The following is a 144,179-nucleotide window of genomic DNA, read 5'->3' on the forward strand; positions in this document are numbered from 1 at the left end:
ACCTTCCTTTGAGCTAGTTGAGAATCTGGAGCATTACATTTGTGGGTTCGATTAAACTCTCAAAATGGCTATAAAAAGAGAGCTTTCATGTGAAACTCGACAGTCTATTCTTGTTCTTAGAAATGAAGGCTATTCCATGTGAGAAATTGCCAAGAAACTGAAGATTTCCTACAACGTTATGTACTACTCCCTTCAGAGGACGGCACACACAGGCTCTAACCAGAGTAGAAAGAGAAGTGGGAGGCCCCGCTGCACAACTGAGCAACAAGACAAGTACATTAGAGTCTCTAGTTTGAGAAATAGACGCCTCACAGGTCCTCAACTGGAAGCTTCATTAAATAGTACCCGCAAAACGCCAGTGTCAACGTCTACAGTGAAGAGGCGACTCCGGGATGCCGGCCTTCAGGGCAGAGTGGCAAAGAAAAAGCCATATCTGAGACTGTCTAATAAAAGGAAAAGATTAATATGGGCAAAAGCTCAGACATTGGACAGAGGAAGATTGGAAAAAAGTGTTATGGACGGACGAATGGAAGTTTGAGGTGTTTGGATCACACAGAAGAACATTTGTGAGACGCAGAACAACTGAAAAGATGCTGGAAGAGCGCCGGACGCCATCTGTCAAGCATGGTGGAGGTCATGTGATGGTCTGGGGTAAAGTGGGAGATTTGTACAAGGTAAAAGGGATTGTGAATAAGGAAGGCGATCACTCCGCAACGCCATGCCATACCCTGTGGACAGCGCTTGATTGGAGCCAATTTCATCCTACAACAGGACAATGACCCAAAGCACCTCCAAATGATGCAGGAACTATTTAGGGAGGAAGCCGGCAGCTGGTATTCTATCTGTAATGGAGTGGCCAGCGCAGTCACCAGATCTCACCCCCATAGAGCTGTTGTGGGAGGAGCTTGACCGTATGGTACGCAAGAAGTGCCAATCCAACTTGTGGGAGGGGCTTCTGGAAGCATGGGGGGGGGGAAATGTCTCCCGATGACCTCAGCAAATTAACAGCTCGAATGCCAAAGGTCTGCAATGCTGGAATTGCTGCAAATGGAGCGACCAAAGCAAAGTCTGAAGGAGAAAATCATTATTTCTAATCTTGTCAATGTCTGGACTGTATTTTCTAGTCATTTTGCAACTCATTTGATAAATAGAAGTGTGAGTTTTCATGGAAAACACAACATTGTCTGGGTGACCCCAAACTTTTGAACGGTAGTGTATTTTAACTTTAGTAACTAAGGAGGACCACCTGAGAAACCCGCAATGGAGGGAGAGGGAATGGCAGGTCCCACCACAAACCTACCCACCATTCCATGAAATCCAGCCTAAAAAATAAATCAAAGGCCTCAGCAAAAAAAGATTTTCTGAGACAACCAATCTCATCTTGATTTATTCCTCTCACACAGATTTGCACCCTGGATGGGACAGATGCTCCCTCGGGTCCTTGGTATAGTGAGAATTTTTAGTTTGGTTTTACGTGTTTTTTTTTACAAATTTTAAATGGGGCTGGTCAGTAAAAAAAATAAATAATTGGTCATGGCAATATGGGAGACAGAAAAGGTGAATGAAGAATAAATAAATGAAAAATCCAAGGAGCTGTGGTATATTTTGTAACATTGTTTCATGCACAGGCCGGGATTTGTGGGACACGTCTCACATTGGTATGTGGTGTCCTTACGAATGCCTCGCTTGGCGCACACACAGCATTTTTTTGGGTGCTACTGGTTTTTTTCAGTGGGGGGATTTCTGTGGGGAAATGTTGACCAAGAATTATCCTGCTGACGGAAGAACCGGATGAACTGCCCTCCCCTTCCTGGTCACCAAATATCAGGGACTTGATGACCTTTTCCTGAAATTGCAGGAACGTATCCCCACTGCCAGCGTATCTGTAGAGGACAGAGGCGTTGTAGGCTGCCACCTGTGTAAGATGCACAGACAGCTTTTTATACCACACCCTTTTTCTACTTCCCCTAACTACATTAACCCAGCTACTTGCCTGATCCTGCTCACCCATGCCTTCACCCTCCAGTTCTACCCCACTAACTGCTTGTTCAGTGAGCAGCAAGCTCCGCTCAAGATTGTCTATCTTCCTCAGTGTTGTATTCTGCTCCTCCAGATCTCTAATACGAGCTTCCAGGTGACCAACATGCTCACATCTGCCACAGAGATATTCACCCTGGAACTCGGGCACCAGTCGTGCATACATATGGCCAACTGTGCACTGAAGAAAACCTCCAATGTCGCTATCCATTATCCAAGTTACAACAAAACAGCGAACAATTGTCAAAGTAAAAGAAAAGAAGAAGAGTGCTTACTGGGGCTTCAACTCCTCTTTAAAACTCCAGTTTTATAACCACTTATATCACAAGCCACTTAAACCACCAAGCTCAGAAAGAGTGTGTATAGTGTCAGTATATAGTGCGCTGTGTTATATAAAGTGTGTATAGTGTCAGTATATAGTTGCTGTGTTATATACAGTGTGTATAATATCAGTATATAGTGTGGTGTGCTGTATACAGTGTATAGTATCCGTATATAGTGCGCTGTGTTATATAAAGTGTGTATAGCGTGCTGTGTTATACAGAGTGTATAGTGTCAGTATATAGTGTGGTGTGTAATATACAGTGTGTATAGTGTCAGTATATAGTGCGGTGTGTAGTATACAGTGTGTATAGTGTCCGTATATAGTGCGGTGTGTAATATAAAGTGTGTATAGCGTGCTGTGTTATACAGAGTGTATAGTGTCAGTATATAGTGCGGTGTGTAATATACAGTGTGTATAGTGTCAGTATATAGTGCGGTGTGTAGTATACAGTGTGTATAGTGTCCGTATATAGTGCGGTGTGTAATATACAGTGTGTATAAAGTCAGTATATAGTGCGGTGTGTAATATACAGTGTGTATAGTGTCAGTATATACTTCAGTGTTATATACAGTGTGTATAGTGTCAGTATATATTGCGCTGTGTAATATACAGTGTGTATAGTGTCAGTAAATAGTGCGGTGTGTATAGTATCAGTATATAGTATGCTGTGTTCTATACAGTATGTATAGAGTCAGTATATAGTGCGGTGTGTTATATATAGTGTGTATAGTGTCAGTATATCGTGTGTTATATACAGTGTGTGTATAGTATCAGTATATAGTGTGGTGTGTAATATACAGTGTGTATAGTGTCAGTATATAGTGCGCTATGTTATATACAGTGTGTATATTGTCAGAATATAGTGTGGTATGTTGTATACAGTGTGTATAGTATCAATATATAGTGCGTGTGTAATATACAGAGTGTATAGTATCAGTATATAGTGCGCTGTTACATACAGTGTGTATAGTGTCAGTATATAGTGCGGTGTGTTATATACAGAGTGTATAGTGTCAGTATATAGTGTGGTGTGTAATATACAGTGTGTATAGTATCAGTATATAGTGTGGTGTGTTATATACAGTGTGTATAGTATCAGTATATAGTGTGGTGTGTTATATACAGTGTGTATAGTATCAGTATATAGTGCGGTGTGTTATATACAGTGTGTATAGTGTCAGTATATAGTGTGGTGTGTAATATACAGTGTGTATAGTGTCAGTATATAGTGCGGTGTGTAATATACTGTGTGTATAGTGTCAGTATATAGTGCGGTGTGTAATATACAGTGTGTATAGTGTCAGTATATAGTGCGGTGTGTAATATACAGTGTGTATAGTGTCAGTATATAGTGCGGTGTGTTATATACAGTGTGTATAGTGTCAGTATATAGTATGCTGTGTTATATACAGTATGTATAGAGTCAGTATATAGTGCGGTGTGTTATATATAGTGTGTATAGTGTCAGTATATCGTGTGTTATATACAGTGTGTGTATAGTATCAGTATATAGTGTGGTGTGTAATATACAGTGTGTATAGTGTCAGTATATAGTGCGCTATGTTATATACAGTGTGTATATTGTCAGAATATAGTGTGGTATGTTGTATACAGTGTGTATAGTATCAATATATAGTGCGTGTGTAATATACAGAGTGTATAGTATCAGTATATAGTGCGCTGTGTTACATACAGTGTGTATAGTGTCAGTATATAGTGCGGTGTGTAATATACAGAGTGTATATTGTCAGTATATAGTGTGGTGTGTAATATACAGTGTGTATAGTATCAGTATATAGTGTGGTGTGTTATATACAGTGTGTATAGTATCAGTATATAGTGTGGTGTGTTATATACAGTGTGTATAGTATCAGTATATAGTGTGGTGTGTAATATACAGTGTGTATAGTGTCAGTATATAGTGCGCTATGTTATATACAGTGTGTATATTGTCAGAATATAGTGTGGTATGTTGTATACAGTGTGTATAGTATCAATATATAGTGCGTGTGTAATATACAGAGTGTATAGTATCAGTATATAGTGCGCTGTGTTACATACAGTGTGTATAGTATCAGTATATAGTGTGGTGTGTTATATACAGTGTGTATAGTATCAGTATATAGTGCAGTGTGTTATATACAGTGTGTATAGTGTCCGTATATAGTGTGGTGTGTTATATACAGAGTGTATAGTGTCAGTATATAGTGCGGTGTGTAATATACAGTGTGTATAGTGTCAGTATATAGTGTGGTGTGTAATATACAGTGTGTATAGTGTCAGTACATAGTACGCTGTGTTATATACAATGTGTATAATGTCAGTATATAGTGCGGTGTGTTATATACAGTGTGTATAGTGTCAGTATATAGTGTGCTGTGTTATATACAATGTGTATAGTGTCAGTACATAGTGCGGTGTGTTATATACAGTGTGTATAGTGGCAGTATATAGTGTGGTGTGTAGTATACAGTGTGTATAGTGTCAGTATATAGTGCGCGGTGTTATATACAGTGTGTATAATGTCAGTATATAGTGTGCTGTGTTATATACAGTGTGTATAGTGGCAGTATATAGTGTGGTGTGTAATATACAGTGTGTATAGTGGCAGTATATAGTGCGCTGTGTTATATACAGTGTGTATAGTGTCAGTATATAGTGCGCTGTGTTATATACAGTGTGTATAGTGTAAGTATATAGTGCAGTGTGTAATATACAGTGTGTATAGTGTCAGTATATAGTGCGCTTTGTTATATACAGTGTGTAGTGTCAGTATATAGCACGCTATGTAATATACAGTGTGTATAGTGGCAGTATATAGTGTGGTGTGTAATATACAGTGTGTATAGTGGCAGTATATAGTGTGGTGTGTAATATACAGTGTGTATAGTATCAGTATATAGTGTGGTGTGTTATATACAGTGTGTATAGTATCAGTATATAGTGCGGTGTGTTATATACAGTGTGTATAGTGTCAGTATATAGTGCGCTTTGTTATATACAGTGTGTAGTGTCAGTATATAGCACGCTATGTAATATACAGTGTGTATAGTGGCAGTATATAGTGTGGTGTGTAATATACAGTGTGTATAGTGGCAGTATATAGTGTGGTGTGTAATATACAGTGTGTATAGTGTCAGTATATAGCACGCTATGTTATATACAGTGTTCACTATCAGTTTGGGGTCAGACCGGAATTTTTATTCTCAGAAGTGAAAATGAAAGTAAAGAGAGAAGAATACGAGACTGAGCAGCCGCCATTACAGATCAGGGTGAGGTGTCTGGTGTCGGGATTACAGAAGTGTAAAGAATATGAAGACCCCCTCAAATCCCCTCTACTTCCTGCTGATATCACTGGTGACTGCAGGTTAGTGTGGGGGGGGGGGGTTATTACAGCTGATATCACTGGTGACTGCAGGTTAGTGTCGGGGGGGGGGGGGGGGGGGGTTATTACAGCTGATATCACTGGTGACTGCAGGTTAGTGTCGGGGGGGGGGGGGGGGGGTTATTACAGCTGATATCACTGGTGACTGCAGGTTAGTGTGGGGGGGGGGGGGGGTTATTACAGCTGATATCACTGGTGACTGCAGGTTAGTGTGGGGGGGGGGGGGGGTTATTACAGCTGATATCACTGGTGACTGCAGGTTAGTGGGGGGGGGGGGGTTATTACAGCTGATATCACTGGTGACTGCAGGTTAGTGTGGGGGGGGGGGGTTATTACTGCTGATATCACTGGTGACTGCAGGTTAGTGTGGGGGGGGGGGTTATTACAGCTGATATCACTGGTGACTGCAGGTTAGTGGGGGGGGGGTTATTACAGCTGATATCACTGGTGACTGCAGGTTAGTGGGGGGGGGGGGGTTATTACTGCTGATATCACTGGTGACTGCAGGTTAGTGGGGGGGGGGGGGGTTATTACAGCTGATATCTCTGGTGACTGCAGGTTAGTGGGGGGGGGGGGGTTATTACAGCTGATATCACTGGTGACTGCAGGTTAGTGTCGGGGGGGGGGGGGGGGGGGGGGTTATTACAGCTGATATCACTGGTGACTGCAGGTTAGTGTGGGGGGGGGGGGGGTTATTACAGCTGATATCACTGGTGACTGCAGGTTAGTGTGGGGGGGGGGGGGTTATTACAGCTGATATCTCTGGTGACTGCAGGTTAGTGGGGGGGGGGGGTTATTACAGCTGATATCACTGGTGACTGCAGGTTAGTGTGGGGGGGGGGGGGTTATTACAGCTGATATCACTGGTGACTGCAGGTTAGTGTGGGGGGGGGGGGGGTTATTACAGCTGATATCACTGGTGACTGCAGGTTAGTGTGGGGGGGGGGGGGGGGGGTTTATTACAGCTGATATCACTGGTGACTGCAGGTTAGTGTCGGGGGGGGGGGGGGGGTTATTACAGCTGATATCACTGGTGACTGCAGGTTAGTGTGGGGGGGGGGGGGGTTATTACAGCTGATATCACTGGTGACTGCAGGTTAGTGGGGGGGGGGTTATTACTGCTGATATCACTGGTGACTGCAGGTTAGTGTGGGGGGGGGGGGGTTATTACAGCTGATATCACTGGTGACTGCAGGTTAGTGTGGGGGGGGGGGTTATTACAGCTGATATCACTGGTGACTGCAGGTTAGTGTCGGGGGGGGGGGGGGGTTATTACAGCTGATATCACTGGTGACTGCAGGTTAGTGGGGGGGGGGGGGGTTATTACTGCTGATATCACTGGTGACTGCAGGTCAGTGTCGGGGGATGACGACGCTGCTCCCTGTATATATTACCACACACACTGCTCCCTGTATATATTACCACACACACTGCTCCCTGTATATATTACCACACACACACTGCCCCCTGTATATATTACCACACACGCGCTGCTCCCTGTATATATTACCACACACGCTGCTCCCTGTATATATTACCACACACACTGCTCCCTGTATATATTACCACACAGACTGCCCCCTGTATATATTACCACACACACTGCCCCCTGTATATATTACCCCACACACTGCTCCCTGTATATATTACCACACACACTGCCCCCTGTATATATTACCACACACACTGCCCCCTGTATATATTACCACACACACTGCTCCCTGTATATATTACCACACACACTGCTCCCTGTATATATTACCACACACACTGCTCCCTGTATATATTACCACACACACTGCCCCCTGTATATATTACCACACACGCTGCTCCCTGTATATATTACCACACACACTGCTCCCTGTATATATTACCACACACACTGCCCCCTGTATATATTACCACACACACTGCCCCCTGTATATATTACCACACACACTGCTCCCTGTATATATCACCACACACACTGCCCCTGTATATATTACCACACACACTGCCCCCTGTATATATTACCACACACACTGCTCCCTGTATATATCACCACACACGCTGCCCCCTGTATATATTACCACACACGCTGCCCCCTGTATATATTACCACACACACTGCTCCCTGTATATATTACCACACACACTGCCCCCTGTATATATTACCACACACACTGCCCCCTGTATATATTACCACACACACTGCTCCCTGTATATATTACCACACACACTGCCCCCTGTATATATTACCACACACGCTGCTCCCTGTATATATTACCACACACACTGCTCCCTGTATATATTACCACACACACTGCTCCCTGTATATATTACCACACACGCTGCTCCCTGTATATATTACCACACACACTGCTCCCTGTATATATTACCACACACTGCCCCCTGTATATATAACCACACACGCTGCTCCCTGTATATATTACCACACACACTGCTCCCTGTATATATTACCACACACACGCTGCTCCCTGTATATATTACCACACACACGCTGCTCCTGTATATATTACCACACACACGCTGCTCCCTGTATATATTACCACACACGCTGCTCCCTGTATATATTACCACACACGCTGCTCCCTGTATATATTACCCACACACTGCTCCCTGTATATATTACCACACACACTGCTCCCTGTATATATAACCACACACGCTGCTCCCTGTATATATTACCACACACGCTGCTCCCTGTATATATTACCACACACGCTGCTCCCTGTATATATTACCCCACACACTGCCCCTGTATATATTACCACACACACTGCTCCCTGTATATATTACCACACACGCTGCTCCCTGTATATATTACCACACACACTGCTCCCTGTATATATTACCACACACACTGCTCCCTGTATATATTACCACACACACTGCTCCCTGTATATATTACCACACACACTGCCCCCTGTATATATTACCACACACACTGCCCCCTGTATATATTACCACACACACTGCCCCCTGTATATATTACCACACACACTGCCCCCTGTATATATTACCACACACGCTGCTCCCTGTATATATTACCACACACGCTGCTCCCTGTATATATTACCACACACGCTGCTCCCTGTATATATTACCACACACGCTGCCCCCTGTATATATTACCACACACACTGCTCCCTGTATATATTACCACACACACTGCCCCCTGTATATATTACCACACACACTGCTCCCTGTATATATTACCACACACACTGCTCCCTGTATATATACCACACACTGCTCCCTGTATATATTACCACACACGCTGCTCCCTGTATATATTACCACACACGCTGCTCCCTGTATATATTACCCCACACACTGCCCCCTGTATATATTACCACACACACTGCTCCTGTATATATTACACACACGCTGCTCCCTGTATATATTACCACACACACCCCCTGTATATATTACCACACAACTGCCCCCTGTATATATTACCACACACACTGCCCCCTGTATATATTACCACACACACTGCCCCTGTATATATTACCACACACGCTGCTCCCTGTATATATACCACACACTGCTCCTGTATATATTACCACACACACTGCTCCCTGTATATATTACCACACACATGCCCTGTATATATTACCACACACACTGCCCCTGTATATATACCACACACTGCCCCTGTATATGTGATCACTCCATGCCCCTGTAATATTACACACACTGCCCCCTGTTTTACCACACACTGCACCCTGTATATATATACACACACACTGCACGTATATATTACCACACACACATGCTCCCTGTATATATTACCACACACACTGCTCCCTGTATATATTACCACCACACACACTGCTCCCTGTATATATTACCACACACACTGCCCCCTGTATATATTACCACACACACTGCCCCCTGTATAGATCACCACACACACTGCTCCCTGTATATATTACCACACACACTGCTCCCTGTATATATTACCACACACACTGCTCCCTGTATATATTACCACACACACTGCTCCCTGTATATATTACCACACACACTGCTCCCTGTATATATTACCACACACACTGCTCCCTGTATATATTACCACACACACTGCTCCCTGTATATATTACCACACACTGCTCCCTGTATATATTACCACACACACTGCTCCCTGTATATATTACCACACACACTGCTCCCTGTATATATTACCACACACTGCTCCCTGTATATATTACCACACACACTGCTCCCTGTATATATTACCACACACGCTGCTCCCTGTATATATTACCACACACACTGCCCCCTGTATATATTACCACACACACTGCTCCCTGTATATATTACCACACACACTGCTCCCTGTATATATTACCACACACACTGCCCCCTGTATATATTACCACACACTGCTCCCTGTATATATTACCACACACACTGCTCCCTGTATATATTACCACACACACTGCCCCCTGTATATATTACCACACACACTGCCCCCTGTATATATTACCACACACACTGCCCCCTGTATATATTACCACACACACTGCTCCCTGTATATATTACCACACACACTGCTCCCTGTATATATTACCACACACACTGCCCCCTGTATATATTACCACACACACTGCTCCCTGTATATATTACCACACACACTGCTCTGTATATATTACACACACGCTGCTCCCTGTATATATTACCACACACGCTGCCCCCTGTATATATTACCACACACACTGCCCCTGTATATATTACCACACACACTGCCCCCTGTATATATTACCACACACACTGCCCCCTGTATATATTACCACACACACTGCTCCCTGTATATATTACCACACACACTGCCCCCTGTATATATTACCACACACACTGCCCCCTGTATATATTACCACACACACTGCCCCCTGTATATATTACCACACACACTGCCCCCTGTATATATTACCACACACACTGCTCCCTGTATATATTACCACACACACTGCTCCCTGTATATATTACCACACACACTGCTCCCTGTATATATTACCACACACACTGCTCCCTGTATATATCACCACACACACTGCTCCCTGTATATATTACCACACACACTGCTCCCTGTATATATTACCACACACACGTATATATTACCACCACACTGCCCCCTGTATATATTACCACACATGCTGCTCCCTGTATATATTACCACACACGCTGCTCCCTGTATATATTACCACACACACTGCTCCCTGTATATATTACCACACACACTGCTCCCTGTATATATTACCACACACACTGCTCCCTGTATATATTACCACACACACTGCTCCCTGTATATATTACCACACACGCTGCTCCCTGTATATATTACCACACACACTGCTCCCTGTATATATTACCACACACACTGCTCCCTGTATATATTACCACACACACTGCTCCCTGTATATATTACCACACACGCTGCTCCCTGTATATATTACCACACACACTGCCCCCTGTATATATTACCACACACACTGCTCCCTGTATATATTACCACACACACTGCCCCCTGTATATATTACCACACACACTGCCCCCTGTATATATTACCACACACGCTGCCCCCTGTATATATTACCACACACACTGCCCCCTGTATATATTACCACACACACTGCCCCCTGTATATATTACCACACACACTGCCCCCTGTATATATTACCACACACACTGCTCCCTGTATATATTACCACACACACTGCCCCCTGTATATATTACCACACACGCTGCTCCCTGTATATATTACCACACGCTGCTCCCTGTATATATTACCACACACACTGCACCCTGTATATATTACCACACACACTGCCCCCTGTATATATTACCACACACACTGCTCCCTGTATATATTACCACACACACTGCCCCCTGTATATATTACCTCACACGCTGCTCCCTGTATATATTACCACACACGCTGCCCCCTGTATATATTACCACACACTGCTCCCTGTATATATTACCACACACGCTGCTCCCTGTATATATTACCACACACGCTGCCCCCTGTATATATTACCACACACACTGCCCCCTGTATATATTACCACACACACTGCCCCCTGTATATATTACCTCACACACTGCTCCCTGTATATATTACCACACACACTGCTCCCTGTATATATTACCACACACACTGCTCCCTGTATATATTACCACACACACTGCTCCCTGTATATATTACCACACACACTGCTCCCTGTATATATTACCACACACACTGCCCCCTGTATATATTACCACACACACTGCCCCCTGTGTATATTACCACACACACTGCCCCCTGTATATATTACCACACACACTGCCCCCTGTATATATTACCACACACACTGCCCCCTGTATATATTACCACACACGCTGCTCCCTGTATATATTACCACACACACTGCTCCCTGTATATATTACCACACACTGCCCCCTGTATATATTACCACACACACTGCTCCCTGTATATATTACCACACACACTGCCCCCTGTATATATTACCTCACACGCTGCTCCCTGTATATATTACCACACACGCTGCCCCCTGTATATATTACCACACACGCTGCCCCCTGTATATATTACCACACACGCTGCCCCCTGTATATATTACCACACACGCTGCCCCCTGTATATATTACCACACACGCTGCTCCCTGTATATATTACCACACACGCTGCTCCCTGTATATATTACCACACACTGCCCCCTGTATATATTACCACACACACTGCTCCCTGTATATATTACCACACACACTGCTCCCTGTATATATTACCACACACACTGCTCCCTGTATATATTACCACACACTGCCCCCTGTATATATTACCACACACACTGCTCCCTGTATATATTACCACACACACTGCTCCCTGTATATATTACCACACACGCTGCTCCCTGTATATATTACCACACACACTGCTCCCTGTATATATAACCACACACGCTGCTCCCTGTATATATTACCACACACACTGCCCCTGTATATATTACCACACACACTGCTCCCTGTATATATTACCACACACACTGCTCCCTGTATATATTACCACACACACTGCCCCCTGTATATATTACACCACACACACTGCCCCCTGTATATATTACCACACACACTGCCCCCTGTATATATTACACCACACACACTGCCCCCTGTATATATTACCACACACACACTGCTCCCTGTATATATTACCACACACACTGCCCCCTGTATATATTACCACACACACTGCTCCCTGTATATATTACCACACACACTGCCCCCTGTATATATTACCACACACGCTGCTCCCTGTAGATATTACCTCTGGGCGGGAATCTCTGCTTCAGGAGTTACCCATATTGTCACTGTCCATATATGGATAGTGACGCCAGTGACTTCTGGAGCGGAATCCCCGTCCACATCATCGGCAAAACACTGTGGCCGGTGATTAGAGGGATTTCGCTCCTACAGGGAGCTACAGTGGCGCTATCTGCGGACGGGGGGGTATGCCATCTACAACGGGGCTGTGGCAGCAAAGAATAAAAGATCTCCATGCACTTCGCACTGTGAGGAGTAGGAGAGAGTGACTCAGATCACATCCAAGTAACAGCTAGCGGAGACATGCAGCCGGGAGAGAGGCCCAAATTAGGGCACGTTGCATTCTTTGGGCCGTGACACAATCGTCTTTGTGAACAGCCCCATGTGGGGTCTATTGTTCTTACTGTGTGACGGGGCCTTGGCGTCACCTGCTACTTCCTCGATTTACAGAACCTTGCGGCTTGACCTTCTTGATGTTGTAATTTCAATTTTGAGGATGTATATTTAACATGATTTTATAGTAGTGATGCTGGTCAGTGAAGCTCCGGGGCACCAGGGGGGCTGTGTACACTTTTAGTAAATTATCTGGGGCTTCTATTCCCTCCTGTATTGTCTTCCTGATTATTGTGTGTTGTAGACTAATCAGGGAGTGACCGGCATCTTTCTTGACGGCTCTGGTGAGGCCCCTAATATGTTCCCTGTTATTTTATCTTTAGATGCCCTGAGAGTCACGATGAAGGCGCCGCTTATCTCGGTGATGAGAGACGTGAATGTGACCATCCCCTGTGAATTTTCTGAATTTATTTCTGGGAGAATTATTAATGTGCATTGGAGCAAATCACAGAATGGAAATACTTCTGACGTTTACAGCTTTATACCCGGACAAACACAGAACTTCAGACCAGGATCTTACATGGAGGAGGAGAGCGAAATCAAGAGAGGAAATGCTGCGCTTCACATCCCGCAGGTGCAGTTCAGTGATGATGGAGAATACACCTGCACTGTTATAGTCACCCCAGACTCCCAGGAAGGGAGGAGCGCTCTGCAGGTGTCAGGTGAGGTCTGAGGCTCCACCCTCCACGTTCACATCCATGTCCCTGCAGCTTTAAGAGGCTGTCACCAGATTATAAGTGCCCTGTCTCCTACATAATTTGATCAGCACGAAAAAATGAGGACAAGGAGTCCCAGCGCCACAGATAATAGAAATAAGGTCTACATGTAATTTAATACAATATCATACACGAAACAAACAGTTAAAAACAATAGCGAGGACCTAAAATACAATATAAGTGTGGACCACTCAAAAATAATGATGATGCCACGAGTATGCTGTAGAGAGAACACAATGGAAACGTGTCTGCACCGGGCAGTAGCAAAAAACCATAGGTCAGTGATTTGTCATCGCAGTGTCTCACCGGCACTATAGAAGTATATAGTTCACATAAGTGCTAAGTAAAGCCCTAATATCATCAGTAAGGAGCAGAAGAGACACCAGGAGAAAACATCTCTCAGAACATAAGCTACTACATTAGGTATGCACAGGGCCACCATCAGGAATTTCAGGGCCCCATATAGCTACATTTTCTGAGCCCCCCCCCCCGCCTGTTAACGGTACTCCGTCCAGCACTATATCATGCTAGCCAGGGCTGCCATCAGGGGGGTATTAGGGGTACTGATGTGAGGGGCCCGGCCAAACCTAATTGAAAGGGGGGCCTGGCAACTGCCGCGACTTGCCTTTGGTAGAAAAAAAACAGGCCCCTGCAATGGGGCCCGTTTTTTTCACCAAAAGAATGTTGTGAGCTGCGGGCCCCCCCTCTCGTCATGGAGGCCATCAAACACCGCCCGACCGATCGCACGCACCCACAAATTTTCTCGCGCACCTGTGACCGCCTGGAACCGTGCACCGAATTCTGAGGCAGATTCTGCCCACACTATCTTGCCGCGTTTTTTGCTGCGTTTTTTTGCCTGCGGCGATTGAGGACAGCAGACAAAAAACGCAGCGAAAAATGCATTTTCTGCCTTCCATTGATTTCGATGGGAGGTCAGAGGCAGAACCGCGGCAAGAAAGGACGTGCTGCTTTTTCTTTTTTCCGCGACTGGTTCCCGTTGATTTCAGATTAAATAATGGGAGGCGGTTTTGGAAGTTGTTTGGTGCTGATTCTGACGCAGCGTCCGAGTCAATATCAAGGCCCAAAAACTCTGTGAACTGGGCCTTATTGTTAGGGCTTATTCAGACGAACGTGTAATACGTCCGTGCAACGCGCCTCGCGCGGTCCTATGTTACTCTATGGGGCCGTGCAGACGGTCAGTGATTTTCACGCAGCGTGTGTCCGTGTGTCCGCTGCGTAAAACTCACGACATGTCCTATATTTGTGCATTGTTCGCGCATCACGCATTGAAGTCAATGGGTGCGTGAAAATCCCGCCCAGCACTTCCGCAGCCGTATAAACTATGAATGAAAACAGAAAAGCACCACGTGCTACAAACATACAAACAGAGTGTCATAATGATGGCGGCTGCGCGAAAATCACACATCATACGCTGCTGACACACGGAGCGGTTATGGAGCTTTTGCATGCGCAAAACACCTGCCCGGTGCAGACACGTTTCCATTGTGTTCTCTCTACAGAACTCGTGGCAACATCATTATTTTTGAGTGGTCCACACTTATATTGTATTTTAGATCCTCGCTATTGTTTTTAACTGTTTGTTTCGTGTATGATATTGTATTAAATTAAATTTTGACCTTATTTTTATTATCTGTGGCGCTGGGACTCCTTGTCCTCATTTTTTCGCTTAAGATTTATTGGAGTTCTGCTACGTTGTACATATACCTTGGAGGTGCTTCGACATTGTGTTGGTTGCACCTCTCCAGTGATTCTGACCTGTGAGTACGTATTTTGATAATGTGATCGGCGCAATGTAGATAACAGTGGTCCTAGTAATGAAGAGGCTGTCACCAGATTATAAGTGTCCTATATTATACATGATGTGATCGGCGCTGTAATGTAGATAACATTGGTCCTAGTAATAAAGAGGCTGTCACCAGATTATAAGTGTCCTGTCTCCTACATAATGTGATCAGCGCTGTAATGTAGATAACAGTGGTCCTAGTAATAAAGAGGCTCTGTCACCACATTATAAGTGCCCCGTCTCCTACATAATATGATCGGCGCTATAATATAGTTAACTGGGCAGCACGGTGGCTCAGTGGTTAGCACGACTGCAGCGCTGGGGTCCTGGGTTCAAATCTCACCAAGAACAACATCTGCATGGAGTTTGTATGTTCTCCCCGTGTATGCGTGGATTTCCTCCGGGTTCTCCGGTTTCCTCCCACACCACAAAAACATACCAATAGGGAATTTAGATTGTGAGCACCAATGGGGACAGTAAAAAAGAGGACCTCTGTACAGCGCTGCGTAATGTGTTGGCGCTATATAAGGAACTGAAATAAATAAACTGCAGTATTTTTATTTCGAAAAACGATCTATTTTCACCACGTTATTAGCGATTTTCGCTTCATGCTAATGAGTTTCTTAATGCCCAACTGGGCTTGTTTTTAACTTTAGATCAAGTGGGCGTTGTACAGAGGAGTGTCTGACGCTGACCAATCAGTGACCAATCAGTAATACAGGATATAACTCCGGATCAGTACAGGATAAGTAATGTAATGTATGTACATGGTGACTCCACCATCAGAATAGTGAGTGCAGCTCTGGAGTATAATACAGGATGTAGCTCAGGATCAGTACAGGATAAGTAATATAATGTATGTACACAGTGACTCCACCAGCAGAATAGTGAGTGCAGCTCTGGAGTATAATACATGATGTAACTCAGGATCAGTACAGGATAAGTAATGTAATGTATGTACACAGTGACTCCACCAGCAGAATAGTGAGTGCAGCTCTGGAGTATAATACAGGATATAACTCAGGATCAGTACAGGATAAGTAATGTAATGTATGTACACAGTGACTCCACCAGCAGAATAGTGAGTGCAGCTCTGCAGTATACTACAAGATGTAACTCCGGATCAGTACAGGATAAGTAATGTAATGTATGTACATGGTGACTCCACCAGCAGAATAGTGAGTGCAGCTCTGGAGTGGGTGGAGTAGGACGTGTGGAGAGAGCTGCTGAGACTTCCGTGCAGGCCTTGGATCCAGGGACTTTCCTTATCCTATCTGCCCAGGCCTCATACCATCTGCCTGGGCTTGGAAAGTACCCTGAGGGGGGTTCCATCCTAGGATGGAGCCTCAGACCTCTACCTCCCGGAGCATGCCAGCGGGGGGTAGAGGGTCATCCCAGCTGGCTGGGAATATGCAAACGGTCGCGGGGGTGAGGAGATCATCTCGGGGCAAGGCTGCCCTGGCTCCCCCCGTGGCTGGAACCCTGGATAAGGGTATGGAGACGCGGTCCGGCATGGTGATAGAGGTGTTGTCGTCTGGAGAAGGACCAGCACTGTCCGGACATTTGGATGACGGTCGTGTGGAGGAATGGGGACAGCTGAGGACCGGAGAGACGGTGGAGAACTTCAGCTCCCGTATGGCTATGCGGTTGGAGGAGTATCGGGACCTCAGGAAGTCGCTGCAACGGCTCCGTGTTGACTTGGCGGTCGCCAGAGGAAGGGCTGCAAAAGCCACAGGAGGTAAGAGGTCCCGATACCGTTTAAATGTGAAATCCTTGTTGGAGGAAATAAAAGAAGTGGAAGAGAGACGTGAGGAGATTTTAGCAGGCGGAGGGGTGTTTGGAGAAAAGTTAAAAAACGAAGAGAGGTTTGCCGAGATGGCAGCACCTATAAAGATAGAAAGCATGGAGGAAGACACAGCAAAGGAAAATGTGGTGGAGGCAATGGAGAGTGAAAATGTAAAGTCCAGAGAAGGCACAGATTCTGAGGCACCCAGGAGCAGTGAGGAGGAGGAGGGTGGACTCACAGCTGGGAATAATCAGGAGAGCTGTGAAACTGACAGTGAGCGGCCTCCAGGATTACTCACTCAGATCCGTAATGTGGAGTCGCCGGTATCCTTCCAGGGATTTTGTTTTGGTGCGGAGTTACCCGCAGAGGAGGAAAAGGAAAAGAAAAAAAAATTTAAGAAGAAAAAAAAGGAAAAGGAAAAAAAATCTGATAAAGGTTCATTTAAACTTGTGTATACAGCAAGATCCTTCCTGTGCTCTGAGCCAGATGAAAGTCAGGATCAGGGCGCAGGTCCCGCAAGACCCCCAACTCCAACCTCTGCAGTGGGGCTGGAGCGGGAATGCGGGGAGAGTGTTACGGGTCCGGCATTAGAACACGTGGTGGTCAAAATGGCGCCGGACGCCAACCCCTGCAAAGGGGGTGGTACTGGTGGCCTGGTGACGCCAGGGGGTGTGTCCCCATGTCCGGTGAATGGCGAGCCCGGGAAACTGGTCTTTGATGCGAGTCAGGGGTCGGGAGAACGGGTAAACCAGAAACCGGATGTGGTGTCTGAAAGCCGGAAGTCTGTCGGTGTCGCAGTAAAGCCGTCAGACGTTCCGGACAAGGGCGGTCACAGAGGGGGCTCCGGCTCTGTTGGCCACTCCTCTGTGGGAGGGGGGAGTGGTCCGGCGCCGGAGGCGGCTCCAGTGACGTCAGTGGCTCCTTCGTCCGCATCGCTGAAAAGTGGTGTAGGCGAGAAGGGGGCTGCTGGCGTCGGGGGCGACGGTGGCCCCTTTCCCAAAAATGTTCCGCGCATAGAACAGATGGAGGTTAATGAGGCGGAGGGCACAGTGGGGACATCGCTTATAACATCTGGTGGCGTCCCTGCAAAGGTGCCTGATGATGCGGAGACTGAAGCAGTGTCTACCCACACAAAATGTACAGAAAAAATACATAACATAGAACCAGGCCTGGCCAGAAGGATGACTGCAGGGGGACCTGGTGGGTTAAATGAAAAAGTTGCAGCTGTGGATGTGGAAACTGCTGGGGGTATGCAGGTGTCTGTAAATAAAGTTGCTGGAGTGTCTGCTGGTAATGGGGTGTTGAGTGCTGTGTCTGTGGGTGGTGGGGATGGGGTATCAACCAGGGGCAATGGGCCTGGCGCTCCTCTTGCTGTGACATCCGGCAGGTCTTATGCTGGTGTGGCAGCGGGGGGACAGCGGGCCCACCCATCTTCATCCTCAAGGTCCGGGGACGGTAACTTGCAACAACGTCTCTTGGACGCTTTAAGAGAGGGAAAGCAAACCCTAACCATAGGGGGAGTGCAGAAGGACCTGTCTTTCTGGATAGACAGATATGGTCTAAATGCCTTCCGAGAGCAACGAGGAGATCAGTGGTCGCTCCCAACAGCCGGGCAGGCTGTAGCCAGGAGGAATGTGGTCCGTCTCCGGTGGCGTGGCAATGATGCGTGCCCTCCCAGAAAGAGGGTGGTGGAGCTGCTGCTGGGGATGGGCTTCAAGGCGAGTGACATCTTTGCCTTGATACATCCTCATGGCTCGGTCGAGTTTGACATCAGCTTTGTTCACCTAGGGGGCCTTGAGGTCTTCTGGGGGAACTACGAGCTGATGAAGGACGAGCCTGGCTGGCGAGACTTTGCTGCACAAGCAATTTCTCGCCAAAGTGGTCCCAAGAGAGTGACCGTTCTTACCCGTAACGAGTCACTCTCTTGTATTGATATCATGACCTGGTTGGGAAGGTACGGAGAGGTAGTAGAGATGCCACGGAAGAACATGGATGAGTTTGGCATCTGGTCAGGGGCCTGGACGTTCATGGTTAAACTAAAGCGTCTGGGACCGACGGTGTCCCACATACCATCGTCTGCTTTCCTGGGAAGAGATCGGATCCTTGTCTTCTACCAGGGGCAGCCGAAGTTGTGTCACCGGTGTGGCGACCCCTCACATTTGAGTGCAGGCTGCAAGGTGCAGAAGTGTGCTCATTGTGGGGGGATTGGTCATCTAGCCGCATCGTGTGACCGTATTCGCTGCAACCTGTGTGGTGACTTAGGTCACCCGTTCAGTCGGTGTCCTCGCTCTGTTAATGCCTGTTCCAAACCTGCGGAGGATGAAAGGAGGGAGGCCTCCGTGGGTGAGGGTGCGGGCAGGGACGATGGGGCACAGGGGCAAGGGAAGAATGCAAAGAAGGGTCCCCCTTCTCGCCAGAGAAGGGCGGAGAAGCGAAGGAAGGAGAGGATTTGGAGGGCGCTCCAGGAAACTGGGACGACCTCTGATTCGGATCTGGATGCCCCCCCTGAAGCTGATGCCCCTGGGGAGGCCGAATTGAACGGGGAGATGAGGAGGATCCAAAGGGAGCAGAGGGCTGAGGACTCTCAGTCCTCCCACTATGAAAGTGTGGGAGAGGAAGAGAGGACTCAGCCTACAGCAAAAGGGACACCGGGCAAAACCCAAGGGCCAAATACATCTGGCCCCGCCCTGGCCCAGGAAGGTAAATCCTGTACCCCCCTGGTGCGCTCTACTGATCGATACCATGCTCTCGTGGACATTCCAGCCTCTCATACTAAGAGGGAGGGCATGGTAGGGCACCCTAGAGTCGTTGAGCCTCCCCTGCTGCAGGGGCCGTTGCCCCCAGAGGGGGAGGTTGACCCGGAACTTGGGGTTGAAGATGGGAATAGGGTGGTGAGTATGGACTCCTCAGTTTGCAAGAAGCGAGGCAAAGAAGGGGGGTCCTCATCAGATAGAGGAGGGGGTGGGAAGAAGAAAGCCGTCTAACTCAAACATCCATGATGGCGGCACCCACTCCGTTGACGCTGGCATCAATTAACGTTGCCAGCATTAAGTCAGATAGGGCGAGATTTGCAGCCTTTGATTTTCTTGGCCGAGTTGAAGCCGACATTTTGTTTTTGCAGGAGACCAGGCTGTCACTTTTGGCAGACGTCGTTAAATCTAGGAGGGAGTGGCGACGCGGGCCCTCCTACTGGTCTCTTGCGGCTGAGCCCTATAGCGGAGTGGCGGTCCTTTTCACCGCACCGGTAACATGCCGACGGATGATTGAGTTAGAAATGGGGAGGTGCTTGATCTTAGATGTCCTCATGAGGGGACAGGAATTAAGACTAATCAATATATACGGACCCCAGAGCAAATGGGACCGTAAAAGTCTCTTCATGAGGATTAAGCCTTTCCTTTTTTCAGGTCGACAAGTTATCTTTGGAGGGGACTTCAATACTGTCGTGAGGCCCCGAGATAGAGGAGGTTCCGGAGATAAAAAATTGACCTATGATAGTGTAGCATTAAAAAATATAGTTAGCGATGCTCGCCTGGTGGATATCCACATCAGGCATACCCCAGGCCACTCGGGTTTCACCTATCGTAGAGGTAGTTGTAGGTCTAGGATAGACAGGTTTTTTTTGAAGGAGGAAGCCATCTCTTCACCAGTGTCCGTTGTTGAGGTGGAGTTCTCCGATCACTGTATGATTATTTTCTCTTTGAACATTGCAGAGTCCCTCCAGATGGGAAGAGGTATATGGAGGCTGAATTCTACTCTCTTGGAAGAAGCGGAGATAAGACAGGCCTTTGAGGATTTTCTTCAGAGCCAGGTACCATTGTTGGATCTCAGTGGTACTAAGTCTGAGTGGTGGGAGTTGTTTAAAGTCCGGGTGGCAGGATTTTTCCGCAGGCTCTCAAGCCTCAGGTCCATGAGTAGGTACTGCCTATATCAGGAACTGAGGGGGAAACTCGAACATCTGGTCTCAACCGGGGGTAGTGGGGAGGAGATCTCCGTGGTGAAAGCTTTGCTCAGGAGGTGTCAGTATGATAGGCACACATCTTTAGTTCTTGAGAGGGATTTCGGGAAGTACCGCTCGCCCGACCCCTACAGGAACTGTAAGATGTCAGTGAGTCGTAAGGTTGTGACAGGACTGATTGATAGTACAGGATCTCTGAAGAGATCCAAATCAGGGATCTTGGAGGTCGTCAGATCCTTCTACTCGCACCTCTTGGGGAAGCAAGATCCAAACCGAGACGAGATGTCGCCTTTCCTGGCTGAAACCATCCCTGAGCCAGGGGTAGACCCCTCTCTCGGTGTTTTGATAGACTCGATCAAGGAAGAGGAAGTTGGATTGGCGATTGATGGGCTTGCCCTCAAAAAATCGCCAGGGCCGGATGGCTTAACATCCGAGTTTTATAAGACTTTTAAAGGAACCCTAGTTCCCCTCTTGACTGAGGTGTTTAATGAGTGCCTTTCCTCGGGTACTTTGCCAATGTCAATGAGGAGGTCGGCCTTGATCGTTTTATCGAAGGGTAAAGACTCGACCCGTATTGAGAATTGGCGTCCCATAGCGCTGCTCAATACGGACAGAAAGGTTCTCGCAAAGGTGCTGTTTAATCGGCTGGTGAAGTTTGCATCCCGGCTCCTTTCGCCGGTCCAGCATTGCTCTGTTCCAGGCCGCAGCACATTTAGTGCTGTCCTCAGTGTCAGAGAGGCAGTGGAGCAGGGAAATTCTGGTCGGTGGGAGGGGTACATCCTGTCCTTGGACCAGGCCAAGGCTTTTGACCGGGTGGACCACGAGTACCTCTGGTCGGTCCTTCTGAGGTACGGCCTACCGGGGGGGTTTGTCAATTGGCTACAGACCTTATACACTGGGGCTGAGACTTTTGCGCTGGTGAACGGTTGGGTTGGAACCCCCTTTGAGGTTGGGTCTGGTGTCCGCCAGGGTTGTCCCTTGAGCCCTTTGCTATATGCGTTCGCAATTGATCCTTTTCTTAAAAGGATCGATCGTGGGCCATTGGCGGGAGTCGGGGCCGGCCTGGAGGGGCCGGAGGCCACTCAGAGGGTGGTTGCGTACGCAGATGACGTCTCCATTTTTGTCTCCTCGAGAGGGGAGGCAGAGTGGGTGATGTCGGAAGTGGAGCGTTACTCATTGGCATCTGGGTCCAAGATCAACCGGGATAAGTGCAAAAGTCTCTGGCTGGGAGGAGGAGATCCTGGTTTTGATCTCCCGGACACCCTTCCAGAGCCTCAGGGGTCTGCTAAGATCTTAGGAGTCGAATTTGGCCCGGGTGATTACCCCAAGAAGAACTGGGAGGATAGGCTGAATCTAGTTGCCCAGAAGGTCGACCAATGGAAGGGTTGGTCCTTAACCCTGAGGGAAAGGGTTCACAGGGCAAAGGCCTACCTGGTGCCCATGTTGCTTTACCTGGGCAGTGTGTGCATCTTGCCAGAACCTCTCTGGACTCGGGTCTATAGCCTATTCTTCCAGCTGTTATGGGGGAACAGGCTCAACCTAATCAAGAGGGAGGTTACTTACCTACCAAGGACACTAGGCGGGTTAGGTATGGTTAACCCGGTGGTGTTCCTAGTGAACACCTTTGTTAAGATCAACCTGGCAAACCTCTGGCAAGAGAGGGCTCCTTGGTGGATATCCTCCTGCAGGGGGTGGTTTCGGCCTTTCTTCCAGGAATGGGAGAGAGGAGGGCAAGTGAAAGACCTGCGTACACCTCACGGACATCTCCCGGCTTATGCCACCCTGGCGCTGAAGATTGTTAGCAATATCATGGGTGACCTGGTGAAGGTGCATTCTTTGGAGGTTGGCAGATTGGGAGCATCCAAAGCCTCTCGTCTTTGGAGGGGCTTTTCCTTTTGGGTGCCTTAATGTGTCTGCCTTCATGAGGGAGGGGGGGGGGTCGTCACCGGTGCTCAACTGGAGGTGGGGGTCTGCGTTCCGCTGAGGCACCAAAAAAAATATAGCGATAGGGCTCGGAATAAGGGAAAGGTGAGGGTCAGCATAGGGTCAGCTTTCAATAGGGTCAAGAAAGGGCTAGTAATAGGGTAAGGAGATAGGGCAAGCGATAGGGAGGGTGCAGCGGTGGACGTGGTACCTTGGCCTCTGGGGGGGAGCTGGGGGGGGCTTTCCCTTCTCTCTATCTGGTGATGGGCTAGGTAAGCACAGGAAGATTTTTGTTTTGTTTAGGATTGAAATGGCAGGAAAAAGGTTTACAAGCGACCGAACTTGGTGCTTTCGGGTACGGTGTATTTTGTATATGGTTTGGTATTTGGACAAGTTGGTGACGTGTATTGTATTATATTGTAAAAATGTTGTTAGAATAGGGATAGACTTAAGGGGGTTAATAGATAGGTTGGGAGGGGTCGGGGGGGGGGGGGGTTTGCCTGACCCAGCCCCGGACTATGCGGACATGGGAGGACATGGGGCGGGGGGCTGGGCTGGGGTGTTGGGTGTGGTGGTGGGGGCCAGCATCTGGACTATGCGGACGTGAGAGGACATGAGGCGAGATGCTGGCTGGGGTGGTGGAGTTTAGGTAAGAAGGGTAAGGTTAAGGAAAGTCAGGATGTGTATAGTGTGATTAAAAAAAAAAAATAAATTTAAAAAAAAAAAAGATAAAAAAAAAAAAAAAAAAAAATTGGGATTAGTATTATTATATTTTCGATTGTTTTTGTTATTATTATTATTATTATTATTATTATTTTATTTGTTATTATGTTGTTTGATTATTATCATCATTATTATGTTGTTTCTTTAGGCCCTTGGTTGACGCGGGTCGGGGGATTTTCTGTTAGTACTTTGGATTACGTTTATATGATGTTTGTATATATTCTAGTTATTGTTTAGCTTCGGATGAAGTGTAGATGTAAGTATATAAGAGTGGGGTGTATGTGGCCGGGTCTGGTATAGTTTTCTCTTCTCATATACAGAGATGTATATAAGAAAATTTGTTTATAAGAATTTGGTTGTGACTTTTTGGTTATATGGAATTAGTTATGTATTAGTTTTTCAGTTTATGTTTTGTAAATTTATATAAAATAAAGAGATACAGGATATAACTCAGGATCAGTACAGGATAAGTAATGTAATGTATGTACACAGTGACTCCACTAGCAGAATAGTGAGTGCAGCTCTGGAGTATAATACAGGATGTAACTCAGGATAAGTACAGGATAAGTAATATATGTACACAGTGACTCCACCAGCAGAATAGTGAGTGCAGCTCTGGAGTATAATACAGGATATAACTCAGGATCAGTACAGGATAAGTAATGTAATGTATGTACACAGTGACTCCACCAGCAGAATAGTGAGTGCAGCTCTGGAGTATAATACAGGATGTAACTAAGGATCAGTACAGGATAAGTAATGTAATGTATGTACACAGTGACTCCACCAGCAGAATAGTGAGTGCAGCTCTGGAGTATAATACAGGATGTAACTAAGGATCAGTACAGGATAAGTAATGTAATGTATGTACACAGTGTCTCCACCAGCAGAATAGTGAGTGCAGCTCTGGAGTATAAGGGTATGTTCACACGAGGTCATTACGTCCGTAATGGACGGACGTATTTCGGCCGGAAGTACCGGACGAACACACTGCAGGGAGCCGGGTTCCTAGTATCATAGTTATGTACGATGCTAGCAGTCCCTGCCGGACAACTGTCCCGTACTGTAATCATGTTCTCAGTATGGGACAGTAGTTCCACGGAGAGGCCGGGACTCCTACTGTCGTACATAACTATGATGCTAGGAGCCCGGCTCCCTGCACTGTGTTCGGTCCGGGACTTATGGCCGAAATACGTCCTTCCATTACGGACGTAATGACCTCGTCTGAACATACCCTAATACAGTAACTCAGCATCAGTACAGGATAAGTAATGTATGTACACAGTGACTCCACCAGCAGATTAGTGAGTGCAGCTCTGGAGTATAATACAGGATGTAACTCAGGATCAGTACAGGATATGTAAGTAATCTACACAGTGACTCCACCAGCAGAATAGTGAGTGCAGCTCTGGAGTATAATACAGGATGTAACTCTGGATCAGTACAGGATAAGTAATGTAATGTATGTACGCAGTGACTCCACCAGCAGAATAGTGAGTGCAGCTCTGGAGTATAATACAGGATGTAACTCAGGATCAGTACAGGATAAGTAATGTAATGTATGTACGCAGTGACTCCACCAGCAGAATAGTGAGTGCAGCTCTGGAGTATAATACAGGATGTAACTCTGGATCAGTACAGGATAAGTAATGTAATGTATGTACACAGTGACTCCACCAGCAGAATAGTGAGTGCAGCTCTGGAGTATAATACAGGATGTAACTCAGGATCAGTACAGGATAAGTAATGTAATGAATGTACACAGTGACTCCACCAGCAGAATAGTGAGTGCAGCTCTGGAGTATAATACAGGATGTAACTCAGGATCAGTACAGGATAAGTAATGTAATGTATGTACACAGTGACTCCACCAGCAGAATAGTGAGTGCAGCTCTGGAGTATAATACAGGATGTAGGTCAGGATCAGTACAGGATAAGTAATGTAATGTATGTACACAGTGACTCTACCAGCAGAATAGTGAGTGCAGCTCTGGAGTATAATACAGGATATAACTCAGGATCAGTACAGGATAAGTAATGTAATGTATGTACACAGTGACTCCACCAGCAGAATAGTGACTACAGCTCTGGAGTATAATACAGGATGTAACTCAGGATCAGTACAGGATAAGTAATGTGATGTATGTACACAGTGACTCCACCAGCAGAATAGTGAGTACAGCTCTGGAGTATAATACAGGATGTAACTCAGGATCAGTACAGGATAAGTAATGTAATGTATGTACACAGTGACTCCTCCAGCAGAATAGTGAGTGCAGCTCTGGAGTATAATACAGGATGTAACTCAGGATCAGTACAGGATAAGTAATGTAATGTATGTACACAGTGACTCCACCAGCAGAATAGTGACTACAGCTCTGGAGTATAATACAGGATGTAACTCAGGATCAGTACAGGATAAGTAATGTAATGTATGTACACAGTGACTCCACCAGCAGAATAGTGAGTGCAGCTCTGGAGTATAATACAGGATATAACTCAGGATCAGTACAGGATAAGTAATGTAATGTATGTACACAGTGACTCCAGCAGAATAGTGAGTGCAGCTCTGGAGTATAATACAGGATGTAACTCAGGATCAGTACAGGATAAGTAATGTAATGTATGTACACAGTGACTCCAGCAGCAGAATAGTGAGTGCAGCTCTGGAGTATAATACAGGATGTAACTCAGGATCAGTACAGGATAAGTAATGTAATGTATGTACACAGTGACTCCACCAGCAGAATAGTGACTACAGCTCTGGAGTAGAATACAGGATGTAACTCCGGATCAGTACATGATAAGTGATATATGTACACAGTGACTCCACCAGCAGAATAGTGAGTGCAGCTCTGGAGTATAATACAGGATATAACTCAGGATCAGTACAGGATAAGTAATGTAATGTATGTACACAGTGACTCCACCAGCAGAATAGTGAGTACAGCTGTGGAGTATAATACAGGATATAACTCAGGATCAGTACAGGATAAGTAATGTATGTACACAGTGACTCCAGCAGCAGAATAGTGAGTGCAGCTCTGGAGTATAATACAGGATGTAACTCAGGATCAGTACAGGATAAGTAATGTAATGTATGTACACAGTGATTCCACTCAGTTCTATATATATAACAAGTAACATGGGCAGAAAATGCCAGTGTGACCTCATCTGAACGGCCATCAGATGGTGATATGAATTATTTGCTCGGGTTTCATTGTGGTTTCCTTTCTTGTGTAGCTTTACCCTCCGCTGCCCTGACGCCTGGAGATGACATCACCGTGGAGCTGGGAAGCGAGAGATCAGTGTCGTGTGATGTCGGCAACTTTTACCCGAAAGATATTAACATTCGTTGGGTGCGACGCGAGAAATATTCTCCAAAATGTGTGATCCTGGAGCGAGGAACCTGCACCGGTGACACCATCATTAATACAGACGGGACGTTCAATACTAGCAGTCAGCTGACCCTCTATCCCACCATGGAGGATGACGGCTGTGAATATTCATGTGTGATCACCCACAGATCTCTGAAGATGGACCCGATGAAGAACTTCACCCTGACAGTAACAGGTGATTTAAACTTCTCCTCCTCCAAATGTCAAAGCATAATCTGATGACATGTTCTGTAGGCAAATGTCAGATATGGGCAGAGCGGATGAGGTCCAGTTGTTCGGTCTTTCTGCTGCCGCTATTCTATGTCTTCTACATCAAATTCAGGAGGCGACACGGCGGGGAACGAATCATCGCCTGACGTCATCGGAATACAATGTACAGTAAGGCCTGGACCACACGTCAGTGAAATGCTTCGTATAGCACACGGACGGACCCAATCATTTCTATAGGGCCATGCACACTGCCGTTAATTTAACGGTTCCATTGGAGGCCGTACAAAAAGCAACGGATGTGTGCCTGAGGCCTAATAAATCCCGCAAGAAACGTTGCAGTATTGTGTCCGCCCCAGTGCCCCCGATATCGCCACAAACTAAGAATGAAATCTCACCTGTGACCATAGTAATTATTAGAACCAGATGATGATGATGATGATCGGCCGTCATCTCTTCTGTCAGGACACAAAAAGCAAAGTCCGATTCCTCCCTGTATTTATATCGGCCGTCACCTGTATACACCGGGGCCAGTGACTGCCCTCCCGTCTATGTAGAGTTATTTGTGGAGTTATGGGTCAGATATATCGGCCGTCACCTGTATACACCGGGGCCGGTGACCACCCTCCTGTCTATGTAGAGTTATTCGTGGAGTTATGGGTCAGATATATCGGCCGTCATCTGTATACACCGGGGCCAGTGACCGCCCTCCTGTCTATGTAGAGTTATTCGTGGATTTATGGGTCAGATATATCGGCCGTCACCTGTATACACCGGGGCCAGTGACCGCCCTCCTGTCTATGTAGAGTTATTCGTGGATTTATGGGTCAGATATATCGGCCGTCATCTGTATACACCGGGGCCAGTGACCGCCCTCCTGTCTATGTAGAGTTATTCGTGGATTTATGGGTCAGATATATCGGCCGTCATCTGTATACACCGGGGCCAGTGACCGCCCTCCTGTCTATGTAGAGTTATTTGTGGATTTATGGGTCGGATATATCGGCCGTCATCTGTATACACCGAGGCCAGTGACTGCCCTCCTGTCTATGTAGAGCTATTCGTGGATTTATGTGTCAGATATATCGGCCGTCATCTGTATACACTGCGGCCAGTGACCGCCCTCCTGTCTATGTAGAGTCACAGATTCGTGGATTTATGGGTCAGATATATCGGCTGTCATCTGTATACACCGGGGCCAGTGACCGCCCTCCTGTCTATGTAGAGTCACAGATTCGTGGATTTATGGGTCAGATATATCGGCCGTCATCTGTATACACCGGGGCCAGTGACCGCCCTCCTGTCTATGTAGAGTCACAGATTCGTGGATTTATGGGTCGGATATATCGGCCGTCACCTGTATACACCGGGGCCAGTGACCGCCCTCCTGTCTATGTAGAGTTATTCGTGGAGTTATGGGTCGGATATATCGGCCGTCACCTGTATACACCGGGGCCAGTGACCGCCCTCCTGTCTATGTAGAGTCACAGATTCGTGGATTTATGGGTCAGATATATCGGCTGTCATCTGTATACACCGGGGCCAGTGACCGCCCTCCTGTCTATGTAGAGTCACAGATTCGTGGATTTATGGGTCAGATATATCGGCTGTCATCTGTATACACCGGGGCCAGTGACCGCCCTCCTGTCTATGTAGAGTCACAGATTCGTGGATTTATGGGTCAGATATATCGGCCGTCATCTGTATACACCGGGGCCAGTGACCGCCCTCCTGTCTATGTAGAGTTATTCGTGGAGTTATGGGTCGGATATATCGGCCGTCACCTGTATACACCGGGGCCAGTGACCGCCCTCCTGTCTATGTAGAGTCACAGATTCGTGGATTTATGGCCTCCGATCTATCATGTCGGGATCTTGACTTGTTCTTTGTGATTACAGAGCCAGAAGATAACACCGGAATAGTTGCTGCTGCCGTGGTGTCGACGGTACTCGCTATGGCGTTTCTGTTTGTCGCTGGTTTGTTTTACCATCAAGCTCTGATGAAAGGTGAGGCCTGTGTGAGGAGCCACGAGATCAGGAAGACGTCTGTATTAAATATAAATGTGAATGAATGGAAGCCGTCATGTGACGTAACGTATATCTACACGTACAGGATCAGACCGACCACCGGCGCAGCCTCCCAGGTTCTGACATCATATAAGCCCCAGGGGTCCAGCAGAAGACAATGGGATTTGGAGCCGTCATTTGTTGCTGGGGACAGATCTTATGGGGTTTATGATATGGCCGGTGTGCACAATGATGGCCGTGTAGGTTGCGCTTATCAGTGGCCGTGCACAGGTTCTGAACAGATGGAGTGTGGGCCCTTAATATTATTTCCTCTGGTGGGGCCGAGGAACCCCAGTCTTAGATGTGGAGGGGGTTGGGAGCGCAGGTGAAGGCCACTCTATTGTCTCCACTCAGGTCCTGCAGCATTCACCTCCCCTGTTCAGTCCCATCCACAGACCCCGCGCTCAGTCAGTGTTTCCTCATTGCTTGTGGTCAGATTTTTTTTCTTTTCCCCTTCACCAGGATTGTTCCTATGTGCATTTATTGTAGTATATGGGGATGTACGCTATAACACCGGGATGTAAAATGTAGATACAACGTTACATGACTATAAACATCTATAGAGGTCATTTTAATAAAGATCCAGCTATTGCCCTTCTACAATACACACCCAACCAGGTCCTTCCATAAAATCTCTGCTCCACTTGACCTCCAATGATAAACGTTGTATAAGAATAGGTAAACAGTGCCATCCTTGTCCATTGGCTGTGTCTGGTATTGCAGCTCATGCCATTTAACGCCAGCCCATGAACAAGAGTGGTGCTTTTCCTGGAAGAAAGCTGCCATGTTTTTCTCATTTCAGACAAGCTGATTAATCGTCCTTGGTGGCCTAGAAAGTTGAAGGGCTTAATTATTTCTTACCTGGTATTTAAAGGGTCAAAGCTAGGGAAACGGTTGTCGCTTTTAGTTTTCCCTCCCTGGCCTGAACACGGAGATCATAGAGACCAATGCAGAACGGGAGTACGCTAAGGAAGGCGTCTGTGGTGGGGGGAACTCCTGTCGAGTCTCCACAATCCTCCCTTGGGCCTCTCTTGGGGGATTGGTTAGTGGGATTTGTCTAGTCCAGATCTAACCTCTCTCTACTTCCTTCAGTTTCCCCATCAGTACGTATGTGATCATTGGTGGTGATGGATTCTGGTCTAATGTGCGGTTGTGTCTCTTCCATCAGTTTCCCCGTCAGTCTGTATTTTCTCATTGGTCTAATGTGCGGATGTGTCTCTTCCGTTAGTCTATATGTTCTCATTGGTCTAATGTGCGGTTGTGTTTCTTCCTTCAGTTGCCCCGTCAGTCTGTATGTTCTCATTGCTCTAATGTGCAGTTGTGTCTTTTCCTTCAGTTGCCCCGTCAGTCTGTATGTTCTCATTAGTCTAATGTGCGGTTGTGTTTCTTCCTTCAGTTGCCCCGTCAGTCTGTATGTTCTCATTGGTCTAATGTGAGGTTGTGTTTCTTCCTTCAGTTGCCCCGTCAGTCTGTATGTTCTCATTGCTCTAATGTGAGGTTGTGTTTCTTCCTTCAGTTGCCCCGTCAGTCTGTATGTTCTCATTGCTCTAATGTGCAGTTGTGTCTCTTCCTTCAGTTACCCCGTGAGTCTGTATGTTCTCATTAGTCTAATGTGCGGTTGTGTTTCTTCCTTCAGTTGCCCCGTCAGTCTGTATGTTCTCATTGGACTAATGTGAGGTTGTGTTTCTTCCTTCAGTTGCCCCATCAGTCTGTATGTTGTCATTGCTCTAATGTGCAGTTGTGTCTCTTCCTTCAGTTACCCCGTGAGTCTGTATGTTCTCATTAGTCTAATGTGTGGTTGTGTTTCTTCCTTCAGTTGCCCTGTCAGTCTGTATGTTCTCATTAGTCTAATGTGCGGTTGTGTCTCTTCCATCAGTTTCCCCGTCAGTCTGTATGTTCTCATTAGTCTAATGTGCGGTTGTGTCTTTTCCGTCAGTCTGTATGTTCTCATTGGTCTAATGTGCGGTTGTGTTTCTTCCTTCAGTTGCACAGTCAGTCCGTATGTTCTCATTGCTCTAATGTGCAGTTGTGTCTCTTCCTTCAGTTGCCCCGTCAGTCTGTATGTTCTCATTGGTCTAATGTGCGGTTGTGTTTCTTCCTTCAGTTGCCCCATCAGTCCGTATGTTCTCATTGCTCTAATGTGCGGTTGTGTCTGTTCCGTCATTTGCCCCGTCAGTCTGTATGTTCTCATTGGTCTAATGTGCGGTTGTGTTTCTTCCGTCAGTTCCCCCGTCAGTCCGTATGTTCTCATTGGTCTAATGTGTGGTTGTGTTTCTTCCTTCAGTTGCTCCGTCAGTCTGTATGTTCTCATTGGTCTAATGTGCGGTTGTGTTTCTTCCTTCAGTTGCCCCGTCAGTCTGTATGTTCTCATTAGTCTAATGTGCGGTTGTGTCTCTTCCATCAGTTTCCCCGTCAGTCTGTATGTTCTCATTGGTCTAATGTGAGGTTGTGTTTCTTCCTTCAGTGGCCCCGTCAGTCTGTATGTTCTCATTGGTCTAATGTGCGGTTGTGTCTCTTCCGTCAGTCTGTATGTTCTCATTGGTCTAATGTGCGGTTGTGTCTCTTCCGTCAGTTCCCCCGTCAGTCTGTATGTTCTCATTGGTCTAATGTGCGGTTGTGTTTCTTCCTTCAGTTGCCCCCAGCCTTTCTGCGATCAGTGGGAACGATCGGCTGATTGACATGAATGAGACGACTCTGACTTGTCAGATTATGAACTTCAAGCCTCATGACCTGGAGATCTCTGTTTATCTGAGGAGACGTGGAGAGGAAATGAGGAGAATCCACACCTGGAGATCCAGAGACCCTGCTTCCTCAGACGGAGAGGTGATGGCTGACAATGCTGGGGGTAGTAGTGTGGCTATACACATGGAACGGCAGAGTCTGATGAATGTGGCTGTCAGTGACACTCAGAGACCCCTACAACTGTCCATGACCACTAATATAACAAGCAATAGATCCCGTCTTCTCTGCTGGATTCCATGGCAGAGACTCTCCACTTCCAGCTGTCAATGTTCTGTTCACATCACTCCCAGCGTGTCTACAGATAACGGAGCAGAACTCTCTGTACACGTATTACACCCGGCCCTGGCAGCAGAAGTCTGTCAGCAGAAAACACTGCAGGTCATCGGAGGTAAGTCACCGCTCACACCACAATTCTAGAAGGTTGTGTAATCTGAGGTGATGCGTTATATAGAAGGTCGGGCGAGTACAATGCTGTGAAATGAATGTGTATTCCAGATTTATATATAAAATTAAGTCCCGTCCCCCCCCGCTACAAATAAGGTTTATTAGAAAAATGTACAAACTTGCAGCTGTCTGTAATTTTTTCATTTTTTTGCACCTTAATGGTTAAATGGCCAAAATCTGTTATCGCTGATTCTGGTGTCAAATGGCACCTGCAGCGTATGGAGTGGGCGCTGCCTGTGAGTTCGCTCCGTACTCCTCCCCCGCACCATGCTGTGCAGTGGGGTTAATGACTACGGCAGTCTCAGAATTATTCCACCCCAGAATAGCGTCCAGTCAGGTGTCGTGTCTAAAGGCTTCATCACTGGCATCAGGTGCTTGAGCTCAAACCTTAAACACCCGGACTGGCTGGAGATTTGCTGACTGACGTTTGGTTGCACGTTAGAACGAGGCCGGGTTCACACGTAGCGTAAATACAGCGGATTTCATAATACAGTAGCAGAAGAGCGGATAAGATTTGAGCAAATGCGTAAAAAACCCACTAAAAACTCGTTCATAAATTTACTTGCGGTGCGGTTTTTTAAAACGCTGGTCTTCTGCTGCAGGTTTTTTCTTGCTGAATTCAATGGGGAGATAAAACCCACAACTAATAGCAGATGTTGCAATTTTTGCGGCAGAAAAGTTGCGATTCCGACGCAAAAACAGCAACTCGGAGAAAAATAAATTTCATACTTACCCAGAACTCTCTGCTCCTGCGACCAGCCCGTCCTCAAGAGATGACATTTCATCCCACGTAAATGCTGCAGCCAATCACAGGTCATCCCAGGAGTCCGGGCTGCAGGACCTCAGAGGGACGCGTCACCATGGTTATGGCCAGGGTAAGTAGGAAGTTTTTTTCCCCCTAGCGCTGCTTTCCACAGGAGAAATTTCGCCCAAAAACTGCAACACAATAATGGTGCAGTTTTTCGGACAGAATGTGCTGCGGGTTCTAGGTTGGATATGCTGCGGAGTTTTATGCAGCGCATCCGACCCTTGTGAACCCGCCCATATGGCGAAGTCAAGAATGTGTTCCAAAAAGAGAAGAGATCATTGCCTTGCACAAACAAGGAAAAGGATCCAAAAAGATAGAAAAGATGCTGAATGTTCCTAGAGACAAAGTTGGACGCATATTCTACAAGTTCAAAGTTAAAGGAACCCTGGCGGCACTACCTGGACGTGACAGAAAGAGAAAGCAATCGCCAGTGGAAGGGACAGGTGGTCAAAACCCTCGAGTGACTGCAAAAGACCCGCAGCAAGATGTGGTAGCAGCGGGCACTGAGGTTTCAGCTCTCACAGTAAGGCTGGATTCACACCAGCGTTTCCATTTTGCATCCGAAAAAAGCGGACACGTTTTTCATGTGTTGCAGTTTTGTGTGTCATCAGTGGTTGATGTCCGTGTTGGCGCACATTTTTTTATTTCTTAATTTTTATTCTTTGCATTTTAAGGAACTTGTGGGTGAATCACGGACAGCACATGGATGTGCGTCCGTGTGCTGTGCGTGATTTTCACACACCCATTGACCTCAATGGGTGCGTGATCCGCAAAAAACGCACAAGAATAGGACACGCACTGCGTGCAAAACACTACATGTCTGAGTGGCCCTATTGAATTGCATAGGTCCGTGTGACGGCCTTCAAACAGGCGTATTCAACATTCCAGTAAGGCCTTAGGTGCATACTAAACGCTGAAGGTCTCCGTGCCCGAACTCCAAGACCTACACCACTGCTGACCCAAAAGCTCCAATATCCTCAAAACCATATAAACAAGCCACACCAGTTTTGGGATTCTGCTCTGGAGTGATGAAACAAAACTGGAACATTTTGGGCCTATGGATCAGCAGTGTGTCTGGAGGAGGAAGAATGAAGCTTAGGCTGGAAAGACCACCCCACCTACAGTGAAGCATGGCAGGGGCTAGGGGATGCTCTGGGGCTACTTTGCTTCCTCCGGCCCTGGAAAACTGCAGCATGTGGAGGGCACGGTGGATTCAATCAAGTATCCGGCAAACCTAGGAGAAAACATCATGCCTTCTGTGAGGAAGCTGAAGCTTGGGCGTCACTGGACCTTCCAACAGGACAATCATCCCAAGCATACCTTAAGGTCCGCCAAGGCTTGGTTTCAGAAGAAGTCGTGGAAGATTCTAGAGTGGCTGTCATCCTGAATTTAATGGGATTTGAAGAAGATGGTTGCAGCATGCAAACCCACAAAGATGAACTGAACTGGAGGCCATTGCCCATGAGGAATGCACTGAAATACCTTAGTAACACTACTAGAAGCTGTGTCCGGCGATGCATCACGTGTGCAGCAGGTCCTAACAGCAAAGGGGCGCTCTACCAAGTACTAAAGCCTCTAGAAGGGGCTAAATAATTTGGAGACTACAGTAATTTGGGTTGAGTTTGGAGAAACCACTCGTTATATTCGTTGTGTGGAACTATTTAAATGTTTTTTATTGTTTGATTTTTGCAAACAACTGAAAGTTAGTAAATCTTTCTAATAAGCCTAATTTGCAATGGGGGTTGAATAATTTTGATCGCAGCTGTAATCCTGCTCCGATAGTTGGGCTCTTATTTAGGTTAGAGACCTGCAAAAGATCAGAAGTAAAAAACGTCTCTCTTGCTCTGTGACCTGGGCTGGTCTCCTGTCTTGCTCTGTGACCTGGGCTGGTCTTCTGTCTTGCTCTATGACCTGGGCTGGTCTCCTGTCTTGCTCTGTGACCTGGGCTGGTCTTCTCTCTTGCTCTGTGACCTGGGCTGGTCTCCAGTCTTGCTCTATGACCTGGGCTGGTCTCCTGTCTTGCTCTGTGACCTGGGCTGGTCTTCTCTCTTGCTCTGTGACCTGGGCTGGTCTTCTCTCTTGCTCTGTGACCTGGGCTGGTCTCCTGTCTTGCTCTGTAACCTGGGCTGGTCTCCTGTCTTGCTCTGTGACCTGGGCTGGTCTCCTGTCTTGTTCTGTGACCTGAGCTGGTCTTCTGTCTTGCCCTGTGACCTGAGCTGGTCTTCTGTCTTGCCCTGTGACCTGAGCTGGTCTTCTGTCTTGCCCTGTGACCTGAGCTGGTCTTCTGTCTTGCCCTGTGACCTGGGCTGGTCTTCTGTCTTGCCCTGTGACCTGGGCTGGTCTTCTGTCTTGCCCTGTGACCTGGGCTGGTCTTCTGTCCTGCCCTGTGGCCTGGGCTGGTCTCCTCTCTTGCTCTGTGACCTGGGCTGGTCTGCTCTCTTGTTCTGTGACCTGGGCTGATCTTTTGTCTTTCCCTGTGACCTGGGCTGGTCTCCTGTATTTCTCTGTGTCCTGGGCTGGTCTCCTGTCTTGCTCTGTGACCTGGGCTGGTCTTCTGTCTTGCCCTGTGACCTGGGCTGGTCTCCTGTCTTGTTCTGTGACCTGGGCTGGTCTCCTGTCTTGTTCTGTGACCTGGGCTGGTCTCCTGTCTTGCTCTGTGACATGGGCTGGTCTTCTCTCTTGCTCTGTGACCTGGGCTGGTCTCCCGTCTTGCTATGTGACTATGGCTGGTCTCCCGTCTTGCTCTGTGACCTGGGCAGGTCCTCCCGTCTTGCTCTGTGACCTGGGCAGGTCTCCCGTCTTGCTCTGTGACCTGGGCTGGTCTCCCGTCTTGCTCTGTGACCTGGGCTGGTCTCCCGTCTTGCTCTGTGACCTGGGCTGGTCTCCCGTCTTGCTCTGTGACCTGGGCTGGTCTCCCGTCTTGCTCTGTGACCTGGGCTGGTCTCCCGTCTTGCTCTGTGACCTGGGCTGGTCTCCCGTCTTGCTCTGTGACCTGGGCTGGTCTCCCGTCTTGCTCTGTGACCTGGGCTGGTCTCCCCTCTTGCTCTGTGACCTGGGCTGGTCTCTCCTCTTGCTCTGTGACCTGGGCTGGTCTCCCCTGTTGCTCTGTGAGCTGGGCTGGTCTCCCCTCTTGCTCTGTGAGCTGGGCTGGTCTCCCCTCTTGCTCTGTGAGCTGGGCTGGTCTCCCCTCTTGCTCTGTGAGCTGGGCTGGTCTCCCGTCTTGCTCTGTGAGCTGGGCTGGTCTCCCGTCTTGCTCTGTGAGCTGGGCTGGTCTCCCGTCTTGCTCTGTGAGCTGGGCTGGTCTCCCGTCTTGCTCTGTGAGCTGGGCTGGTCTCCCGTCTTGCTCTGTGAGCTGGGCTGGTCTCCTGTCTTGCTCTGTGAGCTGGGCTGGTCTCCCGTCTTGCTCTGTGAGCTGGGCTGGTCTCCCTTCTTGCTCTGTGAGCTGGGCTGGTCTCCCGTCTTTGCTCTGTGAGCTGGGCTGGTCTCCCGTCTTGCTCTGTGTCCTGGGCTGGTCTTCTCTCTTGCTCTGTGACCTGGGCTGGTCTCCTGTCTTGCTCTGTTGCCTCGGCTGGTCTCCTGTCTTGCTCTGTTGCCTCGGCTGGTCTCCTGTCTTGCTCTGTGGCCTGGGCTGGTCTTCTCTCTTGCTCTGTGACCTGGGCTGGTCTTCTCTCTTGCTCTGTGACCTGGGCTGGTCTTCTCTCTTGCTCTGTGATCTGGGCTGGTCTCCTGTCTTGCTCTGTTGCCTCGGCTGGTCTCCCCTCTTGCTCTGTGAGCTGGGCTGGTCTCCCTTCTTGCTCTGTGAGCTGGGCTGGTCTCCCTTCTTGCTCTGTGAGCTGGGCTGGTCTCCCGTCTTGCTCTGTGAGCTTGGCTGGTCTCCCGTCTTGCTCTGTGAGCTGGGCTGGTCTCCCGTCTTGCTCTGTGAGCTGGGCTGGTCTCCCGTCTTGCTCTGTGAGCTGGGCTGGTCTCCCGTCTTGCTCTGTGACCTGGGCTGGTCTTCTCTCTTGCTCTGTGACCTGGGCTGGTCTCCTGTCTTGCTCTGTTGCCTCGGCTGGTCTCCTGTCTTGCTCTGTTGCCTTTGCTGGTCTCCTGTCTTGCTCTGTGGCCTGGGCTGGTCTTCTCTCTTGCTCTGTGACCTGGGCTGGTCTTCTCTCTTGCTCTGTGATCTGGGCTGGTCTCCTGTCTTGCTCTGTTGCCTCGGCTGGTCTCCCCTCTTGCTCTGTGAGCTGGGCTGGTCTCCCTTCTTGCTCTGTGAGCTGGGCTGGTCTCCCTTCTTGCTCTGTGAGCTGGGCTGGTCTCCCGTCTTGCTCTGTGAGCTGGGCTGGTCTCCCGTCTTGCTCTGTGAGCTGGGCTGGTCTCCCGTCTTGCTCTGTGAGCTGGGCTGGTCTCCCGTCTTGCTCTGTGACCTGGGCTGGTCTTCTCTCTTGCTCTGTGACCTGGGCTGGTCTCCTGTCTTGCTCTGTGGCCTGGGCTGGTCTCCTGTCTTGCTCTGTGGCCTGGGCTGGTCTCCTGTCTTGCTCTGTGACCAATAAGGTGCACATCTGTTTGGCATGATGGCAGGGGATGTAATGTTAGGCAGAGCCAGTAATGGCAGCCCGCCATTGCAGTTTAGAAAGAGGAGCAAGTGCTTAAGTGGTGCCTTTAGTATGAGGGAATTTTAAAACCCTTTCGGTCAGGAAAATGTCAGTGAGAGGTATAGGGTGTTTGGGAGATTAGAGGGGAATTAGGTACCTTTTTATAAGGAGTGAACTCCATCAGTTCACCTTTTTGGCGCCTCAGCAGATCAAGAACAAAACCCGCCCGCCCTTTATTTCTCGGTGATATGGGTGGGGTAAGTCATTTCTGTCATGCAACCTGGCAGGGACAAGGTCTTTGAGGGCAGATTTAAAATGGTAATAAGTGGGATTGGTAGTGGTTTCCTTGGCACATTTGTCAACCCCTGAGCCGGTGAGGTGCAGTGGGGGATATAGTATCCGTATACTGTATAATTGTTACGCCCCTCTAAGACCTTGCTTCCTTTCAGATCTCAATTGGTTTGTACTATTTTGTATGTATTTACAAGATATATAAGGTGTTTAATATCTTGTATTATTTCAATAAAGAGGCTGCTGTGGCGTACGTATCCACATCAAGCAATGTCTTGTGTAGTTATGGGGTACTAGGAAGAGATCAGAGTTGATGGGGCTGAGGTACATTTTAGGACATTTGGTTTGCGGCTCCTTCTTTAATACTCGGGTCGTGACTTTTCAGTATAATAACTGTACCTAACGATGGAAGGTGCACTGGCTGCAAGAAATGGTTGAAATCCATCATTATGCATGTAAATAAATGGTCGACGTTCGACAAGGAATTGAGGTGTAAAACTTGAAATATAAATGTTGTTTTGTTCTTGTAGTTTCTCCAACATTATTTAAGATCGTCAGACCTGCTCATGTGACCCACGCGGAGCCCACAACGCTGACTTGTCCAATTATTGGGTTTAAACCCAAGACTTTGTATATAACATGGCTGAAGAAGGACCAGAGGAACCAGCAGACGCAGCTCGTAACCTGGAAATCTAATGATGGGACCGACATAAGAGATGATATCCACAACGTGACAGAGAATGAGCAGGACGACAAGTCCTACGGTTTTTTAAGCGCCATCACGATAAGACCAAGTGTGAGGGAAGATGATGGAGTCCTATACATCTGTAGAACCTATCACCCCGCGACAGAGCACCAGGCAGAGCAAGAACTGGTCCTGAAGGTTACAGGTGAGAAGTTCAGGTGATGTAAGAACATTACAGGTGAGAGGTACAGGTGATGTAAGAACATTACAGGTGAGAAGTTCAGGTGATGTAAGAACATTACAGGTGAGGGGTTCAGGTGATGTAAGAACATTACAGGTGGGAGGTACAGGTGATGTAAGAACATTACAGGTGAGGGGTTCAGGTGATGTAAGAACATTACAGGTGAGGAGTTCAGGTGATGTAAGAACATTACAGGTGAGAGGTTCAGGTGATGTAAGAACATTACAGGTGAGGTGTTCAGGTGATGTAAGAACATTACAGGTGAGAGCTACAGGTCATGTTTGGCCATTACAGGTGAGAGGTACAGGTGATATTAGGGCATTACAGATGACAGATACAGGTCGTATTGGGGCATTACAGGTGAGAGGTTCAGGTGGTGTTAGGACAGTACAAGTGAGAGGTACAGGTGGTATTGTGACATTACAGGTGGTATTGTGACATTACAGGTGGTATTGTGACATTACAGGTGGCATTGTGACATTACAGGTGAGGGGTTCAGGTGGTATTAGGACATTACAGGTGAGAGGTTCGGGCGGTATTAGGACATTACAGGTAAGAGGTTCAGGTAGTATTGTGACATTACAGGTAAGAGGTTCAGGTGGTATTAGGACATTACAGGTGAGAGGTTCAGGTGGTATTCAGACATTACAGGTAAGAGGTTCAGGTGGTATTGTGACATTACAGGTAAGAGGTACACGTGGTATTGGGACATCACAGGTAAGAGGTTCAGGTGGTATTGTGACATTACAGGTAAGAGGTACAGGTGGTATTGTGACATTACAGGTGAGGGGTTCAGGTGATGTAAGAACATTACAGGTGGGAGGTACAGGTGATGTAAGAACATTACAGGTGAGGGGTTCAGGTGATGTAAGAACATTACAGGTGAGGGGTTCAGGTGATGTAAGAACATTACAGGTGAGAGGTTCAGGTGATGTAAGAACATTACAGGTGAGGTGTTCAGGTGATGTAAGAACATTACAGGTGAGAGCTACAGGTCATGTTTGGCCATTACAGGTGAGAGGTACAGGTGATATTAGGGCATTACAGGTGAGAGGTTCAGGTGGTGTTAGGACAGTACAAGTGAGAGGTACAGGTGGTATTGTGACATTACAGGTGGTATTGTGACATTACAGGTGAGGGGTTCAGGTGGTATTGTGACATTACAGGTAAGAGGTTCAGGTGGTATTAGGACATTACAGGTGAGAGGTTCAGGTGGTATTCAGACATTACAGGTAAGAGGTTCAGGTGGTATTGTGACATTACAGGTAAGAGGTACACGTGGTATTGGGACATCACAGGTAAGAGGTTCAGGTGGTATTAGGACATTACAGGTGAGAGGTTCAGGTGGTATTCAGACATTACAGGTAAGAGGTTCAGGTGGTATTGTGACATTACAGGTAAGAGGTACAGGTGGTATTGTGACATTACAGGTGAGAGGTTCAGGTGGTATTGTGACGTTACAGGTGAGAGGTTCAGGTGGTATTGTGACGTTACAGGTGAGAGGTTCAGGTGGTATTGTGACGTTACAGGTGAGAGGTACACGTGGTATTGAGACATTACAGGTGACACACAGATGTTATTGTGACATTACAGGTGAGGGACATGTATATAAGGCCAGCTCAGAATATTGGCTACTAGCTGACTCCTGACTGCTGGATCCATCTCCCAGTTTGTGATTTTCTTCCACCACAAATCAGACTGGTCCAAGTTTTGCTGCATTTTAAGTCCATTATAGCCAAGTCCATACAACTGACTGACATGTGCCACAGTATTCTCTCACCGGGTGCCATGCCGGCAGGGGTCAGCACTGAAGATGTCCAGCCCGTCCAACCCAAGTCATCCATCGGAGGTGTGAATAGACCTTTATTTTGTGTAATTTGCACCAGATGGACCAATAGCTTCTCTCCTGCCGTCATGTTCCATATTCTATAATGTTCGGTTTATTGCAGTTGTAGATTTGTGCTGCAGGGTAAAAGCATCCGGCATAAATGTGACCTGACAAGTGCATATTATAGTGATGAAAAAGAACTGATATAGTGGCAACATATGCCGCAGCGCTTCACAACTGAGAAGTAACATTATAATAGAGCTTACACTACAAGAGACAGGACACTGACCATAAGAGCTTACACTCTACAGGAGAGGACACTGCTGATCATAAGAGCTTACACTCTACAGGAGAGACACTGCTGACCATAAGAGCTTACACTCTACAGGAGAGAGGATCCCGCTGACCATAAGAGCTTACACTCTACAGGAGAGACACTGCTGACCATAAGAGCTTACACTCTACAGGAGAGACACTGCTGACCATAAGAGCTTACACTCTACAGGAGAGGACACTGCTGATCATAAGAGCTTACACTCTACAGGAGAGACACTGCTGACCATAAGAGCTTACACTCTACAGGAGAGAGGATCCCGCTGACCATAAGAGCTTACACTCTACAGGAGAGACACTGCTGACCATAAGAGCTTACACTCTACAGGAGAGACACTGCTGACCATAAGAGCTTACACTCTACAGGAGAGACACTGCTGACCATAAGAGCTTACACTCTACAGGAGAGAGGACCCTGCTGACCATAAGAGCTTACACTCTACAGGAGAGACACCGCTGACCATAAGAGCTTACACTCTACAGGAGAGACACTGCTGACCATAAGAGCTTACACTCTACAGGAGAGACACTGCTGACCATAAGAGCTTACACTACAAGAGAGAGGACCCCGCTGACCACAAGAGCTTACACTCTACAGGAGAGACACTGCTGACCATAAGAGCTTACACTCTACAGGAGAGGACACTGCTGATCATAAGAGCTTACACTCTACAGGAGAGACACTGCTGACCATAAGAGCTTACACTCTACAGGAGAGAGGATCCCGCTGACCATAAGAGCTTACACTCTACAGGAGAGACACTGCTGACCATAAGAGCTTACACTCTACAGGAGAGACACTGCTGACCATAAGAGCTTACACTCTACAGGAGAGACACTGCTGACCATAAGAGCTTACACTCTACAGGAGAGAGGACCCTGCTGACCATAAGAGCTTACACTCTACAGGAGAGACACCGCTGACCATAAGAGCTTACACTCTACAGGAGAGACACTGCTGACCATAAGAGCTTACACTCTACAGGAGAGACACTGCTGACCATAAGAGCTTACACTACAAGAGAGAGGACCCCGCTGACCACAAGAGCTTACACTCTACAGGAGAGACACTGCTGACCATAAGAGCTTACACTGTACAGGAGAGAGGACCGGGCTGACCATAAGAGCTTACACTCTACAGGAGAGAGGACACTGCTGATCATAAGAGCTTACACTCTACAGGAGAGACACTGCTGATCATAAGAGCTTACACTCTACAGGAGAGAGGACACTGCTGACCATAAGAGCTTACACTCTACAGGAGAGAGGACCCCGCTGACCACAAGAGCTTACACTACAAGAGAGAGGACACTGCTGACCACAAGAGCTTACACTCTACAGGAGAGAGGACCGGGCTGACCATAAGAGCTTACACTCTACAGGAGAGAGGACCCTGCTGACCATAAGAGCTTACACTCTACAGGAGAGACACTGCTGACCATAAGAGCTTACACTCTACAGGAGAGAGGACCCCGCTGACCATAAGAGCTTACACTCTACAGGAGAGACACTGCTGACCATAAGAGCTTACACTCTACAGGAGAGAGGACCGGGCTGACCATAAGAGCTTACACTCTACAGGAGAGAGGACCCTGCTGACCACAAGAGCTTACACTCTTCAGGAGAGAGGACACTGCTGACCATAAGAGCTTACACTCTACAGGAGAGACACTGCTGACCATAAGAGCTTACACTCTACAGGAGAGAGGACAGTGCTGACCATAAGAGCTTACACTCTACAGGACAGAGGACCCTGCTGATCATAAGAGCTTACACTCTACAGGAGAGACACTGCTGATCATAAGAGCTTACACTCTACAGGAGAGACACTGCTGATCATAAGAGCTTACACTCTACAGGAGAGAGGACACTGCTGACCATAAGAGCTTACACTACAAGAGAGAGCATCCAGCTGACCACAAGAGCTTACACTCTACAGGAGAGAGGACCGGGCTGACCATAAGAGCTTACACTCTACAGGAGAGAGGACCCTGCTGACCATAAGAGCTTACACTCTACAGGAGAGAGGACACTGCTGACCATAAGAGCTTACACTCTACAGGAGAGAGGACACTGCTGACCATAAGAGCTTACACTCTACAGGAGAGACACTGCTGACCATAAGAGCTTACACTACAAGAGAGAGCATCCAGCTGACCACAGGAGCTTACACTCTACAGGAGAGAGGACACTGCTGACCATAAGAGCTTACACTCTACAGGAGAGAGGACCCTGCTGACCATAAGAGCTTACACTCTACAGGAGAGACACTGCTGACCACAAGAGCTTACACTACAAGAGAGAGCATCCAGCTGACCACAGGAGCTTACACTCTACAGGAGAGAGGACACTGCTGACCATAAGAGCTTACACTCTACAGGAGAGAGGACCCTGCTGACCATAAGAGCTTACACTCTACAGGAGAGACACTGCTGACCATAAGAGCTTACACTCTACAGGAGAGAGGACCGGGCTGACCATAAGAGCTTACACTCTACAGGAGAGAGGACCCTGCTCATCATAAAAGCTTACACTCTACAGGAGAGACACTGCTGACCATAAGAGCTTACACTCTACAGGAGAGACACTGCTGACCATAAGAGCTTACACTCTACAGGAGAGACACTGCTGGCCACAAGAGCTTACACTACAAGAGAGAGGACACTGCTGACCACAAGAGCTTACACTCTACAGGAGAGAGGACCGGGCTGACCATAAGAGCTTACACTCTACAGGAGAGAGGACCCTGCTGATCATAAGAGCTTACACTCTACAGGAGAGACACTGCTGACCATAAGAGCTTACACTCTACAGGAGAGAGGACCCCGCTGACCATAAGAGCTTACACTCTACAGGAGAGACACTGCTGACCATAAGAGCTTACACTCTACAGGACAGAGGACCCTGCTGATCATAAGAGCTTACACTCTACAGGAGAGACACTGCTGACCATAAGAGCTTACACTCTACAGGAGAGAGGACCCTGTTGACCATAAGAGCTTACACTCTACAGGAGAGAGGACCCTGCTGATCATAAGAGCTTACACTCTACAGGAGAGAGGACACTGCTGAACATAAGAGCTTACACTCTACGAGAGAGGACCGGGCTGACCATAAGATCTTACACTCTACAGGAGAGACACTGCTGACCATAACAGCTTACACTCTACAGGAGAGACACTGCTGACCATAAGAGCTTACACTCTACAGGAGAGACACTGCTGACCACAAGAGCTTACACTACAAGAGAGAGCATCCAGCTGACCACAAGAGCTTACACTCTACAGGAGAGAGGACACTGCTGACCATAAGAGCTTACACTCTACAGGAGAGACACTGCTGACCATAAGAGCTTACACTCTACAGGAGAGAGGACACTGCTGACCATAAGAGCTTACACTCTACAGGAGAGAGGACACTGCTGACCATAAGAGCTTACACTCTACAGGAGAGAGGACACTGCTGATCATAAGAGCTTACACTCTACAGGAGAGACACTGCTGACCATAAGAGCTTACACTCTACAGGAGAGACACTGCTGACCATAAGAGCTTACACTCTACAGGAGAGACACTGCTGGCCACAAGAGCTTACACTACAAGAGAGAGGACACTGCTGACCACAAGAGCTTACACTCTACAGGAGAGAGGACCGGGCTGACCATAAGAGCTTACACTCTACAGGAGAGAGGACCCTGCTGATCATAAGAGCTTACACTCTACAGGAGAGACACTGCTGACCATAAGAGCTTACACTCTACAGGAGAGACACTGCTGACCATAAGAGCTTACACTCTACAGGAGAGAGGACCGGGCTGACCATAAGAGCTTACACTCTACAGGAGAGAGGACCCTGCTCATCATAAAAGCTTACACTCTACAGGAGAGACACTGCTGGCCACAAGAGCTTACACTACAAGAGAGAGGACACTGCTGACCACAAGAGCTTACACTCTACAGGAGAGAGGACCGGGCTGACCATAAGAGCTTACACTCTACAGGAGAGAGGACCCTGCTGATCATAAGAGCTTACACTCTACAGGAGAGACACTGCTGACCATAAGAGCTTACACTCTACAGGAGAGAGGACCCCGCTGACCATAAGAGCTTACACTCTACAGGAGAGACACTGCTGACCATAAGAGCTTACACTCTACAGGACAGAGGACCCTGCTGATCATAAGAGCTTACACTCTACAGGAGAGACACTGCTGACCATAAGAGCTTACACTCTACAGGAGAGAGGACACTGCTGATCATAAGAGCTTACACTACAAGAGAGAGCATCCAGCTGACCACAAGAGCTTACACTCTACAGGAGAGAGGACCGGGCTGACCATAAGAGCTTACACTCTACAGGAGAGAGGATCCCGCTGACCATAAGAGCTTACACTCTACAGGAGAGACACTGCTGACCACAAGAGCTTACACTCTACAGGAGAGAGGACACTGCTGATCATAAGAGCTTACACTCTACAGGAGAGAGGACACTGCTGACCATAAGAGCTTACACTCTACAGGAGAGACACTGCTGACCATAAGAGCTTACACTCTACAGGAGAGAGGACCCTGCTGACCACAAGAGCTTACACTCTACAGGAGAGACACTGCTGACCATAAGAGCTTACACTCTACAGGAGAGAGGACACTGCTGACCATAAGAGCTTACACTCTACAGGAGAGAGGACACTGCTGACCATAAGAGCTTACACTCTACAGGAGAGACACTGCTGACCATAAGAGCTTACACTCTACAGGAGAGACACTGCTGACCATAAGAGCTTACACTCTACAGGAGAGACACTGCTGATCATAAGAGCTTACACTCTACAGGAGAGAGAACCCTGCTGACCATAAGAGCTTACACTCTACAGGAGAGACACTGCTAACCATAAGAGCTTACACTCTACAGGAGAGACACTGCTGACCATAAGAGCTTACACTCTACAGGAGAGAGGACCCCGCTGACCATAAGAGCTTACACTCTACAGGAGAGACACTGCTGACCATAAGGGCTTACACTCTACAGGAGAGAGGACACTGCTGACCATAAGAGCTTACACTCTACAGGAGAGAGGACCCTGCTGACCATAAGAGCTTACACTCTACAGGAGAGAGGACCCTGCTGATCATAAGAGCTTACACTCTACAGGAGAGACACTGCTGACCATAAGAGCTTACACTCTACAGGAGAGACACTGCTGATCATAAGAGCTTACACTCTTCAGGAGAGAGGATTCCGCTGACCATAAGAGCTTACACTCTACAGGAGAGAGGACACTGCTGACCATAAGAGCTTACACTCTACAGGAGAGACACTGCTGACCATAAGAGCTTACACTCTACAGGAGAGGGGACCCTGCTGACCATAAGAGCTTACACTCTACAGGAGAGAGGACCCTGCTGATCATAAGAGCTTACACTCTACAGGAGAGAGGACCCTGCTGATCATAAGAGCTTACACTCTACAGAAGAAGACACTGCTGACCATAAGAGCTTACACTCTACAGGAGAGAGGACCCTGCTGATCATAAGAGCTTACACTCTACAGGAGAGACACTGCTGACCATAAGAGCTTACACTCTACAGGAGAGAGGACACTGCTGACCATAAGAGCTTACACTCTACAGGAGAGAGGATCCCGCTGACCATAAGAGCTTACACTCTACAGGAGAGACACTGCTGACCATAAGAGCTTACACTCTACAGGACAGAGGACCCTGCTGATCATAAGAGCTTACACTCTACAGGAGAGAGGACCCTGCTGATCATAAGAGCTTACACTCTACAGAAGAAGACACTGCTGATCATAAGAGCTTACACTCTACAGGAGAGAGGATCCCGCTGACCATAAGAGCTTACACTCTACAGGAGAGACACTGCTGACCATAAGAGCTTACACTCTACAGGAGAGACACTGCTGACCATAAGAGCTTACACTCTACAGGAGAGACACTGCTGACCATAAGAGCTTACAATCTACAGGAGAGAGGACACTGCTGACCATAAGAGCTTACACTCTACAGGAGAGAGGACACTGCTGACCATAAGAGCTTACACTCTACAGGAGAAACACTGCTGACCATAAGAGCTTACACTCTACAGGAGAGACACTGCTGACCATAAGAGCTTACACTCTACAGGAGAGAGGACACGGCTGACCATAAGAGCTTACACTCTACAGGAGAGAGGACCCTGCTGACTATAAGAGCTTACACTCTACAGGAGAGAGGACACTGCTGACCATAAGAGCTTACACTCTACAGGAGAGAGGACACTGCTGACCATAAGAGCTTACACTCTACAGGAAAGAGGACCCTGCTGACCACAAGAGCTTACACTCTACAGGAGAGACACTGCTGACCACAAGAGCTTACACTCTACAGGAGAGAGGACCCTGCTGACCACAAGAGCTTACACTCTACAGGAGAGACACTGCTGACCATAAGAGCTTACACTCTACAGGAGAGAGGACACTGCTGATCATAAGAGCTTACACTCTACAGGAGAGACACTGCTGACCATAAGAGCTTACACTCTACAGGAGAGACACTGCTGACCATAAGAGCTTACACTCTACAGGAGAGACACTGCTGACCATAAGAGCTTACACTCTACAGGAGAGACACTGCTGACCATAAGAGCTTACACTCTTCAGGAGAGAGGACACTGCTGACCATAAGAGCTTACACTCTACAGGAGAGACACTGCTGACCATAAGAGCTTACACTCTACAGGAGAGAGGACACTGCTGACCATAAGAGCTTACACTCTACAGGAGAGACACTGCTGACCATAAGAGCTTACACTCTACAGGAGAGAGGACACTGCTGACCACAAGAGCTTACACGCTACAGGAGAGAGGACAATGCTGACCACAAGAGCTTACACTCTACAGGAGAGAGGACACTGCTGACCATAAGAGCTTACACTCTACAGGAGAGACACTGCTGACCATAAGAGCTTACACTCTACAGGAGAGACACTGCTGACCATAAGAGCTTACACTCTACAGGAGAGAGGATCCCGCTGACCATAAGAGCTTACAGTCTACAGGAGAGACACTGCTGATCATAAGAGCTTACGCTCTACAGGAGAGACACTGCTGACCATAAGAGCTTACACTCTACAGGAGAGACACTGCTGACCATAAGAGCTTACACTCTACAGGAGAGACACTGCTGACCATAAAAGCTTACACTCTACAGGAGAGAGGACACTGCTGACCATAAGAGCTTACACTCTACAGGAGAGAGGACCCTGCTGACCACAAGAGCTTACACTCTACAGGAGAGAGGACACTGCTGACCATAAGAGCTTACACTCTACAGGAGACACCGCTGATCATAAGAGCTTACACTCTACAGGAGAGACACCGCTGATCATAAGAGCTTACACTCTACAGGAGAGACACTGCTGACCATAAGAGCTAACACTCTACAGGAGAGACACTGCTGACCATAAGAGCTTACACTTTACAGGAGAGACACTGCTGACCATAAGAGCTTACACTCTACAGGAGAGACACTGCTGATCATAAGAGCTTACATTCTACAGGAGAGAGGACACTGCTGACCATAAGAGCTTACACTCTACAGGAGAGAGGACACTGCTGACCATAAGAGCTTACACTCTACAGGAGAGAGGACACTGCTGACCATAAGAGCTTACACTCTACAGGAGAGACACTGCTGATCATAAGAGCTTACATTCTACAGGAGAGAGGACACTGCTGACCATAAGAGCTTACACTCTACAGGAGGGAGGACACTGCTGACCATAAGAGCTTACACTCTACAGGAGAGAGGACACTGCTGACCATAAGAGCTTACACTCTGCAGGAGAGAGGACACTGCTGACCATAAGAGCTTACACTCTACAGGAGAGAGGATCCCGCTGACCATAAGAGCTTACACTCTAAGAGTAACATGACAAGGTGCAGGGAGCCGGCCCCTTGTGTTGGGGGAATGTATATAAAGCTGCATGAATCATGAAATGATGAGAGCTGTAGTTCATTGTCTGAGTGGGTTGGTAGATGAAGGTGCATGATGGTTCAGCATTGTGAAGCTTTGTATATTAGGAGGAAACTCATGAAAATTATTCCACAAAAAAAAAGTGACCAGTGTAACGAGCGACAGAGAGCAGCGGCATCCGTATAACCGCCAGATAGAGAGCAGCGGCATCAGTATAATGGCTTATCGGAGAGATCCCTCTGGCGGCTGCATTCATGTTGGAGTGAAGTGGAGCTGGTATATTAGTATATTATATAATGTTCTGATCCTCTCTGATGACACGTGTGATGTTCTGATCCTCTCTGATGACACGTGTCATGTTCTGATCCTCTCTGATGACACGTGTCATGTTCTGATCCTCTCTGATGACACGTGTGATGTTCTGATCCTCTCTGATGACACGTGTGATTGCTTGATCCTCTCTGATGACACGTGTCATGTTCTGATCCTCTCTGATGACACGTGTGATGTTCTGATCCTCTCTGATGACACGTGTAATGTTCTGATCCTCTCTGATGACACGTGTGATGTTCTGATCCTCTCTGATGACACGTGTGATGTTCTGATCCTCTCTGATGACATGTGTGATGTTCTGATCCTCTCTGATGACACGTGTAATGTTCTGATCCTCTCTGATGACATGTGTGATGTTCTGATCCTCTTTGATGACACGTGTGATGTTCTGATCCTCTCTGATGACACGTGTCATGTTTCCTCAGCTGTTCCCGTCATGGATCCCATAAAGAAGGCACAGAACAAGATCTACATGGGGGACATCATGAATCTGTCTTGTAAAATCCATTCATTTTACCCGTCACCTATAGAGGTTACATGGCTCGCAGAAGATGGACGGTCACTGCCCTCTGTCATCACTGACCTCCTCCTTGACCAGACTGGTCTGTACCATGTCACCAGCTCCATGAACTACTCCCCGACACTGAAAGACCTGCAAAAGAAGTTTACATGTGAAGTGAAACATCAAAGTACTGGAGTCCCGAGAACCGCTACATGGAGACTGGAAGATATAGGTGAGAGATGATGATCCCCCTATATACTGTGCCCACCCGTGTTATTCAATACCCCTGACTCAATACTGTACTGTATATGACACCGCTGTTATTCTATATTATACATCACTGACTCCATACTGTACTGTATATAACACCGCTGTTATTCTATATCACACATCACTGACTCCATACTGTACTGTATATGACACCGCTGTTATTCTATATCACACATCACTGACTCCATACTGTACTGTATATGACACCGCTGTTATTCTATATCACACATCCCTGACTCCATACTGTACTGTATATGACACTGCTGTTATTCTATATCACAGATCACTGACTCCATACTGTACTGTATATGACACCGCTGTTATTCTATATCACACGTCACTGACTCCATACTGTACTGTATATGACACTGCTGTTATTCTATATCACACATCCCTGACTCCATACTGTACTGTACATGACACCGCTGTTATTCTATATCACACATCACTGACTCCATACTGTACTGTATATGACACCGCTGTTATTCTATATCACACATCACTGAATCCATACTGTACTGTATATGACACCGCTGTTATTCTATATCACACATCACTGACTCCATACTGTACTGTATATGACACCGCTGTTATTCTATATCACACATCACTGACTCCATACTGTACTGTATATGACACCGCTGTTATTCTATATCACACATCCCTCCTGTCTCCATACTGTACTGTATATGACACCGCTGTTATTCTATATCACACATCACTGACTCCATACTGTACTGTATATGACACCGCTGTTATTCTATATCACACATCGCTGACTCCATACTGTACTGTATATGACACCGCTGTTATTCTATATCACACATCACTGACTCCATACTGTACTGTATATGACACCGCTGTTATTCTATATCACACATCACTGACTCCATACTGTACTGTATATGACACCGCTGTTATTCAATCTCACACATCCCTGACTCCATACTGTACTGTATACGACACTGCTGTTATTCTATATCACACATCCCTGACTCCATACTGTACTGTATATGATACCGCTGTTATTCTATATCACACATCGCTGACTCCATACTGTACTGTATATGACACCGCTGTTATTCTATATCACAGATCACTGACTCCATACTGTACTGTATACGACACTGCTGTTATTCTATATCACACATCACTGACTCCATACTGTACTGTATGACACCGCTGTTATTCTATATCACACAGCACTGACTCCATACTGTACTGTATATGACACCACTGTTATTCTATATCACACATCCCTGACTCCATACTGTACTGTGTATGACACTGCTGTTATTCTATATCACACATCGCTGACTCCATAATGTACTGTATATGACACTGCTGTTATTCTATATCACACATCACTGACTCCATACTGTACTGTATATGACACCGCTGTTATTCTATATCACACATCACTGACTCCATACTGTACTGTATATGACACCGCTGTTATTCTATATCACACATCACTGACTCCATACTGTACTGTATATGACACCACTGTTATTCTATATCACAGATCACTGACTCCATACTGTACTGTATATGACACCACTGTTATTCTATATCACAGATCACTGACTCCGTACTGTACTGTATATGACACTGCTGTTATTCTATATCACACATCACTGACTCCATACTGTACTGTATACGACACTGCTGTTATTCTATATCACACATCACTGACTCCATACTGTACTGTATGACACCACTGTTATTCTATATCACACAGCACTGACTCCATACTGTACTGTATATGATACCACTGTTATTCTATATCACAGATCACTGACTCCATACTGTGCTGTATATGACACTGCTGTTATTCTATATCACACATCACTGACTCCATACTGTACTGTATATGACACCGCTGTTATTCTGTATCACACATCACTGACTCCATACTGTAATGTATATGACATTGCTGTTATTCTATATCACACATCCCTGACTCCATACTGTACTGTATATGACACCGCTGTTATTCTATATCACACATCACTGACTCCATACTGTACTGTATATGACACCGCTGTTATTCTATATCACACATCACTGACTCCATACTGTACTGTATATGACACCGCTGTTCTTCTATATCACACATCACTGACTCCATACTGTACTGTATATGACACCGCTGTTATTCTATATCACACATCCCTGACTCCGTACTGTACTGTATATGACACTGCTGTTATTCTATATCACACAGCACTGACTCCATACTGTACTGTATATGACACCGCTGTTATTCTATATCACACATCACTGACTCCATACTGTACTGTATATGACACCGCTTTTATTCTATATCACACATCACTGACTCCATACTGTACTGTATATGACACCGCTGTTATTCTATATCACACATCACTGACTCCATACTGTACTGTATATGACACCGCTGTTATTCTATATCACACATCCCTGTCTCCATACTGTGCTGTATATGACACCGCTGTTATTCTATATCACAGATCACTGACTCCATACTGTACTGTATATGACACCGCTGTTATTCTATATTACACATCACTGACTCCATACTGTACTGTATATGACACCGCTGTTATTCTATATCACACAGCACTGACTCCATACTGTACTGTATATGACACCACTGTTATTCTATATCACAGATCACTGACTCCATACTGTACTGTATATGACACCGCTGTTATTCTATATCACACATCAATGACTCCATACTGTACTGTATATGACACCGCTGTTATTCTATATCACACATCACTGACTCCATACTGTACTGTATATGACACCGCTGTTATTCTATATCACAGATCACTGACTCCATACTGTACTGTATATGACACCACTGTTATTCTATATCACACATCCCTGACTCCATACTATACTGTATATGACACCACTGTTATTCTATATCACACATCACTGACTCCATACTGTACTATATATGACACCGCTGTTATTCTATATCACACATTCCTGACTCCATACTGTACTGTATATGACACCGCAGTTATTCTATATCACACATCCCTGACTCCATACTGTACTGTATGACACCTCTGTTATTCTATATCACACATCACTGACTCCATACTGTACTGTATATGATACCGCTGTTATTCTATATCTCAGATCACTGACTCCATACTGTACTGTATATGACACTGCTGTTATTCTATATCACACATCCCTGACTCCATACTGTACTGTATATGACACCGCTGTTATTCTATATCACACATCACTGACTCCATACTGTACTGTATATGACACCGCTGTTATTCTATATCACACATCACTGACTCCATACTGTACTGTATATGACACCGCTGTTATTCTATATCACACATCACTGACTCCATACTGTACTGTATATGACACCACAGTTATTCTATATCACACATCACTGATTCCATACTGTACTGTATATGACACCGCTGTTATTCTATATCACAGATCACTAACTCCATACTGTACTGTATATGACACTGCTGTTATTCTATATCACACATCACTGACTCCATACTGTACTGTATATGACACCGCTGTTATTCTATATTACACAACACTGACTCCATACTGTACTGTATATGACACCGCTGTTATTCTATATCACACATCACTGACTCCATACTGTACTGTATATGACACCGCTGTTATTCTATATCACACATCACTGACTCCATACTGTACTGTATATGACACCGCTGTTATTCTATATCACAGATCACTGACTCCATACTGTACTGTATATGACACCGCTGTTATTCTATATCACACATCACTGACTCCATACTGTACTGTATATGACACTGCTGTTATTCTATATCACACATCACTGACTCCATACTGTACTGTATATGACACCGCTGTTATTCTATATTACACAACACTGACTCCATACTGTACTGTATATGACACCGCTGTTATTCTATATCACACATCACTGACTCCATACTGTACTGTATATGACACCGCTGTTATTCTATATCACACATCACTGACTCCATACTGTACTGTATATGACACCGCTGTTATTCTATATCACAGATCACTGACTCCATACTGTACTGTATATGACACCGCTGTTATTCTATATCACACATCACTGACTCCATACTGTACTGTATATGACACTGCTGTTATTCTATATCACACATCACTGACTCCATACTGTACTGTATATGACACTGCTGTTATTCTATATCACACATCACTGACTCCATACTGTACTGTATATGACACCGCTGTTATTCTATATCACACATCAATGACTCCATACTGTACTGTATATGATACCGCTGTTATTCTATATCACACATCACTGACTCCATACTGTACTGTATATGACACTGCTGTTATTCTATATCACACGTCCCTGACTCCATACTGTACTGTATATGACACCGCTGTTATTCTATATCACACATCACTGACTCCATACTGTACTGTATATGACACCGCTGTTATTCTATATCACACATCCCTCCTGTCTCCATACTGTACTGTATATGACACCGCTGTTATTCTATATCACACATTACTGACTCCATACTGTACTGTATGACACTGCTGTTATTCTATATCACACATCACTGACTCCATACTGTACTGTATATGACACTGCTGTTATTCTATATCACACATCACTGACTCCATACTGTACTGTATATGACACCGTTGTTATTCTATATCACACATCACTGACTCCATACTGTACTGTATATGACACCGCTTTTATTCTATATCACAGATCACTGACTCCATACTGTACTGTATATGACACCGCTGTTATTCTATATCACAGATCACTGACTCCATACTGTACTGTATATGACACCGCTGTTATTCTATATCACACATCACTGACTCCATACTGTACTGTATATGACACCGCTGTTATTCTATATCACACATCCCTGACTCCATACTGTACTGTATATGACACCGCTGTTATTCTATATCACACATCACTGACTCCATACTGTACTGTATATGACACCGCTGTTATTCTATATCACACATCCCTGACTCCATACTGTACTGTATATGACACCGCTGTTATTCTATATCACACATCCCTGACTCCATACTGTACTGTATGACACCGCTGTTATTCTATATCACACATCACTGACTCCATACTGTACTGTATATGATACCGCTGTTATTCTATATCACAGATCACTGACTCCATACTGTACTGTATATGACACTGCTGTTATTCTATATCACACATCCCTGACTCCATACTGTACTGCATATGACACCGCTGATATTCTATATCACACAGCACTGATTCCATACTGTATTGTATATGATACCGCTGTTATTCTATATCACACATCACTGACTCCATACTGTACTGTATATGACACTGCTGTTATTCTATATCACACATCACTGACTCCATACTGTACTGTATATGACACCGTTGTTATTCTATATCACACATCCCTGACTCCATACTGTACTGTATATGACACCGCTGTTATTCTATATCACACATCCCTGACTCCATACTGTACTGTATATGACACCGCTGTTATTCTATATCACAGATCACTGACTCCATACTGTACTGTATATGACACCGCTGTTATTCTATATTACACATCACTGACTCCATACTGTACTGTATATGACACCACTGTTATTCTATATCACACAGCACTGATTCCATACTGTACTGTATATGACACCACTGTTATTCTATATCACAGATCACTGACTCCATACTGTACTGTATATGACACCGCTGTTATTCTATATCACACATCCCTGACTCCATACTGTACTGTATATGACACCGCTGATATTCTATATCACACATTACTGACTCCATACTGTACTGTATATGACACCGCTGTTATTCTATATCACACATCACTGACTCCATACTGTACTGTATATGACACCGCTGTTATTCTATATCACACATCACTGACTCCATACTGTACTGTATATGACACCGCTGTTATTCTATATCACACATCACTGACTCCATACTGTACTGTATATGACACCGCTGTTATTCTATATCACACATCACTGACTCCATACTGTACTGTATATGACACCGCTGTTATTCTATATCACACATCACTGACTCCATACTGTACTGTATATGACACCGCTATTATTCTATATCACACATCACTGACTCCATACTGTACTGTATATGACACCGCTGTTATTCTATATCACACATCACTGACTCCATACTGTACTGTATATGACACCGCTGTTATTCTATATCACACATCCCTCCTGTCTCCATACTGTACTGTATATGACACCGCTGTTATTCTATATCACACATTACTGACTCCATACTGTACTGTATGACACTGCTGTTATTCTATATCACACATCACTGACTCCATACCGTACTGTATATGACACTGCTGTTATTCTATATCACACATCACTGACTCCATACTGTATTGTATATGATACCGCTGTTATTCTATATCACACATCACTGACTCCATACTGTACTGTATATGACACTGCTGTTATTCTATAACACACATCACTGACTCCATACTGTACTGTATATGACACCGTTGTTATTCTATATCACACATCCCTGACTCCATACTGTACTGTATATGACACCGCTGTTATTCTATATCACACATCCCTGACTCCATACTGTACTGTATATGACACCGCTGTTATTCTATATCACAGATCACTGACTCCATACTGTACTGTATATGACACCGCTGTTATTCTATATCACACATCACTGACTCCATACTGTACTGTATATGACACCGCTGTTATTCTATATCACACATCACTGACTCCATACTGTACTGTATATGACACCGCTGTTATTCTATATCACACATCACTGACTCCATACTGTACTGTATATGACACCGCTGTTATTCTATATTACACATCACTGACTCCATACTGTACTGTATATGACACTGCTGTTATTCTATATTACACATCACTGACTCCATACTGTACTGTATATGACACCGCTGTTATTCTATATCACACATCACTGACTCCATACTGTACTGTATATGACACTGCTGTTATTCTATATCACACATCACTGACTCCATACTGTACTGTATATGACACCGCTGTTATTCTATATCACACATCACTGACTCCATACTGTACTGTATATGACACCGCTGTTATTCTATATCACACATCACTGACTCCATACTTTACTGTATATGACACCGCTGTTATTCTATATCACACATCACTGGCTCCATACTGTACTGTATATGACACCGCTGTTATTCTATATCACAGATCACTGACTCCATACTGTACTGTATATGACACTGCTGTTATTCTATATCACACATCACTGACTCCATACTGTACTGTATATGACACTGCTGTTATTCTATATCACACATCACTGACTCCATACTGTACTGTATATGACACCGCTGTTATTCTATATCACACATTACTGACTCCATACTGTACTGTATGACACTGCTGTTATTCTATATCACACATCACTGACTCCATACCGTACTGTATATGACACTGCTGTTATTCTATATCACACATCACTGACTCCATACTGTATTGTATATGATACCGCTGTTATTCTATATCACACATCACTGACTCCATACTGTACTGTATATGACACTGCTGTTATTCTATATCACACATCACTGACTCCATACTGTACTGTATATGACACCGCTGTTATTCTATATCACACATCCCTGACTCCATACTGTACTGTATATGACACCGCTGTTATTCTATATCACACATCCCTGACTCCATACTGTACTGTATATGACACCGCTGTTATTCTATATCACACATCCCTGACTCCATACTGTACTGTATATGACACCGCTGTTATTCTATATCACACATCACTGACTCCATACTGTACTGTATATGACACTGCTGTTATTCTATATCACACATCCCTGACTCCATACTGTACTGTATATGACACCGCTGTTATTCTATATCACACATCCCTGACTCCATACTGTACTGTATATGACACCGCTGTTTTTCTATATCACAGATCACTGACTCCATACTGTACTGTATATGACACCGCTGTTATTCTATATCACACATCACTGACTCCATACTGTACTGTATATGACACCACTGTTATTCTATATCACACAGCACTGATTCCATACTGTACTGCATATGACACCGCTGTTCTTCTATATCACACATCCCTGACTCCATACTGTACTGTATATGACACCGCTGTTATTCTATATCACAGATCACTGACTCCATACTGTACTGTATATGACACCGCTGTTATTCTATATCACACATCACTGACTCCATACTGTACTGTATATGACACCACTGTTATTCTATATCACACATCCCTGACTCCATACTGTACTGTATATGACACCGCTGTTATTCTATATCACACATCACTGACTCCATACTGTACTCTATATCACATATCACTGACTCCATACTGTACTGTATATGACACCGCTGTTATTCTATATCACACATCACTGACTACATATTGTACTGTATATGACACCGCTGTTATTCTATATCACACATCACTGACTCCATACTGTACTGTATATGACACCGCTGTTATTCTATATCACACATCCCTGACTCCATACTGTACTGTATATGACACTGCTGTTATTCTATATCACACATCACTGACTCCATACTGTACTGTATATGACACCGCTGTTATTCTATATCACACATCCCTGACTCCATACTGTACTGTATATGACACTGCTGTTATTCTATATTACACATCACTGACTCCATACTGTACTGTATATGACACCGCTGTTATTCTATATCACACATCACTGACTCCATACTGTACTGTATATGACACTGCTGTTATTCTATATCACACATCACTGACTCCATACTGTACTGTATATGACACCGCTGTTATTCTATATCACACATCACTGACTCCATACTGTACTGTATATGACACCGCTGTTATTCTATATCACACATCACTGACTCCATACTGTACTGTATATGACACGGCTGTTATTCTATATCACACATCACTGACTCCATACTGTATTGTATATGATACCGCTGTTATTCTATATCACACATCACTGACTCCATACTGTACTGTATATGACACTGCTGTTATTCTATATCACACATCACTGACTCCATACTGTACTGTATATGACACCGTTGTTATTCTATATCACACATCACTGACTCCATACTGTACTGTATATGACACTGCTGTTATTCTATATCACACATCACTGACTCCATACTGTACTGTATATGACACTGCTGTTATTCTATATCACACATCACTGACTCCATACTGTATTGTATATGATACCGCTGTTATTCTATATCACACATCACTGACTCCATACTGTACTGTATATGACACTGCTGTTATTCTATATCACACATCACTGACTCCATACTGTACTGTATATGACACCGTTGTTATTCTATATCACACATCACTGACTCCATACTGTACTGTATATGACACCGCTTTTATTCTATATCACAGATCACTGACTCCATACTGTACTGTATATGACACCGCTGTTATTCTATATCACAGATCACTGACTCCATACTGTACTGTATATGACACCGCTGTTATTCTATATCACACATCACTGACTCCATACTGTACTGTATATGACACCGCTGTTATTCTATATCACACATCCCTGACTCCATACTGTACTGTATATGACACCGCTGTTATTCTATATCACACATCACTGACTCCATACTGTACTGTATATGACACCGCTGTTATTCTATATCACACATCCCTGACTCCATACTGTACTGTATATGACACCGCTGTTATTCTATATCACACATCCCTGACTCCATACTGTACTGTATGACACCGCTGTTATTCTATATCACACATCACTGACTCCATACTGTACTGTATATGATACCGCTGTTATTCTATATCACAGATCACTGACTCCATACTGTACTGTATATGACACTGCTGTTATTCTATATCACACATCCCTGACTCCATACTGTACTGCATATGACACCGCTGTTATTCTATATCACAGATCACTGACTCCATACTGTACTGTATATGACACCGCTGTTATTCTATATCACACAGCACTGACTCCATACTGTACTGTATATGATACCGCTGTTATTCTATATCACACATCACTGACTCCATACTGTACTGTATGACACCGCTGTTATTCTATATCACACATCACTGACTCCATACTGTACTGTATATGACACCGCTGTTATTCTATATCACACATCACTGACTCCATACTGTACTGTATATGACACCGCTGTTATTCTATATCACACATCCCTGACTCCATACTGTACTGTATATGACACCGCTGTTATTCTATATCACACATCACTGACTCCATACTGTACTGTATATGACACCGCTGTTATTCTATATCACACATCACTGACTCCATACTGTACTGTATATGACACCGCTGTTATTCTATATCACACATCCCTGACTCCATACTGTACTGTATATGACACCGCTGTTATTCTATATCACACATCACTGACTCCATACTGTACTGTATATGACACCGCTGTTATTCTATATCACACATCACTGACTCCATACTGTACTGTATATGACACCGCTGTTATTCTATATCACACATCACTGACTCCATACTGTACTGTATAAGACACCGCTGTTATTCTATATCACACATCACTGACTCCATACTGTACTGTATATGACACCGCTGTTATTCTATATCACACATCACTGACTCCATACTGTACTGTATATGACACCGCTGTTATTCTATATCACAGATCACTGACTCCATACTGTACTGTATATGACACCGCTGTTATTCTATATCACACAGCACTGACTCCATACTGTACTGTATATGACACCGCTGTTATTCTATATCACACATCACTGACTCCATACTGTACTGTATATGACACCACTGTTATTCTATATCACACATCCCTGACTCCATGCTGTACTGTATATGACACCGCTGTTATTCTATATCACACATCACTGACTCCATACTGTACTGTATATGACACCGCTGTTATTCTATATCACACATCACTGACTCCATACTGTACTGTATATGACACCGCTGTTATTCTATATCACACATCGCTGACTCCATACTGTACTGTATATGACACCGCTGTTATTCTATATCACACATCACTGACTCCATACTGTACTGTATATGACACCGCTGTTATTCTATATCACACATCACTGACTCCATACTGTACTGTATATGACACCGCTGTTATTCTATATCACACATCGCTGACTCCATACTGTACTGTATATGACACCGCTGTTATTCTATATCACACATCGCTGACTCCATACTGTACTGTATATGACACCGCTGTTATTCTATATCACACATCACTGACTCCATACTGTACTGTATATGACACCGCTGTTATTCTATATCACACATCACTGACTCCATACTGTACTGTATATGACACCGCTGTTATTCTATATCACACATCACTGACTCCATACTGTACTGTATATGACACCGCTGTTATTCTATATCACACATCACTGACTCCATACTGTATATGACACCGCTGTTATTCTATATCACACATCACTGACTCCATACTGTACTGTATATGACACCACTGTTATTCTATATCACACATCACTGACTCCATACTGTACTGTATATGACACCGCTGTTATTCTATATCACACATCACTGACTCCATACTGTACTGTATAGGACGCCGCTGTTATTCTATATCACACATCCCTGACTCCATGCTGTACTGTATAGGACACCGCTGTTATTCTATATCACACATCACTGACTCTATGCTTTACTGTATGACACCGCTGTTATTCTATATCACACATCACTGACTCCATACTGTACTGTATATGACACCGCTTTTATTCTATATCACACATCACTGACTCCATGCTGTATTGTATATGACACCGCTGTTATTCTATATCACACATCACTGACTCCATGCTGTACTGCATATGACACCGCTGTTATTCTATATCACACATCACTGACTCCATGCTGTACTGTATATGACACCGCTGTTATTCTATATCACACATCACTGACTCCATGCTGTACTGTATATGACACCGCTGTTATTCTATATCACACATCACTGACTCCATGCTGTACTGTATATGACACCGCTTTTATTCTATATCACACATCACTGACTCCATACTGTACTGTATATGACACCGCTGTTATTCTATATCACACATCACTGACTCCATACTGTACTGCATATGACACCGCTGCTATTCTATATCACACATCACTGACTCCATACTGTACTGTATATGACACCGCTGTTATTCTATATCACACATCCCTGACTCCATACTGTACTGTATATGATACCGCTGTTATTCTATATCACACATCACTGACTCCATACTGTACTGTATATGACCGCTGTTATTCTATATCACACATCACTGACTCCATACTGTACTGTATATGACACCGCTGTTATTCTATATCACACATCAATGACTCCATACTGTACTGTATATGACACCGCTTTTATTCTATATCACACATCACTGACTCCATACTGTACTGTATATGACACCGCTGTTATTCTATATCACACATCACTGACTCCATACTGTACTGCATATGACACCGCTGCTATTCTATATCACACATCCCTGACTCCATACTGTACTGTATATGACACCGCTGTTATTCTATATCACAGATCACTGACTCCATACTGTACTGTATATGACACTGCTGTTATTCTATATCACACATCCCTGACTCCATACTGTACTGTATATGACACCGCTGTTATTCTATATCACACATCACTGACTCCATGCTGTACTGTATATGACACCGCTGTTATTCTATATCACACATCACTGACTCCATGCTGTACTGTATATGACACCGCTGTTATTCTATATCACAGATCACTGACTCCATACTGTACTGTATATGACACCGCTGTTATTCTATATCACACATCACTGACTCCATACTGTACTGCATATGACACCGCTGTTATTCTATATCACAAATCTCTGACTCCATACTGTACTGTATGACACCGCTGTTATTCTATATCACACATCACTGACTCCATACTGTACTGTATATGACACCGCTGTTATTCTATTTCACACAGCACTGACTCCATACTGTACTGTATATGACACCGCTGTTATTCTATATCACAGATCACTGACTCCATACTGTACTGTATATGACACCGCTGTTATTCTATATCACACATCACTGACTCCATACTGTACTGTATATGACACCGCTGTTATTCTATATCACACATTACTGACTCCATACTGTACTGTATATGACACCGCTGTTATTCTATATCACATCACTGACTCCATACTGTACTGTATATGACACCGCTGTTATTCTATATCACACATCACTGACTCCATACTGTACTGTATATGACACCGCTGTTATTCTATATCACACATCACTGACTCCATACTGTACTGTATATGACACCGCTGTTATTCTATATCACACATCACTGACTCCATACTGTACTGTATATGACACCACTGTTATTCTATATCACACACCACTGACTCCATACTGTACTGTATATGACACCGCTGTTATTCTATATCACACATCCCTGACTCCATACTGTACTGTATATGACACCGCTGTTATTCTATATCACACAGCACTGACTCCATACTGTACTGTATATGACACCGCTGTTATTCTATATCACACAGCACTGACTCCATACTGTACTGTATATGACACCGCTGTTATTCTATATCACACATCCCTGACTCCATACTGTACTGTATATGACACCGCTGTTATTCTATATCACACATCACTGACTCCATACTGTACTGTATATGACACCGCTGTTATTCTATATCACAGAACACTGACTCCATACTGTACTGTATATGACACCGCTGTTATTCTATATCACACATCCCTGACTCCATACTGTACTGTATATGACACCGCTGTTATTCTATATCACACATCACTGACTCCATACTGTACTGTATATGACACCGCTGTTATTCTATATCACACATCACTGACTCCATACTGTACTGTATATGACACCGCTGTTATTCTATATCACACATCACTGACTCCATACTGTACTGTATATGACACCGCTGTTATTCTATATCACAGAACACTGACTCCATACTGTACTGTATATGACACCGCTGTTATTCTATATCACACATCCCTGACTCCATACTGTACTGTATATGACACCGCTGTTATTCTATATCACACATCACTGACTCCATACTGTACTGTATATGACACCGCTGTTATTCTATATCACACATCACTGACTCCATACTGTACTGTATATGACACCGCTGTTATTCTATATCACACATCACTGACTCCATACTGTACTGTATATGACACTGCTGTTATTCTATATCACACATCACTGACTCCATACTGTACTGTATATGACACCGCTGTTATTCTATATCACACATCCCTGACTCCATACTGTACTGTATATGACACCGCTGTTATTCTATATCACACATCCCTGACTCCATACTGTACTGTATATGACACCGCTGTTATTCTATATCACACATCCCTGACTCCATACTGTACTGTATATGACACCGCTGTTATTCTATATCACACATCACTGACTCCATACTGTACTGTATATGACACTGCTGTTATTCTATATCACACATCCCTGACTCCATACTGTACTGTATATGACACCGCTGTTATTCTATATCACACATCCCTGACTCCATACTGTACTGTATATGACACCGCTGTTTTTCTATATCACAGATCACTGACTCCATACTGTACTGTATATGACACCGCTGTTATTCTATATCACACATCACTGACTCCATACTGTACTGTATATGACACCACTGTTATTCTATATCACACAGCACTGATTCCATACTGTACTGCATATGACACCGCTGTTCTTCTATATCACACATCCTGACTCCATACTGTACTGTATATGACACCGCTGTTATTCTATATCACACATCCCTGACTCCATACTGTACTGTATATGACACCGCTGTTATTCTATATCACACATCCCTGACTCCATACTGTACTGTATATGACACCGCTGTTATTCTATATCACACATCACTGACTCCATACTGTACTGTATATGACACCGCTGTTATTCTATATCACACATCACTGACTCCATACTGTACTGTATATGACACCGCTGTTATTCTATATCACACAGCACTGACTCCATACTGTACTGTATATGACACCGCTGTTCTTCTATATCACACATCACTGACTCCATACTGTACTGTATATGACACCGCTGTTATTCTATATCACACATCACTGACTCCATACTGTACTGTGTATGACACCGCTGTTCTTCTATATCACAGATCACTGACTCCATACTGTACTGTATATGACACCACTGTTATTCTATATCACACATCCCTGACTCCATACTGTACTGTGTATGACACCGCTGTTCTTCTATATCACACATCACTGACTCCATACTGTACTGTGTATGACACCGCTGTTCTACTATATCACAGATCACTGACTCCATACTGTACTGTATATGACACCGCTGTTATTCTATATCACACATCCCTGACTCCATACTGTACTGTATATGACACCGCTGTTATTCTATATCACACATTCCTGACTCCATTCTGTACTGTATATGACACCGCTGTTATTCTATATCACACATCACTGACTCCATACTGTACTGTATATGACACCGCTGTTATTCTATATCACACATTCCTGACTCCATTCTGTACTGTATATGACACCGCTGTTATTCTATATCACACATCACTGACTCCATACTGTACTGTGTATGACACCGCTGTTCTTCTATATCACACATCACTGACTCCATACTGTACTGTGTATGACACCGCTGTTCTACTATATCACAGATCACTGACTCCATACTGTACTGTATATGACACCGCTGTTATTCTATATCACACAGCACTGACTCCGTACTGTACTGTATATGACACCGCTGTTATTCTATATCACACATTCCTGACTCCATTCTGTACTGTATATGACACCGCTGTTATTCTATATCACACATCACTGACTCCATACTGTACTGTATATGACACCGCTGTTATTCTATATCACACATTCCTGACTCCATTCTGTACTGTATATGACACCGCTGTTATTCTATATCACACAGCACTGACTCCATACTGTACTTTATATGACACCGCTGTTATTCTATATCACACATCCCTCCTGTCTCCATACTGTACTGTATATGACACCGCTGTTATTCTATATCACAGATCACTGACTCTATACTGTACTGTATATGACACCGCTGTTATTCTATATCACACATCACTGACTCCATACTGTACTGTATATGACACCGCTGTTATTCTATATCACACATCACTGACTCCATACTGTACTGTATATGACATCGCGCTGTTATTCTATATCACACATCCCTGACTCCATACTGTACTGTATATGACACCGCTGTTATTCTATATCACACATCCCTGACTCCATACTGTACTGTATATGACACCGCTGTTATTCTATATCACACATCACTGACTCCATACTGTACTGTATATGACACCGCTGTTATTCTATATCACACATCACTGACTCCATACTGTACTGTATATGACACCGCTGTTATTCTATATCACACATCACTGACTCCATACTGTACTGTATATGACACCGCTGTTATTCTATATCACACATCACTGACTCCATACTGTACTTTATATGACACCGCTTTTATTCTATGTCACAGATCACTGACTCCATACTGTACTGTATATGACACCGCTGTTATTCTATATCACACATCCCTGACTCCATACTGTACTGTATATGACACCGCTGTTATTCTATATCACACATCCCTGACTCCATACTGTACTGTATATGACACCGCTGTTATTCTATATCACACATCACTGACTCCATACTTTACTGTATATGACACCGCTGTTATTCTATATCACACATCACTGACTCCATACTGTACTGTATATGACACCGCTTTTATTCTATATCACACATCACTGACTCCATACTGTACTGTATATGACACCACTGTTATTCTATATCACACATTACTGACTCCATACTGTACTGTATGACACTGCTGTTATTCTATATCACAGATCACTGACTCCATATTGTACTGTATATGACACCGCTGTTATTCTATATCACACATCACTGACTCCATACTGTACTGTATATGACACCGCTGTTATTCTATATCACACATCACTGACTCCATACTGTACTGTATATGACACCGCTGTTATTCTATATCACAGATCACTGACTCCATACTGTACTGTATATGACACCGCTGTTATTCTATATCACACATCACTGACTCCATACTGTACTGTGTATGACACCGCTGTTCTTCTATATCACAGATCACTGACTCCATACTGTACTGTATATGACACCGCTGTTCTTCTATATCACAGATCACTGACTCCATACTGTACTGTATATGACACCGCTGTTCTTCTATATCACACATCACTGACTCCATACTGTACTGTATATGACACCGCTGTTATTCTATATCACACATCACTGACTCCATACTGTACTGTATATGACACCGCTGTTATTCTATATCACACATCACTGACTCCATACTGTAATGTATATGACACCGCTGTTATTCTATATCACACATCACTGACTCCATATTGTACTGTATATGACACCGCTGTTATTCTATATCACACATCACTGACTCCATACTGTACTGTATATGACACCGCTGTTATTCTATATCACAGATCACTGACTCCATACTGTACTGTATATGACACCTCTGTTATTCTATATCACACATCACTGACTCCATACTGTACTGTATATGACACTGCTGTTATTCTATATCACACATCGCTGACTCCATACTGTACTGTATATGACACTGCTGTTATTCTATATCACACATCGCTGACTCCATACTGTACTGTATATGACACCGCTGTTATTCTATATCACACATCACTGACTCCATACTGTACTTTATATGACACCGCTTTTATTCTATGTCACAGATCACTGACTCCATACTGTACTGTATATGACACCGCTGTTATTCTATATCACACATCCCTGACTCCATACTGTACTGTATATGACACCGCTGTTATTCTATATCACACATCACTGACTCCATACTGTACTGCATATGACACCGCTGTTATTCTATATCACACATCACTGACTCCATACTGTACTGTATATGACACCGCTGTTATTCTATATCACACATCACTGACTCCATACTGTACTGTATATGACACCGCTGTTATTCTATATCACACATCCCTGACTCCATACTGTACTGTATATGACACCGCTGTTATTCTATATCACACATCACTGACTCCATACTTTACTGTATATGACACCGCTGTTATTCTATATCACAGATCACTGACTCCATATTGTACTGTATATGACACCGCTGTTATTCTATATCACACATCACTGACTCCATACTGTACTGTATATGACACCGCTGTTATTCTATATCACACATCACTGACTCCATACTGTACTGTATATGACACCGCTGTTATTCTATATCACAGATCATTGACTCCATACTGTACTGTATATGACACCGCTGTTATTCTATATCACACATCACTGACTCCATACTGTACTGTATATGACACCGCTGTTATTCTATATCACACATCACTGACTCCATACTGTAATGTATATGACACCGCTGTTATTCTATATCACACATCACTGACTCCATATTGTACTGTATATGACACCGCTGTTATTCTATATCACACATCACTGACTCCATACTGTACTGTATATGACACCGCTGTTATTCTATATCACAGATCACTGACTCCATACTGTACTGTATATGACACCGCTGTTATTCTATATCACAGATCACTGACTCCATACTGTACTGTATATGACACCTCTGTTATTCTATATCACACATCACTGACTCCATACTGTACTGTATGACACTGCTGTTATTCTATATCACACATCGCTGACTCCATACTGTACTGTATATGACACTGCTGTTATTCTATATCACACATCGCTGACTCCATACTGTACTGTATATGACACCGCTGTTATTCTATATCACACATTACTGACTCCATACTGTACTGTATATGACACCGCTGTTATTCTATATCACACATCCCTGACTCCATTCTGTACTGTATATGACACCGCTGATATTCTATATCACACAGCACTGATTCCATACTGTACTGTATATGACACTGCTGTTATTCTATATCACACATCACTGACTCCATTCTGTACTGTATATGACACCGCTGTTATTCTATATCACACATCACTGATTCCATACTGTACTGTATATGACACCGCTGTTATTCTATATCACACATCACTGACTCCATACTGTACTGTATATGACACTGCTGTTATTCTATATCACACATCACTGAATCCATACTGTACTGTATATGTGATTGTATTTTTTCTCTTGCAGTTTCTATGCCCGAGGTATCTGAGATTTGTTGTTCTCCTGTGTGTGATGAGAAGGTGACCTTATCCTGTGACGTCCGTGATTTGTACCCTAAAGAGTTTACATTTCAGTGGTATAAGGGGATAATTCAGATACCAGGTCACATAGAAACTTTTCAGGAAGATTCAGAGTCGGGGACGTTCCAGGGATCTGTAGCTTTGACCGTTGCAGCAGATCGTGGATGTCACGATGAGGAATTCCGTATGGAGATGATTCACTGTGGAAAACCGATTGAAAGAAAATTTAGAATGTGCCTGGAAGGTAATTATCAGACCGGTCATCATGTACTGGAGTCCAACCGGTCATTATATCTTCTATGCTACCAGCAGCACACTCTAATTATTAGACCAATGACTGCATAGTGGTGATGATGGGGATTGTAGTCCTGGGTCTTATTATGCAGAACAGGGGTTGGCACTTGGATGAATATCTGTAAAGTGTTTTGTGTGTTCTCCTGGTGTTTTCTTGGGGTTCTCAGGGTTTTTCCCTCTGCTGCTCCTGTCATGCCTCGTGGGGACAACGTCCAGCTGTATCGCTCTGGAGCCCAATCATCTTGTGAATAGGAGGTGACCCCTGTAATATGACTGGAGCCCGCCCGGCACCCCATATAACATACTCTGTTAAATACAAGTTACATTTCTTTGTCAATCATTTGATGTAGAATTAATATGCCGTTTCAGCCTTCGCAGGGTTGCCGGTCCTTGGTGACATCAGCAGTGACCCCAGTAACCCCCGCTATGGACAGGCTGTGATTCTGCGCTGCAAGGTGACCAACGCCAGCCCTGAAGATATAGAGGTTAAGTGGTTAAAGAGTGAGAAACCTGTGCCGAATGGAGGAGAGAAGCGAATCCCTGAGAGCGATGGCTCCATCACCTGCTCACTCCAGATAACTGCTACAGCTCTGGACTATACTAAACCCTACTCCTGCTGCGTGACACACAAGAACATGAAGGAGCCGCTCAAGAAAAGCCATTATTTATCACTCCCGGGTAAGAAACAGATCTAAGATCAATTCTATAAAAATGTTCCTGGTTAGGGAGGAAGCACGGCCAGCACAGAAAGGGAAAATAAAGGCCACTGCACCTGCACATAACCTACAGCATTATGGCATTAGACTCCTGGAGGTATAAAGACGGTCAAAGATGTTGTAAAGTTGACATGTAAGTCACTGCCTGTCTAATAGAGCTGGTAGATAAGCAGCTGTAGACTCCACTGGTGCTGCTTATCTCTAGGAGAAATAATCCGATGAGATGAACGGTGCACATGTACAATAGGAAGAGCACAAGTGACAAATCCAGCAAGGACGACGACATCCAATATAAAACAATGAGAATCCGTGCAATCCAGCAGGAAACGAGGGGACAGAACATCTGCTGGATATAGACTCTGCCCCGATGAAATCTCTGACTGCCCCTCCATTACTGGTGTGATTGTCGGGGCTGTAGGCAGGAATAGCAGCTTTACTCTACTAATGTGGAACACGTCTCCCCTCTAAAGAAAGTAGCATGGTGTGAATGGCGACTGTCGGGCTGCTGAGATTGTTGTGAGCCGGGCCCTGTGTGTGGTTTATGGGCAGCCTGAGATTTCCAGGGGGCGGCCGGCGTGTCTCCTCGCTGCGGGCCGCACACATGCCTGGAGTAATCTTGCTCTTTCTTGGTCTCTTGTTGCAGATAAAGCGCCGGTAGTTGCGGATATAACGGTGCGGCCGGAGAGACCTGTGGCAGGGGAGGAAGCCTCCTTTACAGTGACTATATCTGGATTCTCTCCGGACATTCGAGTGAAATGGTATAAAGACTTCAGCGCATTTCCCAGCGACGTCGTCACCACATCGGATCCGCACATAGGACAGGACTTTCTATGTACTTGTTCCAGCAGCTTGAGGTTCACTCCCCAGCAGAATGACCATAATGCGTCCATCGGCTGTGAGGTGACCCATTCTGTCACTAAGAAAATGTATGCGCAGACGTACACCCTGCACCTATCAGGTAGGGTCACCCAGAATATAACTTCACGTGCAGGGAGTGATCACATTCTGCTCTCCATACGGCTCCTCTATATGTCTCCTGTAGATCCATAGATTAGGACCGCACTTCTCACACATTGTTCTTACTGTAATAGGAAGGACTTCAGAGGAACCTGAAAAACGTCAGCCAATCCCCAGTCCGGACTCAGGTAAGTGAGACAATGATTCAGGTGTCAGCGGTCACCAAGTATCATCAGATCCACAGAAATCAGTCCCTGGGTGGGAATGTGAAGATGAGGGGATCATGAGCTTAGATCCTCGTTCAGTCGGAAGAATCTGAGCGGCCAGGGGCACACGTCTCACATGGCCGTCAGAGAGCCGTGTCTACTCCAGTTTAGGATTTGGCCTAGATGTGAGATCACCCACCCACCAGTACCACGTCATGTCATCCCACTTGATGGAGTTATGGGGGATTTCTTTGATGAGGTTTAGCTGCCTCTCCGTGGTTTCTGCCATTACTAGACGGTGAGGACACTAGGGATCGCTGGTCGCGGTGTAGATCACATCATCACTATAGGCTGGGCACACTATATGGCCGTGGAGCTTACACCGATGAACACAAGACGCATTACAGTTATGTTCTGGAATAGTCTGACCGCATCTCTCTGTGATGGAAACATCAGTCTTCAGTAAATGTCCTCCAGTCGTCCATAGCGTCAGTTTCCTTCTATTATGGCCCCCACAGGGTCGTCACAAGTGTCCCACCAGAGGAGATGAACCTGAGGGCCCCTCCATCTATAAAGAACAAGCACACGTCCACTCTTAGTGCATTGTAATGTTTGTTGCTGTCATTGTAGTCAGACGACACGTCATCCATAAGATTTAATAGGTTATTGGTGAATCATCCCATTAGAAAGTGACAAGTAATTGGCCGCATATGGGTGGTCTTCTGCTAGATCATTCTTGTGTCAGAGCCGGGTCCACCGAGGATGAAGTGGTTCCCTGGTGGCCAGTCTGACCCGATTGTCATTTGCTACAGACACATAATGAAGAACTTATGAGGATTTCTGATCTTAGGGAGACGGCTCTGAAATAATTACATGTAATAGTAACTGCCTAGCCGAGGAAATGAAGCCGCAGAATTTATTGTCCATTGTCTTCTCTTCCCCACAGGACGTCTAAAGCTTCCACTGAAGACAAGAGGCATCCAGTGCATGACGGAGGATCCACGGGTGGGGGATAAAGTCACACTTACATGTCATGTGGATGGAAGTGACGCCGAGTTCTTCTGGAGAAAAGGAATGTTTCCTATTGACAGTGATATACAGAACGAGAATCTTGAGGACGGATCTGGAAGCTTCTCCACAGTCACCTTCACAGCACAGGAGACGGACAGAGACCGCACAATCACATGTGAAGCCACTTATAACTTCCACACACTAGAGGAACATTTCACTCTGAAGCTTCACTGAGGGTCTACTGGAATCAATGGGAGTGAGACTCCTCATGGTCTATAGTCCTGGGGTAAACGGAACCGATCAGACTCCTCATGGTCTATAGTCCTGGGGTAAACGGGAGCGATCAGACTCCTCATGGTCTATAGTCCTGGGGTAATCGGGAGCGAGCACTTCTAGAATAATGTCAAAGAGGAAGAATTATATAATGGCACTTTATTTTGCAACAATTACCTCACATTCCATGTATGCACTCACAACATGGCCGCCTGTCTCTAGGTGATGTATATAACATGGCCGCCTGTCTCTAGGTGATGAATATAACATGGCCGCCTGTCTCTAGGTGATAAATATAACATGGCCGCTTGTCTCTAGGCGATGTATAACAAGGCCGCCTGTCTCTAGGCGATGTATAACATGGCCGCCTGTCTCTAGGCGATGTATAACATGGCCGCCTGTCTCTAGGCGATGTATAACATGGCCGCCTGTCTCTAGGCGATGTATAACATGGCCGCCTGTCTCTAGGCGATGTATAACATGGCCGCCTATCTCTAGGCGATGTATAACATGGCCGCCTGTCTCTAGGTAATGTATAACATGGCCGCCTGTCTCTAGGTAATGTATAACATGGCCGCCTGTCTCTAGGCGATGTATAACATGGCCGCCTGTCTCTAGGTAATGTATAACATGGCCGCCTGTCTCTAGGCAATGTATAACATGGCCGCCTGTCTCTAGGTGATAAATATAACATGGCCGCTTGTCTCTAGGCGATGTATAACATGGCCGCCTGTCTCTAGGCGATGTATAACATGGCCGCCTGTCTCTAGGCGATGTATAACATGGCCGCCTGTCTCTAGGCGATGTATAACATGGCCGTCTGTCTCTAGGTGATGTATAACATGGCTGCCTGTCTCTAGGCGATGTATAACATGGCCGTCTGTCTCTAGGTGATGTATAACATGGCTGCCTGTCTCTAGGCGATGTATAACATGGCCGTCTGTCTCTAGGTGATGTATAACATGGCCGCCTGTCTCTAGGTAATGTATAACATGGCCGCCTGTCTCTAGGTAATGTATAACATGGCCGCCTGTCTCTAGGCGATGTATAACATGGCCGCCTGTCTCTAGGTAATGTATAACATGGCCGCCTGTCTCTAGGCAATGTATAACATGGCCGCCTGTCTCTAGGTGATAAATATAACATGGCCGCTTGTCTCTAGGCGATGTATAACATGGCCGCCTGTCTCTAGGCGATGTATAACATGGCCGCCTGTCTCTAGGCGATGTATAACATGGCCGCCTGTCTCTAGGCGATGTATAACATGGCCGTCTGTCTCTAGGTGATGTATAACATGGCTGCCTGTCTCTAGGCGATGTATAACATGGCCGTCTGTCTCTAGGTGATGTATAACATGGCTGCCTGTCTCTAGGCGATGTATAACATGGCCGTCTGTCTCTAGGTGATGTATAACATGGCTGCCTGTCTCTAGGCAATGTATAACATGGCCGTCTGTCTCTAGGTGATGTATAACATGGCTGCCTGTCTCTAGGCGATGTATAACATGGCCGTCGGTCTCTAGGTGATGTATAACATGGCTGCCTGTCTCTAGGTGATGTATAACATGGCAGCTTGTCTCTAGGTGATGTATAACATGGCCGCCTGTCTCTAGGCGATGTATAACATGGCCGCCTGTCTCTAGGCGATGTATAACATGGCCGCCTGTCTCTAGGTGATGTATAACATGGCCGTCTGTCTCTAGGCGATGTATAACATGGCCGCCTGTCTTTAGGTGATGTATAACATGGCCGCCTGTCTTTAGGTGATGTATAACATGGCCGCCTGTCTCTAGGTGATGTATAACATGGCCGCCTGTCTCTAGGCGATGTATAACATGGCTGCCTGTCTCTAGGCGATGTATAACATGGCCGTCTGTCTCTAGGTGATGTATAACTTGCACATAGCCACTGAGGTGGGGACTATAGAAAAATAACATGAGCTGAAGGTGTTCAAATTTAGAGTAAACCTATAAAATGCTGCAGGACTAATAAATAACCACACAATATGAATGATCGTTTTATTGAGTTAACACTGGGGTTCGGCCACCGTTTCTGTTACACATTCTAAATTCACGCCACATCTTTTCCCAGTAAAGTAGAAAATAAATTAGAAGACTTAATTCAACCAAGAATAATAAAGCAAAGTCTCGAATGCCGGCCTCAGAGAATGTTGGAGCATCTGAATTTCCCAAATTAAATTTTGCCAAGGATGTCAGTGGGCAGTTGTGTCATCTCTGATGTAAATCCATGGAGAAAAAATGCCAGGCTGCGTGTACACTAGAAGGGAGGGAGCTGCAAGGCTTGAAAAAAGAAAATGGCGCCACGATGTGGTGGTAATAGTACCATGACTGCAGTCCACAAGCTGCCCAGCAAGGTTAAGTCCAGGCCCACAGACAGCAGTAATGTATAACATAGCCGCCTGTCTCTAGGTAATATATATAACATGTCCACCTGTCTCTAGGTGATGTATAACATGGCCGCCTGTCTCTAGGTGATGTATATAACCTGGTTGCCTTTCTCTAGGTGATGTATATAACATGGCTGCCTGTCTCTAGGTGATGTATATAACATGGTCGCCTGTCTCTAGGTAATATATATAACATGGCTGCCTGTCTCTAGGTGATGTATAACATGGCTGCCTGTCCCTAGGTAATATATATAACCTGGCCGCCTGTCTCTAGGTGATGTATATAACCTGGCCGCCTTTCTCAGCTTCTCTCCTCTCCTCCTGTCTCCACTACATGACTGTATGATCAGCTTCTCCTCTCACCTCCTGTCTCCACTACATGACTGTATGATCAGCTTCTCACCTCACCTCCTGTCTCCACTACATGACTGTATGATCAGCTTCTCAACTCACCTCCTGTCTCCACTACATGACTGTATGATCAGCTTCTCTCCTCACCTCCTGTCTCCACTACATGACTGTATGATCAGATTCTCTCCTCACCTCCTGTCTCCACTATATGACTGTATGATCAGCTTCTCTCCTCACCTCCTGTCTCCACTACATGACTGTATGATCAGCTTCTCTCCTCACCTCCTGTCTCCACTACATGACTGTATGATCAGCTTCTCTCCTCACCTCCTGTCTCCACTACATGACTGTATGATAAGCTTCTCCTCTCACCTCCTGTCTCCACTACATGACTGTATGTTCAGCTTCTCTCCTCACCTCCTGTCTCCACTACATGACTGTATCATCAGCTTCTCTCCTCACCTCCTGTCTCCACTACATGACTGTATGATCAGCTTCTCTCCTCACCTCCTGTCTCCACTACATGACTGTATGATCAGCTTCTCTCCTCACCTCCTGTCTACACTACATGACTGTATGGTCAACTTCTCTCCTCACCTCCTGTCTCCACTACATGACTGTATGATCAGCTTCTCTCCTCACCTCCTGTCTCCACTACATGACTGTATGATCAGCTTCTCTCCTCACCTCCAGTCTCCACTACATGACTGTATGATCAGCTTCTCTCCTCACCTCCTGTCTCCACTACATGACTGTATGATCAGCTTCTCTCCTCACCTCCTGTCTCCACTATATGACTGTATGATCAGCTTCTCTCCTCACCTCCTGTCTCCACTATATGACTGTATGATCAGCTTCTCTCCTCACCTCCTGTCTCCTCTACATGACTGTATGATCAGCTTCTCCCCTCACCTCTTGTCTCCACTACATGACTGTATGATCAGCTTCTCCCCTCACCTCCTGTCTCCTCTACATGACTGTATGATCAGCTTCTCTCCTCACCTCCTGTCTCCACTACATGACTGTATGATCAGCTTCTCCCCTCACCTCCTGTCTCCACTACATGACTGTATGATCAGCTTCTCTCCTCACCTCCTGTCTCCTCTACATGACTGTATGATCAGCTTCTCCTCTCACTTCCTGTCTCCACTACATGACTGTATGATCAGCTTCTCTCCTCACCTCCTGTCTCCTCTACATGACTGTATGATCAGCTTCTCTCCTCACCTGTATCCACTACATGACTGTATGATCAGCTTCTCTCCTCACCTCCTGTCTCCACTATATGACTGTATGATCAGCTTCTCTCCTCACCTCCTGTCTCCTCTACATGACTGTATGATCAGCTTCTCCCCTCACCTCTTGTCTCCACTACATGACTGTATGATCAGCTTCTCCCCTCACCTCCTGTCTCCTCTACATGACTGTATGATCAGCTTCTCTCCTCACCTCCTGTCTCCACTACATGACTGTATGATCAGCTTCTCCCCTCACCTCCTGTCTCCACTACATGACTGTATGATCAGCTTCTCTCCTCACCTCCTGTCTCCTCTACATGACTGTATGATCAGCTTCTCCTCTCACTTCCTGTCTCCACTACATGACTGTATGATCAGCTTCTCTCCTCACCTCCTGTCTCCTCTACATGACTGTATGATCAGCTTCTCTCCTCACCTTCTGTATCCACTACATGACTGTATGATCAGCTTCTCTCCTCACCTCCTGTCTCCACTACATGACTGTATGATCAGCTTCTCCCCTCACCTCCTGTCTCCACTACATGACTGTATGATCAGCTTCTCCTCTCACCTCCTGTCTCCTCTATATGACTGTATGATCAGCTTCTCCCCTCACCTCCTGTCTCCACTACATGACTGTATGATCAGCTTCTCTCCTCTCACCTCCTGTCTCCACTACATGACTGTATGATCAGCTTCTCTCCTCACCTCCTGTCTCCACTACATGAATGTATGATCATCTTCTCCTCTCACCTCCTGTCTCCACTACATGACTGTATGATCAGCTTCTCCTCACCTCCTGTCTCCACTACATGACTGTATGATCAGCTTCTCTACTCACCTCCTGTCTCCACTACATGAATGTATGATCAGCTTCTCTCCTCACCTCCTGTCTCCACTACATGACTATGATCAGCTTCTCCCCTCACCTCCTGTCTCCTCTACATGACTGTATGATCAGCTTCTCTCCTCACCTCCTGTCTCCACTACATGACTATGATCAGCTTCTCCTCACCTCCTGTCTCCACTACATGACTGTATGATCAGCTTCTCTCCTCACCTCCTGTCTCCTCTACATGACTGTATGAAAAGCTTCTCTCCTCACCTCCTGTCTCCTCTACATGACTGTATGATCAGCTTCTCCCCTCACCTCCTGTCTCCACTACATGACTGTATGATCAGCTTCTCTCCTCACCTCCTGTCTTCACTACATGACTGTATGATCAGCTTCTCTCCTCACCTCCTGTCTCCTCTACATGACTGTATGATCAGCTTCTCTCCTCACCTCCTGTCTCCACTAAATAACTATATGATCAGCTTCTCTCCTCACCTCCTGTCTCCACTACATGACTGTATGATCAGCTTCTCTCCTCACCTCCTGTCTCCACTACATGACTGTATGATCAGCTTCCCTCCTCACCTCCTGTCTCCACTACATGACTGTATGATCAGCTTCTCTCCTCTCCTCCTGTCTCCACTACATGACTATGATCAGCTTCTCCCCTCACCTCCTGTCTCCTCTACATGACTGTATGATCAGCTTCTCTCCTCACCTCCTGTCTCCTCTACATGACTGTATGATCAGCTTCTCTCCTCACCTCCTGTCTCCACTACATGACTGTATGATCAGCTTCTCCCCTCACCTCCTGTCTCCACTACATGACTGTATGATCAGCTTCTCTCCTCACCTCCTGTCTCCACTACATGACTGTATGATCAGCTTCTCTCCTCACCTCCTGTCTCCACTACATGACTGTATGATCAGCTTCTCTCCTCACCTCCTGTCTCCACTACATGACTGTATGATCAGCTTCTCTCCTCACCTCCTGTCTCCACTACATGACTGTATGATCAGCTTCTCTCCTCACCTCCTGTCTCCACTACATGACTGTATGATCAGCTTCTCTCCTCACCTCCTGTCTCCACTACATGACTGTATGATCAGCTTCTCTCCTCACCTCCTGTCTCCACTACATGACTGTATGATCAGCTTCTCTCCACACCTCCTGTCTCCACTACATGACTGTATGATCAGCTTCTCTCCTCACCTCCTGTCTCCACTACATGACTGTATGATCAGCTTCTCTCCTCACCTCCTGTCTCCACTATATGACTGTATGATCAGCTTCTCTCCTCACCTCCTGTCTCCACTACATGACTGTATGATCAGCTTCTCTCCTCACCTCCTGTCTCCACTACATGACTGTATGATCAGCTTCTCTCCTCACCTCCTGTCTCCACTACATGACTGTATGATCAGCTTCTCTCCTCACCTCCTGTCTCCACTACATGACTGTATGATCAGCTTCTCCCCTCACCTCCTGTCTCCACTACATGACTGTATGATCAGCTTCTCTCCTCACCTCCTGTCTCCTCTACATGACTGTATCATCAGCTTCTCTCCTCACCTCCTGTCTCCTCTACATGACTGTATGATCAGCTTCTCTCCTCACCTCCTGTCTCCTCTACATGACTGTATGATCAGCTTCTCTCCTCACCTCCTGTCTCCTCTACATGACTGTATGATCAGCTTCTCCCCTCACCTCCTGTCTCCACTACATGACTATATGATCAGCTTCTCTCCTCACCTCCTGTCACCACTACATGACTGTATGATTAGCTTCTCTCCTCACCTCCTGTCTCCACTACATGACTGTATGATCAGCTTCTCCTCACCTCCTGTCTCCACTACATGACTGTATGATCAGCTTCTCTACTCACCTCCTGTCTCCACTACATGAATGTATGATCACCTTCTCTCCTCACCTCCTGTCTCCACTACATGACTATGATCAGCTTCTCCCCTCACCTCCTGTCTCCTCTACATGACTGTATGATCAGCTTCTCTCCTCACCTCCTGTCTCCACTACATGACTATGATCAGCTTCTCCTCACCTCCTGTCTCCACTACATGACTGTATGATCAGCTTCTCTCCTCACCTCCTGTCTCCTCTACATGACTGTATGATCAGCTTCTCCCCTCACCTCCTGTCTCCACTACATGACTGTATGATCAGCTTCTCTCCTCACCTCCTGTCTCCTCTACATGACTGTATGATCAGCTTCTCCCCTCACCTCCTGTCTCCACTACATGACTGTATGATCAGCTTCTCTCCTCACCTCCTGTCTCCTCTACATGACTGTATGATCAGCTTCTCTCCTCACCTCCTGTCTCCACTACATGACTGTATGATCAGCTTCTTTCCTCACCTCCTGTCACCACTACATGACTGTATGATCAGCTTCTCTCCTCACCTCCTGTCTCCACTACATGACTGTATGATCAGCTTCTCTCCTCACCTCCTGTCTTCACTACATGACTGTATGATCAGCTTCTCTCCTCACCTCCTGTCTCCACTATATGACTGTATGATCAGCTTCTCTCCTCACCTCCTGTCTCCACTACATGACTGTATGATCAGCTTCTCTCCTCACCTCCTGTCTCCACTACATGACTGTATGATCAGCTTCTCTACTCACCTCCTGTCTCCACTACATGACTGTATGATCAGCTTCTCTCTTCACCTCCTGTCTCCACTACATGACTGTATGATAAGCTTCTCCCCTCACCTCCTGTCTCCACTACATGACTGTATGATCAACTTCTCCCCTCACCTCCTGTCTCCTCTACATGACTGTATGATCAGCTTCTCCCCTCCTGTCTCCACTACATGACTGTATGATCAGCTTCTCTCCTCTCCTCCTGTCTCCACTACATGACTGTATGATCAGCTTCTCCTCTCACCTCCTGTCTCCACTACATGACTGTATGATCAGCTTCTCCCCTCACCTCCTGTCTCCACTACATGACTGTATGATCAGCTTCTCCTCTCACCTCCTGTCTCCTCTACATGACTGTATGATCAGCTTCTCTCCTCACCTCCTGTCTCCACTACATGACTGTATGATCAGCTTCTCCCCTCACCTCCTGTCTCCACTACATGACTGTATGATCAGCTTCTCTCCTCACCTCCTGTCTTCACTACATGACCGTATGATCAGCTTCTCTCCTCACCTCCTGTCTCCACTACATGACTGTATGATTAGCTTCTCCCCTCACCTCCTGTCTCCACTACATGACTGTATGATCAGCTTCTCCCCTCACCTCCTGTCTCCACTACATGACTGTATGATCAGCTTCTCCTCTCACCTCCTGTCTCCTCTACATGACTGTATGATCAGCTTCTCCCCTCACCTCCTGTCTCCACTACATGACTGTATGATCAGCTTCTCTCCTCACCTCCTGTCTTCACTACATGACCGTATGATCAGCTTCTCTCCTCACCTCCTGTCTCCACTACATGACTGTATGATCAGCTTCTCTCCTCACCTCCTGTCTCCACTACATGACTGTTTGATCAGCTTCTCTCCTCACCTCCTGTCTCCACTACATGACTGTATGATTAGCTTCTCCTCTCACCTCCTGTCTCCACTACATGACTGTATGATCAGCTTCTCCCCTCACCTCCTGTCTCCACTACATGACTGCATGATCAGATTCTCCTCTCACCTCCTGTCTGCACTACATGACTGTATGTTCAGCTTCTCCCCTCACCTCCTGTCTCCACTACATGACAGTATGATCAGCTTCTACCCTCACCTCCTGTCTCCACTACATGACTGTATGATCAGCTTCTCCCATCACCTCCTGTCTCCACTACATGAATGTATGATCAGCTTCTCCCATCACCTCCTGTCTCCACTACATGACTGTATGATCAGCTTCTCTCCTCACCTCCTGTCTCCACTACATGACTGTATGATCAGCTTCTCCTCTCACCTCCTGTCTCCACTACATGACTGTATGATCAGCTTCTCCCCTCACTTCCTGTCTCCACTACATGACTGTATGATCAGATTCTCCTCTCACCTCCTGTCTCCACTACATGACTGTATGATCAGCTTCTCCCCTCACCTCCTGTCTCCACTACATGACTGTATGATCAGCTTCTCCCCTCACCTCATGTCTCCACTACATGACTGTATGATCAGCTTCTCCCATCACCTCCTGTCTCCACTACATGACTGTATGATCAGCTTCTCTCCTCACCTCCTGTCTCCACTACATGACTGTATGATCAGCTTCTCTCCTCACCTCCTGTCTCCACTACATGACTGTATGATCAGCTTCTCCCCTCACCTCCTGTCTCCACTACATGACTGTATGATCAGCTTCTCTCCTCACCTCCTGTCTCCACTACATGACTGTATGATCAGCTTCTCCTCTCACCACCTGTCTCCACTACATGACTGTATGATCAGCTTCTCTCCTCACCTCCTGTCTACACTACATGACTGTATGATCAGCTTCTCCCCTCACCTCCTGTCTCCACTACATGACTGTATGATCAGCTTCTCCCCTCACCTCCTGTCTCCACTACATGACTGTATGACCAGCTTCTCCCCTCACCTCCTGTCTACACTACATGACTGTATGATCAGCTTCTCCCCTCACCTCCTGTCTCCACTACATGACTGTATGATCAGCTTCTCTCCTCACCTCCTGTCTCCTCTACATGACTGTATGATCAGCTTCTCTCCTCACCTCCTGTCTCCTCTACATGACTGTATGATCAGCTTCTCTCCTCACCTCCTGTCTCCTCTACATGACTGTATGATCAGCTTCTCCCCTCACCTCCTGTGTCCTCTACATGACTGTATGATCAGCTTCTCCCCTCACCTCCTGTCTCCACTACATGACTGTATGATCAGCTTCTCCCCTCCTGTCTCCACTACATGACTGTATGATCAGCTTCTCTCCTCTCCTCCTGTCTCCACTACATGACTGTATGATCAGCTTCTCCTCTCACCTCCTGTCTCCACTACATGACTGTATGATCAGCTTCTCCTCACCTCCTGTCTCCACTACAAGACTGTATGATCAGCTTCTCTACTCACCTCCTGTCTCCACTACATGAATGTATGATCAGCTTCTCTCCTCACCTCCTGTCTCCACTACATGACTATGATCAGCTTCTCCCCTCACCTCCTGTCTCCTCTACATGACTGTATGATCAGCTTCTCTCCTCACCTCCTGTCTCCACTACATGACTATGATCAGCTTCTCCTCACCTCCTGTCTCCACTACATGACTGTATGATCAGCTTCTCTCCTCACCTCCTGTCTCCTCTACATGACTGTATGAAAAGCTTCTCTCCTCACCTCCTGTCTCCTCTACATGACTGTATGATCAGCTTCTCCCCTCACCTCCTGTCTCCACTACATGACTGTATGATCAGCTTCTCTCCTCACCTCCTGCCTTCACTACATGACTGTATGATCAGCTTCTCTCCTCACCTCCTGTCTCCTCTACATGACTGTATGATCAGCTTCTCTCCTCACCTCCTGTCTCCACTAAATAACTATATGATCAGCTTCTCTCCTCACCTCCTGTCTCCACTACATGACTGTATGATCAGCTTCTCTCCTCACCTCCTGTCTCCACTACATGACTGTATGATCAGCTTCCCTCCTCACCTCCTGTCTCCACTACATGACTGTATGATCAGCTTCTCTCCTCTCCTCCTGTCTCCACTACATGACTATGATCAGCTTCTCCCCTCACCTCCTGTCTCCTCTACATGACTGTATGATCAGCTTCTCTCCTCACCTCCTGTCTCCTCTACATGACTGTATGTTCAGCTTCTCTCCTCACCTCCTGTCTCCACTACATGACTGTATGATCAGCTTCTCCCCTCACCTCCTGTCTCCACTACATGACTGTATGAGCAGCTTCTCTCCTCACCTCCTGTCTCCTCTACATGACTGTATGATCAGCTTCTCTCCTCACCTCCTGTCTTCACTACATGACTGTATGATCAGCTTCTCTCCTCACCTCCTGTCTCCACTACATGACTGTATGATCAGCTTCTCTCCTCACCTCCTGTCTCCACTACATGACTGTATGATCAGCTTCTCTCCTCACCTCCTGTCTCCACTACATGACTGTATGATCAGCTTCTCTCCTCACCTCCTGTCTCCACTACATGACTGTATGATCAGCTTCTCTCCACACCTCCTGTCTCCACTACATGACTGTATTATCAGCTTCTCTCCTCACCTCCTGTCTCCACTACATGACTGTATGATCAGCTTCTCTCCTCACCTCCTGTCTCCACTATATGACTGTATGATCAGCTTCTCTCCTCACCTCCTGTCTCCACTACATGACTGTATGATCAGCTTCTCTCCTCACCTCCTGTCTCCACTACATGACTGTATGATCAGCTTCTCTCCTCACCTCCTGTCTCCACTACATGACTGTATGATCAGCTTCTCTCCTCACCTCCTGTCTCCACTACATGACTGTATGATCAGCTTCTCCCCTCACCTCCTGTCTCCACTACATGACTGTATGATCAGCTTCCCTCCTCACCTCCTGTCTCCTCTACATGACTGTATCATCAGCTTCTCTCCTCACCTCCTGTCTCCTCTACATGACTGTATGATCAGCTTCTCTCCTCACCTCCTGTCTCCTCTACATGACTGTATGATCAGCTTCTCTCCTCACCTCCTGTCTCCACTACATGACTGTATGATCAGCTTCTCCTCTCACCTCCTGTCTCCACTACATGACTGTATGATCAGCTTCTCCTCACCTCCTGTCTCCTCTATATGACTGTATGATCAGCTTCTCCCCTCACCTCCTGTCTCCACTACATGACTGTATGATCAGCTTCTCCCCTCACCTCCTGTCTCCACTACATGACTGTATGATCAGCTTCTCTCCTCACCTCCTGTCTTCAATACATGACTGTATGATCAGCTACTCTCCTCACCTCCTGTCTCCTCTACATGACTGTATGATCAGCTTCTCTCCTCACCTCCTGTCTCCTCTACATGACTGTATGATCAGCTTCTCTCCTCACCTCCTGTCTCCACTACATGACTGTATGATCAGCTTCTCTCCTCACCTCCTGTCTCCACTACATGACTGTATGATCAGCTTCTCTCCTCACCTCCTGTCTCCACTACATGACTCTATTATCAGCTTCTCTCCTCTCCTCCTGTCTCCACTACATGACTATGATCAGCTTCTCCCCTCACCTCCTGTCTCCTCTACATGACTGTATGATCAGCTTCTCTCCTCACCTCCTGTCACCACTACATGACTGTATGATCAGCTTCTCTCCTCACCTCCTGTATCCACTACATGACTGTATGATCTTCTTTTCTCCTCTCCTCCTGTCTCCACTACATGACTGTATGATCAGCTTCTCTCCTCACCTCCTGTCTCCACTACATGACTGTATGATCAGCTTCTCTCCTCACCTCCTGTCTCCACTACATGACTGTATGATCAGCTTCTCTCCTCACCTCCTGTCTCCACTATATGACTGTATGATCAGATTCTCTCCTCACCTCCTGTCTCCACTATATGACTGTATGATCAGCTTCTCTCCTCACCTCCTGTCTCCACTACATGACTGTATGATCAGCTTCTCTCCTCACCTCCTGTCTCCACTACATGACTGTATGATCAGCTTCTCTCCTCACCTCCTGTCTCCACTACATGACTGTATGATAAGCTTCTCCTCTCACCTCCTGTCTCCACTACATGACTGTATGATCAGCTTCTCTCCTCACCTCCTGTCTCCACTACATGACTGTATGATCAGCTTCTCTCCTCACCTCCTGTCTACACTACATGACTGTATGGTCAACTTCTCTCCTCAACTCCTGTCTCCACTACATGACTGTATGATAAGCTTCTCTCCTCACCTCCTGTCTCCACTACATGACTGTATGATCAGCTTCTCTCCTCACCTCCTGTCTCCACTACATGACTGTATGATCAGCTTCTCTCCTCACCTCCTGTCTCCACTATATGACTGTATGATCAGCTTCTCTCCTCACCTCCTGTCTCCACTATATGACTGTATGATCAGCTTCTCTCCTCACCTCCTGTCTCCTCTACATGACTGTATGATCAGCTTCTCCCCTCACCTCTTGTCTCCACTACATGACTGTATGATCAGCTTCTCCCCTCACCTCCTGTCTCCTCTACATGACTGTATGATCAGCTTCTCTCCTCACCTCCTGTCTCCACTACATGACTGTATGATCAGCTTCTCCCCTCACCTCCTGTCTCCACTACATGACTGTATGATCAGCTTCTCTCCTCACCTCCTGTCTCCTCTACATGACTGTATGATCAGCTTCTCCTCTCACTTCCTGTCTCCACTACATGACTGTATGATCAGCTTCTCTCCTCACCTCCTGTCTCCTCTACATGACTGTATGATCAGCTTCTCTCCTCACCTTCTGTATCCACTACATGACTGTATGATCAGCTTCTCTCCTCACCTCCTGTCTCCACTACATGACTGTATGATCAGCTTCTCCCCTCACCTCCTGTCTCCACTACATGACTGTATGATCAGCTTCTCCTCTCACCTCCTGTCTCCACTACATGACTGTATGATCAGCTTCTCCTCACCTCCTGTCTCCTCTATATGACTGTATGATCAGCTTCTCCCCTCACCTCCTGTCTCCACTACATGACTGTATGATCAGCTTCTCTCCTCTCACCTCCTGTCTCCACTACATGACTGTATGATCAGCTTCTCTCCTCACCTCCTGTCTCCACTACATGACTGTATGATCATCTTCTCCTCTCACCTCCTGTCTCCACTACATGACTGTATGATCAGCTTCTCCTCACCTCCTGTCTCCACTACATGACTGTATGATCAGCTTCTCTACTCACCTCCTGTCTCCACTGCATGAATGTATGATCAGCTTCTCTCCTCACCTCCTGTCTCCACTACATGACTATGATCAGCTTCTCCCCTCACCTCCTGTCTCCTCTACATGACTGTATGATCAGCTTCTCTCCTCACCTCCTGTCTCCACTACATGACTATGATCAGCTTCTCCTCACCTCCTGTCTCCACTACATGACTGTATGATCAGCTTCTCTCCTCACCTCCTGTCTCCTCTACATGACTGTATGAAAAGCTTCTCTCCTCACCTCCTGTCTCCTCTACATGACTGTATGATCAGCTTCTCTCCTCACCTCCTTTCTCCACTATATGACTGTATGATCAGCTTCTCTCCTCACCTCCTGTCTCCACTATATGACTGTATGATCAGCTTCTCTCCTCACCTCCTGTCTCCTCTACATGACTGTATGATCAGCTTCTCCCCTCACCTCTTGTCTCCACTACATGACTGTATGATCAGCTTCTCCCCTCACCTCCTGTCTCCTCTACATGACTGTATGATCAGCTTCTCTCCTCACCTCCTGTCTCCACTACATGACTGTATGATCAGCTTCTCCCCTCACCTCCTGTCTCCACTACATGACTGTATGATCAGCTTCTCTCCTCACCTCCTGTCTCCTCTACATGACTGTATGATCAGCTTCTCCTCTCACTTCCTGTCTCCACTACATGACTGTATGATCAGCTTCTCTCCTCACCTCCTGTCTCCTCTACATGACTGTATGATCAGCTTCTCTCCTCACCTCCTGTCTCCACTACATGACTGTATGATCAGCTTCTCTCCTCACCTCCTGTCTCCACTATATGACTGTATGATCAGCTTCTCTCCTCACCTCCTGTCTCCACTACATGACTGTATGATCAGCTTCTCTCCTCACCTCCTGTCTCCACTACATGACTGTATGATCAGCTTCTCTCCTCACCTCCTGTCTCCACTACATGACTGTATGATCAGCTTCTCTCCTCACCTCCTGTCTCCACTACATGACTGTATGATCAGCTTCTCCCCTCACCTCCTGTCTCCACTACATGACTGTATGATCAGCTTCTCCTCTCACCTCCTGTCTCCTCTATATGACTGTATGATCAGCTTCTCCCCTCACCTCCTGTCTCCACTACATGACTGTATGATCAGCTTCTCTCCTCTCACCTCCTGTCTCCACTACATGACTGTATGATCAGCTTCTCTCCTCACCTCCTGTCTCCACTACATGAATGTATGATCATCTTCTCCTCTCACCTCCTGTCTCCACTACATGACTGTATGATCAGCTTCTCCTCACTTCCTGTCTCCACTACATGACTGTATGATCAGCTTCTCTACTCACCTCCTGTCTCCACTACATGAATGTATGATCAGCTTATCTCCTCACCTCCTGTCTCCACTACATGACTATGATCAGCTTCTCCCCTCACCTCCTGTCTCCTCTACATGACTGTATGATCAGCTTCTCTCCTCACCTCCTGTCTCCACTACATGACTATGATCAGCTTCTCCTCACCCCCTGTCTCCACTACATGACTGTATGATCAGCTTCTCTCCTCACCTCCTGTCTCCTCTACATGACTGTATGATCAGCTTCTCCCCTCACCTCCTGTCTCCTCTACATGACTGTATGATCAGCTTCTCTCCTCACCTCCTGTCTCCACTACATGACTGTATGATCAGCTTCTCTCCTCACCTCCTGTCTCCACTACATGACTGTATGATCAGCTTCTCCCCTCACCTCCTGTCTCCACTACATGACTGTATGATCAGCTTCTGTCCTCACCTCCTGTCTCCACTACATGACTGTATGATCAGCTTCTCTCCTCACCTCCTGTCTCCACTACATGACTGTATGATCAGCTTCCCTCCTCACCTCCTGTCTCCACTACATGACTGTATGATCAGCTTCTCCCCTCACCTCCTGTCTCCACTACATGACTGTATGATCAGCTTCTCTCCTCACCTCCTGTCTCCACTACATGACTGTATGATCAGCTTCTCTCCTCACCTCCTGTCTCCACTACATGACTGTATGATCAGCTTCTCTCCTCACCTCCTGTCTCCACTACATGACTGTATGATCAGCTTCTCACCTCTCCTCCTGTCTCCACTACATGACTATGATCAGCTTCTCCCCTCACCTCCTGTCTCCTCTACATGACTGTATGATCAGCTTCTCTCCTCACCTCCTGTCTCCACTACATGACTGTATGATCAGCTTCTCCCCTCACCTCCTGTCTCCACTACATGACTGTATGATCAGCTTCTCTCCTCACCTCCTGTCTCCACTACATGACTGTATGATCAGCTTCTCTCCTCACCTCCTGTCTCCACTACATGACTGTATGATCAGCTTCTCTCCTCACCTCCTGTCTCCACTACATGACTGTATGATCAGCTTCTCTCCTCACCTCCTGTCTCCACTACATGACTGTATGATCAGCTTCTCTCCTCACCTCCTGTCTCCACTACATGACTGTATGATCAGCTTCTCTCCTCACCTCCTGTCTCCACTACATGACTGTATGATCAGCTTCTCTCCACACCTCCTGTCTCCACTACATGACTGTATGATCAGCTTCTCTCCTCACCTCCTGTCTCCACTACATGACTGTATGATCAGCTTCTCTCCTCACCTCCTGTCTCCACTATATGACTGTATGATCAGCTTCTCTCCTCACCTCCTGTCTCCACTACATGACTGTATGATCAGCTTCTCTCCTCACCTCCTGTCTCCACTACATGACTGTATGATCAGCTTCTCTCCTCACCTCCTGTCTCCACTACATGACTGTATGATCAGCTTCTCTCCTCACCTCCTGTCTCCACTACATGACTGTATGATCAGCTTCTCCCCTCACCTCCTGTCTCCACTACATGACTGTATGATCAGCTTCTCTCCTCACCTCCTGTCTCCTCTACATGACTGTATCATCAGCTTCTCTCCTCACCTCCTGTCTCCTCTACATGACTGTATGATCAGCTTCTCTCCTCACCTCCTGTCTCCTCTACATGACTGTATGATCAGCTTCTCTCCTCACCTCCTGTCTCCTCTACATGACTGTATGATCAGCTTCTCTCCTCACCTCCTGTCTCCTCTACATGACTGTATGATCAGCTTCTCCCCTCACCTCCTGTCTCCACTACATGACTATATGATCAGCTTCTCTCCTCACCTCCTGTCACCACTACATGACTGTATGATTAGCTTCTCTCCTCACCTCCTGTCTCCACTACATGACTGTATGATCAGCTTCTCCTCACCTCCTGTCTCCACTACATGACTGTATGATCATCTTCTCCTCTCACCTCCTGTCTCCACTACATGACTGTATGATCAGCTTCTCCTCACCTCCTGTCTCCACTACATGACTGTATGATCAGCTTCTCTACTCACCTCCTGTCTCCACTGCATGAATGTATGATCAGCTTCTCTCCTCACCTCCTGTCTCCACTACATGACTATGATCAGCTTCTCCCCTCACCTCCTGTCTCCTCTACATGACTGTATGATCAGCTTCTCTCCTCACCTCCTGTCTCCACTACATGACTATGATCAGCTTCTCCTCACCTCCTGTCTCCACTACATGACTGTATGATCAGCTTCTCTCCTCACCTCCTGTCTCCTCTACATGACTGTATGAAAAGCTTCTCTCCTCACCTCCTGTCTCCTCTACATGACTGTATGATCAGCTTCTCTCCTCACCTCCTTTCTCCACTATATGACTGTATGATCAGCTTCTCTCCTCACCTCCTGTCTCCACTATATGACTGTATGATCAGCTTCTCTCCTCACCTCCTGTCTCCTCTACATGACTGTATGATCAGCTTCTCCCCTCACCTCTTGTCTCCACTACATGACTGTATGATCAGCTTCTCCCCTCACCTCCTGTCTCCTCTACATGACTGTATGATCAGCTTCTCTCCTCACCTCCTGTCTCCACTACATGACTGTATGATCAGCTTCTCCCCTCACCTCCTGTCTCCACTACATGACTGTATGATCAGCTTCTCTCCTCACCTCCTGTCTCCTCTACATGACTGTATGATCAGCTTCTCCTCTCACTTCCTGTCTCCACTACATGACTGTATGATCAGCTTCTCTCCTCACCTCCTGTCTCCTCTACATGACTGTATGATCAGCTTCTCTCCTCACCTCCTGTCTCCACTACATGACTGTATGATCAGCTTCTCTCCTCACCTCCTGTCTCCACTATATGACTGTATGATCAGCTTCTCTCCTCACCTCCTGTCTCCACTACATGACTGTATGATCAGCTTCTCTCCTCACCTCCTGTCTCCACTACATGACTGTATGATCAGCTTCTCTCCTCACCTCCTGTCTCCACTACATGACTGTATGATCAGCTTCTCTCCTCACCTCCTGTCTCCACTACATGACTGTATGATCAGCTTCTCCCCTCACCTCCTGTCTCCACTACATGACTGTATGATCAGCTTCTCCTCTCACCTCCTGTCTCCTCTATATGACTGTATGATCAGCTTCTCCCCTCACCTCCTGTCTCCACTACATGACTGTATGATCAGCTTCTCTCCTCTCACCTCCTGTCTCCACTACATGACTGTATGATCAGCTTCTCTCCTCACCTCCTGTCTCCACTACATGAATGTATGATCATCTTCTCCTCTCACCTCCTGTCTCCACTACATGACTGTATGATCAGCTTCTCCTCACTTCCTGTCTCCACTACATGACTGTATGATCAGCTTCTCTACTCACCTCCTGTCTCCACTACATGAATGTATGATCAGCTTCTCTCCTCACCTCCTGTCTCCACTACATGACTATGATCAGCTTCTCCCCTCACCTCCTGTCTCCTCTACATGACTGTATGATCAGCTTCTCTCCTCACCTCCTGTCTCCACTACATGACTATGATCAGCTTCTCCTCACCCCCTGTCTCCACTACATGACTGTATGATCAGCTTCTCTCCTCACCTCCTGTCTCCTCTACATGACTGTATGATCAGCTTCTCCCCTCACCTCCTGTCTCCTCTACATGACTGTATGATCAGCTTCTCTCCTCACCTCCTGTCTCCACTAAATAACTATATGATCAGCTTCTCTCCTCACCTCCTGTCTCCACTACATGACTGTATGATCAGCTTCTCTCCTCACCTCCTGTCTCCACTACATGACTGTATGATCAGCTTCCCTCCTCACCTCCTGTCTCCACTACATGACTGTATGATCAGCTTCTCCCCTCACCTCCTGTCTCCACTACATGACTGTATGATCAGCTTCTCTCCTCACCTCCTGTCTCCACTACATGACTGTATGATCAGCTTCTCTCCTCACCTCCTGTCTCCACTACATGACTGTATGATCAGCTTCTCTCCTCACCTCCTGTCTCCACTACATGACTGTATGATCAGCTTCTCACCTCTCCTCCTGTCTCCACTACATGACTATGATCAGCTTCTCCCCTCACCTCCTGTCTCCTCTACATGACTGTATGATCAGCTTCTCTCCTCACCTCCTGTCTCCACTACATGACTGTATGATCAGCTTCTCCCCTCACCTCCTGTCTCCACTACATGACTGTATGATCAGCTTCTCTCCTCACCTCCTGTCTCCACTACATGACTGTATGATCAGCTTCTCTCCTCACCTCCTGTCTCCACTACATGACTGTATGATCAGCTTCTCTCCTCACCTCCTGTCTCCACTACATGACTGTATGATCAGCTTCTCTCCTCACCTCCTGTCTCCACTACATGACTGTATGATCAGCTTCTCTCCTCACCTCCTGTCTCCACTACATGACTGTATGATCAGCTTCTCTCCTCACCTCCTGTCTCCACTACATGACTGTATGATCAGCTTCTCTCCACACCTCCTGTCTCCACTACATGACTGTATGATCAGCTTCTCTCCTCACCTCCTGTCTCCACTACATGACTGTATGATCAGCTTCTCTCCTCACCTCCTGTCTCCACTATATGACTGTATGATCAGCTTCTCTCCTCACCTCCTGTCTCCACTACATGACTGTATGATCAGCTTCTCTCCTCACCTCCTGTCTCCACTACATGACTGTATGATCAGCTTCTCCCCTCACCTCCTGTCTCCACTACATGACTGTATGATCAGCTTCTCTCCTCACCTCCTGTCTCCTCTACATGACTGTATCATCAGCTTCTCTCCTCACCTCCTGTCTCCTCTACATGACTGTATGATCAGCTTCTCTCCTCACCTCCTGTCTCCTCTACATGACTGTATGATCAGCTTCTCTCCTCACCTCCTGTCTCCTCTACATGACTGTATGATCAGCTTCTCTCCTCACCTCCTGTCTCCTCTACATGACTGTATGATCAGCTTCTCCCCTCACCTCCTGTCTCCACTACATGACTATATGATCAGCTTCTCTCCTCACCTCCTGTCACCACTACATGACTGTATGATTAGCTTCTCTCCTCACCTCCTGTCTCCACTACATGACTGTATGATCAGCTTCTCCTCACCTCCTGTCTCCACTACATGACTGTATGATCAGCTTCTCTACTCACCTCCTGTCTCCACTACATGAATGTATGATCACCTTCTCTCCTCACCTCCTGTCTCCACTACATGACTATGATCAGCTTCTCCCCTCACCTCCTGTCTCCTCTACATGACTGTATGATCAGCTTCTCTCCTCACCTCCTGTCTCCACTACATGACTATGATCAGCTTCTCCTCACCTCCTGTCTCCACTACATGACTGTATGATCAGCTTCTCTCCTCACCTCCTGTCTCCTCTACATGACTGTATGATCAGCTTCTCCCCTCACCTCCTGTCTCCACTACATGACTGTATGATCAGCTTCTCTCCTCACCTCCTGTCTCCTTTACATGACTGTATGATCAGCTTCTCCCCTCACCTCCTGTCTCCACTACATGACTGTATGATCAGCTTCTCTCCTCACCTCCTGTCTCCTCTACATGACTGTATGATCAGCTTCTCTCCTCACCTCCTGTCTCCACTACATGACTGTATGATCAGCTTCTTTCCTCACCTCCTGTCACCACTACATGACTGTATGATCAGCTTCTCTCCTCACCTCCAGTCTCCACTACATGACTGTATGATCAGCTTCTCTCCTCACCTCCTGTCTTCACTACATGACTGTATGATCAGCTTCTCTCCTCACCTCCTGTCTCCACTATATGACTGTATGATCAGCTTCTCTCCTCACCTCCTGTCTCCACTACATGACTGTATGATCAGCTTCTCTCCTCACCTCCTGTCTCCACTACATGACTGTATGATCAGCTTCTCTCTTCACCTCCTGTCTCCACTACATGACTGTATGATAAGCTTCTCCCCTCACCTCCTGTCTCCACTACATGACTGTATGATCAGCTTCTCTACTCACCTCCTGTCTCCACTACATGACTGTATGATCAGCTTCTCTCTTCACCTCCTGTCTCCACTACATGACTGCATGATCAGCTTCTCCCCTCACCTCCTGTCTCCACTACATGACTGTATGATCAGCTTCTCTCCTCACCTCCTGTCTCCACTACATGACTGTATGATCAGCTTCTCCCCTCACCTCCTGTCTCCACTACATGACTGTATGATCAGCTTCTCTCCTCACCTCCTGTCTCCACTACATGACTGTATGATCAGCTTCTCCCCTCACCTCCTGTCTCCACTACATGACTGCATGATCAGCTTCTCTCCTCACCTCCTGTCTCCACTATATGACTGTATGATCAGCTTCTCCTCTCACCTCCTGTCTCCTCTATATGACTGTATGATCAGCTTTTCCCCTTACCTCCTGTCTCCACTACATGACTGTATGATCAGATTCTCTGCTCACCTCCTGTCTCCTCTACATGACTGTATGATCAGCTTCTCCTCTCCTGTCTCCACTACATGACTGTATGATCAGCTTCTCTCCTCACCTCCTGTCTCCACTACATGACTGTATGATCAGCTTCTCCTCTCACCTCCTGTCTCCTCTACATGACTGTATGATCAGCTTCTCCCCTCACCTCCTGTCTCCACTACATGACTGTATGATCAGCTTCTATCCTCACCTCCTGTCTCCACTACATGACTGTATGATCAGCTTCTCCTCACCTCCTGTCTCCACTACATGACTGTATGATCAGCTTCTCTCCTCACCTCCTGTCTCCACTACATGACTGTATGATCAGCTTCTCCCCTCCTGTCTCCACTACATGACTGTATGATCAGCTTCTCTCCTCTGCTCCTGTCTCCACTACATGACTGTATGATCAGCTTCTCCCCTCACCTCCTGTCTCCACTACATGACTGTATGATCAGCTTCTCTCCTCACCTCCTGTCTCCACTACATGACTGTATGATCAGCTTCTCCTCACCTCCTGTCTCCACTACATGACTGTATGATCAGCTTCTCCTCTCCTCCTGTCTCCACTACATGACTGTATGATCAGCTTCTCCTCTCACCTCCTGTCTCCACTACATGACTGTATGATCAGCTTCTCCTCACCTCCTGTCTCCACTACATGACTGTATGATTATCTTCTCTCCTCACCTCCTGTCTCCTCTACATGACTGTATGATCAGCTTCTCCCCTCACCTCCTGTCTCCACTACATGACTGTATGATCAGCTTCTCCCCTCACCTCCTGTCTCCACTACATGACTGTATGATTACCTTCTCCTCTCACCTCCTGTCTCCTCTACATGACTGTATGATCAGCTTCTCCCCTCACCTCCTGTCTCCACTACATGACTGTATGATCAGCTTCTCTCCTCACCTCCTGTCTCCACTACATGACTGTATGATCAGCTTCTCCTCTCACCTCCTGTCTCCACTGCATGACTGTATGATCAGCTTCTCCCCTCACCTCCTGTCTCCACTACATGACTGTATGATCAGATTCTCCTCTCACCTCCTGTCTCCACTACATGACTGTATGATCAGCTTCTCCCCTCACCTCCTGTCTCCACTACATGACTTTATGATCAGCTTCTCCCCTCACCTCATGTCTCCACTACATGACTGTATGATCAGCTTCTCCCATCACCTCCTGTCTCCACTACATGACTGTATGATCAGCTTCTCCCATCACCTCCTGTCTCCACTACATGACTGTATGATCAGCTTCTCTCCTCACCTCCTGTCTCCACTACATGACTGTATGATCAGCTTCTCTCCTCACCTCCTGTCTCCACTACATGACTGTATGATCAGCTTCTCCCCTCACCTCCTGTCTCCACTACATGACTGTATGATCAGCTTCTCTCCTCACCTCCTGTCTCCACTACATGACTGTATGATCAGCTTCTCCTCTCACCACCTGTCTCCACTACATGACTGTATGATCAGCTTCTCTCCTCACCTCCTGTCTACACTACATGACTGTATGACCAGCTTCTCCCCTCACCTCCTGTCTACACTACATGACTGTATGATCAGCTTCTCCCCTCACCTCCTGTCTCCACTACATGACTGTATGATCAGCTTCTCTCCTCACCTCCTGTCTCCACTACATGACTGTATGATCAGCTTCTCTCCTCACCTCCTGTCTCCTCTACATGACTGTATGATCAGCTTCTCTCCTCACCTCCTGTCTCCTCTACATGACTGTATGATCAGCTTCTCCCCTCACCTCCTGTGTCCTCTACATGACTGTATGATCAGCTTCTCCCCTCACCTCCTGTCTCCACTACATGACTGTATGATCAGCTTCTCCCCTCCTGTCTCCACTACATGACTGTATGATCAGCTTCTCTCCTCTCCTCCTGTCTCCACTACATGACTGTATGATCAGCTTCTCCTCTCACCTCCTGTCTCCACTACATGACTGTATGATCAGCTTCTCCTCACCTCCTGTCTCCACTACATGACTGTATGATTATCTTCTCTCCTCACCTCCTGTCTCCTCTACATGACTGTATGATCAGCTTCTCCCCTCACCTCCTGTCTCCACTACATGACTGTATGATTAGCTTCTCCCCTCACCTCCTGTCTCCTCTACATGACTGTATGATCAGCTTCTCCCCTCACCTCCTGTTTCCAATACATGACTGTATGATCAGCTTCTCTCCTCACCCCCTGTCTCCTCTACATGACTGTATGATCAGCTTCTCCCCTCACCTCCTGTCTCCACTACATGACTGTATGATCGGCTTCTCTCCTCACCTCCTGTCTCCTCTACATGACTGTATGATCAGCTTCTCCCCTCACCTCCTGTCTCCTCTACATGACTGTAAGATCAGCTTCTCCCCTCACCTCCTGTCTCCTCTACATGACTGTATGATCAGCTTCTCCCCTCCTGTCTCCACTACATGACTGTATGATCAGCTTCTCTCCTCTCCTCCTGTCTCCACTACATGACTGTATGATCAGCTTCTCCTCTCACCTCCTGTCTCCACTACATGACTGTATGATCAGTTTCTCCTCACCTCCTGTCTCCACTACATGACTGTATGATTATCTTCTCTCCTCACCTCCTGTCTCCTCTACATGACTGTATGATCAGCTTCTCTCCTCGCCTCCTGTCTCCACTACATGACTGTATGATCAGCTTCTCACCTCACCTCCTGTCTCCACTACATGAATGTATGATCAGCTTCTCCTCACCTCCTGTCTCCTCTACATGACTGTATGATCAGCTTCTCTCCTCACCTCCTGTCTCCTCTACATGACTGTATGATCAGCTTCTCTCCTCACCTCCTGTCTCCTCTACATGACTGTATGATCAGCTTCTCCCCTCACCTCCTGTCTCCACTACATGACTATATGATCAGCTTCTCTCCTCACCTCCTGTCACCACTACATGACTGTATGATTAGCTTCTCTCCTCACCTCCTGTCTCCACTACATGACTGTATGATCAGCTTCTCCTCACCTCCTGTCTCCACTACATGACTGTATGATCATCTTCTCCTCTCACCTCCTGTCTCCACTACATGACTGTATGATCAGCTTCTCCTCACCTCCTGTCTCCACTACATGACTGTATGATCAGCTTCTCTACTCACCTCCTGTCTCCACTGCATGAATGTATGATCAGCTTCTCTCCTCACCTCCTGTCTCCACTACATGACTATGATCAGCTTCTCCCCTCACCTCCTGTCTCCTCTACATGACTGTATGATCAGCTTCTCTCCTCACCTCCTGTCTCCACTACATGACTATGATCAGCTTCTCCTCACCTCCTGTCTCCACTACATGACTGTATGATCAGCTTCTCTCCTCACCTCCTGTCTCCTCTACATGACTGTATGAAAAGCTTCTCTCCTCACCTCCTGTCTCCTCTACATGACTGTATGATCAGCTTCTCTCCTCACCTCCTTTCTCCACTATATGACTGTATGATCAGCTTCTCTCCTCACCTCCTGTCTCCACTATATGACTGTATGATCAGCTTCTCTCCTCACCTCCTGTCTCCTCTACATGACTGTATGATCAGCTTCTCCCCTCACCTCTTGTCTCCACTACATGACTGTATGATCAGCTTCTCCCCTCACCTCCTGTCTCCTCTACATGACTGTATGATCAGCTTCTCTCCTCACCTCCTGTCTCCACTACATGACTGTATGATCAGCTTCTCCCCTCACCTCCTGTCTCCACTACATGACTGTATGATCAGCTTCTCTCCTCACCTCCTGTCTCCTCTACATGACTGTATGATCAGCTTCTCCTCTCACTTCCTGTCTCCACTACATGACTGTATGATCAGCTTCTCTCCTCACCTCCTGTCTCCTCTACATGACTGTATGATCAGCTTCTCTCCTCACCTCCTGTCTCCACTACATGACTGTATGATCAGCTTCTCTCCTCACCTCCTGTCTCCACTATATGACTGTATGATCAGCTTCTCTCCTCACCTCCTGTCTCCACTACATGACTGTATGATCAGCTTCTCTCCTCACCTCCTGTCTCCACTACATGACTGTATGATCAGCTTCTCTCCTCACCTCCTGTCTCCACTACATGACTGTATGATCAGCTTCTCTCCTCACCTCCTGTCTCCACTACATGACTGTATGATCAGCTTCTCCCCTCACCTCCTGTCTCCACTACATGACTGTATGATCAGCTTCTCCTCTCACCTCCTGTCTCCTCTATATGACTGTATGATCAGCTTCTCCCCTCACCTCCTGTCTCCACTACATGACTGTATGATCAGCTTCTCTCCTCTCACCTCCTGTCTCCACTACATGACTGTATGATCAGCTTCTCTCCTCACCTCCTGTCTCCACTACATGAATGTATGATCATCTTCTCCTCTCACCTCCTGTCTCCACTACATGACTGTATGATCAGCTTCTCCTCACTTCCTGTCTCCACTACATGACTGTATGATCAGCTTCTCTACTCACCTCCTGTCTCCACTACATGAATGTATGATCAGCTTCTCTCCTCACCTCCTGTCTCCACTACATGACTATGATCAGCTTCTCCCCTCACCTCCTGTCTCCTCTACATGACTGTATGATCAGCTTCTCTCCTCACCTCCTGTCTCCACTACATGACTATGATCAGCTTCTCCTCACCCCCTGTCTCCACTACATGACTGTATGATCAGCTTCTCTCCTCACCTCCTGTCTCCTCTACATGACTGTATGATCAGCTTCTCCCCTCACCTCCTGTCTCCTCTACATGACTGTATGATCAGCTTCTCTCCTCACCTCCTGTCTCCACTAAATAACTATATGATCAGCTTCTCTCCTCACCTCCTGTCTCCACTACATGACTGTATGATCAGCTTCTCTCCTCACCTCCTGTCTCCACTACATGACTGTATGATCAGCTTCCCTCCTCACCTCCTGTCTCCACTACATGACTGTATGATCAGCTTCTCCCCTCACCTCCTGTCTCCACTACATGACTGTATGATCAGCTTCTCTCCTCACCTCCTGTCTCCACTACATGACTGTATGATCAGCTTCTCTCCTCACCTCCTGTCTCCACTACATGACTGTATGATCAGCTTCTCTCCTCACCTCCTGTCTCCACTACATGACTGTATGATCAGCTTCTCACCTCTCCTCCTGTCTCCACTACATGACTATGATCAGCTTCTCCCCTCACCTCCTGTCTCCTCTACATGACTGTATGATCAGCTTCTCTCCTCACCTCCTGTCTCCACTACATGACTGTATGATCAGCTTCTCCCCTCACCTCCTGTCTCCACTACATGACTGTATGATCAGCTTCTCTCCTCACCTCCTGTCTCCACTACATGACTGTATGATCAGCTTCTCTCCTCACCTCCTGTCTCCACTACATGACTGTATGATCAGCTTCTCTCCTCACCTCCTGTCTCCACTACATGACTGTATGATCAGCTTCTCTCCTCACCTCCTGTCTCCACTACATGACTGTATGATCAGCTTCTCTCCTCACCTCCTGTCTCCACTACATGACTGTATGATCAGCTTCTCTCCTCACCTCCTGTCTCCACTACATGACTGTATGATCAGCTTCTCTCCACACCTCCTGTCTCCACTACATGACTGTATGATCAGCTTCTCTCCTCACCTCCTGTCTCCACTACATGACTGTATGATCAGCTTCTCTCCTCACCTCCTGTCTCCACTATATGACTGTATGATCAGCTTCTCTCCTCACCTCCTGTCTCCACTACATGACTGTATGATCAGCTTCTCTCCTCACCTCCTGTCTCCACTACATGACTGTATGATCAGCTTCTCCCCTCACCTCCTGTCTCCACTACATGACTGTATGATCAGCTTCTCTCCTCACCTCCTGTCTCCTCTACATGACTGTATCATCAGCTTCTCTCCTCACCTCCTGTCTCCTCTACATGACTGTATGATCAGCTTCTCTCCTCACCTCCTGTCTCCTCTACATGACTGTATGATCAGCTTCTCTCCTCACCTCCTGTCTCCTCTACATGACTGTATGATCAGCTTCTCTCCTCACCTCCTGTCTCCTCTACATGACTGTATGATCAGCTTCTCCCCTCACCTCCTGTCTCCACTACATGACTATATGATCAGCTTCTCTCCTCACCTCCTGTCACCACTACATGACTGTATGATTAGCTTCTCTCCTCACCTCCTGTCTCCACTACATGACTGTATGATCAGCTTCTCCTCACCTCCTGTCTCCACTACATGACTGTATGATCAGCTTCTCTACTCACCTCCTGTCTCCACTACATGAATGTATGATCACCTTCTCTCCTCACCTCCTGTCTCCACTACATGACTATGATCAGCTTCTCCCCTCACCTCCTGTCTCCTCTACATGACTGTATGATCAGCTTCTCTCCTCACCTCCTGTCTCCACTACATGACTATGATCAGCTTCTCCTCACCTCCTGTCTCCACTACATGACTGTATGATCAGCTTCTCTCCTCACCTCCTGTCTCCTCTACATGACTGTATGATCAGCTTCTCCCCTCACCTCCTGTCTCCACTACATGACTGTATGATCAGCTTCTCTCCTCACCTCCTGTCTCCTTTACATGACTGTATGATCAGCTTCTCCCCTCACCTCCTGTCTCCACTACATGACTGTATGATCAGCTTCTCTCCTCACCTCCTGTCTCCTCTACATGACTGTATGATCAGCTTCTCTCCTCACCTCCTGTCTCCACTACATGACTGTATGATCAGCTTCTTTCCTCACCTCCTGTCACCACTACATGACTGTATGATCAGCTTCTCTCCTCACCTCCAGTCTCCACTACATGACTGTATGATCAGCTTCTCTCCTCACCTCCTGTCTTCACTACATGACTGTATGATCAGCTTCTCTCCTCACCTCCTGTCTCCACTATATGACTGTATGATCAGCTTCTCTCCTCACCTCCTGTCTCCACTACATGACTGTATGATCAGCTTCTCTCCTCACCTCCTGTCTCCACTACATGACTGTATGATCAGCTTCTCTCTTCACCTCCTGTCTCCACTACATGACTGTATGATAAGCTTCTCCCCTCACCTCCTGTCTCCACTACATGACTGTATGATCAGCTTCTCTACTCACCTCCTGTCTCCACTACATGACTGTATGATCAGCTTCTCTCTTCACCTCCTGTCTCCACTACATGACTGCATGATCAGCTTCTCCCCTCACCTCCTGTCTCCACTACATGACTGTATGATCAGCTTCTCTCCTCACCTCCTGTCTCCACTACATGACTGTATGATCAGCTTCTCCCCTCACCTCCTGTCTCCACTACATGACTGTATGATCAGCTTCTCTCCTCACCTCCTGTCTCCACTACATGACTGTATGATCAGCTTCTCCCCTCACCTCCTGTCTCCACTACATGACTGCATGATCAGCTTCTCTCCTCACCTCCTGTCTCCACTATATGACTGTATGATCAGCTTCTCCTCTCACCTCCTGTCTCCTCTATATGACTGTATGATCAGCTTTTCCCCTTACCTCCTGTCTCCACTACATGACTGTATGATCAGATTCTCTGCTCACCTCCTGTCTCCTCTACATGACTGTATGATCAGCTTCTCCTCTCCTGTCTCCACTACATGACTGTATGATCAGCTTCTCTCCTCACCTCCTGTCTCCACTACATGACTGTATGATCAGCTTCTCCTCTCACCTCCTGTCTCCTCTACATGACTGTATGATCAGCTTCTCCCCTCACCTCCTGTCTCCACTACATGACTGTATGATCAGCTTCTATGCTCACCTCCTGTCTCCACTACATGACTGTATGATCAGCTTCTCCTCACCTCCTGTCTCCACTACATGACTGTATGATCAGCTTCTCTCCTCACCTCCTGTCTCCACTACATGACTGTATGATCAGCTTCTCCCCTCCTGTCTCCACTACATGACTGTATGATCAGCTTCTCTCCTCTCCTCCTGTCTCCACTACATGACTGTATGATCAGCTTCTCCCCTCACCTCCTGTCTCCACTACATGACTGTATGATCAGCTTCTCTCCTCACCTCCTGTCTCCACTACATGACTGTATGATCAGCTTCTCCTCACCTCCTGTCTCCACTACATGACTGTATGATCAGCTTCTCCTCTCCTCCTGTCTCCACTACATGACTGTATGATCAGCTTCTCCTCTCACCTCCTGTCTCCACTACATGACTGTATGATCAGCTTCTCCTCACCTCCTGTCTCCACTACATGACTGTATGATTATCTTCTCTCCTCACCTCCTGTCTCCTCTACATGACTGTATGATCAGCTTCTCCCCTCACCTCCTGTCTCCACTACATGACTGTATGATCAGCTTCTCCCCTCACCTCCTGTCTCCACTACATGACTGTATGATTACCTTCTCCTCTCACCTCCTGTCTCCTCTACATGACTGTATGATCAGCTTCTCCCCTCACCTCCTGTCTCCACTACATGACTGTATGATCAGCTTCTCTCCTCACCTCCTGTCTCCACTACATGACTGTATGATCAGCTTCTCCTCTCACCTCCTGTCTCCACTGCATGACTGTATGATCAGCTTCTCCCCTCACCTCCTGTCTCCACTACATGACTGTATGATCAGATTCTCCTCTCACCTCCTGTCTCCACTACATGACTGTATGATCAGCTTCTCCCCTCACCTCCTGTCTCCACTACATGACTTTATGATCAGCTTCTCCCCTCACCTCATGTCTCCACTACATGACTGTATGATCAGCTTCTCCCATCACCTCCTGTCTCCACTACATGACTGTATGATCAGCTTCTCCCATCACCTCCTGTCTCCACTACATGACTGTATGATCAGCTTCTCTCCTCACCTCCTGTCTCCACTACATGACTGTATGATCAGCTTCTCTCCTCACCTCCTGTCTCCACTACATGACTGTATGATCAGCTTCTCCCCTCACCTCCTGTCTCCACTACATGACTGTATGATCAGCTTCTCTCCTCACCTCCTGTCTCCACTACATGACTGTATGATCAGCTTCTCCTCTCACCACCTGTCTCCACTACATGACTGTATGATCAGCTTCTCTCCTCACCTCCTGTCTACACTACATGACTGTATGACCAGCTTCTCCCCTCACCTCCTGTCTACACTACATGACTGTATGATCAGCTTCTCCCCTCACCTCCTGTCTCCACTACATGACTGTATGATCAGCTTCTCTCCTCACCTCCTGTCTCCACTACATGACTGTATGATCAGCTTCTCTCCTCACCTCCTGTCTCCTCTACATGACTGTATGATCAGCTTCTCTCCTCACCTCCTGTCTCCTCTACATGACTGTATGATCAGCTTCTCCCCTCACCTCCTGTGTCCTCTACATGACTGTATGATCAGCTTCTCCCCTCACCTCCTGTCTCCACTACATGACTGTATGATCAGCTTCTCCCCTCCTGTCTCCACTACATGACTGTATGATCAGCTTCTCTCCTCTCCTCCTGTCTCCACTACATGACTGTATGATCAGCTTCTCCTCTCACCTCCTGTCTCCACTACATGACTGTATGATCAGCTTCTCCTCACCTCCTGTCTCCACTACATGACTGTATGATTATCTTCTCTCCTCACCTCCTGTCTCCTCTACATGACTGTATGATCAGCTTCTCCCCTCACCTCCTGTCTCCACTACATGACTGTATGATTAGCTTCTCCCCTCACCTCCTGTCTCCTCTACATGACTGTATGATCAGCTTCTCCCCTCACCTCCTGTTTCCACTACATGACTGTATGATCAGCTTCTCTCCTCACCCCCTGTCTCCTCTACATGACTGTATGATCAGCTTCTCCCCTCACCTCCTGTCTCCACTACATGACTGTATGATCGGCTTCTCTCCTCACCTCCTGTCTCCTCTACATGACTGTATGATCAGCTTCTCCCCTCACCTCCTGTCTCCTCTACATGACTGTAAGATCAGCTTCTCCCCTCACCTCCTGTCTCCTCTACATGACTGTATGATCAGCTTCTCCCCTCCTGTCTCCACTACATGACTGTATGATCAGCTTCTCTCCTCTCCTCCTGTCTCCACTACATGACTGTATGATCAGCTTCTCCTCTCACCTCCTGTCTCCACTACATGACTGTATGATCAGTTTCTCCTCACCTCCTGTCTCCACTACATGACTGTATGATTATCTTCTCTCCTCACCTCCTGTCTCCTCTACATGACTGTATGATCAGCTTCTCTCCTCGCCTCCTGTCTCCACTACATGACAGTATGATCAGCTTCTCACCTCACCTCCTGTCTCCACTACATGAATGTATGATCAGCTTCTCCTCACCTCCTGTCTCCACTACATGACTGTATGATCAGCTTCTCCTCACCTCCTGTCTCCACTACATGACTGTATGATCAGCTTCTCCCCTCACCTCCTGTCTCCACTACATGACTGTATGATCAGCTTCTCCCCTCACCTCCTGTCTCCTCTACATGACTGTATGATCAGCTTCTCCCCTCACCTCCTGTCTCCTCTACATGACTGTATGATCAGCTTCTCCCCTCACCTCCTGTCTCCACTACATGACTGTATGATCAGCTTCTCTCCTCACCCCCTGTCTCCTCTACATGACTGTATGATCAGCTTCTCCTCTCACCTCCTGTCTCCACTACATGACTGTATGATCAGCTTCTCCTCTCACCTCCTGTCTCCACTACATGACTGTATGATCAGCTTCTCTCCTCACCTCCTGTCTCCAATACATGACTGTATGATCAGCTTCTCTCCTCACCTCCTGTCTCCTCTACATGACTGTATGATCAGCTTCTCTCCTCACCTCCTGTCTCCACTACATGACTGTATGATCAGCTTCTCCCCTCACCTCCTGTCTCCACTACATGACTGTATGATCAGCTTCTCTCCTCACCTTCTATCTCCACTACATGACTGTATGATCAGCTTCTCTCCTCACCTCCTGTCTCCACTACATGACTGTATGATCAGCTTCTCCCCTCACCTCCTGTCTCCACTACATGACTGTATGATCAGCTTCTCCCCTCACCTCCTGTCTCCACTACATGACTGTATGATCAGCTTCTCCCCTCACCTCCTGTCTCCACTACATGACTCTATGATCAGCTTCTCACCTCACCTCCTGTCTCCACTACATGAATGTATGATCAGCTTCTCCTCACCTCCTGTCTCCACTACATGACTGTATGATCAGCTTCTCTCCTCACCTTCTGTCTCCACTATATGACTGTATGATCAGCTTCTCCCCTCACCTCCTGTCTCCACTACATGACTGTATGATCAGCTTCTCTCCTCACCTCCTGTCTCCACTACATGACTGTATGATCAGCTTCTCTCCTCACCTCCTGTCTCCACTACATGACTGTATGATCAGCTTCTCCTCTCACCTCCTGTCTCCACTACATGACTGTATGATCAGCTTCTCTCCTCACCTCCTGTCTCCACTACATGACTGTATGATCAGCTTCTCTCCTCACCTCCTGTCTCCACTACATGACTATGATCAGCTTCTCTCCTCACCTCCTGTCTCCACTACATGACTGTATGATCAGCTTCTCTCCTCACCTCCTGTCTCCACTACATGACTGTATGATCAGCTTCTCTCCTCACCTCCTGTCTCTTCTACATGACTGTATGATCAGCTTCTCCCCTCACCTCCTGTCTCCACTACATGACTGTATGATCAGCTTCTCCCCTCACCTCCTGTCTACACTACATGACTGTATGATCAGCTTCTCCTCTCACCTCCTGTCTCCACTACATGACTGTATGATCAGCTTCTCCCCTCACCTCCTGTCTACACTACATGACTGTATGATCAGCTTCTCTCCTCACCTCCTGTCTCCACTACATGACTGTATGCTCAGCTTCTCCCCTCACCTCCTGTCTCCATTACATGACTGTATGATCAGCTTCTCTCCTCACCTCCTGTCTCCTCTACATGACTGTATGATCAGCTTCTCCCCTCACCTCCTGTCTCCACTACATGACTGTATGATCAGCTTCTCTCCTCACCTCCTGTCTCCACTACATGACTGTATGCTCAGCTTCTCCCCTCACCTCCTGTCTCCATTACATGACTGTATGATCAGCTTCTCCCCTCACCTCCTGTCTCCACTACATGACTGTATGATCAGCTTCTCTCCTCACCTCCTGTCTCCACTACATGACTGTATGCTCAGCTTCTCCCCTAACCTCCTGTCTCCACTACATGACTGTATGATCAGCTTCTCCCCTCACCTCCTGTCTCCACTACATGACTGTATGATCAGCTTCTCCCCTCACCTCCTGTCTCCACTACATGACTGTATGATCAGCTTCTCCCCTCACCTCCTGTCTCCACTACATGACTGTATGATCAGCTTCTCTCCTCACCTCCTGTCTCCAGTACATGACTGTATGATCAGCTTCTCTCCTCACCTCCTGTCTCCACTACATGACTGTATGATCAGCTTCTCTCCTCACCTCCTGTCTCCACTACATGACTGTATGATCAGCTTCTCTCCTCACCTCCTGTCTCCTCTACATGACTGTATGATCAGCTTCTCTACTCACCTCCTGTCTCCACTACATGACTGTATGATAAGCTTCTCCCCTCACCTCCTGTCTCCACTACATGACTGTATGATCAACTTCTCCCCTCACCTCCTGTCTCCTCTACATGACTGTATGATCAGCTTCTCCCCTCCTGTCTCCACTACATGACTGTATGATCAGCTTCTCTCCTCTCCTCCTGTCTCCACTACATGACTGTATGATCAGCTTCTCCTCTCACCTCCTGTCTCCACTACATGACTGTATGATCAGCTTCTCCCCTCACCTCCTGTCTCCACTACATGACTGTATGATCAGCTTCTCCTCTCACCTCCTGTCTCCTCTACATGACTGTATGATCAGCTTCTCCCCTCACCTCCTGTCTCCATTACATGACTGTATGATCAGCTTCTCTCCTCACCTCCTGTCTCCACTACATGACTGTATGATTAGCTTCTCCTCTCACCTCCTGTCTCCACTACATGACTGTATGATCAGCTTCTCCCCTCACCTCCTGTCTCCACTACATGACTGCCTGATCAGATTCTCCTCTCACCTCCTGTCTCCACTACATGACTGTATGTTCAGCTTCTCCCCTCACCTCCTGTCTACACTACATGACTGTATGATCAGCTTCTCCCCTCACCTCCTGTCTCCACTACATGACTGTATGATCAGCTTCTCCCATCACCTCCTGTCTCCACTACATGAATGTATGATCAGCTTCTCCCATCACCTCCTGTCTCCACTACATGACTGTATGATCAGCTTCTCTCCTCACCTCCTGTCTCCACTACATGACTGTATGATCAGCTTCTCCCCTCCTGTCTCCACTACATGACTGTATGATCAGCTTCTCTCCTCTCCTCCTGTCTCCACTACATGACTGTATGATCAGCTTCTCCCCTCACCTCCTGTCTCCACTACATGACTGTATGATCAGCTTCTCTCCTCACCTCCTGTCTCCACTACATGACTGTATGATCAGCTTCTCCTCACCTCCTGTCTCCACTACATGACTGTATGATCAGCTTCTCCTCTCCTCCTGTCTCCACTACATGACTGTATGATCAGCTTCTCCTCTCACCTCCTGTCTCCACTACATGACTGTATGATCAGCTTCTCCTCACCTCCTGTCTCCACTACATGACTGTATGATTATCTTCTCTCCTCACCTCCTGTCTCCTCTACATGACTGTATGATCAGCTTCTCCCCTCACCTCCTGTCTCCACTACATGACTGTATGATCAGCTTCTCCCCTCACCTCCTGTCTCCACTACATGACTGTATGATTACCTTCTCCTCTCACCTCCTGTCTCCTCTACATGACTGTATGATCAGCTTCTCCCCTCACCTCCTGTCTCCACTACATGACTGTATGATCAGCTTCTCTCCTCACCTCCTGTCTCCACTACATGACTGTATGATCAGCTTCTCCTCTCACCTCCTGTCTCCACTGCATGACTGTATGATCAGCTTCTCCCCTCACCTCCTGTCTCCACTACATGACTGTATGATCAGATTCTCCTCTCACCTCCTGTCTCCACTACATGACTGTATGATCAGCTTCTCCCCTCACCTCCTGTCTCCACTACATGACTGTATGATCAGCTTCTCCCCTCACCTCATGTCTCCACTACATGACTGTATGATCAGCTTCTCCCATCACCTCCTGTCTCCACTACATGACTGTATGATCAGCTTCTCCCCTCACCTCCTGTCTCCACTACATGACTGTATGATCAGCTTCTCTCCTCACCTCCTGTCTCCACTACATGACTGTATGATCAGCTTCTCTCCTCACCTCCTGTCTCCACTACATGACTGTATGATCAGCTTCTCCCCTCACCTCCTGTCTCCACTACATGACTGTATGATCAGCTTCTCTCCTCACCTCCTGTCTCCACTACATGACTGTATGATCAGCTTCTCCTCTCACCACCTGTCTCCACTACATGACTGTATGATCAGCTTCTCTCCTCACCTCCTGTCTACACTACATGACTGTATGACCAGCTTCTCCCCTCACCTCCTGTCTACACTACATGACTGTATGATCAGCTTCTCCCCTCACCTCCTGTCTCCACTACATGACTGTATGATCAGCTTCTCTCCTCACCTCCTGTCTCCACTACATGACTGTATGATCAGCTTCTCTCCTCACCTCCTGTCTCCTCTACATGACTGTATGATCAGCTTCTCTCCTCACCTCCTGTCTCCTCTACATGACTGTATGATCAGCTTCTCCCCTCACCTCCTGTGTCCTCTACATGACTGTATGATCAGCTTCTCCCCTCACCTCCTGTCTCCACTACATGACTGTATGATCAGCTTCTCCCCTCCTGTCTCCACTACATGACTGTATGATCAGCTTCTCTCCTCTCCTCCTGTCTCCACTACATGACTGTATGATCAGCTTCTCCTCTCACCTCCTGTCTCCACTACATGACTGTATGATCAGCTTCTCCTCACCTCCTGTCTCCACTACATGACTGTATGATTATCTTCTCTCCTCACCTCCTGTCTCCTCTACATGACTGTATGATCAGCTTCTCCCCTCACCTCCTGTCTCCTCTACATGACTGTATGATCAGCTTCTCCCCTCACCTCCTGTTTCCACTACATGACTGTATGATCAGCTTCTCTCCTCACCCCCTGTCTCCTCTACATGACTGTATGATCAGCTTCTCCCCTCACCTCCTGTCTCCACTACATGACTGTATGATCGGCTTCTCTCCTCACCTCCTGTCTCCTCTACATGACTGTATGATCAGCTTCTCCCCTCACCTCCTGTCTCCTCTACATGACTGTATGATCAGCTTCTCCCCTCACCTCCTGTCTCCTCTACATGACTGTATGATCAGCTTCTCCCCTCCTGTCTCCACTACATGACTGTATGATCAGCTTCTCTCCTCTCCTCCTGTCTCCACTACATGACTGTATGATCAGCTTCTCCCCTCACCTCCTGTCTCCACTACATGACTGTATGATCAGCTTCTCCCCTCACCTCCTGTCTCCTCTACATGACTGTATGATCAGCTTCTCCCCTCACCTCCTGTCTCCTCTACATGACTGTATGATCAGCTTCTCCCCTCACCTCCTGTCTCCACTACATGACTGTATGATCAGCTTCTCTCCTCACCCCCTGTCTCCTCTACATGACTGTATGATCAGCTTCTCCTCTCACCTCCTGTCTCCACTACATGACTGTATGATCAGCTTCTCCTCTCACCTCCTGTCTCCACTACATGACTGTATGATCAGCTTCTCTCCTCACCTCCTGTCTCCACTACATGACTGTATGATCAGCTTCTCTCCTCACCTCCTGTCTCCTCTACATGACTATATGATCAGCTTCTCTCCTCACCTCCTGTCTCCACTACATGACTGTATGATCAGCTTCTCCCCTCACCTCCTGTCTCCACTACATGACTGTATGATCAGCTTCTCTCCTCACCTTCTATCTCCACTACATGACTGTATGATCAGCTTCTCTCCTCACCTCCTGTCTCCACTACATGACTGTATGATCAGCTTCTCCCCTCACCTCCTGTCTCCACTACATGACTGTATGATCAGCTTCTCCCCTCACCTCCTGTCTCCACTACATGACTGTATGATCAGCTTCTCCCCTCACCTCCTGTCTCCACTACATGACTCTATGATCAGCTTCTCACCTCACCTCCTGTCTCCACTACATGAATGTATGATCAGCTTCTCCTCACCTCCTGTCTCCACTACATGACTGTATGATCAGCTTCTCTCCTCACCTTCTGTCTCCACTATATGACTGTATGATCAGCTTCTCCTCTCCTGTCTCCACTACATGACTGTATGATCAGCTTCTCCCCTCACCTCCTGTCTCCACTACATGACTGTATGATCAGCTTCTCTCCTCACCTCCTGTCTCCACTACATGACTGTATGATCAGCTTCTCTCCTCACCTCCTGTCTCCACTACATGACTGTATGATCAGCTTCTCCTCTCACCTCCTGTCTCCACTACATGACTGTATGATCAGCTTCTCTCCTCACCTCCTGTCTCCACTACATGACTCTATGATCAGCTTCTCTCCTCACCTCCTGTCTCCACTACATGACTGTATGATCAGCTTCTCTCCTCACCTCCTGTCTCCACTACATGACTGTATGATCATCTTCTCCTCTCACCTCCTGTCTCCTCTACATGACTGTATGGTCAGCTTCTCCTCACCTCCTGTCTCCACTACATGACTGTATGATCATCTTCTCTTCTCACCTCCTGTCTCCACTACATGACTGTATGATCAGCTTCTCCCCTCACCTCCTGTCTCCACTACATGACTGTATGATCAGCTTCTCTCCTCATCTCCTCTACATGACTGTATGATCAGCTTCTCTCCTCACCTCCTGTCTCCACTACATGACTGTATGATCATCTTCTCCTCTCACCTCCTGTCTCCTCTACATGACTGTATGGTCAGCTTCTCCTCACCTCCTGTCTCCACTACATGACTGTATGATCATCTTCTCTTCTCACCTCCTGTCTCCACTACATGACTGTATGATCAGCTTCTCCCCTCACCTCCTGTCTCCACTACATGACTGTATGATCAGCTTCTCTCCTCATCTCCTCTACATGACTGTATGATCAGCTTCTCTCCTCACCTCCTGTCTCCACTACATGACTGTATGATCAGCTTCTCTCCTCACCTCCTGTCTCCACTACATGACTGTATGATCAGCTTCTCTCCTCACCTCCTGTCTCCACTACATGACTGTATGATCATCTTCTCCTCTCACCTCCTGTCTCCTCTACATGACTGTATGGTCAGCTTCTCCTCACCTCCGGTCTCCACTACATGACTGTATGATCATCTTCTCCTCTCACCTCCAGTCTCCACTACATGACTGTATGATCAGCTTCTCTCCTCACCTCCTGTCTCCACTACATGACTGTATGATCATCTTCTCCTCTCACCTACTGTCTCCACTACATGACTGTATGATCAGCTTCTCCTCTCACCTCCTGTCTCCACTACATGACTGTATGATCAGCTTCTCCCCTCACCTCCTGTCTCCACTACATGACTGTATGATCAGCTTCTCCTCACCTCCTGTCTCCACTACATGACTGTATGATCAGCTTCTCCTCTCACCTCCTGTCTTCACTACATGACTGTATGATCAGCTTCTCTCCTCTCACCTCCTGTCTCCACTACATGACTGTATGATCAGCTTCTCTCCTCACCTCCTGTCTCCTCTACATGACTGTATCATCAGCTTCTCTCCTCACCTCCTGTCTCCACTACATGACTGTATGATCAGCTTCTCTCCTCACCTCCTGTCTCCACTACATGACTGTATGATCAGCTTCTCTCCTCACCTCCTGTCTCCACTACATGACTGTATGATCAGCTTCTCCTCTCACCTCCTGTCTCCACTACATGACTGTATGATCAGCTTCTCTCCTCTCACCTCCTGTCTCCACTACATGACTGTATGATCAGCTTCTCTCCTCACCTCCTGTCTCCACTACATGACTGTATGATCAGCTTCTCTCCTCACCTCCTGTCTCCACTACATGACTGTATGATCAGCTTCTCTCCTCACCTCCTGTCTCCACTACATGACTGTATGATCATCTTCTCCTCTCACCTCCTGTCTCCTCTACGTGACTGTATGGTCAGCTTCTCCTCACCTCCTGTCTCCACTACATGACTGTATGATCATCTTCTCCTCTCACCTCCAGTCTCCACTACATGACTGTATGATCAGCTTCTCTCCTCACCTCCTGTCTCCACTACATGACTGTATAATCATCTTCTCCTCTCACCTACTGTCTCCACTACATGACTGTATGATCAGCTTCTCCTCTCACCTCCTGTCTCCACTACATGACTGTATGATCAGCTTCTCCCCTCACCTCCTGTCTCCACTATATGACTGTATGATCAGCTTCTCCTCTCACCTCCTGTCTCCACTACATGACTGTATGATCAGCTTCTCTCCTCTCACCTCCTGTCTCCACTACATGACTGTATGATCAGCTTCTCTCCTCACCTCCTGTCTCCTCTACATGACTGTATCATCAGCTTCTCTCCTCACCTCCTGTCTCCACTACATGACTGTATGATCAGCTTCTCTCCTCACCTCCTGTCTCCACTATATGACTGTATGATCAGCTTCTCCTCTCACCTCCTGTCTCCACTACATGACTGTATGATCAGCTTCTCTCCTCTCACCTCCTGTCTCCACTACATGACTGTATGATCAACTTCTCTCCTCACCTCCTGTCTCCACTACATGACTGTATGATCAGCTTCTCTCCTCACCTCCTGTCTCCTCTACATGACTGTATCATCAGCTTCTCTCCTCACCTCCTGTCTCCACTACATGACTGTATGATCAGCTTCTCTCCTCACCTCCTGTCTCCTCTACATGACTGTATGATCAGCTTCTCTCCTCACCTCCTGTCTCCACTACATGACTGTATGATCAGCTTCTCTCCTCACCTCCTGTCTCCTCTACATGACTGTATGATCAGCTTCTCCTCTCACCTCCTGTCTCCACTACATGACTGTATGATCAGATTCTCTCCTCACCTCCTGTCTCCACTACATGACTGTATGATCAGCTTCTCTCCTCACCTCCTGTCTCCTCTACATGACTGTATGATCAGCTTCTCTCCTCACCTCCTGTCTCCTCTACATGACTGTATGATCAGCTTCTCCTCTCACCTCCTGTCTCCACTACATGACTGTATGATCAGCTTCTCTCCTCACCTCCTTTCTCCTCTACATGACTGTATGATCAGCTTCTCTCCTCACCTCCTGTCTCCTCTACATGACTGTATGATCAGCTTCTCTCCTCACCTCCTGTCTCCACTACATGACTGTATGATCAGCTTCTCTCCTCACCTCCTGTCTCCACTACATGACTGTATGATCAGCTTCTCTCCTCACCCCCTGTCTCCTCTACATGACTGTATGATCAGCTTCTCTCCTCACCTCCTGTCTCCACTACATGACTGTATGATCAGCTTCTCTCCTCACCTCCTGTCTCCTCTACATGACTGCATGATCAGCTTCTCCTCTCACCTCCTGTCTCCACTACATGACTGTATGATCAGCTTCTCTCCTCACCTCCTGTCTCCACTACATGACTGTATGATCAGCTTCTCTCCTCACCTCCTGTCTCCACTACATGACTGTATGATCAGCTTCTCTCCTCACCTCCTGTCTCCACTACATGACTGTATGATCAGCTTCTCCCCTCACCTCCTGTCTCCACTACATGACTGTATGATCAGCTTCTCTCCTCACCTCCTGTCTCCACTACATGACTGTATGATCAGCTTCTCTCCTCACCTCCTGTCTCCACTACATGACTGTATGATCAGCTTCTCTCCTCACCTCCTGTCTCCACTACATGACTGTATGATCAGCTTCTCTCCTCACCTCCTGTCTCCACTACATGACTGTATGATCAGCTTCTCTCCTCACCTCCTGTCTCCACTACATGACTGTATGATCAGCTTCTCCCCTCACCTCCTGTCTCCACTACATGACTGTATGATCAGCTTCTCTCCTCACCTCCTGTCTCCACTACATGACTGTATGGTCAGCTTCTCTCCTCACCTCCTGTCTCCTCTACATGACTGTATGGTCAGCTTCTCTCCTCACCTCCTGTCTCCACTACATGACTGTATGATCAGCTTCTCTCCTCACCTCCTGTCTCCACTACATGACTGTATGATCAGCTTCTCTCCTCACCTCCTGTCTCCACTACATGACTGTATGATCAGCTTCTCCCCTCACCTCCTGTCTCCTCTACATGACTGTATGATCAGCTTCTCTCCGCACCTCCTGTCTCCACTACATGACTATATGATCAGCTTCTCCCCTCACCTCCTGTCTCCTCTACATGACTGTATGATCAGCTTCTCTCCTCACCTCCTGTCTCCACTACAAGACTGTATGATCAGCTTCTCTCCTCACCTCCTGTCTCCTCTACATGACTGTATGATCAGCTTCTCTCCTCACCTCCTGTCTCCACTATATGACTGTATGATCAGCTTCTCCTCTCACCTCCTGTCTCCACTACATGACTGTATGATCAGCTTCTCCTCACCTCCTGTCTCCTCTACATGACTGTATGATCAGCTTCTCTCCTCTCACCTCCTGTCTCCACTACATGACTGTATGATCAGCTTCTCTCCTCACCTCCTGTCTCCTCTACATGACTGTATCATCAGCTTCTCTCCTCACCTCCTGTCTCCACTACATGACTGTATGATCAGCTTCTCTCCTCACCTCCTGTCTCCACTACATGACTGTATGATCAGCTTCTCCCCTCACCTCCTGTCTCCTCTACATGACTGTATGATCAGCTTCTCTCCGCACCTCCTGTCTCCACTACATGACTATATGATCAGCTTCTCCCCTCACCTCCTGTCTCCTCTACATGACTGTATGATCAGCTTCTCTCCTCACCTCCTGTCTCCACTACAAGACTGTATGATCAGCTTCTCTCCTCACCTCCTGTCTCCTCTACATGACTGTATGATCAGCTTCTCTCCTCACCTCCTGTCTCCACTATATGACTGTATGATCAGCTTCTCCTCTCACCTCCTGTCTCCACTACATGACTGTATGATCAGCTTCTCCTCACCTCCTGTCTCCTCTACATGACTGTATGATCAGCTTCTCTCCTCTCACCTCCTGTCTCCACTACATGACTGTATGATCAGCTTCTCTCCTCACCTCCTGTCTCCTCTACATGACTGTATCATCAGCTTCTCTCCTCACCTCCTGTCTCCACTACATGACTGTATGATCAGCTTCTCTCCTCACCTCCTGTCTCCTCTACATGACTGTATGATCAGCTTCTCTCCTCACCTCCTGTCTCCACTACATGACTGTATGATCAGCTTCTCTCCTCACCTCCTGTCTCCTCTACATGACAGTATGATCAGCTTCTCCTCTCACCTCCTGTCTCCACTACATGACTGTATGATCAGATTCTCTCCTCACCTCCTGTCTCCACTACATGACTGTATGATCAGCTTCTCCTCTCACCTCCTGTCTCCACTACATGACTGTATGATCAGCTTCTCCTCTCACCTCCTGTCTCCACTACATGACTGTATGATCAGCTTCTCCTCTCACCTCCTGTCTCCACTACATGACTGTATGATCAGCTTCTCTCCTCTCACCTCCTGTCTCCACTACATGACTGTATGATCAGCTTCTCCCCTCACCTCCTGTCTCCTCTACATGACTGTATGATCAGCTTCTCTCCTCACCTCCTGTCTCCTCTACATGACTGTATGATCAGCTTCTCTCCTCACCTCCTGTCTCCACTACATGACTGTATGATCAGCTTCTCCCCTCACCTCCTGTCTCCACTACATGACTGTATGATCAGCTTCTCCCCTCACCTCCTGTCTCCTCTACATGACTGTATGATCAGCTTCTCCCCTCACCTCCTGTCTCCACTACATGACTGTATGATCAGCTTCTCCCCTCACCCCCTGTCTCCTCTACATGACTGTATGATCAGCTTCTCCCCTCACCTCCTGTCTCCACTACATGACTGTATGATCAGCTTCTCTCCTCACCTCCTGTCTCCTCTACATGACTGTATGATCAGCTTCTCCTCTCACCTCCTGTCTCCACTACATGACTGTATGATCAGCTTCTCTCCTCACCTCCTGTCTCCACTACATGACTGTATGATCAGCTTCTCCCCTCACCTCCTGTCTCCACTACATGACTGTATGATCAGCTTCTCTCCTCACCTCCTGTCTCCTCTACATGACTGTATGATCAGCTTCTCTCCTCACCTCCTGTCTCCACTACATGACTGTATGATCAGCTTCTCCCCTCACCTCCTGTCTCCACTACATGACTGTATGATCAGCTTCTCTCCTCACCTTCTGTCTCCACTACATGACTGTATGATCAGCTTCTCTCCTCACCTCCTGTCTCCACTACATGACTGTATGATCAGCTTCTCCCCTCACCTCCTGTCTCCACTACATGACTGTATGATCAGCTTCTCCCCTCACCTCCTGTCTCCACTACATGACTGTATGATCAGCTTCTCACCTCACCTCCTGTCTCCACTACATGACTGTATGATCAGCTTCTCTCTTCACCTCCTGTCTCCACTACATGACTGTATTATCAGCTTCTCCTCACCTCCTGTCTCCACTACATGACTGTATGATCAGCTTCTCTCCTCACCTCCTGTCTCCACTACATGACTGTATGATCATCTTCTCCTCACCTCCTGTCTCCACTACATGACTGTATGATCAGCTTCTCTCCTCACCTCCTGTCTCCACTACATGACTGTATGATCAGCTTCTCCTCACCTCCTGTCTCCACTACATGACTGTATGATCAGCTTCTCCCCTCACCTCCTGTCTCCACTACATGACTGTATGATCAGCTTCTCCACTCACCTCCTGTCTCCTCTACATGACTGTATGATCAGCTTCTCTCCTCACCTCCTGTCTCCACTACATGACTGTATGATCAGCTTCTCTCCTCACCTCCTGTCTCCACTACATGACTGTATGATCAGCTTCTCTCCTCACCTCCTGTCTCCTCTACATGACTGTATGATCAGCTTCTCTCCTCACCTCCTGTCTCCACTACATGACTGTATGATCAGCTTCTCCCCTCACCTCCTGTCTCCACTACATGACTGTATGATCAGCTTCTCTACTCACCTCCTGTCTCCACTACATGACTGTATGATCAGCTTCTCCTCACCTCCTGTCTCCACTACATGACTGTATGATCAGCTTCTCCTCTCACCTCCTGTCTCCACTACATGACTGTATGATCAGCTTCTCTCCTCTCCTCCTGTCTCCACTACATGACTGTATGATCAGCTTCTCTCCTCACCTCCTGTCTCCACTACATGACGGTATGATCAGCTTCTCCTCACCTCCTGTCTCCACTACATGACTGTATGATCAGCTTCTCTCCTCACCTTCTGTCTCCACTACATGACTGTATGATCAGCTTCTCCTCTCACCTCCTGTCTCCACTACATGACTGTATGATCAGCTACTCCCCTCACCTCCTGTCTCCACTACATGACTGTATGATCAGCTTCTCCCCTCACCTCCTGTCTCCTCTACATGACTGTATGATCAGCTTCTCCTCACCTCCTGTCTCCACTACATGACTGTATGATCAGCTTCTCTCCTCACCTCCTGTCTCCACTACATGACTGTATGATCAGCTTCTCTCCTCACCTCCTGTCTCCACTATATGACAGTATGATCAGCTTCTCTCCTCACCTCCTGTCTCCACTACATGACTGTATGATCAGCTTCTCTCCTCACCTCCTGTCTCCTCTACATGACTGTATGATCAGCTTCTCTCCTCACCTCCTGTCTCCACTACATGACTGTATGATCAGCTTCTCTCCTCACCTCCTGTCTCCACTATATGACTGTATGATCAGCTTCTCCTCTCACCTCCTGTCTCCTCTACATGACTGTATGATCAGCTTCTCCTCACCTCCTGTCTCCTCTACATGACTGTATGATCAGCTTCTCTCCTCTCACCTCCTGTCTCCACTACATGACTGTATGATCAGCTTCTCTCCTCACCTCCTGTCTCCTCTACATGACTGTATCATTAGCTTCTCTCCTCACCTCCTGTCTCCACTACATGACTGTATGATCAGCTTCTCTCCTCACCTCCTGTCTCCTCTACATGACTGTATGATCAGCTTCTCTCCTCACCTCCTGTCTCCACTACATGACTGTATGATCAGCTTCTCTCCTCACCTCCTGTCTCCTCTACATGACAGTATGATCAGCTTCTCCTCTCACCTCCTGTCTCCACTACATGACTGTATGATCAGATTCTCTCCTCACCTCCTGTCTCCACTACATGACTGTATGATCAGCTTCTCCTCTCACCTCCTATCTCCACTACATGACTGTATGATCAGCTTCTCCTCTCACCTCCTGTCTCCACTACATGACTGTATGATCAGCTTCTCCTCACCTCCTGTCTCCACTACATGACTGTATGATCAGCTTCTCCCCTCACCTCCTGTCTCCTCTACATGACTGTATGATCAGCTTCTCTCCTCACCTCCTGTCTCCTCTACATGACTGTATGATCAGCTTCTCTCCTCACCTCCTGTCTCCACTACATGACTGTATGATCAGCTTCTCCCCTCACCTCCTGTCTCCACTACATGACTGTATGATCAGCTTCTCCCCTCACCTCCTGTCTCCTCTACATGACTGTATGATCAGCTTCTCCCCTCACCTCCTGTCTCCACTACATGACTGTATGATGAGCTTCTCCCCTCACCCCCTGTCTCCTCTACATGACTGTATGATCAGCTTCTCCCCTCACCTCCTGTCTCCACTACATGACTGTATGATCAGCTTCTCTCCTCACCTCCTGTCTCCTCTACATGACTGTATGATCAGCTTCTCCTCTCACCTCCTGTCTCCACTACATGACTGTATGATCAGCTTCTCTCCTCACCTCCTGTCTCCACTACATGACTGTATGATCAGCTTCTCTCCTCACCTCCTGTCTCCACTACATGACTGTATGATCAGCTTCTCCCCTCACCTCCTGTCTCCACTACATGACTGTATGATCAGCTTCTCTCCTCACCTCCTGTCTCCTCTACATGACTGTATGATCAGCTTCTCCTCTCACCTCCTGTCTCCACTACATGACTGTATGATCAGCTTCTCTCCTCACCTTCTGTCTCCACTACATGACTGTATGATCAGCTTCTCTCCTCACCTCCTGTCTCTTCTACATGACTGTATGATCAGCTTCTCCCCTCACCTCCTGTCTCCACTACATGACTGTATGATCAGCTTCTCTCCTCACCTTCTGTTTCCACTACATGACTGTATGATCAGCTTCTCTCCTCACCTCCTGTCTCCACTACATGACTGTATGATCAGCTTCTCTCCTCACCTCCTGTCTCCACTACATGACTGTATGATCAGCTTCTCCCCTCACCTCCTGTCTCCACTACATGACTGTATGATCAGCTTCTCCTCACCTCGTATCTCCACTACATGACTGTATGATCAGCTTCTCTCCTCACCTCCTGTCTCCACTACATGACTATATGATCAGCTTCTCCCCTCACCTCCTGTCTCCTCTACATGACTGTATGATCAGCTTCTCTCCTCACCTCCTGTCTCCACTACAAGACTGTATGATCAGCTTCTCTCCTCACCTCCTGTCTCCTCTACATGACTGTATGATCAGCTTCTCTCCTCACCTCCTGTCTCCACTATATGACTGTATGATCAGCTTCTCCTCTCACCTCCTGTCTCCACTACATGACTGTATGATCAGCTTCTCCTCACCTCCTGTCTCCTCTACATGACTGTATGATCAGCTTCTCTCCTCTCACCTCCTGTCTCCACTACATGACTGTATGATCAGCTTCTCTCCTCACCTCCTGTCTCCTCTACATGACTGTATCATCAGCTTCTCTCCTCACCTCCTGTCTCCACTACATGACTGTATGATCAGCTTCTCTCCTCACCTCCTGTCTCCTCTACATGACTGTATGATCAGCTTCTCTCCTCACCTCCTGTCTCCACTACATGACTGTATGATCAGCTTCTCTCCTCACCTCCTGTCTCCTCTACATGACAGTATGATCAGCTTCTCCTCTCACCTCCTGTCTCCACTACATGACTGTATGATCAGATTCTCTCCTCACCTCCTGTCTCCACTACATGACTGTATGATCAGCTTCTCCTCTCACCTCCTGTCTCCACTACATGACTGTATGATCAGCTTCTCCTCTCACCTCCTGTCTCCACTACATGACTGTATGATCAGCTTCTCCTCTCACCTCCTGTCTCCACTACATGACTGTATGATCAGCTTCTCTCCTCTCACCTCCTGTCTCCACTACATGACTGTATGATCAGCTTCTCCCCTCACCTCCTGTCTCCTCTACATGACTGTATGATCAGCTTCTCTCCTCACCTCCTGTCTCCACTACATGACTGTATGATCAGCTTCTCCCCTCACCTCCTGTCTCCACTACATGACTGTATGATCAGCTTCTCTCCTCACCTCCTGTCTCCACTACATGACTGTATGATCAGCTTCTCTCCTCACCTCCTGTCTCCACTACATGACTGTATGATCAGCTTCTCTCCTCACCTCCTGTCTCCACTACATGACTGTATGATCAGCTTCTCTCCTCACCTCCTGTCTCCACTACATGACTGTATGATCAGCTTCTCTCCTCACCTCCTGTCTCCTCTACATGACTGTATGATCAGCTTCTCTCCTCACCTCCTGTCTCCACTACATGACTGTATGATCAGCTTCTCCCCTCACCTCCTGTCTCCACTACATGACTGTATGATCAGCTTCTCCCCTCACCTCCTGTCTCCTCTACATGACTGTATGATCAGCTTCTCCCCTCACCTCCTGTCTCCACTACATGACTGTATGATCAGCTTCTCCCCTCACCCCCTGTCTCCTCTACATGACTGTATGATCAGCTTCTCCCCTCACCTCCTGTCTCCACTACATGACTGTATGATCAGCTTCTCTCCTCACCTCCTGTCTCCTCTACATGACTGTATGATCAGCTTCTCCTCTCACCTCCTGTCTCCACTACATGACTGTATGATCAGCTTCTCTCCTCACCTCCTGTCTCCACTACATGACTGTATGATCAGCTTCTCCCCTCACCTCCTGTCTCCACTACATGACTGTATGATCAGCTTCTCTCCTCACCTCCTGTCTCCTCTACATGACTGTATGATCAGCTTCTCTCCTCACCTCCTGTCTCCACTACATGACTGTATGATCAGCTTCTCCCCTCACCTCCTGTCTCCACTACATGACTGTATGATCAGCTTCTCTCCTCACCTTCTGTCTCCACTACATGACTGTATGATCAGCTTCTCTCCTCACCTCCTGTCTCCACTACATGACTGTATGATCAGCTTCTCCCCTCACCTCCTGTCTCCACTACATGACTGTATGATCAGCTTCTCCCCTCACCTCCTGTCTCCACTACATGACTGTATGATCAGCTTCTCACCTCACCTCCTGTCTCCACTACATGACTGTATGATCAGCTTCTCTCCTCACCTCCTGTCTCCACTACATGACTGTATTATCAGCTTCTCCTCACCTCCTGTCTCCACTACATGACTGTATGATCAGCTTCTCTCCTCACCTCCTGTCTCCACTACATGACTGTATGATCATCTTCTCCTCACCTCCTGTCTCCACTACATGACTGTATGATCAGCTTCTCTCCTCACCTCCTGTCTCCACTACATGACTGTATGATCAGCTTCTCCTCACCTCCTGTCTCCACTACATGACTGTATGATCAGCTTCTCCCCTCACCTCCTGTCTCCACTACATGACTGTATGATCAGCTTCTCCACTCACCTCCTGTCTCCTCTACATGACTGTATGATCAGCTTCTCTCCTCACCTCCTGTCTCCACTACATGACTGTATGATCAGCTTCTCTCCTCACCTCCTGTCTCCACTACATGACTGTATGATCAGCTTCTCTCCTCACCTCCTGTCTCCTCTACATGACTGTATGATCAGCTTCTCTCCTCACCTCCTGTCTCCACTACATGACTGTATGATCAGCTTCTCCCCTCACCTCCTGTCTCCACTACATGACTGTATGATCAGCTTCTCTACTCACCTCCTGTCTCCACTACATGACTGTATGATCAGCTTCTCCTCACCTCCTGTCTCCACTACATGACTGTATGATCAGCTTCTCCTCTCACCTCCTGTCTCCACTACATGACTGTATGATCAGCTTCTCTCCTCTCCTCCTGTCTCCACTACATGACTGTATGATCAGCTTCTCTCCTCACCTCCTGTCTCCACTACATGACGGTATGATCAGCTTCTCCTCACCTCCTGTCTCCACTACATGACTGTATGATCAGCTTCTCTCCTCACCTTCTGTCTCCACTACATGACTGTATGATCAGCTTCTCCTCTCACCTCCTGTCTCCACTACATGACTGTATGATCAGCTACTCCCCTCACCTCCTGTCTCCACTACATGACTGTATGATCAGCTTCTCCCCTCACCTCCTGTCTCCTCTACATGACTGTATGATCAGCTTCTCCTCACCTCCTGTCTCCACTACATGACTGTATGATCAGCTTCTCTCCTCACCTCCTGTCTCCACTACATGACTGTATGATCAGCTTCTCTCCTCACCTCCTGTCTCCACTATATGACAGTATGATCAGCTTCTCTCCTCACCTCCTGTCTCCACTACATGACTGTATGATCAGCTTCTCTCCTCACCTCCTGTCTCCTCTACATGACTGTATGATCAGCTTCTCTCCTCACCTCCTGTCTCCACTACATGACTGTATGATCAGCTTCTCTCCTCACCTCCTGTCTCCACTATATGACTGTATGATCAGCTTCTCCTCTCACCTCCTGTCTCCTCTACATGACTGTATGATCAGCTTCTCCTCACCTCCTGTCTCCTCTACATGACTGTATGATCAGCTTCTCTCCTCTCACCTCCTGTCTCCACTACATGACTGTATGATCAGCTTCTCTCCTCACCTCCTGTCTCCTCTACATGACTGTATCATTAGCTTCTCTCCTCACCTCCTGTCTCCACTACATGACTGTATGATCAGCTTCTCTCCTCACCTCCTGTCTCCTCTACATGACTGTATGATCAGCTTCTCTCCTCACCTCCTGTCTCCACTACATGACTGTATGATCAGCTTCTCTCCTCACCTCCTGTCTCCTCTACATGACAGTATGATCAGCTTCTCCTCTCACCTCCTGTCTCCACTACATGACTGTATGATCAGATTCTCTCCTCACCTCCTGTCTCCACTACATGACTGTATGATCAGCTTCTCCTCTCACCTCCTATCTCCACTACATGACTGTATGATCAGCTTCTCCTCTCACCTCCTGTCTCCACTACATGACTGTATGATCAGCTTCTCCTCACCTCCTGTCTCCACTACATGACTGTATGATCAGCTTCTCCCCTCACCTCCTGTCTCCTCTACATGACTGTATGATCAGCTTCTCTCCTCACCTCCTGTCTCCTCTACATGACTGTATGATCAGCTTCTCTCCTCACCTCCTGTCTCCACTACATGACTGTATGATCAGCTTCTCCCCTCACCTCCTGTCTCCACTACATGACTGTATGATCAGCTTCTCCCCTCACCTCCTGTCTCCTCTACATGACTGTATGATCAGCTTCTCCCCTCACCTCCTGTCTCCACTACATGACTGTATGATGAGCTTCTCCCCTCACCCCCTGTCTCCTCTACATGACTGTATGATCAGCTTCTCCCCTCACCTCCTGTCTCCACTACATGACTGTATGATCAGCTTCTCTCCTCACCTCCTGTCTCCTCTACATGACTGTATGATCAGCTTCTCCTCTCACCTCCTGTCTCCACTACATGACTGTATGATCAGCTTCTCTCCTCACCTCCTGTCTCCACTACATGACTGTATGATCAGCTTCTCTCCTCACCTCCTGTCTCCACTACATGACTGTATGATCAGCTTCTCCCCTCACCTCCTGTCTCCACTACATGACTGTATGATCAGCTTCTCTCCTCACCTCCTGTCTCCTCTACATGACTGTATGATCAGCTTCTCCTCTCACCTCCTGTCTCCACTACATGACTGTATGATCAGCTTCTCTCCTCACCTTCTGTCTCCACTACATGACTGTATGATCAGCTTCTCTCCTCACCTCCTGTCTCTTCTACATGACTGTATGATCAGCTTCTCCCCTCACCTCCTGTCTCCACTACATGACTGTATGATCAGCTTCTCTCCTCACCTTCTGTTTCCACTACATGACTGTATGATCAGCTTCTCTCCTCACCTCCTGTCTCCACTACATGACTGTATGATCAGCTTCTCTCCTCACCTCCTGTCTCCACTACATGACTGTATGATCAGCTTCTCCCCTCACCTCCTGTCTCCACTACATGACTGTATGATCAGCTTCTCCTCACCTCGTATCTCCACTACATGACTGTATGATCAGCTTCTCTCCTCACCTCCTGTCTCCACTACATGACTATATGATCAGCTTCTCCCCTCACCTCCTGTCTCCTCTACATGACTGTATGATCAGCTTCTCTCCTCACCTCCTGTCTCCACTACAAGACTGTATGATCAGCTTCTCTCCTCACCTCCTGTCTCCTCTACATGACTGTATGATCAGCTTCTCTCCTCACCTCCTGTCTCCACTATATGACTGTATGATCAGCTTCTCCTCTCACCTCCTGTCTCCACTACATGACTGTATGATCAGCTTCTCCTCACCTCCTGTCTCCTCTACATGACTGTATGATCAGCTTCTCTCCTCTCACCTCCTGTCTCCACTACATGACTGTATGATCAGCTTCTCTCCTCACCTCCTGTCTCCTCTACATGACTGTATCATCAGCTTCTCTCCTCACCTCCTGTCTCCACTACATGACTGTATGATCAGCTTCTCTCCTCACCTCCTGTCTCCTCTACATGACTGTATGATCAGCTTCTCTCCTCACCTCCTGTCTCCACTACATGACTGTATGATCAGCTTCTCTCCTCACCTCCTGTCTCCTCTACATGACAGTATGATCAGCTTCTCCTCTCACCTCCTGTCTCCACTACATGACTGTATGATCAGATTCTCTCCTCACCTCCTGTCTCCACTACATGACTGTATGATCAGCTTCTCCTCTCACCTCCTGTCTCCACTACATGACTGTATGATCAGCTTCTCCTCTCACCTCCTGTCTCCACTACATGACAGTATGATCAGCTTCTCCCCTCACCTCCTGTCTCCTCTACATGACTGTATGATCAGCTTCTCTCCTCACCTCCTGTCTCCACTACATGACTGTATGATCAGCTTCTCCCCTCACCTCCTGTCTCCACTACATGACTGTATGATCAGCTTCTCTCCTCACCTCCTGTCTCCACTACATGACTGTATGATCAGCTTCTCTCCTCACCTCCTGTCTCCACTACATGACTGTATGATCAGCTTCTCTCCTCACCTCCTGTCTCCACTACATGACTGTATGATCAGCTTCTCTCCTCACCTCCTGTCTCCACTACATGACTGTATGATCAGCTTCTCTCCTCACCTCCTGTCTCCTCTACATGACTGTATGATCAGCTTCTCTCCTCACCTCCTGTCTCCACTACATGACTGTATGATCAGCTTCTCCCCTCACCTCCTGTCTCCACTACATGACTGTATGATCAGCTTCTCCCCTCACCTCCTGTCTCCTCTACATGACTGTATGATCAGCTTCTCCCCTCACCTCCTGTCTCCACTACATGACTGTATGATCAGCTTCTCCCCTCACCCCCTGTCTCCTCTACATGACTGTATGATCAGCTTCTCCCCTCACCTCCTGTCTCCACTACATGACTGTATGATCAGCTTCTCTCCTCACCTCCTGTCTCCTCTACATGACTGTATGATCAGCTTCTCCTCTCACCTCCTGTCTCCACTACATGACTGTATGATCAGCTTCTCTCCTCACCTCCTGTCTCCACTACATGACTGTATGATCAGCTTCTCCCCTCACCTCCTGTCTCCACTACATGACTGTATGATCAGCTTCTCTCCTCACCTCCTGTCTCCTCTACATGACTGTATGATCAGCTTCTCTCCTCACCTCCTGTCTCCACTACATGACTGTATGATCAGCTTCTCCCCTCACCTCCTGTCTCCACTACATGACTGTATGATCAGCTTCTCTCCTCACCTTCTGTCTCCACTACATGACTGTATGATCAGCTTCTCTCCTCACCTCCTGTCTCCACTACATGACTGTATGATCAGCTTCTCCCCTCACCTCCTGTCTCCACTACATGACTGTATGATCAGCTTCTCCCCTCACCTCCTGTCTCCACTACATGACTGTATGATCAGCTTCTCACCTCACCTCCTGTCTCCACTACATGACTGTATGATCAGCTTCTCTCCTCACCTCCTGTCTCCACTACATGACTGTATTATCAGCTTCTCCTCACCTCCTGTCTCCACTACATGACTGTATGATCAGCTTCTCTCCTCACCTCCTGTCTCCACTACATGACTGTATGATCATCTTCTCCTCACCTCCTGTCTCCACTACATGACTGTATGATCAGCTTCTCTCCTCACCTCCTGTCTCCACTACATGACTGTATGATCAGCTTCTCCTCACCTCCTGTCTCCACTACATGACTGTATGATCAGCTTCTCCCCTCACCTCCTGTCTCCACTACATGACTGTATGATCAGCTTCTCCACTCACCTCCTGTCTCCTCTACATGACTGTATGATCAGCTTCTCTCCTCACCTCCTGTCTCCACTACATGACTGTATGATCAGCTTCTCTCCTCACCTCCTGTCTCCACTACATGACTGTATGATCAGCTTCTCTCCTCACCTCCTGTCTCCTCTACATGACTGTATGATCAGCTTCTCTCCTCACCTCCTGTCTCCACTACATGACTGTATGATCAGCTTCTCCCCTCACCTCCTGTCTCCACTACATGACTGTATGATCAGCTTCTCTACTCACCTCCTGTCTCCACTACATGACTGTATGATCAGCTTCTCCTCACCTCCTGTCTCCACTACATGACTGTATGATCAGCTTCTCCTCTCACCTCCTGTCTCCACTACATGACTGTATGATCAGCTTCTCTCCTCTCCTCCTGTCTCCACTACATGACTGTATGATCAGCTTCTCTCCTCACCTCCTGTCTCCACTACATGACGGTATGATCAGCTTCTCCTCACCTCCTGTCTCCACTACATGACTGTATGATCAGCTTCTCTCCTCACCTTCTGTCTCCACTACATGACTGTATGATCAGCTTCTCCTCTCACCTCCTGTCTCCACTACATGACTGTATGATCAGCTACTCCCCTCACCTCCTGTCTCCACTACATGACTGTATGATCAGCTTCTCCCCTCACCTCCTGTCTCCTCTACATGACTGTATGATCAGCTTCTCCTCACCTCCTGTCTCCACTACATGACTGTATGATCAGCTTCTCTCCTCACCTCCTGTCTCCACTACATGACTGTATGATCAGCTTCTCTCCTCACCTCCTGTCTCCACTATATGACAGTATGATCAGCTTCTCTCCTCACCTCCTGTCTCCACTACATGACTGTATGATCAGCTTCTCTCCTCACCTCCTGTCTCCTCTACATGACTGTATGATCAGCTTCTCTCCTCACCTCCTGTCTCCACTACATGACTGTATGATCAGCTTCTCTCCTCACCTCCTGTCTCCACTATATGACTGTATGATCAGCTTCTCCTCTCACCTCCTGTCTCCTCTACATGACTGTATGATCAGCTTCTCCTCACCTCCTGTCTCCTCTACATGACTGTATGATCAGCTTCTCTCCTCTCACCTCCTGTCTCCACTACATGACTGTATGATCAGCTTCTCTCCTCACCTCCTGTCTCCTCTACATGACTGTATCATTAGCTTCTCTCCTCACCTCCTGTCTCCACTACATGACTGTATGATCAGCTTCTCTCCTCACCTCCTGTCTCCTCTACATGACTGTATGATCAGCTTCTCTCCTCACCTCCTGTCTCCACTACATGACTGTATGATCAGCTTCTCTCCTCACCTCCTGTCTCCTCTACATGACAGTATGATCAGCTTCTCCTCTCACCTCCTGTCTCCACTACATGACTGTATGATCAGATTCTCTCCTCACCTCCTGTCTCCACTACATGACTGTATGATCAGCTTCTCCTCTCACCTCCTATCTCCACTACATGACTGTATGATCAGCTTCTCCTCTCACCTCCTGTCTCCACTACATGACTGTATGATCAGCTTCTCCTCACCTCCTGTCTCCACTACATGACTGTATGATCAGCTTCTCCCCTCACCTCCTGTCTCCTCTACATGACTGTATGATCAGCTTCTCTCCTCACCTCCTGTCTCCTCTACATGACTGTATGATCAGCTTCTCTCCTCACCTCCTGTCTCCACTACATGACTGTATGATCAGCTTCTCCCCTCACCTCCTGTCTCCACTACATGACTGTATGATCAGCTTCTCCCCTCACCTCCTGTCTCCTCTACATGACTGTATGATCAGCTTCTCCCCTCACCTCCTGTCTCCACTACATGACTGTATGATGAGCTTCTCCCCTCACCCCCTGTCTCCTCTACATGACTGTATGATCAGCTTCTCCCCTCACCTCCTGTCTCCACTACATGACTGTATGATCAGCTTCTCTCCTCACCTCCTGTCTCCTCTACATGACTGTATGATCAGCTTCTCCTCTCACCTCCTGTCTCCACTACATGACTGTATGATCAGCTTCTCTCCTCACCTCCTGTCTCCACTACATGACTGTATGATCAGCTTCTCTCCTCACCTCCTGTCTCCACTACATGACTGTATGATCAGCTTCTCTCCTCACCTCCTGTCTCCTCTACATGACTGTATGATCAGCTTCTCCCCTCACCTCCTGTCTCCACTACATGACTGTATGATCAGCTTCTCCCCTCACCTCCTGTCTCCACTACATGACTGTATGATCAGCTTCTCTCCTCACCTCCTGTCTCCTCTACATGACTGTATGATCAGTTTCTCCTCTCACCTCCTGTCTCCACTACATGACTGTATGATCAGCTTCTCCCCTCACCTCCTGTCTCCACTACATGACTGTATGATCAGCTTCTCTCCTCACCTTCTGTTTCCACTACATGACTGTATGATCAGCTTCTCTCCTCACCTCCTGTCTCCACTACATGACTGTATGATCAGCTTCTCCTCACCTCCTGTCTCCACTACATGACTGTATGATAAGCTTCTCCTCTCACCTCCTGTCTCCACTACATGACTGTATGATCAGCTTCTCCCCTCACCTCCTGTCTCCACTACATGACTGTATGATCAGCTTCTCCACTCACCTCCTGTCTCCTCTACATGACTGTATGATCAGCTTCTCTCCTCACCTCCTGTCTCCACTACATGACTGTATGATCAGCTACTCTCCTCACCTCCTGTCTCCACTACATGACTGTATGATCAGCTTCTCCCCTCACCTCCTGTCTCCACTACATGACTGTATGATCAGCTTCTCTACTCACCTCCTGTCTCCACTACATGACTGTATGATCAGCTTCTCCCCTCACCTCCTGTCTCCACTACATGACTGTATGATCAGCTTCTCTACTCACCTCCTGTCTCCACTACATGACTGTATGATCAGCTTCTCCTCACCTCCTGTCTCCACTATATGACTGTATGATCAGCTTCTCCTCTCACCTCCTGTCTCCACTACATGACTGTATGATCAGCTTCTCTCCTCTCCTCCTGTCTCCACTACATGACTGTATGATCAGCTTCTCTCCTCACCTCCTGTCTCCACTACATGACTGTATGATCAGCTTCTCTCCTCACCTCCTGTCTCCACTACATGACTGTATGATCAGCTCCTCTCCTCACCTCCTGTCTCCACTACATGACTGTATGATCATGTTCTCTCCTCTCACCTCCTGTCTCCACTACATGACTGTATGATCAGCTTCTCTCCTCACCTCCTGTCTCCACTACATGGCTGTATGATCAGCTTCTCTCCTCACCTCCTGTCTCCACTACATGATTGTATGATCAGCTTCTCCTCACCTCCTGTCTCCACTACATGACTGTATGATCAGCTTCTCTCCTCACCTCCTGTCTCCACTACATGACTGTATGATCAGCTTCTCCTCACCTCCTGTCTCCACTACATGACTGTATGATCAGCTTCTCTCCTCACCTTCTGTCTCCACTACATGACTGTATGATCAGCTACTCCCCTCACCTCCTGTCTCCACTACATGACTGTATGATCAGCTTCTCCTCTCACCTTCTGTCTCCACTACATGACTGTATGATCAGCTTCTCTCCTCACCTCCTGTCTCCACTACATGACTGTATGATCAGCTTCTCTCCTCACCTCCTGTCTCCACTACATGACTGTATGATCAGCTTCTCTCCTCACCTCCTGTCTCCACTACATGACTGTATGATCAGCTTCTCTCCTCACCTCCTGTCTCCACTACATGACTGTATGATCAGCTTCTCTCCTCACCTCCTGTCTCCACTACATGACTGTATGATCAGCTTCTCTCCTCACCTCCTGTCTTCTCTACATGACTGTATGATCAGCTTCTCTCCTCACCTCCTATCTCCACTACATGACTGTATGATCAGCTTCTCTCCTCACCTCCTGTCTCCACTACATGACTGTATGATCAGCTTCTCCCCTCAGCTCCTGTCTCCACTACATGACTGTATGATCAGCTTCTCCTCTCACCTCCTGTCTCCTCTACATGACTGTATGATCAGCTTCTCTCCTCACCTCCTGTCTCCACTACATGACTGTATGATCAGCTTCTCCCCTCACCTCCTGTCTCCACTACATGACTGTATGATCAGCTTCTCTCCTCACCTCCTGTCTCCACTACATGACTGTATGATCAGCTTCTCTCCTCACCTCCTGTCTCCACTACATGACTGTATGATCAGCTTCTCTCCTCACCTCCTGTCTCCACTACATGTCTGTATGATCAGCTTCTCTCCTCACCTCCTGTCTCCAGTACATGACTGTATGATCAGCTTCTCCCCTCACCTCCTGTCTCCACTACATGACTGTATGATCAGCTTCTCCTCTCACCTCCTGTCTCCACTACATGACTGTATGATCAGCTTCTCTCCTCACCTCCTGTCTCCTCTACATGACTGTATGATCAGCTTCTCTCCTCACCTCCTGTCTCCACTACATGACTGTATGATCAGCTTCTCTCCTCACCTCCTGTCTCCTCTACATGACTGTATGATCAGCTTCTCTCCTCACCTCCTGTCTCCTCTACATGACTGTATGATCAGCTTCTCTCCTCACCTCCTCTCTCCACTACATGACTGTATGATCAGCTTCTCTCCTCACCTCCTGTCTCCACTACATGACTGTATGATCAGCTTCTCTCCTCACCTCCTGTCTCCTCTACATGACTGTATGATCAGCTTCTCTCCTCACCTCCTGTCTCCTCTACATGACTTTATGATCAGCTTCTCTCCTCACCTCCTGTCTCCACTACATGACTGTATGATCAGCTTCTCTACTCACCTCCTGTCTCCACTACATGACTGTATGATCAGCTTCTCTCCTCACCTCCTGTCTCCACTACATGACTGTATGATCAGCTTCTCCCCTCACCTCCTGTCTCCACTACATGACTGTATGATCAGCTTCTCTCCTCACCTCCTGTCTCCACTACATGACTGTATGATCAGCTTCTCTCCTCACCTCCTGTCTCCACTACATGTCTGTATGATCAGCTTCTCTCCTCACCTCCTGTCTCCACTACATGACTGTATGATCAGCTTCTCCCCTCACCTCCTGTCTCCACTACATGACTGTATGATCAGCTTCTCCTCTCACCTCCTGTCTCCACTACATGACTGTATGATCAGCTTCTCTCCTCACCTCCTGTCTCCTCTACATGACTGTATGATCAGCTTCTCTCCTCACCTCCTGTCTCCACTACATGACTGTATGATCAGCTTCTCTCCTCACCTCCTGTCTCCTCTACATGACTGTATGATCAGCTTCTCTCCTCACCTCCTGTCTCCTCTACATGACTGTATGATCAGCTTCTCTCCTCACCTCCTCTCTCCACTACATGACTGTATGATCAGCTTCTCTCCTCACCTCCTGTCTCCACTACATGACTGTATGATCAGCTTCTCTCCTCACCTCCTGTCTCCTCTACATGACTGTATGATCAGCTTCTCTCCTCACCTCCTGTCTCCTCTACATGACTTTATGATCAGCTTCTCTCCTCACCTCCTGTCTCCACTACATGACTGTATGATCAGCTTCTCTACTCACCTCCTGTCTCCACTACATGACTGTATGATCAGCTTCTCTCCTCACCTCCTGTCTCCACTACATGACTGTATGATCAGCTTATCTCCTCACCTCCTGTCTCCACTACATGACTGTATGATCAGCTTCTCTCCTCACCTCCTGTCTCCACTACATGACTGTATGATCAGCTTCTCCCCTCACCTCCTGTCTTCACTACATGACTGTATGATCAGCCTCTCTCCTCACCTCCTGTCTCCTCTACATGACTGTATGATCAGCTTCTCTTCTCACCTCCTGTCTCCACTACATGACTGTATGATCAGCTTCTCCTCTCACCTCCTGTCTCCACTACATGACTGTATGATCAGCTTCTCTCCTCACCTCCTGTCTCCACTACATGACTGTATAATCAGCTTCTCCCCTCACCTCCTGTCTCCACTACATGACTGTATGATCAGCTTCTCCCCTCACCTCCTGTCTCCACTACATGACTGTATGATCAGCTTCTCCCCTCACCTCCTGTCTCCACTACATGACTGTATGATCAGCTTCTCTCCTCACCTCCTGTGTCCTCTACATGACTGTATGATCAGCTTCTCCTCTCACCTCCTGTCTCCTCTACATGACTGTATGATCAGCTTCTCTCCTCATCTCCTGTGTACTCTACATGACTGTATGATCAGCTTCTCTCCTCACCTCCTGTCTCCTCTACATGACTGTATGATCAGCTTCTCTCCTCACCTCCTGTCTCCACTACATGACTGTATGATCAGCTTCTCTCCTCACCTCCTGTCTCCTCTACATGACTGTATGATCAGCTTCTCTCCTCACCTCCTGTCTCCACTACATGACTGTATGATCAGCTTCTCTCCTCACCTCCTGTCTCCACTACATGACTGTATGATCAGCTTCTCCCCTCACCTCCTGTCTCCACTACATGACTGTATGATCAGCTTCTCCTCACCTCCTGTCTCCACTACATGACTGTATGATCAGCTTCTCTCCTCACCTCCTGTCTCCACTACATGACTGTATGATCAGCTTCTCTCCTCACCTCCTGTCTCCACTACATGACTGTATGATCAGCTTCTTTCCTCACCTCCTGTCTCCACTACATGACTATGATCAGCTTCTCCTCTCACCTCCTGTCTCCACTACATGACTGTATGATCAGCTTCTCTCCTCACCTCCTGTCTCCACTACATGACTGTATGATCAGCTTCTCCTCTCACCTCCTGTCTCCTCTACATGACTGTATGATCAGCTTCTCTCCTCACCTCCTGTCTCCACTACATGACTGTATGATCAGCTTCTCCCCTCACCTCCTGTCTCCACTACATGACTGTATGATCAGCTTCTCTCCTCACCTTCTGTTTCCACTACATGACTGTATGATCAGCTTCTCTCCTCACCTCCTGTCTCCACTACATGACTGTATGATCAGCTTCTCCCCTCACCTCCTGTCTCCACTACATGACTGTATGATCAGCTTCTCTCCTCACCTCCTGTCTCCACTACATGACTGTATGATCAGCTTCTCTCCTCACCTCCTGTCTCCACTACATGACTGTATGATCAGCTTCTCTCCTCACCTCCTGTCTCCACTACATGACTGTATGATCAGCTTCTCCCCTCACCTCCTGTCTCCACTACATGACTGTATGATCAGCTTCTCTCCTCACCTCCTGTCTCCTCTACATGACTGTATGATCAGCTTCTCCTCACCTCCTGTCTCCACTACATGACTGTATGATCAGCTTCTCTCCTCACCTCCTGTCTCCACTACATGACTGTATGATCAGCTTCTCTCCTCACCTCCTGTCTCTACTACATGACTGTATGATCAGCTTCTCCTCTCACCTCCTGTCTCCTCTACATGACTGTATGATCAGCTTCTCTCTTCACCTCCTGTCTCCTCTACATGATTGTATGATCAGCTTCTCTCCTCACCTCCTGTCTCCACTACATGACTGTATGATCAGCTTCTCTCCTCACCTCCTGTCTCCACTACATGACTGTATGATCAGCTTCTCTCCTCACCTCCTGTCTCCACTACATGACTGTATGATCAGCTTCTCCCCTCACCTCCTGTCTCCTCTACATGACTGTATGATCAGCTTCTCTCCTCACCTCCTGTCTCCACTACATGACTGTATGATCAGCTTCTCCTCACCTCCTGTCTCCTCTACATGACTGTATGATCAGCTTCTCTCCTCACCTCCTGTCTCCACTACATGACTGTATCATCAGCTTCTCCCCTCACCTCCTGTCTCCACTACATGACTGTATGATCAGCTTCTCCTCACCTCCTGTCTCCTCTACATGACTGTATGATCAGCTTCTCTCCTCACCTCCTGTCTCCACTACATGACTGTATGATCAGCTTCTCCTCTCACCTCCTGTCTCCACTACATGACTGTATGATCAGCTTCTCTCCTCACCTCCTGTCTCCACTACATGACTGTATGATCAGCTTCTCTCCTCACCTCCTGTCTCCACTACATGACTGTATGATCAGCTTCTCTCCTCACCTCCTGTCTCCACTACATGACTGTATGATCAGCTTCTCTCCTCACCTCCTGTCTCCACTACATGACTGTATGATCAGCTTCTCTCCTCACCTCCTGTCTCCACTACATGACTGTATGATCAGCTTCTCTCCTCACCTCCTGTCTCCACTACATGACTGTATGATCAGCTTCTCTCCTCACCTCCTGTCTCCACTACATGACTGTATGATCAGCTTCTCTCCTCACCTCCTGTCTCCACTACATGACTGTATGATCAGCTTCTCCCCTCACCTCCTGTCTCCACTACATGACTGTATGATCAGCTTCTCTCCTCACCTCCTGTCTCCTCTACATGACTGTATGATCAGCTTCTCCTCACCTCCTGTCTCCACTACATGACTGTATGATCAGCTTCTCTCCTCACCTCCTGTCTCCACTACATGACTGTATGATCAGCTTCTCTCCTCACCTCCTGTCTCCACTACATGACTGTATGATCAGCTTCTCCTCTCACCTCCTGTCTCCTCTACATGACTGTATGATCAGCTTCTCTCCTCACCTCCTGTCTCCACTACATGACTGTATGATCAGCTTCTCTCTTCACCTCCTGTCTCCTCTACATGATTGTATGATCAGCTTCTCTCCTCACCTCCTGTCTCCACTACATGACTGTATGATCAGCTTCTCTCCTCACCTCCTGTCTCCACTACATGACTGTATGATCAGCTTCTCCCCTCACCTCCTGTCTCCACTACATGACTGTATGATCAGCTTCTCCTCTCACCTCCTGTCTCCACTACATGACTGTATGATCAGCTTCTCTCCTCACCTCCTGTCTCCTCTACATGACTGTATGATCAGCTTCTCTCCTCACCTCCTGTCTCCACTACATGACTGTATGATCAGCTTCTCTCCTCACCTCCTGTCTCCTCTACATGACTGTATGATCAGCTTCTCTCCTCACCTCCTGTCTCCTCTACATGACTGTATGATCAGCTTCTCTCCTCACCTCCTCTCTCCACTACATGACTGTATGATCAGCTTCTCTCCTCACCTCCTGTCTCCACTACATGACTGTATGATCAGCTTCTCTCCTCACCTCCTGTCTCCTCTACATGACTGTATGATCAGCTTCTCTCCTCACCTCCTGTCTCCTCTACATGACTTTATGATCAGCTTCTCTCCTCACCTCCTGTCTCCACTACATGACTGTATGATCAGCTTCTCTACTCACCTCCTGTCTCCACTACATGACTGTATGATCAGCTTCTCTCCTCACCTCCTGTCTCCACTACATGACTGTATGATCAGCTTATCTCCTCACCTCCTGTCTCCACTACATGACTGTATGATCAGCTTCTCTCCTCACCTCCTGTCTCCACTACATGACTGTATGATCAGCTTCTCCCCTCACCTCCTGTCTTCACTACATGACTGTATGATCAGCCTCTCTCCTCACCTCCTGTCTCCTCTACATGACTGTATGATCAGCTTCTCTTCTCACCTCCTGTCTCCACTACATGACTGTATGATCAGCTTCTCCTCTCACCTCCTGTCTCCACTACATGACTGTATGATCAGCTTCTCTCCTCACCTCCTGTCTCCACTACATGACTGTATAATCAGCTTCTCCCCTCACCTCCTGTCTCCACTACATGACTGTATGATCAGCTTCTCCCCTCACCTCCTGTCTCCACTACATGACTGTATGATCAGCTTCTCCCCTCACCTCCTGTCTCCACTACATGACTGTATGATCAGCTTCTCTCCTCACCTCCTGTCTCCACTACATGACTGTATGATCAGCTTCTCCCCTCACCTCCTGTCTCCACTACATGACTGTATGATCAGCTTCTCTCCTCACCTCCTGTCTCCTCTACATGACTGTATGATCAGCTTCTCCTCACCTCCTGTCTCCACTACATGACTGTATGATCAGCTTCTCTCCTCACCTCCTGTCTCCACTACATGACTGTATGATCAGCTTCTCTCCTCACCTCCTGTCTCCACTACATGACTGTATGATCAGCTTCTCCTCTCACCTCCTGTCTCCTCTACATGACTGTATGATCAGCTTCTCTCCTCACCTCCTGTCTCCACTACATGACTGTATGATCAGCTTCTCTCTTCACCTCCTGTCTCCTCTACATGATTGTATGATCAGCTTCTCTCCTCACCTCCTGTCTCCACTACATGACTGTATGATCAGCTTCTCTCCTCACCTCCTGTCTCCTCTACATGACTGTATGATCAGCTTCTCTCCTCACCTCCTGTCTCCACTACATGACTGTATGATCAGCTTCTCTCCTCACCTCCTGTCTCCACTACATGACTGTATGATCAGCTTCTCCCCTCACCTCCTGTCTCCACCACATGACTGTATGATCAGCTTCTCCTCACCTCCTGTCTCCACTACATGACTGTATGATCAGCTTCTCTCCTCACCTCCTGTCTCCACTACATGACTGTATGATCAGCTTCTCTCCTCACCTCCTGTCTCCACTACATGACTGTATGATCAGCTTCTTTCCTCACCTCCTGTCTCCACTACATGACTATGATCAGCTTCTCCTCTCACCTCCTGTCTCCACTACATGACTGTATGATCAGCTTCTCTCCTCACCTCCTGTCTCCACTACATGACTGTATGATCAGCTTCTCCTCTCACCTCCTGTCTCCTCTACATGACTGTATGATCAGCTTCTCTCCTCACCTCCTGTCTCCACTACATGACTGTATGATCAGCTTCTCCCCTCACCTCCTGTCTCCACTACATGACTGTATGATCAGCTTCTCTCCTCACCTTCTGTTTCCACTACATGACTGTATGATCAGCTTCTCTCCTCACCTCCTGTCTCCACTACATGACTGTATGATCAGCTTCTCCCCTCACCTCCTGTCTCCACTACATGACTGTATGATCAGCTTCTCTCCTCACCTCCTGTCTCCACTACATGACTGTATGATCAGCTTCTCTCCTCACCTCCTGTCTCCACTACATGACTGTATGATCAGCTTCTCTCCTCACCTCCTGTCTCCACTACATGACTGTATGATCAGCTTCTCCCCTCACCTCCTGTCTCCACTACATGACTGTATGATCAGCTTCTCTCCTCACCTCCTGTCTCCTCTACATGACTGTATGATCAGCTTCTCCTCACCTCCTGTCTCCACTACATGACTGTATGATCAGCTTCTCTCCTCACCTCCTGTCTCCACTACATGACTGTATGATCAGCTTCTCTCCTCACCTCCTGTCTCCACTACATGACTGTATGATCAGCTTCTCCTCTCACCTCCTGTCTCCTCTACATGACTGTATGATCAGCTTCTCTCTTCACCTCCTGTCTCCTCTACATGATTGTATGATCAGCTTCTCTCCTCACCTCCTGTCTCCACTACATGACTGTATGATCAGCTTCTCTCCTCACCTCCTGTCTCCACTACATGACTGTATGATCAGCTTCTCTCCTCACCTCCTGTCTCCACTACATGACTGTATGATCAGCTTCTCCCCTCACCTCCTGTCTCCTCTACATGACTGTATGATCAGCTTCTCTCCTCACCTCCTGTCTCCACTACATGACTGTATGATCAGCTTCTCCTCACCTCCTGTCTCCTCTACATGACTGTATGATCAGCTTCTCTCCTCACCTCCTGTCTCCACTACATGACTGTATCATCAGCTTCTCCCCTCACCTCCTGTCTCCACTACATGACTGTATGATCAGCTTCTCCTCACCTCCTGTCTCCTCTACATGACTGTATGATCAGCTTCTCTCCTCACCTCCTGTCTCCACTACATGACTGTATGATCAGCTTCTCCTCTCACCTCCTGTCTCCACTACATGACTGTATGATCAGCTTCTCTCCTCACCTCCTGTCTCCACTACATGACTGTATGATCAGCTTCTCTCCTCACCTCCTGTCTCCACTACATGACTGTATGATCAGCTTCTCTCCTCACCTCCTGTCTCCACTACATGACTGTATGATCAGCTTCTCTCCTCACCTCCTGTCTCCACTACATGACTGTATGATCAGCTTCTCTCCTCACCTCCTGTCTCCACTACATGACTGTATGATCAGCTTCTCTCCTCACCTCCTGTCTCCACTACATGACTGTATGATCAGCTTCTCTCCTCACCTCCTGTCTCCACTACATGACTGTATGATCAGCTTCTCTCCTCACCTCCTGTCTCCACTACATGACTGTATGATCAGCTTCTCCCCTCACCTCCTGTCTCCACTACATGACTGTATGATCAGCTTCTCTCCTCACCTCCTGTCTCCTCTACATGACTGTATGATCAGCTTCTCCTCACCTCCTGTCTCCACTACATGACTGTATGATCAGCTTCTCTCCTCACCTCCTGTCTCCACTACATGACTGTATGATCAGCTTCTCTCCTCACCTCCTGTCTCCACTACATGACTGTATGATCAGCTTCTCCTCTCACCTCCTGTCTCCTCTACATGACTGTATGATCAGCTTCTCTCCTCACCTCCTGTCTCCACTACATGACTGTATGATCAGCTTCTCTCTTCACCTCCTGTCTCCTCTACATGATTGTATGATCAGCTTCTCTCCTCACCTCCTGTCTCCACTACATGACTGTATGATCAGCTTCTCTCCTCACCTCCTGTCTCCACTACATGACTGTATGATCAGCTTCTCCCCTCACCTCCTGTCTCCTCTACATGACTGTATGATCAGCTTCTCTCCTCACCTCCTGTCTCCACTACATGACTGTATGATCAGCTTCTCCTCACCTCCTGTCTCCTCTACATGACTGTATGATCAGCTTCTCTCCTCACCTCCTGTCTCCACTACATGACTGTATCATCAGCTTCTCCCCTCACCTCCTGTCTCCACTACATGACTGTATGATCAGCTTCTCCTCACCTCCTGTCTCCTCTACATGACTGTATGATCAGCTTCTCTCCTCACCTCCTGTCTCCACTACATGACTGTATGATCAGCTTCTCTCCTCACCTCCTGTCTCCACTACATGACTGTATGATCAGCTTCTCTCCTCACCTCCTGTCTCCACTACATGACTGTATGATCAGCTTCTCTCCTCACCTCCTGTCTCCACTACATGACTGTATGATCAGCTTCTCTCCTCACCTCCTGTCTCCACTACATGACTGTATGATCAGCTTCTCTCCTTACCTCCTGTCTCCACTACATGACTGTATGATCAGCTTCTCTCCTCACCTCCTGTCTCCACTACATGACTGTATGATCAGCTTCTCTCCTCACCTCCTGTCTCCTCTACATGACTGTATGATCAGCTTCTCTCCTCACCTCCTGATTGTATGATCAGCTTCTCCCCTCACCTCCTGATTGTATGATCAGCTTCTCCCCTCACCTCCTGATTGTATGATCAGCTTCTTCTCTCATCCTTTGCCTACCTTGTATTTACAATATACCAGGAAAAGAGGCAGACAGTAGATTGAGTCCTGCCGGTAGATCTTCGACAGATCCTGAGTAGATCACTGATGCTTTAGTTCAGTCCACAAGTTTTGCAGTAAATCAGCAGTAATCGTGATCACCAGAGTCCTCGGGAAGCTTCGGCTCTCGGTAGTTATTATACTGACTACATGTTCTTCCCTCCGCTTTAATTGGTCGTTCTGTGAAAATTTGATGTTTCTTCTTCGTATTTTTTGGAGAAAACATTTGAAAACTTAGGCTGTACAGATACGATGCATTTTTTTTTTTTTTTTTCGCAGCGCGGCCAAAAACCATGGCACTTGCATTGTTACCACAATCTGCTGCGGATTTGAAGATCGCTTTTGTTGGTGCACGGCAACAAATGTGGCATAACCGCATCATGTGAACACACCCTGAGAATGGGATTGGAACATGAGTTTGTGAAACATCAGAATCATCAAAGGACAACAGCCCCGTGTGGAATTAACAAGTGCGGATATTCTGTTCTGTAAAGGAGCGCCATTTGGCCACATAATGTCGGTTGGCGCTCGTTTACCATCATTTATCCAGAGCAATGACGGGTAAACACGGTGACGGGTAAACACGGTCATTCGTCATCATTTGCACTCGTTAGCAGAACTCCATGTGTTTAGACTGCGCTGATGTCTAGCGACTTAAGATACGGAGCCGACCAGCGAGCGTTTGCAGTTATGGGCTGACTGCCGCCATGTTTACACTGAGCGATGATTGGATACGAGTATTTGTATGACCTGCAGCGAAGACGTCTCTATCACAGGAGATAATAAAGAGGCCGTCACCAGATTCTCACCCCCGTCTCCTATTACATGTGATCGGCGCTGCCATGTGGAGAACAGGAACGGGTTCTTTTTTTTTGAAAAACGATCATTTTTGGCCAAGTTATGAGCAATTTTATATATATGCAAATGAGCCTTTCTAATGGACATCCGGGCGTGTTTACTTGTTTTACTAGCTGAGCGTTGTGAATAGAAATGTATGTCCGCGTCGTATGTCATTGTCGTATGTCCGCGTCGTATGTCATTGTCGTATGTCATTGTCGTATGTCATTGTCGTATGTCCGCGTCGTATGTCATTGTCGTATGTCCGCGTCGTATGTCATTGTCGTATGTCCGCGTCGTATGTCATTGTCGTATGTCCGCGTCATATGTCCGCGTCGTATGTCATTGTCGTATGTCCGCGTCGTATGTCCGCGTCATATGTCCGCGTCGTATGTCATTGTCGTATGTCATTGTCGTATGTCCGCGTCGTATGTCCGCGTCATATGTCCGCGTCGTATGTCCGCGTCGTATGTCATTGTCGTATGTCCGCGTCGTATGTCATTGTCGTATGTCCGCGTCGTATGTCATTGTCGTATGTCCGCGTCGTATGTCCGCGTCATATCTCCGCGTCGTATGTCATTGTCGTATGTCCGCGTCGTATGTCCGCGTCGTATGTCATTGTCGTATGTCCGCGTCATATCTCCGCGTCGTATGTCATTGTCGTATGTCCGCGTCGTATGTTCGCGTCGTATGTCATTGTCGTATGTCATTGTCGTATGTCCGCGTCGTATGTCATTGTCGTATGTCCGCGTCGTATGTCATTGTCGTATGTCCGCGTCGTATGTCATTGTCGTATGTCATTGTCGTATGTCCGCGTCGTATGTCATTGTCGTATGTCCGCGTCGTATGTCCGCGTCGTATGTCATTGTCGTATGTCCGCGTCGTATGTCCGCGTCGTATGTCATTGTCGTATGTCATTGTCGTATGTCCGCGTCGTATGTCATTGTCGTATGTCCGCGTCGTATGTCCGCGTCGTATGTCATTGTCGTATGTCCGCGTCGTATGTCCGCGTCGTATGTCCGCGTCGTATGTCATTGTCGTATGTCATTGTCGTATGTCCGCGTCGTATGTCATTGTCGTATGTCCGCGTCGTATGTCATTGTCGTATGTCCGCGTCATATGTCCGCGTCGTATGTCATTGTCGCATGTCATTGTCG

General features: G+C 47.0%; 1 protein-coding gene across 2 annotated transcripts; it reads left to right on the forward strand.

The window, feature by feature from the left end:
* Nucleotides 1-5,560: 5,560 nt before the first annotated feature.
* Nucleotides 5,561-76,208, forward strand: NCR3LG1 (natural killer cell cytotoxicity receptor 3 ligand 1). 2 transcript variants are annotated; one of them, XM_075838225.1, is made up of 12 exons: nt 5,561-5,729; nt 13,792-14,130; nt 27,619-27,948; nt 29,879-29,986; nt 32,679-33,176; nt 39,433-39,792; nt 50,720-51,028; nt 70,690-70,986; nt 71,406-71,714; nt 72,396-72,710; nt 72,844-72,897; nt 73,862-76,208. In XM_075838225.1, the coding sequence occupies exons 1-12, from the start codon at nt 5,675-5,677 to the stop codon at nt 74,158-74,160; spliced, it is 3,273 nt and encodes a 1,090-aa protein (XP_075694340.1). In that variant the 5' UTR covers nt 5,561-5,674; the 3' UTR covers nt 74,161-76,208. The 2 variants fall into 2 exon arrangements, with proteins under 2 accessions (XP_075694340.1, XP_075694341.1); XM_075838226.1 differs by lacking the exon at nt 5,561-5,729 and adding an exon at nt 7,085-7,098.
* Nucleotides 76,209-144,179: the final 67,971 nt, after the last annotated feature.

Source organism: Rhinoderma darwinii, chromosome 9, assembly GCF_050947455.1.
Source record: "Rhinoderma darwinii isolate aRhiDar2 chromosome 9, aRhiDar2.hap1, whole genome shotgun sequence".
In the NCBI taxonomy this organism is placed as follows: Eukaryota; Metazoa; Chordata; class Amphibia; order Anura; family Rhinodermatidae; genus Rhinoderma; species Rhinoderma darwinii.

What these genes read in the sequence shown, in the direction of transcription:
- NCR3LG1 (XM_075838225.1), top strand. Translation starts at nt 5,675, where the DNA reads ATGAAGACCCCCTCAAATCCCCTCTACTTCCTGCTGATATCACTGGTG. An exon ending in CCATTATTTATCACTCCCGG is followed by an intron (nt 71,715 to 72,395) that starts GTAAGAAACAGA and finishes CTCTTGTTGCAG; the next exon opens with ATAAAGCGCCGGTAGTTGCG. An exon ending in GTACACCCTGCACCTATCAG is followed by an intron (nt 72,711 to 72,843) that starts GTAGGGTCACCC and finishes TTACTGTAATAG; the next exon opens with GAAGGACTTCAGAGGAACCT.